Source organism: Vipera berus (assembly GCF_964194415.1).
Source record: "Vipera berus genome assembly, chromosome: 3".
In the NCBI taxonomy this organism is placed as follows: Eukaryota; Metazoa; Chordata; class Lepidosauria; order Squamata; family Viperidae; genus Vipera; species Vipera berus.
Window position 1 is genome coordinate 85448400 of NC_138204.1, and position 144179 is coordinate 85592578.

General features: G+C 40.8%; 1 protein-coding gene across 1 annotated transcript; it reads right to left on the bottom strand.

Moving 5' to 3' along the window:
* Positions 1–3142: 3142 nt before the first annotated feature.
* Positions 3143–62506, bottom strand: SNX7 (sorting nexin 7). The gene is made up of 9 exons (XM_081324617.1): positions 62261–62506; positions 43557–43739; positions 35174–35284; positions 34122–34286; positions 31881–32085; positions 28550–28749; positions 26405–26491; positions 17233–17385; positions 3143–3930 (listed from the first exon to the last, which is right to left on the bottom strand). The coding sequence occupies exons 1-9, from the start codon at positions 62474–62476 to the stop codon at positions 3847–3849; spliced, it is 1404 nt and encodes a 467-aa protein (XP_081180743.1). The 5' UTR covers positions 62477–62506; the 3' UTR covers positions 3143–3846.
* Between the last annotated feature and the right edge of the window lie 81673 nt (positions 62507–144179).

Genomic DNA, 144179 nt, shown 5'->3' on the forward strand with positions numbered 1-144179 from the left:
GGGGTCTTCAAACTTGGCCCTTTTATGACTTGTGGACTTCAACTCCCAGAATTCCTCAGCCAGCATGCCTGGCTGAGGAATTCTAGGAGTTGAAGTCCACAAGTCGTAAAAGGGCCAAGTTTGAAGACCCCTGCTGTAGTGTATGACATAGAATGGATGGATGTTTAGTGTTCTCAGCCACTGCCTGAATCACATTTCTTTTTGGATTAGCAACAAAAGGTAATTGGTGGCACAATTGGGGTTGTGAGCACTGCCTGGCTGAGGAATTCGGGGACTTGAAGTTCACAAGTCATAAAAGGGCCAAGTTTGAAGACCCCTGGCATAGATCCATGCTATAGGTCCGTGGTGGTGAACCTATGGCATGGGTGCCACAGATGGCACGCAGAGCCCTCTCTGTGGGCATGCACGCCGTCACCCCAGTCCTAGGCCTTCAGCTGGGTTTTATAAAACCTTTTCACTTTAGGCCTCCGCCGCCATGTGCAAAAAAACCCCGTTCAATTTCAACTTCTTGCGGGGGAAAAAAAGATCTTGCAAAGTTGGAATTGATTGATTAAACTTTTTAGTTTCACCCAGTCTGCCATTACCACCACAGCCACACCTGCCCAATGGGCCACGCCCACCCAATTGGCCACATCTACCCAATGGGCCATATCCACCTGGCACCCGATGATACATAAGTGGGTTTTGGATTGCAGTTTTGGCACTCGGTCTCTAAAAGGTTCGGCATCACTGCTATAGGTGTTTATTTAAACATTGCTTTTGTACTGCATTTTGCTGTAATTGTACTTGATAAATTCCATTCATAATTCAAAATATAATTTTAAAATAAATGTGGACGTGGGTGGTATTCTTGCAGACAAACATCACCATCTGTGCCATGGCTGCTTCTATACTGGAGCGCTAACTACTATTATGAAGCAGAATTAGGTTCACACTTAGGTTCCCAGGGAGAGAGATAAAAAATGTCCTGCTTTCCAACTTCTCTAGCGGCAAGCAGGGTTGAAATATGTGTTATCATATTCCAAGTTTCTACATGTTGCAGAAATTGTTAATGCTATCCCTATTGCTACAAAGCAATTTCAATGTAAAATCATACAGCTGGGGTGACTATGATAATATCATTTAGCTCAATTCTCTGCTTTGAATGAACTCCGGATTCATAACACTCTTGACAGATGGCTATCTAGCTTCTTTGGCAAGTCTTCCAATGAAGAAAAGCCTATTACTATCTGGTAAGCCCGAGTAGTAGTATATGCACATTGGCATATCATTTCCTTTACACATTGCTCATTAAAACAACATAGGAGCCTTATTTGAGATTCAGTGTTTTGTCTAAACTTGGAGAAGCTGTTATTCTGCATATGCAGGAACCAGAATTTAAAACCAAGAACTGACATGAGTTTAGTTCTGATTTCTACTAATCTTAATTGGTGACTACTTTGGGTTCCAATGAGGAGCTAAGCCTTAAATAAGCCTTCAAATCTCCATCATGGTTAATGAACCAAGAGCAAGTTGACGTAAGAAAGACAGAAATGTGTGCAGCTTTGTTTCCTCTTTCCCTTGGTTTATCTTAACTTTATGACTATTATCGGTAGTTATACAGGAATATTAGGACAAAGGAGGTTAAAGAATGGAGAGAGATTTATCTTTATGGGTGACAAATTACATTTTAATTTTTTTTTAATTTATGGCTTGATTGAATAAGGGAAGGAAATCTGTGAATTAGAAAAATGCAGAAAAAAGATTGAAGAAATATATTGGTTTGGCTTTCACAAGAGTCTTAAGCTTTCCTGAAAAACTACACAGCAAGTTTCTACCACATAGGAAAGTTTTCAGATCCACCTGTTGTAGGACTAGGCCTCTAGCTCTAGGTTTGGAAATATGTGGTCCTCCAGCAATTGCTGAATTACAATAGCATCTGTTAGCTCCTCTAGTTGATACTCATGTAAAATATAAAGTAGCCACTGTTAGAGGACAGCAAGTTCTCCAATCTTGCTTAGGGCAATTGGCTTCAAGGAGTTTTAAGTGTAGGAGTCTTTAAAAGGTTATCAACCTTATTCAACCTTGAAAAATTGAGCTTATTAATAAGGCTGTCAAAAGATTAAATTACTTTCAGAATGAATGAATATCTAACGTGCCTTTGAAGGACTTCCAGGACCCATAGGATAAGAGAGATCTACCCTTAAGGAAGCAGCCTGATTTGAAAAACAACTAATTTTGTTGCTACTAAGGAAATTTCAAAAGCCTAACAATACTGTAAAAACAAAATGGGGGCCAGATGGGCGATCTTATTTGTGCAAGTTGAAATAGAATCAGGAGTAATGACCTCTAGGTAAGATGGGTGGCATATAAATTGAATAAATAAATAAATAAATAAAATAAAATAAAGGCTTTGCATCTGTCAAAGTATTCTCATTCTCTCAGTATGCCATAGCAAACCAACCTTGGAGGGAGTAAAGATTAATTTCCATCCATTAGAGTGAATGGAGTTACTTGAATGAATCTTGGAAGTATGGGAAATCATAGAGAAGATAGGGGAAATGAAAATGGCTCCTTTTTCATTCAATTTGGATCTGGCACATCTTCCACTACTGATTGTCCTTCTCTATTCTGTTAGTGCAAAGACAGATTGGTAATTTACTATAAACAACTACTTATATTACTGAAGTATTCATGTATTTTCAACCCAGTATTTTACTACTGAATCAATGAAAACTATCACTTATTGTTAATAATAATAATAATAATAATAATAATAATAATAATAATAATAATAATAATAATAATAATAATAATAATAATAATAATAATAATAATAATAATAATAATCTAATATCTTTTAAAAGGAGAACAAGGTATTCCTTTGAAAAGAACAACTCTGAATCTGTGACAACATAAAAATGGCTCTTTAAATAAACATCTCTCAGGAAAGCCAATTTTTTTACTACTTTAAGAAATGCATTTCCTGATGTCAGACGTGTCAGACTAATTGGAGTAAAAACTGCATTTCATAGCTTCCATATTCTTTCCAGCAGTGAATATTTCATTGTCACTCTAATGCATAAGAGTTCATTTGAATGTTATTATGAAACTTTAAAAGTGTCCAGGTTAGAGCTTAGCTATAAGAATAAATCATAATGAATAAATTCCTAATAAACTTTTTATTATTAAAATGCATATTTAAAATATTTTATATTCAAATTGCACAGTATTAAAAAACAAAATATCTCCAGAAAAATGCTGGCAATCATATTCTCACCTCAGTGGGCCAGTTTGGATGTAACCATTGTTAAGTATTATAAGAAAGTGTTATAACCCATAGTTTAGTGCTAAACCATAGTTGTAAGGTGTTACTATCACAGTTTAATGTTGCAAGAAAAAACATAATGTCTCCCTCTCATATCTTTCTCTGAATTTATTTTCAATAGACTTACGTAAAACTAAATTCACTGAAACTCACTGTCTCAGAAACAGGCTTGTTTCTCATTGTTGGTTTGGGTTTAGAATTAAGCTATAGTTAATGTAAAAACTGAAGGGGAAAAAAATCTAATGTAACTTCCATCAAAAGGAGAGAAGGCAGGAGTGCATGCTTTGAAGTTCTAAACTTGTCCCCACAGTATTAAATGAGGTTAATGTTACATTAGAACTGGGCCTCTCTCTTTCTTCTGCTGCTACCAAAAACATACACAAACCAAGATTCAAATAAAGTCCAGAATAGAATACCTGACATATCAATAAGCTTACTCTCCCACTCTTGAATCTTAATCTCTCTACACAATAAATGAATTTCATCCCAAATATAAAGTAATTCTTTGGTGAAGAACAATTCACAGGAGGATGCCTCGATCAAGACTGATCTTCAGATTCTTCTTCCAAGGTAATGTCTGCTGCAGTTTGAGAGGTCAAGAAGGACTCCCAGGTAGCAAGGCACTTTTAAAAAAAAATGAAACAAAAAAATTAACTTGGAGGCTTTGGAATTCTATAAACTATCCTCAAGCTGCTTCTCCTCATTAACTGGACAATAAAGTGAAATTTTATGATGTATACATTTCTCAAATGACAGCAAACATTTTGTATGGAAAACCTCAGGACTGTCTTCTGTACAAAATTTGGGAGGCTTCATGTCCTTGTAACCCTTTATTTTCCTATAAATTTCATCCCACTCTTGTGTAAAACAAAATGGGAGTCCTCTGCACTGGTTTCTCTGAACTTCGGCCCATTTCATCCTCTCAGCGTTCTAATATTTTTTGCCAATTCCCTCTTTTTTTGGGGGAGGGGGATTAAAACCCAAAAGGCACATGTACAATTTCCCATGCCAGATGATAAGGTGGCCTGGGATAATCTGAGATACAAGAGATTACATTTGAGTAACCCAGAATGGCTAACTCATTTCTGTAACTCCAGATCTCACTTCCAAAAATCACAGAATGGCCTTGAAACGCCCCTACTGAGTATGATATTAAGTACTAAAGTTATGCTTTAAGGCAGTGCTTTCCAAACTTGAGTAAATTATCCAAAAGTGGATAAAAGTAATTCTTCCTTAGGTAACAACACCCAAACTCACGATCCCATCACAAGAGGGATATTTAAAGAAGAATTTTCTGATAAGCGATAAATGGAGATTTCAGATAATTGATTTTGGATAATGGGGAAAAAAAACTTGAGAGGCACTGCTTTAAGAAGTAATTAACCTGCACAAATAAGGTAGTAAACTATTTTAGATTAACAAGATTTTGTAGGCATACTATGATTATTGCTTTAATTTGGCTCTCTTTCATCTAGTTGTAAAAAACAGACTATTGAACTGGGAAATTCTAAGACAGCCACAATTCTGCTGAGGGCTGGGATGGTCTCATATAGAGCAAGTCAAGAGAACACATTATTGCTCTCAGCACAACTACTGTGAGCCAAGGGAACGTTTGATTGCTCTCAGCTCAGAGATCTAATATTTGCTATGCTGGCAAAGAAATTACCTCACATTGTTAAATACTTCATGATCCTCACTAATGCTCCAGATAGGATTAAGGCATAATTATCATAGTTGCCAATGCATTGTACACACAGCTGTCTGCAACACTAAAATGTTTTACAGGGTTAACCTGCCATTGCTGAAACTGATGCCACCATTCCTATAAGTTTAGATAGTATTTCCATTCAATGTGCAGTTTCAGGCATGCTTCTGCCATTTCATTTTTGCATAGTTATCTTCTGCTGGTAACCTGTAAAAAATTCATGAGTAATTGGTGGCAAATTACATATCCAGTCATATAAGAACCGTGGTAGCACAGAGGTTAGAATGCAGTATTGCAGGGTAATTCTGACTGTCAGCTGTTTGATTCTCCATGACTCAGCCTTCCTTCCTTCCTTCCAAGGTTGATAAAATGAGGACCCAGATTGTTGGGAGCAATATGCTGACTCTGTAAACCACTTAGAGATAGCTGTAAAGCACTATAAAGTAGTATATAAATCTAAGTACTATTGCTATTGTTATATACATAAATTAGGAACCTCTGTATCATCTTATTCTCTCCAGTTAGTTTGCATTAATGGCTCTTTCTCAGGATCAAGAGCTGTGGTGGTGCAGTGGTTAGAATGCAGTATTGCAGGCTAACTGCCTACTGGCAGGAGTTTGATCTTGACTGGCTCAAGGTTGACTTAGCCTTCCATTCTTCCAAACTTGGTAAAATGAGTGCCCAGATTGTTGGGGACAATATGCTAACATTGTAAACTGTTCAGAGAGTGCTATAAAGCACTGTGGAACAGTATATAAGTCTAAGTGCTATTGCTATTGTTATCAACACCCTTTTTTCATGCTAAGGAACTGGAAAAGAAAGAATTTCAGAGCTGCTCGTCTCGGAGGGAATGGAATTCCACAGCTGATGTTTTCCAGAAGCAAAGCCTGGAGCCCAAGGCTCAGAGACCTACTTCTATGTTCATGTGGCTAATTATGTATCTTGTCAATTGGAGCACAGCACTTAGCTTAAATAACAAAATAGTTTACAGAAGAATCAGAATTCCCAAACACACATTTGGTTATGTAAATGAATGTAAGTTTAAAAAATTAAGAAGCTGGCTCCGCTAAAAATGGAGCGGACAACCATAGTAAGCCAGTGAGTAAATTGGCTCTTTATAACTCCGCTCTGGACAACAACATGACTTGAAATCACCCACAAATGCTCCATACAGTTGCTTCTTGCAAGAAGACCACAAGACAGTGGTTTCTGATGGGTTTAGAGAACTGGGAGATGAGGGAATAGTCATTTCGCTCACACCATGATTGGTCCCTTTAAGGACATTTCACGTATTTCTTTGTAGTCACTTTCAGAAATTGCTTGTTAACTACTTTTTGGTTAATAGGAATATCTGGCTCAACAAATTTTATAGCACCTGGTGATTTGCCTTTAATCCTTAGCAAAAGAAATTTTAAATACAAGTTTCAGGACTTAAATTATTTTTCTTTTGAAATAAACAGCAAAAAGGCTGATTAGAATCTTGATATTGGAAAATTACAAATGGACTAAGGATCGCGACGGATTTGAAATAAGATTTTGGAATTAATAATAAAAATACTTCCCATGGGAAAATGCTTTTTTAAAAATTCTCTTAATACAAAGGCCTCAAAGGATGAGACTTTGATGGCTGAATACTAGAGGGAACCAGAAGGAACTAAATATTACAATTAAAGGAGAAGAACACTTAAATCTGACTTTCTAATATAGAACTGAGCAAAATATTTTACTGAAGGATATTTTTGAACAATGAACTAGACATTAATTTTAAGAGTCTGTCATTATGTAAATTGTCCTGTATTTCTTATATTCATTGTTTAATTCTTTTTTAATTTTTGTATTTTATGTCTCTTACAGACAGTGTTTAAAAGAAGTTGTGGAAGAGGAACACTTTTTACCTGAGAAGATTGAGACTGCTCTGAAAGTAAATTTAAAAATGACAGGTTACAAGAATGATATGGAAAAAGAGGCTACCATGGATATACAAAATAAATTGGCTAATCTCTTTATAATTAAAAGGGATATACAAATAACAAGTCAAATAACATACCTGGATAATTTTTATATACTGGATTTACAAAAGAGTTTTTTTTAAGTTTTGAAGAATTTTATGAGAAGAGACAGAGAAAAAAAATGTAAAGAAATCAAGTTCTTTTATTTAAAAGACTAAAGATCAAGATTGTTAAAAATAAAAGGAAGAAATATAAAGTAGGCTTATTTGATTAAGGTTAAAATAGGTATGTTATTATCTCTAGCAACCTTTAATGAACTTTTGCTGATAAGGACTGAAACAATGAAGCTTTAATGATTTGATTATAGGTAAGAGATGAGATATGGGAGGAGAATTTGTTGTATTTTAAGAGGTGATACACATTACTAAAATCATTTATATTTGTAATAATGGGGGAAGTCATTTCTTTATATATTTCTTTTGTTTTTCTTTACTATATTTTTTCTTTTCCATTTTTTTGTTTCTTCACTATTTTTTCCTTTTTTATTCTTCTATTTTTAGTTTGTAGTAATTCTTTTTCTAATTGTAATTTTTAAAATAAATTAAAGGAAGGTTGTGCTATGCTTTTGCCCCCATGCTGAGCTGCTTACTTGCTTGACTTTAAACCTCTCCCCACATTTTGTCAGTGACAAATCACTAATGTCATTGTTCTAGCTAATGCTCAGTTCATCTCTTATGTACCTGTCATTCCTACGTGATACTTTACATTATAGGTGTTCCTCAGTTAATGACCATTCATTCAATGACTGTTCACAGTTACAATGGCACTGAACAAAGATGTCAACACTGCTAACATCGAATGTTTTTGCTTTGACAACAGATGGAGATGCAACCATTTTCTTCTTTTGTTTTACTCTGAGTTAGATGATACTGGGGGAAGGAATGTGCATGAAAGTTTAGCTAGACATAACAGTACTGTACCTAGTGTGTGAACCAAGGTTATTGAAATAAGAGATGATAAGAATTGGGCTACAGAACTGGAGGGAAAGCTTGCATTTCAAACTAATTGGAGAATGTGATTTATGACTGTTAATTGGAGGATGGAATTGTGCTTTGATACTATGTGCTCAGGGGAGGGGAACTCAGTTTTTGGCTTCGATTATGTTAGTGCCAATGCTATGCTATTCAAATAAAGATTCTTTAAGGTAAACAATGCCTCGAGGTTCTTTGAAGAGTTTCATCTGTCGGAACCATGACAAAAGAGACCAATGGCCAGTTCTTGAAGTTGTGGCTGTAGCAGTCTCCCCGCAGTCACATGGTTGTATATGGCGCTTGGCAACCAATTTACAATTATGATCGATGGAGTATCTCATGGTGTGACTGCCATCTGCAAGCTTCGCTATCAGCTTCCAACAAGCAAAGTCAGTAGGGGAGCTGGTAGGAGGTAGCAAATGACAATCACATGATGTTGCACACAACAACTATACATGTTTCACTTGACAATGCCAACTAGAACTGCTGGAACTGCCGTTGTAAGCTGGTGTGATCCCCTGATGTCACACTGTTATGAATGCATTGCTTAGTGACAGTTTCCAGTCCCTATTACTGTTGTTAACCAAGATCTCGATACTCCCATGTTACACCTCTCCTGCGCGAGCTGCATTGGCTTCCGGTTGCCCTCCGGGTGCGATTCAAGGTGCTGGTAATTATCTTTAAAACCCTACATGGCTTAGGCCCGGGGTACTTGCGAGACCACCTGCTGCCAATGTCAACCTCCCATCACCCAGTTCGTTCCCACAGAGTCGGCCTCCTCAGGGTTCCATCGGCCAGGCAATGCCGGCTGGCGACCCCCAGGGGGAGAGCCTTCTCTGTGGGCGCGCCGACCCTCTGGAATGAACTGCCTCCGGAGCTGCGGACGTCCCCTGACCTTCGATCCTTCCACCGTGACCTGAAGACATGGTTGTTCCAACAAGCGGGCCTGGACTGACTATGGTTTTTAATTTGGTTTTTATTGTGTAAATTGTCCCGTATTTCTTATATTCATTGTTTAATTCTTTTTTAATTTTTTAATTTTATGTCTCTTAATTTTTATTGTTGTGAGCCGCCCTGAGTCCTTAGGGAGAAGGGCGGCATATAAATTTAATAAATCCTAAATCCTAACTATCTGTACTGAAATAGTTTCAGTATGTTTCCCACAGTTGCAGTGTTTTCATTGTATGTGGATGACCCTCAAGGACTTTCTGAGACCAAAACTGGATGATCAGCTTGCAAAGGCTACTATTGTTGCTACACTTACAACATACTCTTTTCTTTTTCTGATTTATTTCACTTTTTTTGTTAAACCACTTTTTGTATGTTCCTTTTTCCCCTCTTCTGTGTTTCCTTCTTTTTCTTTTTGTTACTAATTAAAAAGCACTAAAATAGTCTTTTTTTTTAAAAAAAAAAGCTACCTGCTACAAAAAACAACATCAGATCTTGTTGAATTGCAGATTACAAACACATTTACCAGACAAACTGGTGGCCTTATTAATTTCATTTAAGCCATAAAATTTTAAGAGATTTCTAAGCTGATTTTTAAAAGGGAAAAGGATGTCAAGGTTCTGCTATAAATATAATATCACTTCAACATAAATATTTAAACTCATAAAGCAGAAAAGGCAGTTATGAAATTCCTGGCCAGAGATCCCATCATAAATTTTGAAAATGCTGACATGCAACTTTAAAAACTAGAGGAGCAGCAGAAACATTACTTTCTTATCTTAATTAAAAAACAACAGTTTTTTTCATCTTTTAAAGGCTTCTGAGTCTATATAAAGCAGAAAAAGAAGTGATTTTATTTCTTGCCAAAGTGTATATGAGGCTACTGCTAACAGACCCCTTTCTCTCAGATTCACTGCTCTAACTAGCTTCATTCTCAGACATCTGCAATTAATCATCCGCTTGGCCAAGATCCAATAGGCATAGCTGACTCATTAAAGCGGTGTTTCTCAACCTTGGCAACTTTAAGTTGTGTGGACTTCAATTCCCAGCATTCCTCAGCCAGCAAGCTGATCGGGAAATTCTGGGAGTTGGTCGACATACCTTAAACTTGCCAAGGTTAAGAAACACTGCATTAAAGAGTCAGGGTGTATACAATCAAGCAACTATTCGAACAATAATAAATCTACATATAACATATTTATAAGCAGAACTAGAATTTACAAGCAACTGAACGTGTTTGGGTAGAAAATTGATTTTGCTTACGCCCAAAGACTACAGCATAAAATTTAAGCCGCTTTTTCTTTTTAAGTAATGGCCTTTGATGCAATGGATGAGAAAACCTTCTACTTGTAAGTTACATTGATTCCGATGCTGCAAACATCAGCATCGCTTGCATACCCTAAGACAAATGATCTAGGCTGATCATCTTTTTTACTGCATCTTTTGATGCAGGTTCTGGTAATGGTCTTTAAGTCCCTACATGGCATGGGTCCGGAGTACCTCGGGGACCACCTGCTGCCGGCGTCAACTTCCCTCCGCCCTGTGCGTTCCCACAGAGAGGGCCTCCTCAGGGTGCCTCCGGTCAGAGAATGTCGGCTGGTGGCCCCCAGGGGGAGGGCCTTCTCTGTGGGCGCTCCGGCTTTATGGAACCAGCTGCCGGTTGAGCTCCGGACGGCACCGGACCTTCGCTCCTTCCGACGCGGTCTGAAGACCCATTTATTTGAACAAGCTGGCCTGGCCTGATGGGGGATGTTAGGGTTTTTAATGGGTTTTTATAATGTTATTGTTTTATCTGGGCGATTATTTCTTTTTTAATTTTTGTATTTTCTATTTATATGTGCCCTGTTCACTGCCCTGAGTCCCTCGGGAGAAGGGCGGTATACAAATTTAATAAATAAATAAATAAATAAATAAATAAATACTTCTGGGGAATTGGGATTAATGTGACTCAAAGGGTTACAACACTTAGTAAACTGGCTAAACAACAAAGTGTTCCCTGGGCAAGGGTTATGTCACCGGTTAAGCCTTGCAACCGAGAAGTGCCTTGGTGCTCCCGACATGAACGCAAAAAAAAAAACATTTTATGTAGCCTTAAACTGCTTTTTCCTTTCTCTGGAAGAACATCCCTTCAAGCATGATAATATGATTACTAATGAACTGTCCACTAAAACAATGAATTAAATAGAGACATGGAATGCCTCGTAAACCCTCATCTTTTCCTATCACAGATATGTGTTACAAAGTCAAACCGTATCAGCTGCCCTGTTTTACGAACAGCACACTCTTTTTTTTGATTGTCAAACAGTTGTATTTGTGTATTTATCTTTTTTCTTCCCATTCAAAATCCTCACCACTGTTTTTCTTTTTTGTTTTGGACAGAGATACTTGGTGCAGTATGTGTGAGAAATGGTTCACAATGCCAAAACAGCCTTTTATTTGCACTGTATGTGTTCTCAGTACTTGGCAGTTCAATGCATGATAACATTGCAGTAATGAAAGGTCTTGGAATGACGCAGAAAATGCATATATGATAGCTCATTCCTTCATACTAGTGGGTGCTCACCACTGGAAGTGATTGACGGGGTAAACAGATCTCATATCTATATCATCTGTCTCTTGGTTTCTGGCTTTTTGCATAGTTTTACATTATTAACTGCTTTTCTACTTATCTTTTTACTATCCGTAAGATGCCTAGAGTGCTAGGGGAGATGGGCGGCATATAAATAAATAAATAAATAAAATAGCTGTAGCGGGTTTGCCCATTCACAAAAGGGCTGCCACAGGAACACTGATGTTATTACAAAGCATCAATATTTTCAGAAAGCAACTTTATATGATCCCGACTATTTCTATTTATCACTGCCTTTTTCCAGGGTAACAAAGACTTTTTTTTCCCCTATACAAAGAACTGGATTGAAGCCCAGTTGCTAGTTTATATCAGTAAGACGGGATTATTACCCAGACAGCTAACTGACTAAATGCTCTGTTGAACTGTCCTTTGAACTGATGCAGCATAGCTCTTTCTATATTCTTATGATAATAGAATCTTCTGTATATCGTTAAATTAAAAATCAGTGTTCCACAGAGAATGTAAAGGACTTGGAAAGCACTTTTTCCTGCTAACTCATAGTCCGTCGGGTAACATTCTATCTTGTCTCAAGCATCTACCCCAAGGGGTTGAGGCTCATTTTTATAGCAATTTTATTAAAAAATCACAATTAAAAAGATAAAAACTAATATAAACTAAAACAACAAAAAGAAAAAAGTGCAGGAGACAAAAACAGTATGAAAAGTAGAAAAGAAATGAGAACGTACTAAAGACATATATAAAGGAATGACTTCCACTTTTATCACATGTAAACAATTTTAGCAGATTATCTTTTCTTTCCATATCCTTGTCAAATAGTCCAGCGGACCCCACCTTTTGGGCACCATGGACTGGTTCTGTGGAGAGAGGTTTTTCCATGGACCAGAGGGGGGCGAGGTTTTGTGAGCTGCCTGCATCCTGCTTGTATGCGGGCCCCCGGTTGCTGGCATGCAGCGGCCTGGTGGCGGTCCATAGACAGGGGATTCGGGATTCCTGATTTGGTCCTAATCAGCAGAGGTCCACTGAGAGTTACAGAGATAGCAACATACCTTTCCCCCCCCCCATTAATTTATTCCAAAGAAAAAAAAATTAAGTCCTGAAACTTTTACTTAAAATTTATTTTGCTAAGAATTAAAGGCAAATCATCAGTTATTTTGCTAAGGAAAGGAAACTGACCAGGTGCTGTAAAACTTGTTGAGCCAAAGGTTCCTAGTAACTGAAAAGCAGCGTGAAAGTGATTAGAAAAGTATGCAATCCAGTGTCCTTTTGAAACTGCCCTAAAGTTTGAGCAAAGATGTCTATTCCCTCATCTCCCAGAGGTATCAACCTGCTGTGGACTGCTATCTTACAGTCTCTTCGAGAAGAACAACTGTATGGAGCACTTGTGGGCAATCTCAAGTCATTTCCTTGTCCAGAGAGACATTATAAAGACTTTTATCTACTTGCTGACTCTTTCATTTTGCGGCAGTAACTAACTTTTCTGTCTGCCATTACTTCACTGGAAGTCCTGTGCAGGATTTGAAATTTCAGAACAATTTTTCCCTGCTGTTGCTATCTGAAGTCCCTGAACTGGAGATAAAAACACTTTGCAGTTATAAAATCTGCACCCTGCAAACTGAATTATGCCTCTTCTGATACTTGTAGTGCTAGTTCCTGTCAGATTAAACGGCTCAGAAATTAGGTCTATATGCATAAAAACACAATAAAATAAATAAGCAAAGACCAAAAACATGCTCACTGTTTTATTCATAATAGCATTTTTATTTCTTGTCCTACATTTGCTAGTTGCTGCCTATTGGACTAACCAAGCATTGCTTACTATGCAAGTTACCCTATTATGCATCAGTCATTCAAGTTCGTGGAGCAAGTTGACAGGTTGCAAATATAGCTTCAAGGAATTATTAGGGCTGTACAACATTTAGATTCAAGTCCAAATGCTTTGGAGAATCTGGGGCTGCAAACACAGCATCTGTTTGCAAAAGATAAAACAGCTGCATGTTTTCCCAGGTCTGTGTGGTAATGCTGATGCATTTGATTATAATGCCCTTAGTTACAGGTACAATTCCAGTTTATGTGTGCTAGTAATGTTTATAAACTTATTTGCAAGCCTCCTCTATAAAGTGTTTTCAGGCTGAATTTCTAAGTAAGCTCTAAGCAAAGCACCTCTATCGTTTGATGTTTTCCAGACTAGTTATGTACTTAAACAAGTCTTCCTATAATATGGAATGAAACAAAATAGGAAATCTATTTCAGCTGAAAACAAGATTTAACAATACTTACATAAGACACATTGGAATTTCCCACTAATTGCAGTAGGTCTGTTTTAATTAACTCCATATTTCATCTCAAATATCTCAAAAGACCCCCTTTCCCCCATTTGGTAAAAAGTTTGGTAAAATAACAATCATTTTAGACCAACCTAAAGAGGATAACCAGATATAATCCACTATGACCAAACCAAACTCACAACTGGATGGATTGGAATCTAAATTGCTGCTGACAGATTTAAAGGAGAAGGAGCTTGGTTTGTAAAGTGCAGTTTTGTTGGAGAAGGCTGAAGGGGATATGGATTCTACAGATTTGGAGTTAACAGAATTGAGGAGTGATGAACTGGACTTCCTCAAGGAGATTGATGGTGATTGAGAAATGGACTCACTATAAGCTGGGAAACAATTTAGACTGGACGTTTTGGGGAAACTGGATTGACAACAGAGGTTTATGATTCGGGTTAATTGTATCTTGAATAAGACACAATGGTTGGGAAAGCTCTTAACCAAAATCTTAAGGAAATGTTTTACTATTAAAGAATCAAATGAGGATACTTGATCCCAGACTGATCAGAGACAATAACTGTGGTGATTTATGGTAGATAAGAAGCCTTTGCAGATTTTCTATGAGTTAAAAACAATAATTGATTGTTAAAAGAGGGCTCTGAAGTTTAACTGTGTTGTGGGTTCACCTGTTAACTACTTTATGATATAGTAGATAGATGACAGGTCAAACTGATGGCACCTACAGGTAGTCTTTAACTTACAACCATTTGTTTAGTGACCGTTTAAAGTTACAATACTGAAAAATGTGAATTATGACAGTTTTGCCCACTTACAACTGTTGCAGCAGCCCCATGGTCAAATGATCAAAGTTTGGATGCTTTACATATACACACATATATATGATGTGTGTGTTTCTTTTTATTAATGCACATTTTTTCTTTCTGTCAGGACCCACCCCAATCCACATCTTAGGAAAATAAAGAACTTTTGGAGCCAGGTCTTGTCCAAAAGGAGTTTTTACTAGGACATGATCAGTTGTGGAAATACAAGACAGGATCTGGCATTGTGTTATACTTTGATACTTTATAAAGAGTTCCCGGTTCAACCCCCCTCCCCTCAAACCCATTTGGTCAGATCCACATCAATTAAACTTAGGTGTCAAACCCTTTCATGGGAAAGAGGGATCTTCCCCTGCCTTTATGACTATTGCCTCCTTCCTTTTCAGATTCAAATGGAGATACAAACCAGATCTCCTTCTCCCTTCCCTCCCTTTGTTGTCCTCAGTTCAAAAGGTTTTCCCTGGTCTTTGAAGACAGCCTACAGGCAGGCTGAATAAACATCTTCTCTTCTCCCCTCGGGAAAATGGCAGAATCCAGGGAGGGGTATAATATTTTAGACATACATTTATGAATGGGATATAAATGGATTCTGACACTTTCGGTTTTAATGTTTCGCCTATTTTGTTTTTGTAAAATTTCTCTCTTTTTCTGGAGGTTGTATTTTACCTTGATTTTCTGAATAAAATAAAAATTTATTTTAAAAATACTCATATTGCTACATAAGGAGCTTGCAATATTTTTCAAACACCTCAGAGTTCATCATAACATCAGAAGAATAAGAAACAGGAGCCCATTTGTCCTTCCAGTGCGGTGATCAGATGTACGGTTGCCCTGAATTCATTAGGTTTCTGAACTGAATGGGGGCTGAGTGGTTGCAATGCTTAACACTGATGGCTTTTCTTGAGTAGCTACATTATTGTATGCGTGGTAGAGGTAGGCAAGGGCCACTTACAACATTATCGTAGCATTATAAAACAGGAGAATGTCTGAACATTTTAGGAAAGTTACAGAAAGATACTTAAATGGCTATGCTTACTTTTGCAAATCTTTTCTCTTGCAAAGGAAAAAAACATGTGACTGCGAACAGTTTTTAGCAGACCACATTTGTATACACCTTTGGGGCATTTCTCTAACATACAGTTGAGAAGACACATAAGGACAGGAAGAGATTGAGGAAATATGAAGGATCAGCAAACCTTCTGATGTGAGTAAATGCTTTGATTTTGATCTGTAAGACCAGATTTTCAGTCTTATGCATTTCTCAGTATAATTAAACACTCTTGATTATCCAGATCCCTGCCTTTCAACTGACATTCTTGTGAAAAGATGTGTACTTTCAGCGTGTGTCAGATGGCAACAACTTCAACTGTGAGGAAATGCTACAGTATTGTTAAAGAACAATATTCTTTTACAAGAAACAAATCCATAAGACATGGGTTATAGAATTAAGTGCCTTTGCAATAGGAAAGGCTGTTCAGTCATCGTGTGGAGGGTTTATTTGTTCAAACAATCCAGCTGCAAACCATACTTTAGGGGAAGGAGTGGCAAATGCATCTCAGCAATCCTGCTGAGCGTAAATGGTGTTGGGCAGAAAACCTGCAGCATAACAACAATGAGCCTGAACCAAGCTGGGTGTCAATAAATTTTGCTAGAGGTTGTCATTTGTTTTGTTTCATTTAGTAAAAAAAGAGTAGCTAATCCCCTTTTAGAATTTCACACTGGATTAATAAATACTCAAATAGGTAAAATGTAATTTAGTGGATTGGATCCATAATTAGGAATATAATGTAATTTTACTGAAAATTACAGTCAACCATTCAAGATAGTTACTGTTAGAAATTGATCTATATTCCCTTCTTACTTTGTTCATTATATTGGCTATACTAGTACAGAATAATAAGCTGCTTTTAATTTCTGGCTGGTTTAAGGGTTGGTTTTGCAGGAAAAGTGTGAATAAAGCAGTGGTTTGTCCCACTGACACATAGCTTGTTCCCAATAATCCAGATTGCTGGTTTATATACAATGTCGGTGCAAACACTGCTTTCAAGGAAATCACAGTAGTGTATCCCTTATTAATTACCCTTGTTGACCTGAAAACTGCTTATTCTTCAGTATTTTGGAAATCTTACTTTGTGAGATTAAGCACCAACAAAACTTGATTAGCTTAATAATATGAAGGCAAGACAGATGGCAACTCTACCTTGAATCTGCAGGCTACTTTCTAATTTTACTGCTGATTAAAATTTGTCTCTATTGATTCAAAATTGCCCCACAGACTCATCATCTAAAGTGATAGGTGATTAATCTGCTGATTAGATCTGGCAGTCTTTTTCTTCCACAGCCCAAGAAAGCTGTTCTTCCTTGAAGTAAGCAAAGAATTAAATATATAAATAAAGATGCTTTGTGCTTTTTAAATCAAGACTGCCCTCTGTTGATAGAGAACTTAAAAGCAACACGTGTGCATTTGTGTGTATACAACTGACTATGAAGTGCATTTAAGAAAACAAAAGAGACAGCTCTGCTTTGAAACACTTCTTTTTAGAAGCAAACTATATAGAGACATCACACAATTGGATTTAAAAAGCTCTTTTACCTGCTCATAGTAGTGGAGATTATTTTCTGCCATATTGCTAAATGCTGATTTCAAATCGAGACGCTGGTTTTGCTTCCATCTTTCCCAATCCGCTTGCAGAGCATTATTGGCGCACTCTAATTTATCTTCAAGTTTTCCAATCTCTTCAGGCAACTAAACAGACACATTAGACAAAGGTTAAGGGGTTTGGCAAAAATATCAACATCAGGAATGGAACATTAATAGCAACATAACAAGGATCTTGCTCTGTTCCAAGAATGAAATCGGGTCTCCTTTATTCTCCAACCTATTTTCCTCTAGGAAGCTATGGGGTTCCTTAGAAGTTTATCCACCATCTGTCACTAAGCAGATCAGTAATGCTTGACGAGATTTCCCGAGACTGTTTACCTATTGCTATTGACTAGCTCCTATTGTTTGCAGCTGCAGTGGAGTGTTATTTCTCTTGTAGAGGCACTCTTAGTTCATAAAGGGCAACAGTGAGTCCCTGTAGAGTTTGTTTGTCTGTTTCCTGGCAGGCCTCCTTGCTTTTAAGAGCAATAGGACTGTCAAAAATTGAGCAGCTTTTCCCAGTATGATGGTGGAAGCCTTTTAGAATCTCATACTTCCCATCTGCCTTCTCTACTTGTTCTTGTAAAATGCAATTTATTGTTCTTTAACTGTGTTCCTTTGGATCTACTCCTCTTTGAAGATCTGGCCCGAATGAGGTCTTTGAGGTCCAAAGTTTTCTGGGCATGATCAGGGTTGGGGAGCTTGAAAGAGCTGCATGACCAGGCCTTTAAGTGCCTTTACTTTCTTTCTGGCTTGGAGAAATGGCTCCAGAGAACTGTTCTATTAGCAATTGCACTTAGACTTATATACCGCTTCACAGTGCTTTACAGCCCTCTCTAAGCAGTTTACAGAGTCAGCCTATTGCCCCCAAGAATCTGGGTCCTCATTTTAGTGACCTCGGAAGGATGGAAGGCTGAGTCAACGTTGAGCTGGTGAGACTCAAAACTGCCAAACTGCTGGCAGCCAGCAGTCAGCAGAATTAGCCTGCAGGACTGCATTTTAACCACTGTACTACCAGGGCTCTTTAAAAAAATTAAAACGATTTGTGCAGGTCTTGCTAATTAATGAAATAAATATAACTTTCCTGTTTAGCCTGCCTAGATTTGTCTCTCCTTGTGATGTATCTGTTTGTTGAATTTCAGATTACATGGTCCTTGTGTTGTGATTCAGGGTCAGCCTGTGGGTTCGGCAGTTGGGTCGGACGATTCAGAGGAGGAGGGGGGTGTTGGAGAGCCTGCAGAGGACAGCCCTGAGGCTTCAGAGCCCTCAGCCAGGCCCCTCTCATCTGGTCACTACGCAGACCCAGGTGTGAGCCTGACAGCGTGGATGAAGATGACCCACAGCTGGCCCTGTTCAAGGACGCCCGACGCAGGAGGCAATCAATCAGGAGTAAACAGAGGAAGGCAATGGGGCACCTCGGAAGGAGGCAGAGAGAAGCCACGCCTTGAACTGTTTAAAAGGGGAATGTGTGGGAGGGCTGGTTTGCTGAAGGCAACCGTTTGAATAGCTCCTGTTTCATGGTTCGTGTTTTGGTTTTGCTCTGTTTGCTCTGTTTTGTGTCAATAAATTTGGCAGGCTTAGTTCCAGCCTCTTGCCTTTTTGTAAAGGGGTTGTCCCTGCCTTTTCTGCAGGGCCGGTACTAGGCTGGTACAGAAGACCTTGCAGGAAGGACACTCATGCCCTGATTATCCTTTGGTTGGATTACTGCAATATTCTCCACAGGGAGCTACCCTTGAAAAGTATTTAGAAGCTACAGCTAGTATAGAATGCAGTGGCATGGACCGTTCTGGAGGACCCTAGGATGATGCATATAACACTGCTATTGCGTGAGCTGCATTGGTTACAAGCTTGCTTCTCGATCCTATTCAAGGTAATGCCCATGACCTTTAAAGACCTTTATGGCATGGCCCAGAGTATCTGTGGAGCCATCTCACTCCAATAGTCCACTCGCTTCAGCAGAAGAGGATTCCATCTGTTAAGGAATTTCAGCTGGAGGGGTTAAGGAGAGCCTTTTCTGCTTTGGTCCCATCCTGGGGAACTTTCTACTGTCAAAGATGAGATTTGCTTTCACATTTATAGCCTCCTGGAGGGGCCTTAAAACCTGGTATTGCCAGTTTCCTTGGGGCCCCATTGGAGGCGCTCCTTGCTTGAGATGGTTGATAGGATAAAAAGAAAGCCTCACTTTTGTGCTATCCATCCCCTTGGTCTTAGTCTTTACGCAACCCTTAACTTTAATTGTTTTTATATTTATCTGTATTATTGTTTGTAAGCTGCAAAGTGGCTTACACACCTTATCGGTGAAATGGATGGTATATAAATTTAATAAATAAAAAATAATATTTTTTAAAAAGTGTAATTTGCAAAGAATTTGTCAGTCAGTCTTACATCATGCCTAATCAAGTTTCATCTGAAAAAACAGAGCTCATTTAATTCAGCCTAATTATAATACAACGGTGATCTGTAAACTGTTTAGTGATACAGTATATGTAAAACTATTATGGCACTGTATTGTGTGCAAATCATGCCACCAATCCTTTCCATTAAATTTTGAGCGATGCTGAAAATTTGAATCAGGCCTTTGTGATTAACCCAGGATTACTTTCAAACTTTCATATCTAAGCCAGGATACTGTATTATTATACCTTAGACCCAAATTCAATAGTCTATCAATGATAATGCTTGAAAGAAGGAAGGAAGGAAGGAAGACTATCGCAGACAAAAGATCCTAAAAGGGGTAGCCTGCAAATAAACCCATATTATGGACTTCAAGAATACAGCTATTGTACTACTTCCATGACAACTGTAATCAGATCTGTTTCCCTAGAAATCAGACGTGCTCTCCATATGGTCAATGTGCTGTTAGAGCAATTAGCATTTAAGGGGTCAAAAGCTGTCTCCTTAAGGGGTGGCCTTCTGGGAAATGTAGTTTAGTTGTTGGTCAGTTCTTAACTAGCCACTGGGAGGGACTTGTATTTTATTACTGGATTTCCTGGCTTCTTGAAAAGGCTCTAAAAAGTCATTGTGTAATCCAGCCCAAGCATGCTCCGCTAATATAGGGAAATTATTCTCTTTTTTACCTACGTCGATGGACAGAATATGAAACATGTGACAGATGTATCTACAGTAAATGTGAGTTAATGCTTAGAATTCTTGATCAATAAATATTCTGCATGATACCATTCTGTGGAGTTAATTCTATCTGGATAGTGGCTATAAAGCATTCCAGCCTACATTCCAGAATAATAAATTTTATCTCCAATTCAAAGACAATGCACTGCACTGCATTTTCATCTTTGCAATTCTGTCTATTTTGCACAACTGCTCTTCAAGTGAAATTTGGGGCCATGTCATTCACTGTCAACGTAATTTCTAGGTCTCAGTTTTGAGAGGTGAAATCAACTGGACAGTTGTGTAGAATTCATATAGACCAATCAAAGAGCAGTTTAGGTAAGGAAAAGGGGAAGATTCATGAAATGGTATAGGGTTTCCTGCCTGAGCAGGGGGTTGGATTAGATGACCTCCAAGGTCCCTTCCAACTTCTTCTTCTTCTTCTTCTTCTTCTTCTTCTTCTTCTTCTTCTTCTTCTTCTTCTTCTTCTTCTTCTTCTTCTTCTTCTTCTTCTTCTTCTTCTTCTTCTTCTTCTTCTTCTTATTATTATTATTATTATTATTATTATTATTATTATTATTATTATTATTGAAAATCAAGAGACGTATATTCCCATCTCCACATCTGTTGTCTTGTAAGGGGCTGCAGTCTTCCCATAGGCAATATGGAGAGAATCATCACCATCTATACAATAACAGTCAGAAAAAGGACTCCCAACACACTTTGTGTAGCCAACTCTCTCCCTTCCTTGCTCTTGCTGGGAGCCAGAAGGGTTTGTATTTGCATTTAGACTTTTTCTCTGAAAACTGAGCCAGTTAATTGGGAGGGTCTCCCTCATTTTAGTCCCACAACAACCACCTTGTGAAGTAGACATGGGTGAGGAAAAGAGACCAATAGAAGTCACTCAGGGATACTGTGGTTAAAGCAGATTTGAATCTGGAACTTCTTGATTCAAGGCTAACACCTTAATCACTGTTGCTACACAACAGGAGGGTTATAAGCTTGTGGGATATGCCCACTTTTGACACTGTCATAATTTGATGGAATGAAATTTCAGCAATAGGATCAGGGCTTGGGAGGAAGTGGTGATGGGGAAGAGACTCCAGGGAGTGATGCACGAGGTCTGCAAGGTACAAGTTGCCCATCCCATTTTTCCCCAAGGATATTAGTTCCTCTGCAAACGATTTGTTCATGATTGTTTGACTGCAAATTGTTGTTTCGATATACTCATTTCCTAAGAAATTTTTGCAAATATTTTCAAAATTTTTGCTTCTCCCATTGAAGTCACACCAATGTTCTCCATATTCACTTGTGTTCCCTTATATATATACGATACGTGCCAAACAGCTGGTAGGCGCGACTTTTAAAAATCAACCAGAGACCGGCTTTTACAACAAAGCCGGAACCACTGTGGTTATACACGAGCGAGCTTGTCACAAGTAGGCCACACCCACATTCCACAATTTGACCGTTACTGACTCCCTTATCATTCAGCCCTTGCTCTGATGATGTCAACAGCTTGTTGACAAAAGATCAGCAATAAAGAAGAATTTTTTCTTATATCCCGGAGTTCATCGTTTTTATTTTTTACTGATTTCAAATGTCTACACCTGGGATTCCAGTTTTTAAATTTATTACACACACACACACACACAAACATAAATGTGGAAAACTGATGTTTTAGCCTTTGTTCAGCACAGGTTCTTTCAATGAGTGATAGGGAAGAGGTTTTAGCACGCTGACTTGAAATTTTCAACTAACAGGAAATTTTGGATTGACAAGTTTAGCAGTATCAGGTGAGTTTCCTCAATCCTTAAGAGAAGGAAATATTTAAATACAAGTTTAAGAACTGTTTTTCCCCCCTTTTGGAATAAACACAAAAGGATGATTAGAATCTTGATTTTGGAAAGTTACAAATGGAGTTAAGGGTTAGGATTAGCTGGTGACATTACCAGTGCCCTCCTATCACGTCCCTGTTATTTTCCCTCTGACGTGGTACCTATTTATCTACTTGCGTTTGCATGCTTTCGAACTGTTAGGTGGGCAGGAGCTACGATAAGCTGATGGGAGCTCATTCCATCACGCAGTTTGCTCTCAGGCCTCAAACTGCTAAGGTGTCAATCTATCAATGGTCTTTTGACTCAGCATCCTAACTATATGAGCCACTATGGCCCCATTATATAACTTAGGTCTTGGTTATAGTTTGCCGGTTAGGAATGCCAATTATATTTAACTGTCCTTATGTCTCTAATTTACAGATTAATTGAGCAAAAAACTTAAGATGACAACTGATCCTGGAATAATGTGTTGATGATCAAAGATGAGTTTCTTTTTTGTATTTGTTCTACATTAATCTGTTCTACATCAATTGTTCAAATTGAGCTTATCAATTTTGGGGTATTAGTATTTTGTCTCAAAAATCACATAATTACAGTAATATATTGCTGCATTTTTCTTTTAAATTCGTAGATGCCTTTCTCTGTGCCTCTCCTGTAAGATCCTTCAGAATTGATTTTTTTTCATTATGGCAATCTGTGCTGTTAGTGGCTAATAAATACAAAGTTCATGACTTGAGGTGGAGTAAAATTCAAGGGCGTTTGTGCGATGCTTCCTTGTTTCTTCTGGCTATAAATGCAGGCCCACTTTTTGGAATAACATTGAAGGTCCTAGCTCAACTTGGTCATCACAATTTGCTATGTTTCCTTTCCAGAAATGTTTTTCTAATGTTTTCATACCACGAGAGATACGTGTATCTATCTTGGCTTCTTTGTAAGTTGTAAACCAATTCTCTCTAATCAGGTAAAAACGAGAAAGAGGGACATACAGAAAAAGAATTTCCTGTGAACTAATTACTTTCTTTTTCGGTACCTGTGGGTTTTTTTTGTTTTTACTACTGTTAATATTGTACGATGACCAGGGTGTTATGGAGTTAAGCAGCCTTCTACAAGAATTAAAGAATTAAATAATGTATGTGTGCATGCTTGAACTGTCTTTGATCAATTTCTGAATAAGATCTATGTGACCTTGTGTCTCCTGCTCTTGGCACTTCTATATGCAAGTGACTTACTATAGCCTGCAGGCTTTGGATCAATCATTATCATTTGGATCCTTTACAATTCTTGGTGAGTTATTTTTGCCACGACAGATATATATACAGTTGCAAGAAAAAGTATGTGAACCCTTTGGGATTATGTGGTTTTTTGCATGAATTGGCCATAAAATGCACTCTAAACGTCATGTAAGTCACAACAATAGAAAAACACAGTCTGCTTAAAATAATACTACACAAACATTAGCTGTTGTCATGTTTTAATTGAAGATAAGATAGAAACATTCACAGTGCAGGGTGGAAAAAGTATGTGAACCTTTGGACTTAATAACTGGTTGACCCTCCTTTGGCAGCAATAACCTCAACCAAACGTTTCCTGTAGTTGCAGATCAGACCTGCACAACGATCTGGAGTAATTTTGGACCACTCCTCTGCACAAAACTGTTTCAGCGTAGCAATATTCTTGGGACGTCTGGTGTGAATCGCTCTCTTAAGGTCATGCCACAGCATTTCAATCGGGTTGAGGTCAGGACTCTGACTGGGCCACTCCAGAAGGCGTATTCTGTTCTGTTGAAGCCCTTGTTTTGTTGAATTACTTGTATGCTTTGGGTCATTGTCCTGTTGCATCACCCATCCTCTGCGGAGCTTCAGTTGGCGGACAGATGGTCGTACGTTTTCCTGCAAAATGTCCTGATAAACTCTGGAATTCATTTTCCCATCAATGACAACAATCCGTCCAGGCCCTGAGGCAGCAAAGCAGCCCCAAACCATGATGCTCCCTCTGCCATGTTTTACAGTGGGGATGAGGTGTGCTGTGCCTTTTTTTCTCCATACATAGTGTTGTTTTTCCCAAACAACTCAATTTTGGTTTCATCTGTCCACGTTTGAAGTTTGCAAAAGAGCACCTGGATGTTCCACAGCACTACTGGCAACATATACTGTGGACAGATGAAACCAAAATTGAGTTGTTTGGGAAAAACACACAACACTATGTGTGGAGAAAAAATGGCACAGTACACCAACATCAAAACCTCATCCCCACTGTAAAACATGGCGGAGGGAGCATCATGGTTTGGGGCTGCTTTGCTGCCTCAGGGCCTGGACGGATTGTTGTCATTGATGGGAAAATGAATTCCAGAGTTTATCAGGACATTTTGCAGGAAAACGTACGACCATCTGTCCGCCAACTGAAGCTCCGCAGAGGATGGGTGATGCAACAGGACAATGACCCAAAGCATACAAGTAATTCAACAAAACAAGGGCTTCAACAGAACAGAATACGCCTTCTGGAGTGGCCCAGTCCTGACCTCAACCCGATTGAAATGCTGTGGCATGACCTTAAGAGAGCGATTCACACCAGACGTCCCAAGAATATTGCTACGCTGAAACAGTTTTGTGCAGAGGAGTGGTCCAAAATTACTCCAGATCGTTGTGCAGGTCTGATCTGCAACTACAGGAAACGTTTGGTTGAGGTTATTGCTGCCAAAGGAGGGTCAACCAGTTATTAAGTCCAAAGGTTCACATACTTTTTCCACCCTGCACTGTGAATGTTTCCATCTTATCTTCAATTAAAACATGACAACAGCTAATGTTTGTGTATTATTATTTTAAGCAGACTGTGTTTTTCTATTGTTGTGACTTACATGACGTTTAGAACGCATTTTATGGCCAATTCATGCAAAAAACCACATAATCCCAAAGGGTTCACATACTTTTTCTTGCAACTCTACTCTGTCCATAATCTAGAAATTCCATTGAGTCTTCAAGACCAATAGCCCTTCCTAAACCTGTCAGCTAGGAATTTATCCAGCCTCCTTTTCAAATGTTTTCAATCAAGGTAGTAGCTATCAATATATCTTAGGGTAAAATTTTGTAAGTTAATTTGCCGTGTGAAAAACTGCTTCCTCTTATCTGTTTTGACAAGGGGGAGTGAGGAGAACTACTGGACTGGCCTGGAGAAACAAAACGGATCCTGAAGACCTGAGAGTGTTGTTGTTTTTTTTCCAGCCTGACAAAAGATTTTCATCCCCACACTCTCTGGTGCATGGACAGGAGGGAAAATCCTTCAGGAGGTGGCAGCATCTTGCAACCTACCTGCCAGCTTCCTCACTGAGTTTCTGGGGAAGCCAGCAGAGAAGTTTGTAAATGATGATCACAGGGCACTTGGTAACCAATCATAAATGTGAACCGGTGATCAAGCACCCAGATCATGATTGCATGACTGCAGGGGTGGGGTGATTGGCATGCCTTTTTACAACATTGGAAATGCTTTACTGTAAAGCACCCTTTCTGAGCTGCTGTAACTTCAAAAGATTATTAAAAGACCGTAAGTCAAGGATTGCCTGTATTATCATTTAGAAATATAGTATCATATAGCATGTCTCAATAAATCCTCATAGTTACGGTCCAGGGTGGAGGCTTGTAAGGAGTTAAACTGATTTCAGCAATATTAGGATGTCCCCAACTCTTTTGTTAATATACACTGCAATGTTGGATGATGCACCAAATCTATGTAAGAGTTTGAAACTTGATGCTGTTTTTGTCATTTTGACAGCAGCAGCCATTTCTGTGGGTGCCTTGTGACAGGGTCTAAGCCAACCCTGTCCTATAACTGCACATTTTATCAGTACAGAGAATGTTGTGGGCAGAGGAATATTTAGCAGATGGTCTTCAATCTTTCCTCCGAAGCAATCCAGAGTGTGGGCTGAGGACTCTGCCAACTGCTTTTTCAGAACACGTACATTACTCAACTCCACATTCTGTCTCTGTACAGCTTTTAGTAGTTGTAGGGCAACATTCAAGGCTGACTTTCTTATGTACCTACAAATCTGCCAAAATCCTTAAGTAGCTCATAAAGATCATGATGGAAATACATAGGACAAAACAACAATAAACTGTGGTATAATATAGATTTGAGTGATAGCAAGAACATTTTGTCATTTTATCTTCAATTGCTTGCATGCTTACCAGACCATTTTCAGCTTTTTTATTATACATAGCATCAGTTTTGGAATCTAGTTCTGCTTGGATCTGGTCCCTTCTTTTCAAAACACCCTGAAATATGAAATAATACATGGATTAGAACTTTTGCACAAGTAAACCTGAGAACTCTTGACTTGTGTTCGAGTCAAAATGGGGGAGAAAAAGATTTCCCCCCCATAATTCTCTTATATGTAACACCAAGTTTCTGGGTTTTCCTGGATGTCATTTTCTGTCTACTTAACGGGAGAGGCTAAAAGCTATATTGTTGCTTTGCTACACAAGTGGGTCCATAAAGAGCTATGCTTTTTTTTTTTACTCCTCAAGGAAAAATGGCATTTATTAAATGAGCGCTACTGCCTGCACCCCACTATGAGAATCTACAGCTGAATGCAAGTCTTGCATCTGTCAACAGAATAGAATGGAAAAGAAATGAAACTGAGAAGCTGTGTTAATGGAAGGATGAGCTACCCCCTGCCTGCACCAAATGCAGCCTAATTGTGTGGCTGAGGAGGAGTACAAGGGTCTAACAAATGCAGTAACATCCTCTAATTTCTCATCTCACCTTTCCCTGCAATTAATCAGACAGCCAGGCACAATCAAGGGTTCCCAGCAAATTGAATTCTAATGGGCCACACAGATGTTTGTTTGGACCTTGTTCAACTCATCCTGAGATGGTTTTCACCAAGTCTCCTCAAGATATCTCTTTTTTTGTAAAGTCCTGTTGAAAGTACTGACAGTCCGCTGTCCCCCGTGGTTTGCCCACCTGTATGCCATCCTGTAGCAGAAGCCATACAGAATATGATCCTAATTCAACCTCTGTAATTTGCGTGGCTCTTCCTCCTGTCTGACTCTCCTTATCTCAGTAGGCTTCTATAGTCTTCATTATGAGAACTATTTGGGTGAAGGAATATATTGTGTTATCTAAATGACAACTGAAATGTCTCCAAACATGGCAATTTCCATTTGCCGAACTAAATCACCATGAACATGACAGATGAACCAGGGCAATAATAATAATACCCCTGTCAATGTCCCAAAGATGCTCTTTCAAGAGGCAACTGGACTTTGTTTTTCTTTCAAGATGTTTCGCTTCACATCCAAGAAGCTTCTTTAGCTCTCAGAGTTGAATGGGACGAGAAGCAAAATGTCTTCAAAGAAAAAGAAGGAAGTCCAGTTGTCTCGTAAAAAAAGCATCTTTGGGACAACTATGACCTGGATGACTGAGAATCTCCATAGACATTTACTTCTGTCAATATATAGTAAATATTTCAAATGCATTACATAGGGCCTGACGATTTGAAGGACCACTTATCTCCAATAGTTGCTGCCTATCCTGTATGATCAGGAGAGTATACTCCTGATCCTTCAACTGAACAGTATCATCTACTTTCTGATATGTTGCCTGCCCTATGGAAGAGCATCCCATCAGAGACCCACATGGCTGCCCCCTCCCCAATAATACTCAGAAGGTTGCAGAAACTTTGCCTATTTTCCTAGGCCTGGGAGTAGGATGGATGCCAAATCATTGTAGACTTTTTTAAAAAATAAATCTGTCATGGATTCTTTTCTTCTGGATTTCTATGACTTATTTCTCATGGAACCGAAGAACTATGAAAAATTGCATTCCTTGTAGAAATCCATACAAAAGTAGGTTTATAACATACTTTGAAACTACAAATGTCTATAGATACTGTTTTTGCAAGTTAGAAAGTACCTCAATTCAAATGGAATGCTTCCTTTCCAAACATGTTACCCAACGATTTCGTGCAGGAGTTCAAATGAGAAGACATATACTCTGCAAACCCACAATATTCTATTGTTAAAACAATCATTGATACTCACTCATTGATACCCCTCTGCCACACTAACTAGCTTTATAATCATGGTTCGTTGCCTTCTTGCTATTTTCTCCCTAGGGGTCCACAGCTCACGTACAGTTAAGAGAGGAAAGAGCTGTATTTTGCAGGAAAGCACATAGACATCATGCAGGAAAATAAGACACAATATGATCCTCACTTGCAAGCTACACTATTAGCACTAAGAAAACACATTGGCAACTCATAAGAACATCTATTGCAGCAATGACATCAAAGGAAACTGAGCTGCTTAAGAGCTTCCAACCCATCGTACCATCAATATTTCATTGTAAAGCAAATATTCGTGTATAACAGGGAAGAAGCTTTCGTACAGTGCCGCCATCCATTTCTCTGCAGCTTTGCAACACTGGTCAATGCCTGTAGCCATTCCTTTTAATGTATCTTCCAGATCTTCTTCCGAAGCAGACCACAGCGTGTGAATTGGACCAAATTCCTTCATCTCATAAAAATAGTCTTGGGGGGGAAAAAAAGGGGGAGAAATAAAAGGCACTCAGGATTTCATAAACAATCTCTCAAGCAACTATTGTAAATAGGACAAGAGCTTTAAACAGCAACTCTTCCTAAAGAAGTGTTGTGATTCAGGGTCAGCCTGTGGGTTCGGCATTTGGGTCGGATGATTCAGAGGAGGAGGAGGGGGGGTGTTGGAGACCTTGCTGAGGGGGTTGGAGAGCTTGCTGATGAAAGCCCTCAGCCAGGCCCCTCCCACCTGGTCACGACGCAGACCCAGCTGTGTGAGCCTGACAGCGTGGATGAAGATGACCCACAGCTGGCCCTGTTCAAGGACGCCCGACGCAGGAGACAGTCAATCAGGAGTAAACAGAGGAAGGCAATGGGGCACCTCGGAAGGAGGCAGAGAGAAGCCATGCCCTGAACTGTATAAAAGGGGAATGTGTGGGAGGGCTGGTTTGCTGAAGGCAACCATTTGAATAGCTCCTGTTTCATGGTTCGTGTTTGCTCTCTTTGCTCTGTTTATGTTTTTATGCTAATAAATTTGGCAGGCTTAGTTCCAGCCTCTTGCCTTCTTGTAAAAGGGGTTGTCCCTGCCTTATCTGCAGGGCTGGTAGCAGGCTGGTACAGAACAAGAATACCCTAATCTGAAATTCTAGCATACAGTATCAGAGTTCGATAGCAGAGGCAGGTAAGAATGGTCCTATTTAGCAAATGTTCGAAAAGTTACATTAGTGATGAAAAAGTAACTTTGTGATAGGTCCTCAAGCTTACAACTATCACCGTGACCTCAGAGTCAGGAGGTTGTGATTCAGGCACTTCGCAATCGGTGTGCATTTATGAATGTCACAGCAGCCTGCAGTCATGCGATCAGTTTGTGGGCTTCACAGCAAGCAAAGTTAATGGAGAAGTTGGTAGCGAAATCACAATTTATGGTCACATGATGTCTCACTTAATGACCTCGATGTTTTGTGTAATGATTGCAGTTGAACAGCTGTAAGTCTGGTGCAGTCACAGAATGTTTCACTTAACAACTGCACTGTTTAGCAATAGAGTTCCAGTCTCAATTTTGGTTATTAAGTGAAGATTACCTGCATCTTGCTCCCCTCCTTCCCATCTTTGTCTAATTTAATGTCACTATTTATTGTTTTAATGTTTCGAATGGTTTTTAATGATTCTACGCCACCTAGAGTTGTCACCAGGCAGCGTTAAGTTGAATTAATTAAGAAATTTGGGACCATCTTACCAAAAATCAATTTGCAAAAGATTTCCATTCAAGGCTATTTAAACATAGGGATACAAGTTTAAGCGAGCTTTAACTTAAAAAAAACCCAAAACCTTTTGTTTTTGCATTCAAAATGTATTGTGAACTAGTAGCTCAGTATGTGGATCACTACATAAGACCCATGTAAGAATTACTAAAATATTGCACCTGAAGAACTGTAAAAAATATATCTGAAAATATATAAAGGCTAAATATTATTTAAATATCATTCATGTGCCCAGAATAAAAGCTTGCTCACAAAAAATGTATGCACTCATAAATCTGTTAATTTGTCCTTAAAATCCTACAGAACTCCTGGAATGGTTTTCTATATTTCATATTGGCCTCCATAGCAACCTCCTGGCACTATTTCCCCTCCCCTTTTCCAGGACTGACAAGGCTGTTTGCCAAGTCCTATGTTGTGGGTGTGCCTCTGTGCCACAGATTTTTCCACAGCTTGGAATTTAGAAAACAACCTTTTTTTTTGGTAGAACCGTAGGCACGATTATTGCTTTGAGCCTGGTAAAATGGTCTTCCTGGGGGTGGGGTGGGATGGTTTTAATGATACAGTACTCCTGAACTGTGTGTTTATTTTCTAAGAAAAAAAGCTTTTCTTTTTTTTAAGAAAAAGAACACTATGCCTTTGACCACGGACAAAATGCGAGGCTAACTCTGGAAAAACTTCTTATACATTGCTGCCAATGTTCTCCTTCCTAAAGTTACTTTACTTATTCTTTAGATGTATATATTGGCTTTTATTCACCAGCTGAAAACAATGTATATTGTAATTGCTACATGCATTTGGATATAACTACGAGGCAACATCATTTTTCCTGGCAATTAAGGATCGAAAATACTATCCATTTGGCATCAGTAGAAACTTTTTTTTAAAAAGCTTAATTGCCATGTGAGGAATTGGGCTTATATTTAGGGGATCTCAGTGAAGCATCTTTTGCTTCATTTTTGTGCCTGAAAATTCACCTGCTCCGCTGTTCACTCACATATATACCGCATTTTCTTTAGGAAACTTCCTTTTACTGGCACCAGCCTAAAATTTTTAAATCTGAAACCTATAATCTAAAATGCAATGTGGTAGGTGGGTGGATTTTTCTGGGAGCTACAGCACAGAAGGAAAAAAAAGCCAATTCTTCTTTCCCAAGCTGCAATCTCCTTAAACGTTGTCCTTTTAGGGGGAAAAAATAATATATCGATGGATTTTAACATTCAGCAGCTTGGGAAACAGATTGGAATCCAAGGCCAAGTTGATCCATGCAGTTGGCCATGTGTCTTTCTGACAACATCACCCACATTCCTAATTGCTCTCTCCACAGGAGCTGACAATCCCGTTTCTTTCTTTTTAAAGCTCTGAGTGATTGACCAAAGTAGCCAGGCAAATGGGCATTAGATGAATTGGTGTGATGGACGTATCTGCCAGGGACAGCAAATAGCTGCTATGGTGGTAAGTGGCACCTTCGGTGGCAGGGTGGAAATTATCTGAAAACGACACCAACCAGTTTCTGCCCATCTCAATACAGCGTTACTTTCAGACGGTTCCTTTCAAAGGGAGAAATGGGTGATCTTAACTCCCTTCCTTATAGACAAGTCAGGACTTACTGGGGCAGCTGCTAACTTCTTCCATTTTTAAGACTGTCAGTGTCAAAGACTGTTAAAACCAACGGGTTTTGCTGGAATTATTTCACAGAGAAAGAATATGCCCCGTGATTCTCTATTTGTGAGGGGCACAGAACAGGAAAAAAAAAAGCTACGGGCCTACACCTCACCTTGCTATGAAGCTCTAAAATTTGGCAGGGGAAATATAATCCATCTGTATCCCAGGATTAGTTTTGCCTTTTTCCCCCCCTTCCCCACCAACCTTTTTTTTCTTTGTAAACTCGGTGGGAGATTTTGTTCAACAGATTGATTTTCTGGTTAAACACGTCGACATAGTCACTCATTTCTGTAAATATTTCCGGGCGATTTTTCACAGCACTGCCTCGCATTGATGAAGCCACTGCCTTGACTGTTTGTCCCATTCTGCTAAGTAAGCCAGGGCCCTGCTTCCTGTGAGATGAGAGTTCCTAAAAATTAAAGGAGGAAATCCAATTTTAGCATGGATAAATGGCTCTTATTTATTGGCTCTTATTGTACAATCAATTTAATATAACAAAAGCCCACGTCCACAGCAGAACCCCTGGCACAATCTCAAATAATACGGAGGTCACACATAGCAGGCCTATGTGCTCCACAGAATCACTGAAATGGGAACAGCTGCCACCTTGACCCCTCTGAAGATTTCTTTGGATGCCATCAGTGATCATAAAAGTACATTAAGGTTTTATTTTAGATTAGGGGAACAGCGATTAAAAACATAAAATCGCAATAATATCACAATATTCATTCAATCCGGTTTCTCCCCAAATATTAGTTTTAGTTTATCTATGTTCTAGCATCTATTCATAGCAATACTTCAAACTTCACTGAAAGGTGAGCGCAAAAATGCAGCTCATGATTATAAGGCCATAACCTGACTTTGTGTGGTATGCAAACATAGCCAGTATTTTCCATTTTGACTGTATTAAGCTTTGGCCAGCCTGCCGTGAGAATCTCTCTGTTAGGCCAGGAGGGGAAAATAGCAGTAAGGGAGAAGAGAGGGTCAGTTTGGTGTAGTGGTGAAGGTGCTGGCCTAGAAACCAGGAAACAGTGAGTTCCAGTCTCCCTTTGGCAATGAAAGCTAGTTGGGTGCCTTTGGGCCTGTCACTCACTCTCAAGCCAACTCATATCCCAAGATTGTTGTTGTGAGGAAAATAGGAGGAAGCAATATTGATAGGTTCACCCTCTGGAGATACACAGGCAGTCCTCAAACTATGACCACGATTGAGCCCAAAATTTTACAATCTTTCATGCCACAGTTGTTATGTGAATCATTGCAGCTGTTAAGTGAATCTGGCTTCCCCGTTGACTTTTGCTCGTCAGGATGTCACAAAAGGTGATCACATGAGCCCCCCGGGACACCGCAACCGTCATAAATATGAGTCAGTTGCCAAGCGACTGAATTTTGATCACGCGACCATGGGGATGCTGCAAGGGTCATCAGTGTGAAAAATGGATATAAGTCACTTTTTCAGTGCCGTTGTAACTTTGAACGGTCAGTAAATGAACTGTTGTCAAGTCGAGGACTCTCTGTATGGCTTTCTGAGCTGGCCACTGTCAAATCTGAGCAGAATTTTCATATCTGTAAAAAAATGTTTATAGTATAATCCTATGCCTATTTCTTTGGAGGAACTGTTGCAAGTTGAAGACTACCTCAACTGTATATGAAAGAAAAGGCAGGATAAAAATCTAAGTAAAAAACAAAAAGGATTCCTCCAGTCAAGGAGAAAGAAGAAAGTGAGAGGGGGAAAAAACAAAAGGGAAGATCTTTGCTTAGCAAGAAGAGGAGAGGAAAAACAGGATTTGGACAGCTCTTAATGGGATGGGTTTCTTAGATAGTATTTATTTATTTATTTATTATTTGGATTTATATACCGCCCCTCTCCCGAAGGACTCGGGGCAGTGTACAGGGCAATTAAAACACTATATACAACACATAATATACAAAAATTAAAATAAATTAAACCAAGTAGCCCTAAACAATAAAACACGTTCTAAAATGTAAAATTTAAAATTTAAAATCTAAAATCCCAGTCCCTCAGTCCAGGCCGGCAAGTTCAAATAGCCAAGTCTTCAGGTTGCGGCGGAAAGAGCGAAGTATCATCTTAGATACAAACTTGGAAAAAAAAATTATACAGCAACACAGTACTAAAATAAAATATTGGTATTTTTGCTAATAAAAATGTAACGTTGGCTAAGAAGTCAAGAGTAAAACAGTTCGGTTTTGCCTTATGTAATTTATGTATGTTTAATGGTTTCATTTTCTTCAGGTTCGGCTCAAAGACTTTTGTATCAACATATAAAAGGTTATCAGTGTTGTTGTCTTTAAGGTAATGAATTCATTTGCATGAAGTATGTGTCTAGGACCAGAGAAAAAAAAATTATCTTAACCCAATTTGTATCTTATTTTGCTCAGACCTGGCTGATCCTACTGTATCAGAAAAATATCTGAAGGTTTCATTACCTCTGCTTGCGCAGTAAGAAAAATTTTGAGGTCCTCATTAAAAGTTAAAGTAGGATGATCAGCAATCCGGTTTAAAAACTTATGCAAAGCTTTCCTTCTGGTTTCAATGAATTCTTCATTAAATCGTTCCACAACTCCTTTCATTATGAATTTTTCAGGCAACGGCTAAATAAAGACGTGGAAGAATGAAACTAATTAAAGTGCATTCGTGCATATATACCTAAACCGCAACTCTAAAAATACAATTTCTATGCATGCCATGCCTTAAAATGAAATGACTCAGAACTCTTTCTTTATCGGCACAAAAGTTAACAGAGAAAGTGGGTAGAGAAAAATCTTTGTTAACACACCCACGTTTTCATTTTAGCAACTTTGTCTGATTTGGGGGCAAGATTCAAAAAACGATTGGAATAAAATGGCCCGATTCTATTCACTTTACAAAAGATAGGTTGTGTCATTATAACAAAAGCAATAGGGCAGGAGTAGGCAAGGGACGCGGTGGCTCAGTGGGTTAAGGACGCTGAGCTTGTCGATCAGAAAGTCGGCAGTTTCGCGGGTTGAATCCCGAGTGCCGCGTAACAGAGTGAGCGCGTTACTCATCCCAGCTTCTGCCAACCTAGCAGTTCGAAAGCACGTAAAAATGCAAGCAGAAAAATAGGGACCACTACGGTGGAAAGGTAACAGCGTTCCGTGCGCCTTTGGCGTCTAGTCATGCCAGCCACATGACCACGGATATGTCCTCGGACAAGCGCTGGCTCTTCGGCTTTGAAACGGAGATGAGCACCGGCCCTTAGAGTCGGACTAGCACGCATGTGCGGGGGAACCTTTACCTTTGGCAACCTTGGTTCTTTTATGACTCGTGAGCCAGCATGGCTGGCTCAGGAATTCTGGGAGTTGAAGTCCACGACTCATAAAAGAGCCAAGGTTGCCTACCCCTGCAATAGGGAAACAGCCCAGAAACTCTGTTCTCTGGTGGCCTGCTATTGCCAATTTTAGTGTTCTATCTCCTCTCTAGAACCCAGCTTTCTATGTAGCTCAATAAAAAGTCTTACTGGAATAATAAGTGTTGGATGTGCTTCTTCAAGTCGTCCTTTCAACCAAAGAAAGTCCTGATAGCGTCTCCTAACTTCATACTCACTAGAGTCAAATTCACCACGAGTTGTCTGAAAAGAAAACCATAAAGTAAAAAACAAAATGAATGAGAAACTTGTTATATATATATATATATATATATATATATATATATATATATATATATATATATATATATATATGTATATATATATATATATATGTATATATATGTATATATATGTATATATATATATATGTATATATATATATATTGCAGCAGTATTAGTATATGACCAGGGAAAGAACTGAACAAATTAAATCATATATAAATTTGAGAATTCACAATGGATAGGATTCATCGTTTAGGTCTTGTCTGTAGTCTAGGTCAAATCCCTAAGACCACATGCTTTTTTTCATTCCTTTCACTGAATCTTCGTGATCAAAAAAACTGCACCTATAACTTTATTTCTATTTTAAGCTGATTCTTCCAAGCAATAATTCAAGATACTATGTAGCAATAGTACTTAGACTTATATACCACTTCATGGTGCTTTACAGCCCTCTCTAAGCAGTTTACAGAGTCAGCATATTGCCCCCAACAATCTGGGTCCTCATACATAACTGCAGTTCATTACTCTGGGCATCAACCAGGCCCTTTAAATGTTCTAGAATTTTACATAACATTCTAGCATAAAAAACTTTGCAGAAGTCAGCTCACAGTATGGCATTCTTCATATAATCTGCACTACAACATCCTCTGTCAGTACAGCCTTGGATGGGGATGCTGGGACTTATAGACCAAATACATCTGGAGGGCACCACTTGGAGAAGGTCCGCTCTAAAACCTACTAAGCTTTCCAACAACTTTAGAAGAAATGCCAGAGAACCTGACATGGGTATAAAACCTGTCTTGCTAGCAAGAGAATAAGCCCTAGAAGTTACAGTAAGGCTCACTTCCAAAGAGAAATCGTGCATCAGTTGGCTGTCCCAGAGCAGGAAAGTGGGAAAGAAAATACGGTTGCAAAAATGTAGCTCCAAAATACTTAAGCACAAATTGTGGATAAATATGGAGCTGAAATGAAAAGACTGTATGTATATGAACTACGTAGAACATGTGTACAATATGCAAACATATAGCAAGAATCTTCTCTGCAGTCCAGTTAACCAAGATCTCCTATTGCAGTATAATGTTAACTTCAATTTAAATCGATTCATAAATGCCTACCTGAATTCCAATTGCACTATTCCCTTCTGGGATAAGCAAAGTGCAAAGAAGGAATAAGGAATTTTTTTAAAAAAATGTAGGCATGAAGAAAAAATAAGTCAAATCTAGTTTACATCAATATCATTCGCAATAAATCTCCATATCTTTCTATCCCTGCAAACTGCTATTATAATCACTATATTTATGTACTGAATCAACAGCCACTGACTTTTGTTCTCACCACTCCCTTTTCCATACCATATCAAATCTATTGAACCATAAAACTTTCCAGGTCTTCTTCCTTTCTATTCCACTCACTCTCCTGTTATATACCGTACTTGTTCTGCAATTCAACCCTCTTTCATTTTCTCTATATGATTAAAGTGTACTTCTGTGGTATGGGTCATTTATTTTTGTATCAAATCCACATTCATTCATCAATTGAGCATAGCCTCTTGGACTTTTCTTTCTTGTTTGGTCACAAACACTTCTTGAGTACACTGTTCCTACTACTTTCAGCTTACTTTACTGTTTCTCCTGATATACCCAACTCTTACTTGTTATAACAAAATGTACAGAAACAGATTTGCAACCATCTTGTTCTACAAATCCTCCCACTTCAGAGCAGATTACATACCACCCACTACTTTTCTATCATCATCTACATATTTCAAAACTTCTTTGCCCATTTCCCCATTTTTGTAAATACTTGATCAAAATACACAAGTTTATCTAGTTGCTCTAGTGTTTTGTTTTTTAAAAAATACATGCATAACTTCCCATCATTCTCTCAACGTTCCCCATCAAACACAACTACTTTGGACTTTGATGCATTAATTTTCAGAACCATACTTTGTAGGGAATCGTACAATTTATCTCAATCAACATGACATCTGCTGTATACCAAAGGACATCCCCAACCAATACACATTTAAGATCAAACTTCTACGATTCCATATGCATTTAACCATAAATACATTAAACAATCAAGGAGACTTCCCACAACATTACCTTTCTCCCTGCTCAAAGTTCAGTTATTTTATAAGATTCTATTTGTTTTACTCTATCTATCTATCTATCTATCTATCTATCTATCTATCTATCTATCTATCTATCTATCACATTTGGAGATCACCCACTCACCACATCTCAGGGTAGTGTACAAACGTAAAACAGGTCAGTATGTTAATCAAAAGCATAAAAAGGAAAAGATGGTCAAAGAGGGAAAACAACAGATAACAGCAAAACCATCCTACTGTGTTTCCCCGAAAATAAGACCCAACCAGAAAATAAGACCTAGCCTGATTTTTCAGGACGTTTATAAGCCCCACCCCAAAAATAAGTCCCAGTTAAGATCGTCAGCAAGACGGACATATTTAGTACATATTTTCCCCAAAATAAGACCTAACCGGAAAATAAGCCCTAATGCATCTTTTGGAGCAAAAATTAACATAAGACCCAGTCCTATTTTGGGGGAAACACGGTATCATGGGCCCAATGCCTGAGAAAAGAGTCAGGTTTTTTAAAGCCTGCATGAAAGAAAATAGTGTGGGGGCTGAGTTTCTGAAAGGATGCTGTTCCAGAGGGCGGGTACAGAAACAGAGTCCCATCAGATATCTACTGAATTCTATAAGATGACACTGATATACTACACTTGTAATCTGAACCAACCATCAACTCCAGATGACACAAAACATTCTGTAATTCGAGTCCGTAAATCAACAAATGTGCAATAAACCTGCTTTCTCGCAGTCAAATATTTCTCAGTGATCTGCTGAATAACAAAACTATTTCCTTTAAATTCCTTACCTGGCATAAAGCCACATTGCCCTTCTCTTTTGCTCACTGTCACCTTTCCTTTTAATCAAACATGTCAAACAAAGCACACTTAATGCATCAACTTTGCTGTGATTTTTCTCACTACCTTTCCTTTTATATAAGAGGAATATATTCCAAATGTCAGGCGTGAATGCAGTCTTCAAATACATTTTAACCAAGTCATACAGACACTTCATAACCAAACCATATCCATATTTTAATATTTCTCCAATTACATCACTCGGGCTAATCATTTTTCAACATTCTCACAGCACTTATGACTTCCTTTTCATCATTTTTTCTTATGCTGTAATCTTTATAACATTTCTTTCTATTTCAATTTTTTAGATTAATATTCTCATATATATCTCTAAAGTACCCCTTCCAAGATTCCTTCAGTTCAGGTTTATTCCAAACAGACACAATTCCTAGTTTAGCTTTCTTTAAAAAGGTAAAGGTTCCCCGCACATGCGTGCTAGTCGTTTCCAACTCTCCGTTTCAAAGCCGAAGAGCCAGCGCTTGTCCGAGGACGTCTCCGTGGTCATGTGGCCGGCATGACTAGACGCCAAAGGCGCACGGAACGCTGTTACCTTCCCACCGTAGTGGTCCCTATTTTTCTACTTGCATTTTTACGTGCTTTCGAACTGCTAGGTTGGCAGAAGCTGGGACGAGTAACAGGCGCTCACTCTGTTACGCGGCACTCAGGATTCGACCCGCCAAGCTGCCGACCTTCTGATCAACAAGCTCAGCGTCCTAACCCACTGAGCCACCGCGTCCCTTCTAGCTTTCTTTACCCACGTCCAAAGCCAATTTTGTTTCCATCATAAAGGTTTTGCATTTCCCCCCCACTTCTTTTAATTCTAAGAACTCTTTGCACTCTGATTAAATTCTTCACATCTTTTTTCTTCTATACACATTACGCAATATATTTATCTCATCCTCAGTTTTTTATAGTATTTATTCTCTTATATGTATTATTTTTCTCTCCAACTATTTCACTATCATTCCACCCATCATCTGCTAATGCACTTCCTATTCATGTGTTCTGTACCAGCCTGCTACCGGCCCTGCAGAAAAGGCAGGGACAACCCCTTTTACAAGAAGGCAAGAGGCTGGAATTACGCCTGCCAAATTTATTGCTACAAAAACAAATAGAACAAGACACAAACCAAGAAACAGGAGCTTTTCAAGTGGTTGCCTTCAGCAAACCAGCCCTCCCACGCATTCCCCCTTAAATACAGTTCAGGGCGTGGCTTCTCTCTGCCTCCTTCCGAGGAGCCCCATTGCCTTCCTCTGTTTACTCCTGATTGACTGCCTCCTGCGTCGGGCGTCCTTGAACAGGGCCAGCTGTGGGTCATCTTCATCCACGCTGTCAGGCTCACACAGCTGGGTCTGCGTCGTGACCAGGTGAGAGGGGCCTGGCTGAGGGCTCTCATCAAGCTGTCCAACCCCCTCAGCAAGCTCTTCAACACCCCCCCCCTCCTCCTCCTCTGAGTCGTCCGACCCAACTGCCGAACCCACAGGCTGACCCTGAATCACAACATCATGTAACTTCACACACTTCTATGGAACTTTCCAATATAAATCTTTTCATTTAGTCCCAAACACCTTCCACTTCCTCTTTATGTTTACTCTTTGTGTAGGAAAATTAACCTATTTCTTAATGTTTTTTCATATAGCACTCCCTGCAATCATTCTGTTTTCATTCTAGTATTTCAAATCTCTTTCTTTTCTTCCACTACTTCCTAAGATTATCTCCTGGTAGTACAAGTAATGATTTACCCCATATTCAAAATCTCTCATTTAAACAGTAAGATCACTTTTTTGCCTTTCATGCCTTTTCAGGTTTATAAATGGGTGTGCTTATGATTAAAATATGTATTTGAAATTAACAGGTCTTTTTCTAAGCAACATCTCTCAATGGCCTAATCATTTTTTTCTGCATTCTCTCAGCATGTTCCTACTCATCCATTCACATCACTTAACAGAATATTAGACTGCCATTAATTTTGAATGTTCCATAACCTTTCCCAAATGATATTTTTAATTCTTCAATTATCAGCATTCATTGCAGCACAATATGCAACATTGCCAATTCACGGATTCTCACTTTCATTTTTACTCGTAACAACCTAAATGGCACAACTTCCTACTTTTTGGCAGACAATTTAGCCCATTCATTCAATTAACTGTTCACTCAATTAAACCTATTAAATTAAACCTATACCTTTGGATTCCAAAGGTACTTTGCAAATACTCATCAACTCCATTCTACAAGATTCAACCAACTTCATTCAGATGTATTAACTCCTTTTCCTTTCCCTGAAATTCACAGACACACCCTTTCTTTCTTTCTTTACTTTCTTATTAATTCATGCTGTTTATCATTAACTCTTTTTGCATTCCAAGTTGCTGTCTTCCATGAGGATGTTATAGTTGTAGTTAGAATCACTACATTTTTATGTAATTAAAATTTTTAATAAGATAAAGTGTATGCTACAGTACCAGCCATATAATCATGCTCATCACATATTTAGCATATTTTGTTAATTATTAAGGATTAATACTTTTTAGTTTGGGCACTTTTTTGCCATTATGCCACACAGACCTGATCTTAACCCAAGACCAAAGAGTTGGGACTTAATTGCTTCAAAATGAATTCTTAGAGAGTATAAATAGGAAATGAATGGTTTCCAAATTGGGCAGATAAAGATGTTCAAATATGTCCATAAATTATCTTCAAATTTAGATATTCTTATTTTTTCATAAATACTTTCACATTTATATACGCTCTTCGAGTCCTCTATTTCCTGAAAGCAGCAAATGTGTGAGGCCACAGTACGTGCAATTATTAGATTTCCTAGCTATAATGCAAATATTTAGATTCTTGTTGCAATCAATGTATACAATGCAAAAATATTGAGTTTTCTGTTGTTTTGTGCTCTGACCTATAGCACTTTCAACCTATTCAGCCAACATTTATTAGAGTGATATTGTGAATCCCTGTCTCTATGCCAAATGTTCTCCTTTGGATAAAATTAGGAAGTCCCTCTACAGCAGCCTGAATGAGAAACCTCGACCTAAAATCCTAGCTACGTTAATCCTTTTAGATGAAAATCTGGCACAGGTGAATTTCGATGGAAAGGTTTACACATGAGGAAACTCTTCTTTCAATTAAAAAAATAGTTTTGTCTCATGTTGATAATGCACAGGATTCCTCTCAGTGAACACGTTTCATTTTGTGCCAAATATGCACAGAGGAATCCAAATAATTTCATGAACATGATAGTCATCAATAAGGAGAGTTGTCTGATATTGGTAACTGAATATGTAGAATTCCCCTCAGTGAGATCCTTGTCTTTGAACATGGTTTCAATTCTTCATCAGAGAGGATCTTACAATTGTAATTCCAATGTGCCTCTAAAGAGATTCTGCTCTGGGCTTGTATTACCTGACAGATCTTACAAATCCTGTAAGTAATGTAATAATTCATAAAGGCTACTGATAAACAAACACAGTTGGAGAAAATGATAAATACATTCAATGCAAAGCAAATGAGTGGCACTTGCTCTACTCAGCTGCTTGCTTTCCTCTGATTTTTTTTACAACTGTTTCAAAGCCAAGAGTCGTCAAGTTACTTTATCACCAATACAAGCCAGAGATATTTTTTTTACTGAATAATTCAGCTTTTCTTCAGTGCTAGGTTTTAAAAATTCTTAATATGTGTGCATCTCTTTCCATTCCACCTCTATACTTGTTCACAAATTGTGATTATAAATGTCTGGGATGTTTTCTTTGGACTGCTTGTGCTTATCACATTTTTCCTTGCCTGCTCACCTGTGCCAGGGTACCCAGTTCCCTCGTAACACATGGCTTATCCCCCAGGGTCTCATCAATTGTCTTGAACAGTGATGTCACTGGTCATGGCTGACATCTTTAGCCATAGCTAAAAAGATGGGACATTTAAGCTTAGCATTGCTCAGGGAAATGGCTTAAGTAGCCACATCACAGCTTCTGAAAAGCTAATTAATTTCTTGCCAAAGCATGCTTTCTTACATTTGTGCTAAAAAAATATCCATGAAAAGTAAAGAGTTTCACCTCTGAATAATGTCATCATACATGTTTGAAGATCGAACTATACCGAAAAAGAAGTTTGGATGTACATATAATATCCTCCCTTGGTCATACCATCTAGCAAGTCCCAGGAAATGGGCCTTTTCTGCCATAGCACCTACTCTCTAAAACAGCATCATCCTTCTAGGCCAGGGGTCTTTAAAACTTGGCCCTTTTATGACTTGTAGACTTCAACTCCCAGAATTCCTCAGCCAGGCAAGCTGGCTGAGGAATTCTGGGAGTTGAAGTCCACAAGTCATAAAAAGGCCAAGTTCGAAGATCCCTGTTCTAGGCATTTGCAGGCCCCCCCCATCACTGGCCTTTAGAATAGCAAAAAATATGGCTCTTATGCAATCTTTGGGTAGGGTGTTTGGAGAAGTCAATCATTTGTTTTTATCAACATGGGGAGAAGACAGAATTGGCTGTTAACTGACTGACTTGGAAATTCAAAAACTAAATACAGGAACTTCCTCTGTATTATTATAAACAGAGTCATTACACTTTCTTGAGACCTAATAAGAGCATCTGCTGGCTGCATGTTTTTTTTCCTTAAAAAGCATTACATTTGCTGTCCCACTTGCAATCAAGAGTAAATTTAATGACAAGCAGTTTAGACATAGCTTAAATAAATAAGTAAATAGCCCCATTTGAAATTTCATGCGGTTTCAAAAACAGTTTGCTACTACTGTCAGGGAAGTCCAAAACAGAATCTCTCTGGAAATCTGTTGCAATTATAATTTGGACAGCTGCAATCCTAAAGACACATGGTTTGAAAAACCTGCGCTATATCACTTTCTGGAACTAATGCAATTACCCAAACTGCTCTTATTTACTTTTTAAAACTTACTGTCTTCTGAATACTTTACTCTGACAATTTGCTATGTCCATCTATGTAAATGAAATCAAAGCTCTTTCAGCAGGCCGTGAGACAGTATGATATGTCACCCAGGGCTTTTTTTTTTAGTTCATTAGGATTTTCTATTTGAGGGTTCCCCAAAGTAAGCAGTTAAAGTTGGTATTGCTATGGCTGATTTGTCTTCATTTTTTGGTCTAAAATGCATTTAGTATAGATTATATGCTGCCTAGTGTTGTTGTCATGGCAATTGGGGCAGTTTATTCATTGATTGGTTTGGCCAATTAATAATTAAATCCTGATTTGGTTCTAACAAGATCTGTAAGGCCTGACAATTTTAAAAAGTGGTACTTTGCTATAAGAGGAAACAAACCTTGGTGACAATTCTGTAAGTGATGAATGTCTCAATGGCAGTAATATAGCTTTCTGGATCATCAACCGTTACGAAAAGATCCTTTCCTTCTGGTTCATCCTCAAATTTGTACTGATTTATCATTGAAGATGGAGATGTTGGCATCAAAGGACTGAATGAATTCACCTCCATAAGTGATGCATCCTGTGGAAATAAACAAGGCAATTGGGGAGAGAAGTCATCAGGGTTACCAAAAGATAACACCATAAAAGCTACATGTGACTGCTATAACATACAATTGATGAATCACAGTTTGTAAGGCAAAATACACAAGACTTGTATTTCACGCACAGTCTGGTTTTTTTTTAAATGAGTCACAGAAGACTAGTTACCATTAATGAATGGTCATTCTGCTTTTCTGGGGGGCACTGAGGGAAAAATGATATATACTGAGTCAGTTCTGGAATTTCAGCTTAAATAATAGATTTGCATTATATAACTCCTTCTTTGGGGGAAAGAACAATATCAATAGTACTATGTGTACATACTTACAATTATTTCTCTTAAAGATGTAATTATATTAAGCATTACTGCTCCAGAATTGACTAGCATTTCCCCCCCCTTCTCTATGTAACAATTCTTTCAGAGTTTTTAAAGACAGTTCCCTAGCATTTCACTTCATTGGCAAACAGATCTCACCCAGCTGTTCTTTTCTTTTCTGGCCTGGAAAACAGGCTGCTGGCTTCTCAAGAAATCAGCCAAAGAGAGGTGGGAAGACGTATCAATCAATCAATGAAGAGCTTTTCTTGTCTTGGAACATACACTTGAACTGAGATCTAAAACTTTCCCCGACCTCCAAAGTTCATCCATGTCTCCTTATAGCATGGCACTGAATTTAGCACTGCAGATCACATTTTTATTACACAATGCTAACTGTATCATACAATGCTAATGTTGTATGTATCTTTTCCTTGGAGGTTAGGATACAAATTGTTCAGCAACTCAAAAAACAAACAAAAAACAAACAAACAATGGTGCTTCTTGAAAATTGCCACAGAAGCCCTCATTTGCACTGTCTTATAGAAGTATAACACATGTAGACTGTCTCTAATTTGGTGCTATCAAGACTCATTTATTTATTTGATTTTCATTCTGCCTTTATTATTGTCAATAATTTAATAATTTATTGCTAAGCACATTGATTTGTGCTTTAGATTGTAAGCCGCCCTGAGTCTTTGGAGAAGGGCGGGATATAAATGGAATTAAAAAAAAAATTAAGGCAGCAGATGTAACTAATACTCTTTCTTCTTCCTGTTTTTCCCAGAACAACAACCCTGTGAGTGTTGGGCTGAGAAAAAGTGACTGGCCCCAAGTGACTCAGTCAATATTTCATGCCTACGGCAGGAGTAGGATTCATAGTCTCTTGGTTCCTAGATCAGCACCTTAAACCACACTTCCAAGAACAGATAAACACTACGCATGTTTTCTCAAGTTTTATTATGAATTACCTAATCAATTTAACTAATTTTAGCCAGGTTGCCATTTTTCATGAGCCTACACACTATAATAATAATAATAAGGCTTAACCCAGAAGTGATTTTAATCATGTGATATTTAACGAAGTACTTGGGATTATCATACCCAATTTTGGATCTTGAACTGTGAAGCATTAGCTCATTCCTCTTGCACCATTTTCTCATCAAAATGCTGCTTGTTCTACCTCAATATCCCGTTCTAAAATACAGGTAATCCCAGAGTTAAGAACGTTCACATAGCACTCGTTCGAAGTTACACAATAAGCGCCCCTTAGTGTTTACGAACAAGTCCCGAAATTATGAATGTTGCAACACCACGGCAGTTGTTCGCCCTTCAGAATGACTGCAGAGGTTCTGCAACATTCACCCTATTCCCCCCCACTCCCTAAACTGCTTCCCCTTCTCTTTCTGCCATGCCGGACTCGCTTACCTTGCAAAGATCTATCTCCTCTGTGCAGCTGTTTCTTTGCCATTGAGGGAGAGGAGAGTTGGCTTGGAAATGCTTTTCACCCCAAGAATGGAAGTTTCTGGGGTATATGATCTCGTGTGAGTTCAGGCACCCATTCTCACAGCCAGGTGGGAAGTAGGTCAGGTGGGGGGGGCTGGCTCCAGCAGGCTGGACGCAGGTGCGAGGTGCCTGGCCCCGCAGTGCCTTCTCGCTCATTTGAAGGCTTCGTTACTGCGCAGCAAAGCTGGCACACGTGAGCGAGCAGTGCACCCGGGCCACGGATGGCATTGGTTCCTGCGCTTGGCTGACTCTGATTCCATGGCGACCCTCTCGGCTCCAGCACAGGGTAGGTTGATGAAGGAGCTCTATTTGCAGCGGATTTTAGTGGGCAGGGAGCATCCCTACTACAGAGGTGGCGGAAAGGAGTTCGGGGGGACGGGGAGACAGGCTGTGTTTACTTTTCGCACTGAGAATGGACGTTTCTGTGGTCCGTGATCTTGTGCGAGTTCAGGCACCTGTTCTCTGCAAAAGCACTTCCAAGCCGACTCTCCTCTCCCTCAAAGGCAAAGAAATAGCAGCACAGAGACGACAGATCTTTGCAAGGTAAGTGTGTCTGGCACAGCCAGAAGGGAAGAGGAAGCCTGAGGTATCTTAGTGGGCTGGGGAGGCCTTGGGGGCCTGTTCCATCACTAAGCCCCCAAGGTCTTCCTCACCCTGAGATACCTCATGTGCACTTAATGAACCGTCCATTCGATTAGCGAATGCATGGACGAAAGCAGAGTGATCGCGTTCAAGGTACACGATTCACTCCTACGAATTGTAGAGTTACGAATGGATTGGGCAGGCTCCATTACATTCGTAACTCGAGGACCTACCTGTAGGTACAATATTATAGATTACCTTTCCTCATTCTAGGGGGAATTGACTTTCGAAGAATATTTGGTGCAAAGTGCAACTGAATGATTATCAACCTCTGTCTAAGAAAGCTTATATTTTAGTAGCTCAACAGAAATGCTAAGTAAAATATGCATTTTTTTACAAACAATCCAACAGTTTGACAACAGATACTACTGTAATTCATATTTCAGCAGCTGATAGCTGTACTAAAGATGTTAATTCAAACATTAACGGTAGTCCTTGACTTACAACTATTCATTTAGCGATCATTCCAAGACATAGTGGCACTGAAAAAAGTGACTTATGGATTTGGTCCTCATGCTTACAACCATCACAGCATTTCCAGAGTCACCTGATCAAAATTTGGACACTTGGCAATTGGATCTCATTTAGGATGGTTACAGCATCCGGGGTCATGTATGAATCACTCTCTGCAACCTTCCTAGTCAGCTTCTGACAGATGAATTTAGAAGGGAACTTGGCTTTGGTTAATGGCCACACGATTCACTTAACAACTGCAGTGATTAGCTTAAGAACTGCAGCAAAAAAGGGGCGGCTCACTAACAACTACCCTACTTAGCAAATTCTAGCCTTTACTGTGGTCATAAGTCAAGGGTAAGATATAGCTGGTCACAAGGAACTTTTCTGCTATGGCACAACTGTTCTGCCATGGAAGACTTCAAAGACAATACATCTATTTGATATAATTTTATCCTTTGGAATAGTGTTTTTTTTCTCTACAAGATCAGAATATTTTTTTAGTATATATTGCCTTCCTGATTATGGAGATTGGAGAGAAACTTTTTATTATGAAGACTGGAAATTTTCCTCTACAGAAACCAAAGGAGAGCAACAAAGATCAAAAAGAAAAGATATAGCCAGCCTAGTAAAACCACAGAGAATTTTAAGGAAAAGTATAAGAAACCTGAAGTGAAGTTGAAGGAGGAAAAAAATTAAATAAAGGTGATGGTACAAAATCTGTGCAGATCTGTCAAGTTCAATTTTCTTCTTTCTCCATTTTTCTGACCTTATGTTAAGTTTTCTGACCCTTTCTCTTACAGCTTGTTCCTGATGAATGCCCCTCCTTCTGAAATCCTCTCTTTTATTATATTTGAGTACCTTTTTTACTTCACAACTATTCACTTTAACTTTCTCTCTCTCTCACTCTATCGATTGGCTTTCATTTGTACTTTCCTTCCCCACCCCGGGTCTTTTCCACAATGTGTCTTCCTTCTACTGCTGATTGTAATCCCGCAGACAAACCTAGTTTAATTTTTATTTTTTTGAAGCTGAGGTATGCTGGAGAGAGACTGGCAAAGCCAGGGGGTGGAAGTCAAGCAAGGAATTAGTCTGGAATCCCTACACGGTCATTAGAGAGCAAATTCCAATTCCCCCTTTAGTGCTCTTGAACCTTAACTAGCCTTACCTGGGTGCAAACTGTCACTCTGAGAACATTCCTGTGTATAGGCTTGAGCAATAAACAAGCTAATTGGACTCTTCACGTGTGGTCCTGGTTGGTCATGCCTGACAGAGCGATTTCAATAATAATTTAAAGCATTTTCTCTCAATCATCATTTGTCACAGTTAAACCCATTCATCTCTATACAAATCTATTGCATAACATGGAAAACAAACTCATGGACAGGTTACCTTAAGGAATTTGTTTTTTGTAACTAAGCAACCCATCTCTTCTCACATCAGTCAGCTGGTACACAAATTAGCTCTTTGTCTTCAGTGCCAATTCTGTCAGAAACTTTACATTACAGATTATTAGGTTTATGTGTTCCAAATCCAAAAACAAAACTGTAATGAATATCTAATCAATATATTAACTTTTTTTTTGAGATTTATGCCTTAAAGGCAACAGATAACGAGCAGTTGACAATTTATGGGGAAGGTAGCACAAAGGGTATTTAAAGCTAACATACAAAGCAATCAAATAAGTAGTAGTGGTGTAGTTTATTTAGCACATCATGCTATTCATTAAGAGAAAGGTAAGGTGCTGAGACCAGCAGGGGATATAGGGCAAGTTTTCATGAAGTAAACTGTTCTACACAGTGTTTAGGACTGGGGTGTCAAACTCAATTTCATTGAGGGCTGCATCAGCATTGTGGTGCCCTGGGGGGGGGGGGAAGGTGGGCATGGTCCACTGGATGGGCATGGCTGCGGTGGTCACAGCTGACTAGGTAGACGGGACCTGGGTGGGGTGGCTACTTGACATTGCTCTTGGGGGGGAAACCTGTGGGGGCTGGGCAAGGTTGGAGGAGATCCAGGGGTTCTCTGGTGGATGGGGCTGTGGGCAGGATGCTCTTCTGCAGGGTGAGGTGAGGCAGGTGCCATTGCCATGGGGCAAGACAAGATGAGGCAGGGGCCGGGGCAGCTGCCGCCTGACACCATTGGCCCCCGCACACACAGGCCAGTGAATGCATGGAGCTCCTCGACTGGCACACTCTGGGGCTCCGCAGCCCACTGCGAATACCGGGAGGACGTGGTGCACCTACTCCATCCCATCTGTTTTTGCTTGCGGATCCACTCGCAGATCTTGCCCTTGGCCAGCATGTGGAGCCTGTTCCCCTCACACACCTTGGCCCTGCCTCAGGCCACCGCCAGCAACTCGCACAGATCCATTCACTGCACGAAGGAGGCAAAGTGGTCGGCTAGTAAGCCCCGAATAGAGGTGGTAGAGCACGGCCAGGGTCAGCAGACAAAAGGCCACCCTGAGCAGGGAAAGCCGGATTCCCATCGGCACCATGGATTGCACCAGGATTGCATGCCTCCCATCTCTGCTGGGGCTGGGCAGCCATGGCACTGATGGGGATCCGGCTTTCCCTGCTCAGGGTGGCCTTTTGTCTGCTGACCCTGGCTGTGCTCTACCACCTCTATTCGGGGCTTACTAGCCGACCACTTTGCCTCCTTCATGCTAGACAGGCCTGCAGCTCTGGGCAGCAGCCTAATGGACCTGTGCAAGTGGCTGCAGCGGGTACTTAGGTGCGCGAGGGGAATACACTCCACCCACGAGGAGGCTGAGGAGATGACTAGTGGTGACCTGCTCTCCAACCAAAAAGAGATGGGATGGAGTAGGCATGTCCGGCAGTCTGCATCAGGTGCCCCCCAACTCTGCGTGCTGCTGGTGTCGCTGCAGCGCTGCTGCTAGAGGTCCAGGCCAGTATTCGCAGCAGGCTACACAGCCCTTGTTGCCAGATTCTGTCAGCCCCCGCATGCTTACCACCTCCTGTGCGCACACCTTGGGGGCCTCCGGACTGGGTGGAGCCGGGGCCAGGGTGGTGGGGGCCAGTCCCTCGCCATCTCTGGGGCATCCCTGTGGGTCAAATATCGACCAATTGCGGGTCGGATCTGTGTTTGACATGTCTGTTATAGGAGATACACAGAGAGAATCGGAGAGACTCTTTCCACCACAAAGAAAACCAGCATTTTGGAAGCTGCTTGCCACTGGAAAGAGGGCAGGAAATGTATTATATGGTTCCCACTTGTTAAGTTTCAACGGCAGTCAAAGGGTACCTTTTGCATAGATACCAATTCACTTGGGACTAAAAATAGCACATCTCTGCATTGTAAAGATAATGCAATGAGAAAAGAATGGATTTGCAGCTTGTGCACAGAGTTCATGAAGATCAGGGTTAGATCGCTTCTCAAATAGTTGCCAGGGAAAGAAAAGTAGGCACTCCTTACTAGTAACTGATTTGTTGATGCTGTTTAGTTGGGTTTGGGAAGGGTGCTCTTTGGCTCCTGAAACACCAGTTCAGTTAGAGTTGGGGACTGAAGGCTAGTTTAAAGGGTGCAAAGTAATAAACCAATTCTCTGATTCTGGATGAAGTTGGCTGACTAGGAAAATCCAGCTCAGTAGATTTCCATCAGAGACCTAGGAAAACTGGGTTTCCAATGTCTAGGAAGGAAATGTACATTCCTGTAAGATCTAGCAATCACCTTAGAGTAGCACTGCAAATCCAACTCAGTGGATGATCCTCCTCGTTTGAGGAGGATACTGGCTGATTCAAGTCCTCTTCATGGGTGAACTTTGCACGGATTCAGATAACATAAAGAGGTTTCTCTCTAAGATCAACCAAAAGCTGGCAAAGGAAAGGAAATATCAGCTGTCCTTTCTGCATTTCTCCTGAGTGACTTCAGATACCCATGGAGATAAAAAGAGGGGGAAAGCAACAGAGTTAAAAGTATTGCTAGTGCAGATGGACCTACCTGAAAAAAATAGACCAAAGATATGGCCAATGTTAAGGAAAATGAGACACAATAAAATAAAAAAGGGTTGGAGTGAGGGTTGAGCCGATGATTGCATTGGGTTAATGCTCCCGCCCACCCCTGGGGGCTAAACAAAAGAAATTCCAGAAAGCTGATGATCTTAAATTTTCCAAATTCTTCTTGATTACCAAACAGGCTCTAAGGAAAAGTAATTGAAAAGCAGTTGGTTACTGGTTTGATTAATAGAAAGAATGGCTCAGGGCTCTGACATTATCTTATACAGATAACATTTTGCTACATGTATGCTATTCCACTAAAACCCATGAATCAGTGAGGCAAACAGAAAGAATTGAGTGGAAAGGTCATCCTTGGGAACTTTTTAATATAAATTTTATTCCCTGTCACAACTAAAATTTCCGGAGCCCTTTTCCTAACTGGATATCTCTGCCTGACTAGTGTTCTGAAGAACAGAATGGTTATTTTGCAATCAGTGTCTTAGACCTCTTGGCTTACAAATTCAGTATTCAGCAGCAACTGAGGATAAAATATAGAAGGCTCTGTGTTGGGCAAACACTAGGAGGGAAATGCTGGAGGGAGAAATGAGGAATCATGGTCTTTGTTATTCTAAAATCACAACTGGGATAAGTTCTTCTTTTAGCAGCCCTGAAAGCCTTAAAAGCAGCATCTTGAACTGTCTGGCAACTTTCCAGAGAAGCATTGTATCCCGGACCTTCCTTAAATTAATTCAGAATCCACAGAAGACTCATGTAATTATTTCTTCAGTGCCAATAACACTGAACCTGCATAGATCACACTTGACTTGTTTACCTACACTTCATCATTATTACTTACATAACTTTATCTCAAGCCACACTCACAGAGCTGTGAGTGACGAGCCGTGGTGGCACACTGGTTAGAATGCAGTATCGCAGGCTAATTCTGCCAACTGCCAGCAGTTCGATTCTCACCAGCTCAAGGTTGACTCAGCCTCCCATCCTTCCGAGGTTGGTAAAATGAGGACCCAAATTGTTGACTCTGTAAACTGCTCAGAGAGGACTGTAAAGTACTCTAAAGTGGTATATAAGTCTAAGTGCTATTGCTATTGTTATCATGTGATTGTATTTTCCTATCTTGCAGATGAGTGATTAAAACTGAAAGAATGTGGATTGTCTAAGTGGCAGAAATGAGGCGTGAACTGGGATCTGATCTTCTTATAAACCACACCCCTACATGACACTAGCTTCCAGGAGATCATTAGGCTAATTACCTTGAACCAATTTCAAAGAAGGCAATTTGATGCAACTAGAACCTGCATATTTTTTCCTTAGATTCAGTACAGAAAGGATCTAAGAATATGACTCTCAACTTCTAAGTCTCCATACAAAGTTTTTCTGCTCCAGGGGCGTCTTTATGCCACACAGACAAGCATTTTCTAAAATGTATGTAGTTTGAGTTTATATTTTGAGTAATAATCTGGATTATTAAACTTGACAGTTTTAAGATTCTCATTTTTCACTACTTAGAGAGCTGTTTTATTTCCACTGAGCAAGCAGCAAGGAATGATATATGAAGTCAATTTATTTCCAGGTATTTATGTGCTGGGAAAATAATGTTTTGGTTAGGCAGCAAACTTTGCAGATGAATACAGGGAGCCCTACGACAACAAGGGAATTTCCTTCCTATTAATATTGATTTTGCAGGAACACTTCTATTAATGTTTGCAAAATCCGGAGACAACAATAAGCTGTCCTTAAAACGAATGGTACAAGCATCTGAAGAGGTATTTCAAGGCTTTGTTGTCTAAAATGTTTGGAGTCAGTGAAGTAAGCAAGCTGTGTTCATGAAGGCTTGGAACAAAACACTCAGATGATTGGGGAGTTGGCAAACTGATCTGGAGAAAGTGTAGGTACTTAACTGTAAAATCAGCTGAAAAGCTTTAAATGAAGGCGAATCTTGGACTGTGATGATTTAATATATAAATTCCAAATGCCTGCATAAATCACTACAAGCTGAAGCATTTACTTTCTCTACTCTATTTATTTATTGTCTCTATGAGGAAAAAAAAATGGAAGTGCCTCATTCCAGGGCTCACCATTCACTACATATAAAATAAAATCATTCCTGAAGCTAAATTAGAATATCAGAAAATGGAGAATATTTGTGATTCATATTTTTCCTTGTTATTAACTTTCCTTTTCTACCAAATCCCCAATGCTACTTTGCAAAACACTAAATGGTGTTTTGTTTCTATATCCCTACCAGAAAAGAAATTTTAGGGGACAAATAGTGGGTAAAATTCTTATTGGGGTTATTACTGCTATTATTATTATTATTATTATTATTATTATTATTATTATTATTATTATTATTATTATTATTATTATTATTATTATTTTGCTTTTCTGAATCAGTCATCAGTCATGTTGGGCCTACCTGATCATTGCTGATCTCATAAAACTATGCAAGATGGGATTTGGTTAGTGAGTGGTTAGGAAAAACCCCAGACTAGGGGTGTCAAACTGTAGGCCATGTCACAAGCAGGCCATGCCCTACCCCCTTGGCTTTGCAAAGGCAAAAAACATCACGATACGTCATGTGACCCGATCAAGTTTGACACCCGTGCCCTAGACTGTAAGAAAGGGAAGGGAATTGCAAATCACCTCCATACTGTTGCCAAGAAAACACTGTGGATGTGTTTATATAGTCATCAGAAATCTCACCTGACTTTCACATTTTTCCTTCCTGAAAGAGCATGAAGTTCTTTATGAAACAATAAACCCAAACAATCAATAACAGAACCTCTTGTAGTAAAGCATTAACTTCCCTGCATTAAATAACCTCCTCCCAGACTGGTGACTGGAGTTTTTTTTAGGAGGTGTTTGTACTTTTTTCCCCTAAACAAACTTTATAAAAAGAGAAGACAAAAAGATTCACCAGAGATTCACCACAGCTATCCATGATTTTTTGGTACACTACACACTGCAGTATTTAAACAAAATCTTCATTTTGCTTAGTATCTACAGTTTTTCTACATCAGTTTTTCTAGATCAATCTGTTTCCAAACAAAGAAGACAGATTCCAAAAGGCACCAATCCAAGGTGGAGTTCTTGGATGTGATCTCAGGGCTTTCATGGCTGTTTGGGTGGCAACACTGAACAGATTTCATCTCCTGCTGTATATTAAATTTCCAGTTCTGTTGAGATTTTACTGGATTAACAAGTACTTTGCTGCACTCTTCATATGCTGTGAGTCATGAATAGAAAAGTTTATTATAAAGATTTATATGGCCACTCATCTTAAGCAATATTAAGCAATAACACAGTCATTTTATCAGTGAGGTGGGCAGCATATAGATATAGTAAAAATACTTTCTTATGCACATTAATAATACAGGTAATTTCACAGGAGATGCAATATGTTCATCTGCAAATATTTGGATTTCAGTGCCCTTCAGGCCCATATTGCAAAATTTTGCAATGGAACTTTGCCACTTATCTTTCCAAGCCATATAAATATATTTGAGATATAGTGATCTCCTCTAAGTCTCCAGGAATAGTTTGTACAACACACTACAATAGGCTTAAATTAGACATGTGAAACTCGTGACGTCATGTGACGTCTTGCAACGTATCAGAGCTTTTTCTCCATTGCTGGCAATGGGGTGGGTGCGATTTTCTGATGACACGTCTGGCCCGCAGGCTGGCAGTTTGACACCCCTGACTTAAATGAAAGTGAGATTGGGTAATTTGTACTTCAACATTTTGTGTGACTGTCCTCAATTCAAATTTGGCAGAAGTCCAGCTAGATAAAGATCTTTACTACATATTAGAAAAAGGTCACTTGAAGCAATTGATTGCCCTGTGTCCACATGAGAATATGGCCCTCTTAAATCCTCTGCAGTTTCAATCTGACACTTCTTTTTCCACTTTGCCATAGCTTGATAGATACACAACCAACATTTGCACACTGGAAATAGTTAATAAATTTGGGTAAGATGATGAGAAGTTGGCAATGGAAAAGAGAATAGGCAAGGGAGAATAGGTCAGGTTATCCCTTCATACCAACCCATCTTTCTCAGATAGAATAAATGTTATCCCACTTATCTTGCCAAAGTCCAATCAAGAAACATTTGCCAAATATCTAAGGTTAAACAACCTTAGATATAGTACCTCCAAGTATAAAAACATTCACTTTTAGGGTTTACTAGAGGAATATGGGGGGGGGGGGAGGGAATGAAGATGATCCTATAAAAATGGAAGTATTTCCTGATTAACTGGGTTTATTTTTAAACATTAGGAAATGTACAAATCATAAATGATTCATTAATGTCTCTTAGGCTCATATTCAATAGCAAATCTAGTACTTACCTCTAAGATGCTGACATTTAGATTTTTCATTCCATAAATTTCTGTCATACACATAACTGAGCACAGTGTTTCAAAAATGAAAAATGTCTGTTGTCTTTGTACAGCTATGAATGCTATTTCCCTTATTTTTTAGGAAAGCACATTAGGGTTTAATATTTGCCCTGATGAACATCTAACTTCAAACCAGTAACCAGAACAATGTTATAGCATAGAATAGTTTTATATTACAGATCTATTATGGAAATAACTCATCTTTGATGTGTTCAAGATTATCACCATCTGATCACTAAATCCCCAAACACCCAACCAGGGTTTCTGATAGATTACAAATTCTGTATCAGTGACTGATGGCCTTCCGGGTATTGCTGACCTACAGCTCCCAGTATTATTTGCAACTGTCATGCTGGCTGTGGTACCTGTGAGCTGCAATTTAGATAGATCTGGAGAATTATGGATTCATTATCCCAATTATATAGAGACCTACTTACATTAGAATACTGTAGCTCTTAGTATTTGCCTTTGTTCAAGTTGGTTGTACCACAAAACTCTGGCTTTTGTCATACTTATTTGACTCTACTTTTGAGGCCTTTACTATTGTCCCATTATTTCCTATTTTTCTGTCTTGAATCACAAATTACTTTTTTGACATACATCATGCTACACCCTAAAGTCTGGCTTAATGAATTTAACGAATAAATAAATGTATTGTTTAATAGCGATGTGCTAAATCAAGAAGAAAAAAAACAATATTTGGGATCACATTTATTGGGAAAAAATGCTTAAAGAAACAATATCTTAGCCCAAGATTTAACATCTTCTTGGCTTCTTTGAACCAAGCAATAATCTACCTGTTTCAGGTAGATTTTTTTGAAGAGTCTTTTTTGCATCCTCCTGACATCTGTGTTCCAAGTCACTGGGATGGAAGAAAAGGCTTTCTTACTCTCTGTTGCAAATATACTCTAGAGCAGGGGTGTCAAACTCAATTTCATTGAGGGCCGCATCAGCATTGTGGTTGCCCTCAGGGGGCCGGGTGGGCGTGGCCTACTGGGTGGGCGTGGCTAGAGTGCGTATGGCCTACTGGGTGGGCGTGGCTAGAGTGCGTATGGCCTACTGGGTGGGCATGGCCAGCTCTACATCGTTCGCATCAAGGGTGCATATGGGGGCCTGGGCAGGAGTGGGACAGATCTGAGGGTCTCTGGCAGAAGGAGGGTCTCTGGGCCAGGGCCAAGGCAGTGGGGGCCGTTCCCTCACTGTTTCCAGGATTGCTTCGCGGGCCACATGAAACCACTTCGTGGGCCGGATCTCGCCCCCAGGCCTTGTGTTTGACATGTCTGCTCTAGAGAAGTCAATTCATTACGGCTTCAGAAGAACAGCACACGGTGTGGTGGTAGTCACTTGAACAGTGTGTGCACAGCGGTGTAGAAAACAAAGGGAAGACTACTATACTATATATTTCCCAGGAAAATCACGTTAATGGTGACAAAACCTAACAATGGCCCCGAGTACGGGCGTTCCTTAAATGGGACAGGGGTACTAAGAATCTCCTGGTCTGCTAGAAGCATGATAAACCCCAAACTCCAAATTGGTACGTGGAATCTGACAAGCCTGTACAAAGCTGGAAAAACGCACAACACTATCCAAGAAATGTCCAAATACAATATCTCTCTATTGGGAGTGAGTGAAATGCACTGGCCTGAAAATGGAATGTGTAGAATAGATCATACTATCTACTACTCTGGTGAAAATAGCAAACACCATCGAAATGGAGTAGCTATAATCGTAAACAATCTTGTAAATAAATGCATCAAGTCCTTTATTCCTGTATCCGATAAGAGTGATGATGATCCATATAAATAGTACTCCAGTAATTATGAATGTTATACAAGTTTATGCTCCCACAGCTGACAGTGATGAGAAGGATTTAGAGACGTTCTACGAAGATAATAAGCAGTGTACTGAAAACCCTAAAAAGAAGAGATGGAACGTATGCATGATTATTTCAATTTACACAAAAAAGTGAAAGAAGCAGCAGGCCTCTATAAAAAAGAAAACCAACAACTTAGTTGACAAAGAGGGGAAAGTTATCTTAGATGAGAACGAAAAACTAAAAAGATGGAAGGAATATACTGAGGAACTTTTTGAGGACACTAGGGATGATACAGATATGGGAAGCATAACAACTGGACCAAACATCTCTACGGAGGAGGTTGAACATGCAATAAAAATAGCAAAAACAAGAAAAGCCACAGCACCTGATGATATCCCAGTAGAAATTTTAAAATTGCTGAAATACAATAGGAAGAATATTTTACCGCAGCTCTTCAATCGAATATATGAAACAGGAAAGATACCAAATGATAGGCTAAAATCAACCTTTGTGACAATCCCCCCAAAAAATAATTGCAAAGAAGTGTACCGAATACAGAACAATAAGCTTAATGAGTCATGTCCTGAAAATATTCCTAAGAATAATTCACACAAGAATATACAACAAAATTGAGGAGCGTCTAAGGTAACACACAATTTGGTTTCAGAAACAATCTTGGTACACGAGATGCGCTATTCAGCATTCAGGTTCTTGTACAGCGTTGTAGAGAGGTCAATCACAGTGTCTACATGTGATTCATTGATTTTGAAAAAAGCATTTGATAAAATAAGACACAACAATGTATTAGAAATCCTGAAACAAGTGGGACTAGATGACAAAGACATCCAAATCATAAAGAATCTATATTGGCATCAGGTAGCAAGTGTGAGACTAGGCCAAAAATACTCAGTTGATGCAGAAATACGAAGAGGGGTCAGACAGGGATGTATTCTGTCTCCACTGTTGTTCAATATCTACTCTGAGTCAATCTTCAGCCAGGCACTGGAGAACATTGATACTGGCATCAAAGTAAACGATGTTTGGATCAACAATTTAAGATATGATGATGATACCGTTCTGCTTGCCAGTAAGCATGAAGACCTTCAGGTCCTCATCAACAGTCACAGAAATATCTGAAAAATACGGCTTGAAGCTTAACACCTCGAAAACCAAGATCATGGTCATCAGCAAACAACCCATTAATTTACCACCAATAAATTTGGAAGGAATTAGAAAAAGTTGAAAGGATCACATACCTCAGTTCTAATTTATATGAAAGTTGGGAGATGACCATTGAAGTAAAGACAAGGATAGCGAAAGCTCAAACAGCATTCTTCAAAATGAAAAAGGTCTTCTGCAGTCACGACATAAGCCTAAGACTGAAAATCAGGCTTGTCAGATGTTATATTTTTTTCTATCCTGCTCTATGGAGTAGAGAGTTGGTCTCTGACAGAAGGCCACCTGAAGAGACTAGAAGCATTTGAAGAGTGGATTTACAGGCGGCTGTTACGTATAAGCTGGGTTGACAAGATCAGAAATGAGGAGGTGATAAGCCGCCTGGGAAAGCCCAAGGGAAATCATCAAAACAATTAAAAAAAGGAAAGTTAGAATATTTAGGACATGTGATGCGACACCCAGAAAAATACAGGTTACTCCATTTAATCCTCCAGGGGAAGATTGAAGACAAATGAGGTCCAGGCAGAAGAAGAACATCATGGCTTCAAAATCTAAGGGTCTGGTTTGGACAAGACTCAGCAGCACTTTTTCGTGTGACTGCTGATAAAAATAGGATCGCCAACGTCCGACAACGGATATGGCACAAGAAGAAGAAGAAGAAAACATAGATGAGTTAAGTCAGGGGTCTTCAAACTTGGCCCTTTGATGACTTCTGGACTTCAACTCCCAGAATTCCTCAGCCAGGCACGCTGGCTGAGGAATTCTGGGAGCTGAAGTCCACAAGTCATCAAAGGGCCAAGTTTGAAGACCTCTGAGTTAAGTTATACTATAAATGAGAAGTAACTTTTCTAGAGAAGGCTCTAATTCTGGGAAAGTTGAAAGTAAGAGAAAAAGATAATAACAGAAAGGTGGATAGATTCAGCTACAAAGGTAATAGATGCAACACTGGAAGAGCAGGTTAAAGGCATATTGTCATGGAGAAAATCTATGTATATAGTCATGACGAGTTGACACCAACTGAACGGCCCCTGTGCATTGTCAACCACTGAGATTTAAGAACTTGTTACTACAACTGTTTTTCTTCCTGCAAGTGGGCAAAAGGTTATTCATGGAGACAATAGATCTTCTAAAGGTTTGTAACATCTGATCTGCTCAATCTTGACATTCTCTAGAGGTGCAGGATAGACAGCCATATTGAGTTCATCTGCTTCCCTGAGAGAGGCTGTATGAGTGTAAAGCAAAGGTCTCCAACCTTTTGGGCACCAGGGACCGATTTCGTGGAGAGGTTTTTCCACGGACCGGAGGGTGTGTGGTTTTGTGTGCTGCCTGCATCCAGCGGACAGGGCTTTGTTTGTTTGTGTGGACCGGTTGCTGGCATGCTGCAGCCCGGTATTGGTCCACGGCCTGAGGGTTGTGTACTGTACACAACATACCATGACAAAAGATTTGAAGGTGGCACAACTCACAGAATTCAACCCCAGAGACAACATAGTGTGTTTCACCTGTTTGACTACTTTGCTCACACTTCTGCTAATGCAATGTACCAGCCACACAGAAAGCACCTGTATCAACTTGCCTGATTTTTCAACCGATAAGGAGATTTATGAAAAAAAAACCAGCAGAGAAGAAAGAAGCCATTTTTTTTGGTAGCAGAGAGAACATTTAGTAGCAGAACTAGAGAGTTATTTAAGTTGCGTGATTAGTTCAATTATGACCTTTCACTGAGGTGGTTGATCTCCTAATAATCAGCTGCAGCATGCTAACCACTTTGAAAGAAAGAGACTCAACTGGTCCTTTATTCCTTCTCCTTCCAAGTAATGTAACTAGCGCAATGCAATAAATAAAAAAATAAATCCCCAAGCCCTGATTTTCCCCCCAAACTAATTTTCAGTCAGTTTGATGAAAGAGAAATTGCTTTTGAAATTGTTTCAGAAGAGAAGAAAATTCAAAGTTACACGATGTACCTGCACTTATCTGATGACTAAGTAGCCAAGAAGTGTTTGTGAAAGTCCTGTTTTTCATGATGCAATTATCTCTTCATATGTTTGCACCCTTTCTGGTTCCTAAACCTCTCATTAAATCCCAAGGGAAAGCATTAGAAAAGGACTCTTTCTGTGTATCCCCTCCCTTCTCCCAGATTGGAAATGAAAGACATTCAGAGAGGTTTCAGGGGGATATATGGCAAAATAGTGATATAGTAAATCCAGGGCTTTTTTTCTCATAGAACGCTCAGAACGGAGTTCCGGCACCTTTTTTGGATAGAACCTTGTAGGGTAGGCAAGGCAAGTTGTATGACGTGTGTGAGTTCCGGCACCTTTTTCTTTTACAAAAAAAGCACTGAGTAAATCCATCCCTAAAGTTCAAAAACATCACAGAGAAATCTGAAAGAAATTCTGAAGCACTCCAAGTAGTAAAACAGGAACCTCTTTTCTCAGAAGAAAAGTTTTGAAAATTGCTAGGTCCATTTCAATACAGGACTAGTAGGTGTACTGATGAGTAGCTTTAAAGTTTCTAAGATATCCCCCTTAAAAAGTAGGGTGGAAGCAAAAGCTCCTGGCAAAGACAAACCTCCCTTAAGTCTCAATTCCAGCACTGACAATGGTTCATAGTTGGCCTATCTTGCAAATGTTCCATCAGCGGGACAAAGAGCAAATTTGACTTCATTGTCTTTGGCTTCAGAACAGGCAAAATCAGCCAGAGAATACTTCTGTCTCTCCTAAAGCTCAGCACAACATGAAGAAACAGAAAAGGCATTTTTTTGTTATGTCAACTTTCATTTCAAAATAAAGCATACCCTCCCAGAGTGTTTTTCCTACAACAAAGAATTTTGCAATGTCAGATACTCTGTGCATGGAAGAATGGCCAGTGGTGACCACAGATTATGTCTTGCTAAGTGAGACAAATAGTAATTTGTGGAGCCTGTCTTTTCTGGCATAATAGCAACAATGAAGGACAAATCTGGATCAAATTCCTGAGCACTGCCAGAACTACACAGCCAAAGGCAAGACTCAAATCTCTCTCCCTCTCTCTCCCTATTATACTGTGTGCCTCATTACAAAGGTAATCTTGTTCTCAGAAAAAGCAAGAAGGGACATTACTACCTATAGTAACAATCTCTAAATGCTCAGCTCAACCCATGAACCCACAGGCTACTTCATCATTCCCAGGCCCTCTCTCTAATCTGCTAAGCCTGGAAACACAGCATCAAGATACTACAGTGCCTATGCAGAGTGTGGCCAAATATTATTCCACTGCAGTAGCAAACACATGAAGTGAGGCCAATATCCAGCAGACCTTTGGCAGAAATCATCCTTTAGGCTTGGATCACTGAAATGCATCTTGCTGCCCTTTACACGTGGTGGGTTCCAATCCCCATTATCCCCCCAGTCAAAATGGTGGTACTTGTCGAGAGCAACGGAAAGTGTAGTCTTGGCAGAATGCTTTAGCTTATGGGAAAGCCTTTGGGTTCTCAATTTTATGTGGGTTGCACAAACAATGCCTTGATAGGGGAAGGAGACTGTTAGAGAGGGACATACCCTTTATCCCAAATCCCTTCCAACTTGTCCTGCTTCTTCAGAGCAACTTGGAAGCACTTCACGCAGCCACAGACTTCATGCCAGGGCTCGGCTGTCCACTCTCTATCCCAGGGGTCTTCAAACTTGGCCCTTTTAGGACTTGTGGACTTCAACTCCCAGAATTCCTCAGCCAAGCACACTGGCTGAGGAATTCTGGGAGCTGAAGTCCACAAGTCCTAAAAGGGCCAAGTTTGAAGACCCCTGCGAGTCTTTCCCATCCTCCTGCTTGCTAACCCAATTAAAGAGGTTTCCTCCGAGGGCTTTGTCAGGGCAGGCGCTCCGAGCCGTGTTTTGCAAACTTCTGGCCCGGGAAAACTTCGAAAGCCAAGTCAGAGCAAAAGTCCTTTTCCCTTTCCCTAAGCCTTGGATGCGGCCGCACCAGTACAGTCGGGCCAAAGCGAAAGCGAGCTTTAGAGCAACTCGAGACTAAAGGGCGGAGCGTGGGGGAAGCTGCAAGACTCCCGAGCTTCCCGGGGTTCGTGTGAAGAGCGACAGAAGAAGAGCGACAGGCGCTGCACCTTCGTCCGGGGGAGGGAATGTGCCCTTACCCCCCCCCACCCCCCCCAAAGCGCCCCACGGGGAAAGCAGCGGGGCTGGCAGGCTCTCTGGGAGCAGCCGGCAGAGGCTCCCCGTGCCTGCCTGTACCTTGCTGAACACTTCCAGATCGTCGTCGTCGTCGAACTCCAGCAGCTCCGGGGAAGAGGGCGGCAGGAGCGGCCGCGCGGAGTCCGCGAGGGGCGCTGGCGGCTCGGCGCAGGCCGGGGCCGTCGTGGCCTCACCGCCAGGGGGAGGGGAGGAGGAGGAGGAGGAGGAGACCGGCCGCGGCGGTGGCGACTGCGACGTGCCCCGCTCGCCCTCCATCCTTTCCCGGGCTTGTCTGTGTGTGTTTGCGTGTGTCCGCCCTGCTCGGGGGGCGGACGAAGCCGGGCTTGCGCTCCTCCTCTCGTCGCGGTAATTGGTCGCCGGAACTCTCGGCCGCCCCTTTGCTCGCACTGCGCAGTGGCGGCGAGCGGGAGGCCCGCGCGGAGCTACGGGCGAACCCGGCCTTGGCTTTCGACGCCTGCTTCGAGTACCGTGATAGAGTTGCTCCCCTTCCCCATCTCCATGACGGGAACATGAAAGGCGGGAGAGGGGCGGGTGTGTGTGTGTGTGTGTGTGTGTGTGTGTGTATGTATGTATGTATGTATGTATGTATGTATGTATATATATATATATATATATATATATATATATATATATATATATATATATATATATATATATATATATATATATATATATATATATATATATATATATATATATATATATATATATATATATATATATATATATATGCGCATTTGAAGAGCAATTCGGAGTGATCTTTCGGAAACGATGCAGGTAGGCCGAGGACGTTTGAACCGGTTCCTTTCTTAGGGTTGGAGCGACAGTATTGTGGTTACAGGGAGTCTTCTACCTACAACAGTTCATTTAGTGACCGTTCAGAAGTTACAACGGCACTGAAAACAGTGACTTATGACCATTGATTTGTGCTTAGATTGTAAGCCGCCCTGAGTCTTCGGAGAAGGGCGGGACATAAATGGAATTAAAATGAAATAAATAAAATTTTTCATGTGACTGTTGCAGCATCCCCATGGTCACGGGACCAAAATTCAAACACTTGGCAACGGGGCTCAGACTTAAGATGGTTGCGGGGTCATGCGATCCGCTTTTGTGAGCTTCTGACAAGCAAAGTCAATGGGGAGACCAGATTGCTTAAGAACTCTGGGAAGTCACCCCCCCCCCCAGAGAAGGAAATATTAAAAGGGCAGAAAAATATATTTTCTCAAAGGATTTTAAAGAAGCAGAAAAGCATGTTCAGTTTTCTTAATAGTCCCAAGTTTCCCTCCCCTAAGCAGAAACCAGCTCTGTAGAAATCAGATGTAAATAATCCAGGAAGGTTGGAGGCCCCGGCTAGAAGTTTAGGAAGGCAAAGACACCTAAAATCTACATACCCTGCCCAAGCTCTAAGACAGAACATAATAGGATTAACCCACAGATACCAAAGGGCACACTCAGACTCAAGTCAAAGTTCATGCCATGGGAAGAACTCCAAACAAAAGGCTCCAGAGAGTATAAAAACCCACTCCCTACATGTGCTTGCTCTTCTTTTCTTCCAGAGCCATCTTTCTGACTGGCTCTCCTCTTCAATAAACTGCAATCTTCTTTCTAAAGCAGTTGCCAAGTTGTTTATTCCCGGCTTGGACTGAACCATGATGAAGACTTTTTCAACAGAACCGTGTTACTAATTTAACAACTGTGGCAAGAAAGGGGTAAAATTCACTTAACAAATGTTTCACTTAGCAACAGAAATGGGCTCAATTGTGGCCATAAGTCAAGGACTACCTGTATATGCAGCTTTAAGTGTAGTTCCACCTGGTGCTTAAGATAGGCCTTCAGTAAAGAGACTCTTGTTTGATTTGTCTACCAATTTCTTCCTTATATACCTAATGTGCTACAAAATGCACCTCTCCTGGCATTTTGCATCCATTTTTTACAATAACCTTTTTGTTTAGTCTTTGCATGATGATGTTCAAACCAAGTTCTCCCAGGGCAGTTTACAATGCATTTAAATCCCCAGATTGAACTCTCACCTATTAAAACCCATGACACTTAAAGGGCAAAAGAATGAAAGCAACAGCCAGAATAGTTAAGCAGTTTTTCAGCAGCATATATGTCTAACGTGATAAGATAATATCTAAGGAAACAGAAGTCTTTGTCCAAGAAGAAAGCAAAACTATTTTGAGGCATTTCTCATTAGTAAGTGCTGGGGGCTGTTCCTGAAAAAGGCTGCCTAGTTCCTCACCTTAGAATAATAGGCAACCCAGGCAGGTCTTCCACTGATTATTTTTAGGGCACAGAGAGGAACATAAAATCACTTAGATGAGATGGGCAGTGTAGAAATTTAATAAAAAGTAAACAGAAAGAATAACAGATGAGGCACTCTATTGATACTGTGATTCCCATCCAATGGTTTTCAGCAAATTTTTTCTCTAATCAAGCCAAGTAAAGGCTTTAATATAATTTAATGGTTGATCTGCCTTAAGTGCCAAACTCAGTGTGCCGCTCCAGCTTTTTTTAATATGCCTAGCATTGAAGTTAATGGCTATAACCATTTCCTTCACAACCATTTCAAGTGGTAAAACCTCAGATACCTAAGTCAGAGTGTGATCTGATCTAGAGAGATTAGATCAGACATGCAGAGAATCTTCTGTCATAGTATATGATCTCCAAGTATTAGCAGGCTGTTAGAACATCTGAAAACCACAATTCTTTTTATCTTTACGGTACATTTTTTTCCTCTCTTACAGTCTACCTACTATTTCATCATTCTATACAACTGGTGTTGGGTTCAAACTGAAAGAATCCTCATTTGCATTCCTATTCCTATCCAAATCAGTTTAATTTGTTGTTATGAAACAACAAACTTACTTGCACTGTAGTAAAAATATCTGAAATAGTATCAGTGAAATTGCTCTTAAACACCGTTAAATGGGATCAGTTTCTTGGATACAGATCAATGGTTAATCGGTGCTGCTGTACAGTAACAGATTTGTGAAAGGCGAATCTCTTAAGAAGTCTGTGTGACCCCATATGATACTATGGTTAGAAGACTGAATTAAAGTTTAGGAGATGTAGCCTAAAAACCTCTCTTGGTCACTGAAGTTTACCGGGTGACTTTGAACAAGTTGCTAATTTTCTCTCTTCCAACCTACTTCGCAAAGTTGCTATTCTGAAAAAAAAATGGAGGAATGCTATGGCTACTGCCTTCAGCTATTGGAGGAAAACCAAAATATATGCCGTCATTCGCCACTATTGCAAATATACCATCATTATTTATTTCTCCATTTGTTCTGAAATTTTTATTCTGTTTTTAGGATGTAAACTGCAAGGAGCCCTTTTTATTGAATTTGGGGGTGTATATAACAAAGAAAAACAAATGAATATATACAATTAAGTCTTGGATTTATGTTAATTTCTGTGTAATCTTTTCATGCAGTTCGTTTTGGATACCAGATAGGGAGATTATTTTCCTGGCCACTGCCTGCTTTCAGCAAGCATGTCTGACCATTTCATTAAAGACTTGCTTTCTCTGTTTTTATATGATGGGCTGAAAATAATAATAATAAAAAAACACCATTAATCTTTGCTTTGTGGTAGTGCATGACATTTTAAAACCAGCACTGGAGAGAGCTCAGCCTTATAACTTATGCTTTCTGTGGCATCTTTGAATAAACAAACATCTGTCCTATAAGGTTTAAATCTATAATAGTATCAGCGTAATGGCCAGTACAGACTTTCCATTTCCCCACAAATATTGCACATTCATTTTAAAAGCAATGGCATTTATGTAACTGCTAATGCTGAGTAGGGTTATTTATTTCTTCGTATCTCTGGCAGGATTGTTGTTTTTGATGTAATTGGCCTCAAAGTATGAGTGCCCTGCCAAATAGGATCCATAATACCACTCTGGAAAGATCAGAAAGAAGGGAACATTTGAATGGAGTCCAGCACCCATTTTATTCCAAACACAGATGACAATAAAAGCAGTGCAAATGTACTTCTAGGTTGTTAAGTCAGGCCCCTCCCATGTAACCCTTTTCCGTTCATGGACTGGGCAAGAATCTTCAACATTCCATCACGTTTTAATTGAAGGTTAAGCTCAGTTCTTTGATTATGTGGGTACATCCACATTGTGTTCTTGGCAGCCGTACATGAATGCTATACCACTGCTGGCTTCCTAAAAGGCCTGCCCTTTCCTGATGGTTTCCCTTTCAAGTAATAAGTAGATGATTTAAAAGATTCCTACTGTCTAACAAGAATCTTTTGAATGCTACTGAAGTGACCTGGAAGTAAGTCTATTGGAATATGTAAAGATTAACCTCTCTGCAACCAGACAGTTTATAGGGAAATTATGGTTGGGAGTCCAAGCTAGAATTGGCAGGAAAAAAATATACATCACAATACTTTCTCATGCACAAGGCCCAAATTTAATAAGAGAGAGTCTGGGTATACAGGAAAGGGATTCTGACAAGCAGCTCTTAGGCTTCAGGTTGTCCTGCTGAGTTTTATGCTCCAATGAACATATATAGAAGCTGTTAAGATCGTAAGCAGTTGCTGCCTTGTACTGTACAGGTAGTCCTTGTGACCTTTGCTTAGCAACTATTTCAAAGTTACAGTGGACCTACTTACAACCTGGATTCAAAGCTGCCCCCACCCTGGAGGTCACGTGGTCCAACTTTGGGTGCTCGGCAACATGGGCATATTTATGAGTGTTTGCATCATCTCGCGGTCATGTGACTGTGTACCTCACGAGTCCATTGATTTGCTTAATGACCACTCCAGAAAAGGTCATAAAGTCACATGATTGCTCCATTTTACAACTGTCAGGATTTATGACCATGACAGGCAGGCTTGAGGACTATGTGTATCAGATAAAGTGGGTCCATCTGTTTCAGCATTTTCCAGTATGGGCTACAAATAATGAGGGAACTTCACTCCTGATGGTACTATTGCATTGCCATCTCTAACAATAAAGTCAGCCCCAAATGCCAAGTAGAGAAAAGAATTCAGACCCGGATCGATAGAGATGCTCTGAACCAGCCAGGCAGCCTCGTCTGCAAAAAACCTCCTGAGCAACTGCCCGCTGAACTTTTATTCACCTCCCTCTTCTGAATACCAACATTACAAAAACTCCATCAATCTCATACAAAATAGGATACATAGAGATAATTGGATACATAGTGAGAACTTCTCAGGTGCCTATGAGATCATTACAAAAACAAGATACTGAAAGATATATGTGAAAGCTTTATCATAGCGTTTCCCAAACCTCCCACATGCCTTTCTGTGCGAACCAGGAGAGTGTGCTCATCACTGTAATTCACGTAGAAGCCAATAAGAAACGTTTGGGAAAGCTGAAGGTTGAGAGGCCAAAAAATGGCCGTTCCCACATGCCATCAGAAGAAATTTGAGGGAAATTCTCAAGCATCCTGGGACTAATATAGAAAATCAGAAGCCTCTCTGACAGGGGAAGTAAACTGTGGAACTGCAAGGCTAATTTCTACACAATGCTACATATAAAGAACCAAAAATCTTTTACATGCAAATCGCCTGTAGCCCCTCAACTGCAGCTATCCTCGTATTGGCACAAACAACAAAATTGTAGTTTCTCCTGTAAATTCACCCTGATAATGCCATAGAACAAAGCCAGGGATGCAGAACATCAGAATTCCTGCTTCTGAATGTTTCTCAAACCTATTTTACAGAGTTTGAGCTAAAAGGCATCTCATTTTGTTACAAAGAATGGAATATATATCTCTAGCTTGAAAATGCTATATATTTAAAGAAAATGCTTTACAAAATCACCAAGCTCTTCTTACTTTAACAAAAACTGTGGTCCGCAATATTGTTTCACTAGCTTACCCAATTGGCTACACCAATGGAATCTCACAGAATCATGCGATATTTAGTTTAACATCTGGATGGAACTCGGGTGAATTGTAGTGTTTTAAAACAACCAATTTATATGTTTTATTTTTGTGATTCTTTTGCTATTCCTGTACAAATCATTTCAGAAAAAGAATTGAAAAGGAAAAAAAAAACAATAACAAGCATTTATAACCCAAGAGATTTAGGATAAACTCTATTTTTTACTGAGGAAAAGAAAAAATATACTTTCCCCAACAATTTCACATTCACTTGTTTCTGGCAATTTATATTAACTAGAAAATATATGTGGACATTTAACCTGTCAGTTCTTATTTCAATCACTTTTAACTCAGTAGCCCAGGCATCAGCTGTTTTCTAACCACACGGTCCCACTCCCAACAAAGCAAAACCATTCCAGAAAGCACATTTTTCCTGATCGTTGAAATAAAATATTGAGACTGACTCATGCGAACCCATTTTTAGACCATCCCTTACCCTTTCTGTTTTGTAGATTGCAAACTTTGGACATGAAATAACTTAACGCACAAACATTTTTGGTATGTTTTTGGCATGTTTTCCAACAGTTAATGTATATTACTGATACCCATTTCTTGTTCGAATGGGTCTTTCAAATGACTATAGACTCCATTAACTTTAATTCACGTTACCCTCGGAAATGCTACTCATTTGTTCATCCTTTCACCTTAAGTCAACCTGGATAGAATGTGGAATTTACAGGGAAATATTCCTATTGCAAAAGGAAAGACTGATCAACAGAACCAGAAGAAAGGATGCTTCCTTAAATGGCTGTATAAGTAGTCCTTGAATTACAATCATTGGCTTAGCAACATTCAAAATTGTAACGGCCTGAAAAAAGTGACTTAAGACTGGTCCTCACATTTATGACCGTTGTAACATTCCCCATAGTCATATGATCAAAATTCAGGTGCTTTACAATAGTTGCAGTGTCATGTGATTGCCATTTGCAACCTTCCCAGCCAGCTTTTGACAACCAAAGTCAGTGGGGGAAGCTGGATTCGCTTAACAACTGTGCGATTCAGGTTAACAATTCAAGTGATTGGCTTGAGTGTAACCATTTTTCAACTGAAAGCTTGTAAAATTAACAGCCGCCTTGCTTAGCGATAGAAATTTTTATCTCAGTTGTGGTCGTAATTCAAGGACTGCCTGTATAATGTTAACTATTGGAATAAGCTCAGTGGGTTAGGACGCTGAGTTTGTCGATCAGAAGGTCGGCAGTTTGGTGGGTCGAATCCCGAGTGCCGCGTAACAGAGTGAGCGCCTGTTACTCGTCCCAGCTTCTGCCAACCTAGCAGTTCGAAAGCACATAAAAATGCAAGTAGAAAAATAGGGACCACTACGCTGGGAAGGTAACAGCGTTCCGTGCCCCTTTGGCGTCTAGTCATGCCGGCCACATGACCACAGAGACGTCCTCAGACAAGCGCTGGCTCTTCGGCTTTGAAACGGAGATGAGCACCGGCCCCTAGAGTCGGAAACGACTAGCACGCATGTGCGGGGGAACCTTTACCTTTACCTATAATCAGTCTAAAACTCCTAATCAATGGAGGGTCTCTTTGTGGGCTTTTTTAAAAACCGAGGTCCTTAAATCCACTTATAAAATCTCCTGTTATTGCCGTTTATCTCAGTACACTTATACCCAGAGAGAGAGAGAGAAAGAAAGGAAATAACTATTTCCCATCTACTTTCAAAGAGAGGAATGAGAGAATGGGCATGCTTTTTTAGAGCCCTATGAATCCCACAACACTTGGAGAAGTCTGAAACCTGAGAGTTACAGTATTTCCCAAACTTACCCTGACCATTTATAGCGAAGCTCATAGTGTTCCAAATTCCATTCATTTTCCACTCATTTATCTTAAAACTCAGTGGCAGCAGTAAAGAAGAGGGAGGGACAGTGAAACTATTTCTTTGTTCACTGGCTGAGAAGTAAACAGAACTGTTCAGCACAGCTATTTTTTAAACAGCCTTGATCTTACAAACCCATTTCTAGAGAATCCTGCTAGTGGGAGGGAAGTGGGAGAGAAATTGAGTGGAGTTATCACGATATAAAATAATAGGAAAATTTCATCTAATTTTTGTGCAGGTGTTGCATTTTCCCCCCCAAATAGAAAATGGTGAAGAGTTTGCAGGGTTTTTTTTAATAAAGGGAAAGAAGAATGGTGGATAGATGAAATAAATCAACTTGTTCACAATTATTTTGAATTTTGTGTGCACAATATGAAAACTGATATGTTAGAAATACTTTATATCTCCTCTAGTAAAAGTTGATATTTACAAAGTGTAAATTCTTTCTAGACTGAGAGTTTATAAAAAAGTTCAGGATTTTCCACCATAATTTGTTAGTATTAAACTTTCCTAGTTTCATTGCTTTGTTGTGTGCTGATTGCCATAGAAGCTCTTCAAAGTTTTTATTTTCTTCTAGATTTGACCTTTTGAATTTTCAGTTTCAAAATTACTGCAACCTTGATGGCTATGATAAAACAAATCTAAAATGTACATTAAGACACTACATTTTCAAGACTGTGGAGCCAATATTATGTTCTTCTTTCTTCCTCCCAGCAAGACTTCGGAGAGTTTTGGGTGTACCTTAACACCACTACTATATTTCAGTATGTTTAATTTGCAGGTCTGCAGATTATTTTTAGTTCTGTCTAAAGCCCCTGAGACCCCTTTACCCTTCCCTTTCCCAATTTAGTCTTACGCAAGTTATCTTTTTTTTCTGCCTTTCCAAATGTTTATCTCTTTCAAATTTTCATAGATATTCAGGATTGTGAGACGATATGATGAATGCAGTCCAACCTATCAAAAACAGTACGGTAAAAAACAGATTAGAAACACAAATTAAGACAGGCAAGAAAATGGTAAGAGAACACCTGTCTACCCTAGACGAGTTCAAATCACCAGGACCAGATGGATTACATCCCAAAGTTCTGAAGGAACTGGCAGATGTGATCTCAGAACCACTGAACTATATCTTTCAAAGATCCTGGAGCACTGGGAAACTACCAGAGGACTGGAAAAGAGCTGATGTAGTTCCCATCTTCAAAAAAGGAGAAAAAAATGGATCCAGGAAACTAGAGACCTATCAGCCTGACCTCAATATCTGGGAAGATTCTGGAAAAGATAATCAAGCAATGAATTAGCGAACACATAGAGGCAAATAGAGTCATTACCAAAAACCAACATGGGTTTGTCAAAAACAGATCATGCCAGACAAATCTTATTGCATTCTTTGACCAGGTGACAAAATTAGTGGACCAGAGGAATGCTGTGGATATAGTTAATTGGATTTCAGTAAGGCATTTGATAAAAGTAGACACAACCTACTACTTGATAAGACAGAAAAATGTGGGTTAGACAGCATCACTGCCATATGGATTCATAGCTGGCTGACTGGCCGTACCCAGCATGTGGTCCTCAATGGAGCTGCATCTACAAGGAGGGAAGTGTGTAGTGGGGTGCCCCAACATCTTCACCAACGATTTGGATGAGGGGATAGATGGGGAACTCATCAAATTTGCAGACTACACCAAGCTGGCAGGAATAGCCAACACTCCAGAAGATAGGCTTAAGTTACAGAAGGATTTTGACAGATTTGAACATTGGGCACTATCTAATAAAATGAAATTCAATGATGAAAAAAGTAACGCTCTACATTTAGGCAAGAAAAACCAAATGCACATATAGTATAGGTGGTACCTTGCTCAATAGTAGTAACTGGGGGTGGGATTTTGGAGACAATCACTTAAATATGAGCCAGCACTGTGCTGAAAATGCCAAAAAAGCTAACACGGTGCTAGGCTGCATTAACAGAAGAATAGAATCAAGATCACGTGAAGTGTTAATACCATTTTACAATGCCTTGGTAAGGCCATACTTGGAATACTGCATCCATTTTGAGTCACCACAATGTAAAAAAGACGTTGAGACTCTACAAAGAGCACAGAGAAGAGCAACAAAAATGATTAGGGGACTGAAGGCTAAAACATAAGGAACGGTTGCGGGAATTGGGTATGTCTAGTTTAATGAAGGGAAGGACTGGGGTGACATGATAGCAGTTTTCCAATATCAGGGGTTGCCACAAAGAAGAGGGAGTCGAGCTATTCTTCAAAGCACCTGAAGGCAGCACAAGAAGCAACAGATGGAAACTAATCAAGGAGAGAAGCAACCTAGAAGTAAGGTGAAATTTCCTGACAGAACAATTAATGGAACAACCTTGTTGTGTCCTTAGTTACGGAGGGTTCTCCTTCAGAGGGAAGACTCAGAGCAGCCATTGGCTGTTACCCTCGGTGACAGATTCCAAGCCAGGGATTGGTTACGTTTGAAATAGCAGTTAGTATATTAGGTAGTGTTTAACCGTTAGTCAGTTGACATATGTGAGTGCAATAAATGTTCCTTGCTAAACCTCGCTGTCTCTGCTCGTCAATCCGGACATAACAGTGGCGACGAGGGTGGGATCTGACGGCAGATCAGCAAAGGAGCTGGGGGTAAATGAATAAATAAATGAATAAATAAAAAAAAAAACCCGACCGGGTGAAAAGCGGGAAATTTGAACCACAGTCAACCGAGCAGCAAGCAATTAGGCCTTAAGGATGGTGCAAGTGGGGTCCCTGAAGGAGTTCGACCCTAATTACCCCGAAGACTGGGAGGAGTATGTCAGTCAAGTCGAGGGGTTCATGCTGGTCAACGGGATCACGGAGGACAGGAAAAAGGCGGCGGCTCTCCTAACAATCAGCGGCACACCGGTTTACCGGGTAGCCGTAGGCCTGTGCCAACCCCTGCCAGTCTCCAGCGTATCGTACGCTGACCTGTTGCCCAAGCTGAAGGTCCATTTCACCCCTAAAAGGTCGGAGCTGTTTTGGCGGCGGATATTCGAGAAGCGGAACCAACGGCCGGGTGAATCTATTCAACAGTTTGTGGCGGCGGTCAGAGAAGCAGCCCTGCGCTGCAAATACGACAATCTGGAGATTCGTATTAGGGACAGAGTGGTTTTGGGACTTCGTGACGAACAATTGCAAAACCGTATCATCTCAAAACCTACTGGCAACCTCCAAGAAGTTCTAGATGAGCTTCTGACATACGAATCTACCGGCAGACGCGACCCCCCCTACAACAGCATGGCTGCCTCAGCCGAAGTAAACCTTGAGAGCCATGTGGACGGTGGGGAGGTGGATTACCAGTGGGAAGCTGATATTGCGGAGATCACCCGAAGGTTCGGGAAGATGGCGCCGAGACCATCACGCACCGACGGACCCGACCAAAGCAGAAGACAGCATCCGCCAGCGTACCAACGATCCCAGAGGGACATTCCAAACAGACCTCGCGACCCAGAAACGAAGTGTGGAAGCTGCGGGGGAAATCACCAACGCTCGACATGCAGATTCAGAAATGCAAAATGTCGAGGCTGCGGAAAAACGGGCCACATCCAGGCCATCTGCCGAAGCCGACCGCACAACAACCGTCTCCACGAGCTTGATGTTTGGCCCACAGGTGAGGTAAACCCCGATCGGAGTGGTAGAGAAGTCCCTGGACTAGTGGCACGCACTTCCAACCCGGGGGCTTTTCAACCACGTGGGAAAGCCTAAATTTAATTACACCCCAAGAATCAACCACATATTGAGGCCTAAATTGAGGATAGAAGTCCAAATGCAAGGCATTCCTTGCAAGATGGAAGTGGACTCAGGGGCCTCTGTATCAATAATTTCAAGGGACACCTTGAGTTACATAGAAAGGAGAAGTGGCCATAGAATTCCCCTTAAACCCACCGAACTGCAACTAGCTGACTTCCAAAAAACACCTATTGAATTAGTGGGAGAGGCTAGCATTATGGTTAAATACAAGGGGTTTAGAGGAGTATTAACTGTTCTAGTCACTGAAGGCCAGAGAACTAGTCTTATAGGCCTTAATTGGTTCTCGGCCTTGGGCATCTGGGTTGGGGGAATTAACTCTATACAAAGGAAGACCCTCAAATCCGTCTGCGATAACTTCGCAGATGTATTTGATGGGTCATTAGGGAGGTTACAAAGGACCCCCCCGTTAACTTTAATTTAGACCCAGCAGTCAGGCCCATTAGGCTTAAGGCCCGGAGGGTGCCTTTCGCCCTTAAACAGAAAATCGAGGCCGAACTAGATAAGCTAGTAGGCCAGGGCGTTTTAGAACCAGTTGAAGGGGGCCTTTGGGAGACACCGTCACACCCCTGAAACCGAACGGGGATGTGAGGATCTGTGCCGACTATAAAGCCACCCTAAACCTCGCAATGAAAAAACACGCTTACCCGGTCCCGACGGTGAAGCAGGTCCTCGCGACGATCCAGGACGGTGCCATTTTCGCCAAGCTTGACTTGGCACAGGCGTACTTGCAACTTACTGTGTCTAAGGAAGCCGCCGAGGCTCAAACGATAGTTACCCACAAGGGGGCGTTCCGCGTTCACAGACTTCAGTTCGGGATAGCTGCAGCTCCAGGCATCTTCCAGGAGGTGATGGAGAGGACCTTGAAGGACATTCCAGGTGTATGCCCTTACTTTGACGATGTCCTCATCGCTGCAAAAACTGAGGACATCCTAGCGGAGAGGCTAGAACAGGTACTGGGGAAATTTAGAGAGGCAGGGTTGAAATTAAAAAAAGATAAGTGTTGCATAGGGGTAAAATCAACAGAATTCTTAGGGTTCAGGATTGATGCCCAGGGCATCCACCCAATGGAAGGAAAAATTAGAGCAATTAAATTAGCTCCAGAACCTAAGAACAAGGTGGAATTACAAGCCTTCCTTGGCTTGATTAATTTTTATCACACATTCCTGCCTCACAAAGCAGCTATAGCTGAGCCCCTACACAGACTCTTAGATAGGAAGACCCCGTGGCAGTGGCAGAAAAAACACAGGACCAGTTTTCAAACACTAAAAGACATATTGTCCAGTAACTCCACTGTCACTCACTTTATAGAAAATAAACCCATATTCTTAGCCTGTGATGCTTCCCCTTATGGCGTGGGAGCTGTCATCAGTCACATGGATGATCTGGGTCAACAGAGGCCTATAGCTTACTATTCCCGAACCTTAACAAAGGCAGAACAGAATTATGCACAGATTGACCGGGAAGCATTGGCCATCGTGGCAGGCGTAAAAAAGTTCCACGATTACCTGTACGGTAGGGACTTCACCATTTACACTGACCATAAACCCCTGCTAGGATTATTCACTACTGATAGACAAACACCACAAATTATGTCTCCAAGAATGCTCAGATGGTCAATCTTCCTATCGGCTTATACATTCTCAATTAAACACAGGCCAGGCAAAGAGATGGGGCACGCTGATGCCCTCAGCAGGCTACCATTAGAGGACAGTGACACAGACCCTGCACCTGTGGGACAGATCATGTCCCTACAAGAACTTCCTGAGTGCCCCCTGACGGCTAGAGACATTGCAGCAGCTACCAGAAGAGACCCCATACTCAGCAGGATAGCAGCATGGGTACAAGGGGGATGGCCCAACAAAAATCCTGACCCCAAGTTCACACTGTACTTTAGAAGGAAGGATGAATTGTCATCTCACTTAGGGTGTATCTTATGGGGAAACAGGGTTGTGATTCCAGAGTATCATAGGAACACAGTGATTGGGGAACTTCATGAAGGGCACCCAGGTATTGTGCGTATGAAAGCTCTTGCTAGAAGCCATTTATGGTGGCCAGGGTTGGACAACGCCATTGAGGTCAAAGTTGCGGGGTGCTATCAGTGCCAGAGATCCAGACCAGAGCTAGCACATACAACAGTACATAAATGGGAAGAGGCAAGAAACCCGTGGTCTAGGATCCATATTGACTTCACTGGCCCATTCCAGGGCCTCACATTCCTTGTAGTAGTGGACAGCTACTCCCGCTGGTTGGAGGTCGTGCCTGTTAAGTCCATGACATCAGCCAAAACCATACAGGTCTTAAGGGGACTCTTTGCCACTCATGGGTTACCTGACGTGATTGTTTCTGACAATGGGCCCCAATTCACATCTAATGAATTTCAGGACTTCCTCAAGGCCAACTGGATTAGGCACGCGACATCGGCACCCTTCCACCCCTCCTCCAACGGATTGGCAGAACGAAACGTCAGGACAGCCAAGGACGCCCTTCAAAGACTCATCCACCAGGGGGTAATGGGAGGGAAATACAATTCAGGTCAATAGAAGCAACCCCCCAGATTCGCAATGCTGAAACAGAAATTGCGTTCCCTGACAGCCCAACAGAGTCGTCCAGTCAGTCCAGTGAACCCCAACAACAGCATCAACAACAACAGCCCGATAGGGATTCACCATCTGAAACACCAATACACACACCTGGGTCAGAGGCAATTGGCAATGGTGGAACTGAAACCCATTCAGCAGCTAGTATGGTCAGCAGATACCCAGTCAGGAAGCATAAGCCTCCTGGGTACTTGAAGGACTATATCCAATGGTAAATTTCATCCAGGGGGGAAGGGGTGTTGTGTCCTTAGTTACGGAGGGTTCTCCTTCAGAGGGAAGACTCAGAGCAGCCATTGGCTGTTACCCTCGGTGACAGATTCCAAGCCAGGGATTGGTTACGTTTGAAATAGCAGTTAGTATATTAGGTAGTGTTTAACCGTTAGTTAGTTGACATATGTGAGTGCAATAAATGTTCCTTGCTAAACCTCGCTGTCTCTGCTCGTCAATCCGGACATAACAGACCTGTCTCCAGAAATTGTGAATACTCCAACATTGAAAGTTTTTAAGAAGAGACTGGACAACCATTTGTCTGAAATGGTATAGCTTCTCCTGCCTGAGCAGGGGGATGGACTAGAAGACTTCCAAGCTCCCTTCCAGCTCCTATTCTATTCTATTCTATTCTATTCTATTCTATTCTATTCTATTCTATTCTATTCTATTCTATTCTATTCTATTCTATTCTATTCTATTCTATTCTATTCTATTCTATTCTATTCTATTCTATTCTATTCTATTCTCTGTCTAGAGCAGGGGTAGGCAACCTTGGCTCTTTTATGACTCGTGGACTTCAACTCCCAGAATTCCTCAGCCAGTCATGCTGAGGGGAAAGGGAGAGGTTTCCAAGCTGAGCCATGCTGGCTCAGGAATTCTGGGAGTTGAAGTCCATGAGTCATGAAGGGGCCATAGTTCCCCCATGCTGGCTCAGGAATTCTGGGAGTTGAAGTCCATGAGTCATAAAAGAGCCAAGGTTGCCTACCCCTGGTCTAGAGCATTGGTATAATAAAAAAAATCATCTTTGAAATATTTAAAATAAAAATGGAAAAGTTGTTGCAAACATCTCTGCAGTTCTTTCTGGACCCTTGGAAGTATGGGGGTCCACCAATAATCCATTGGTTTATTCTTATGATTATTTTATGATTTACATATTGTTTATCACTCCTGCATGAGATCACTTCCAGTAATTAAACACTGGAAGTTTTTAAGAAGAGACTGGACAGCCATTTGCCTGAAATGGTATAGGGTTTCCTGCCTGATCAGGGGGTTGGACTAGATGACCTCCAAGGTCCCTTCCAACTACTACTACTACTACTACTACTACTACTACTACTACTACTACTACTACTACTTTTTCTTTTTCTTCTTTTTCTTCTTCTTCTTCATTATTATTATTATTATTATTATTATTATTATTATTATTATTATTATTATTATTATTATTATTATTATTATTATTATTATTATTATTATTATTATTATTAAATTAAAACACCTAAGAAGTTCTAGTTCTAAAACAAGAACATTATAGAAATATGGCAAAAATCATACCCTTTAAAAAGAAATCACAAGGCAATAATCAAACCAGACCCATCACTTCTTCAAAAGTTACTCCTGAAAACTAACCTGTTCTGACCCTCTTGCCTGATGTTCTACACAATAAATGGTCCTTTCATTTATTTCTTAATGGTTGAGAAGATGATAAACTTCTGAAAGGTTGTTTCACAAGGTCTTGCAATCTTGACTGATTGCAATGTTCATTCAGGAACTTGCTTTCAGGTCTTTTTCTCTCTTAATCTCTCTCTCTCTCTCTCTCTCTCTCTCTCTCTCTCTCTCTCTCTCTCTCTCTCTCTCTCTCTCTCTCTCTCTCTCTCTCTCTCTCTCTCTCTCTCTCTCTCTCCCTCCCTCCCTCCCTCCCTCCCTCCCTCCCTCCCTCTCTCCCTCTCTCTCTCTCTCTCTCAACTTTACACTTTGAAGCCGTAAAGCTAAGAGCCTTTTTTAAAAATCAAGGACAAGCATCAGCAAAACTTTAACTTGGCAAACTTCCCTAATGTATTTCTAGTAAGCTTTGTGTATTGAGATGCAGTTAATGATGGACATTGGGGCTTGCCAATGTCTTTGATTGCAAGATTTAGAACAAAAGTGGCTGTATTCTATATTATTTGTATAATTAATTTGGAAATGGCATCTACCTCTCAGACTAGTTCCAGTATTTTTGCTGTCAAGAGTTAATAGAAGACTCTAAAGATAAAAAAAAGATAATCAGGTCCTATATTCAATCTAAAATCATACTGCATGTGCTTCTACTTTATATTGTCTTAGTCTCATTACTTTGATGGAATTTATTTCTGAGAAAACATGTACTGTACAGATAAGACTGAAAAATCTTATATTGTAGATCCAACGTAAGCAGACTAAGATGGCATCGAAAGCAATCTAAAAATATGCCTTTTTATTTTGATTTTGATACATGCTTGTTCAGTAACAGGGGACTTTGTGTTCATTGAGGATTTTATTCTTAAATAAATGTGCACAGGATTGCAGTTATAATCAGTGCATTTTTATCAAGCTATCCCTCTGCAATGTAGATTTGCCCATGAATTGTCAGAAACGAACAACCAGTTGGAGATATGAAGAGTTAGCTACTTTATTGCTCATGCCTAATTTGACAGGAATCTTCCCAGACTGATAATCTGCACCTGGGCTAGACTACATAAGATTCAATGGCACTCAAGAGGGATCAGACCTTGCCCTCTTATGCCTATGTAATGACTGATTCCCTGCTTGACTCCTCCCCCTGGTTTGATCAGTCTCATTCCAACATCACCCAATTCATTTCTGATCACTTTTAATTATTCAAAAGTGGGATTTACTATCTTTTATTTAACTTCTAGTATCTAGATCAGGGGTATCAAACTGCCAGCCCGCGGGCCGGATGCATCATAGTGAAACCATGCCCACCTCATTGCCGGCAATGGTAAAAAAGTCATGACACGTCATGTGATGTTGCGAGTTTGACACCCCTGATCTAGATGCAGAAAGTTAGCTACCAAATAAAAACCATTTGTCATTTTTTTCTTCTAAGTCTCCCCAGAATTAAGTAGTTAATTAATTAAAGTAGTTAATTAAGTAGTGAAGTAGTCTTTCACTGACAAATAAGACTATAAACTGAAATATAATATTAAGCAGAAATGGAGAACGGCACGACTTTGGCTGAATTTTATCCCCATTTCTGTTGTTTTATTAGATGAAAATACTAGGTAATGGCTGAAATTATAATGAAATTGCAAACTGTAAGGTTTTGTAGGTTTATTTATTTTAATTTTTGATTCCCCCTCTGCTGAATGAGTGCCAGAGGCAATACACAAATGAAGCAATGAAAAGCCCTTAGTATATAAAGAAGCTTATCTTTAAAACCCTCACAATGCAATAATATAGAGAAATATCAAAGAAAAATAATGTGAACTTTTTTAATATCATATCACCAAATTCAAGAGTGTAATATTGATCTTTGTTGTATGTCTGATCATAGTGCAATTACTTAAAAGGTATCAATAAGTTGTTATTTTAATGAATGATAAAGAATGTGTACAATAAAGCCAGGTAGAGAGTGCACAGTATTTTGATTTGAATCAGAAACACCAAATGCCTGAATGTTTGAATGGGAATCGTATTAAGCATATATTCAAGGTAGAAATGAATTATTGCTTTTGCATTGTACAAAAATAAAATGGGAAATAATTTGAAATCGTGAGCAATTTAATAATAAGAAGGCAAGCCAAATATTTTGGGGTTAAGGGGTGTAGAATTGGGTTGCTAATGAAAATATGCTATCATAATCTCTTCTCTAAGAAGTGATATTTATAAGATTGTCTGGTACTGAAAACACATTTTAAGAATGTTCATTAGAAATACTTATATACGGAGATGACACATTTCCCTCCCTTTCTATTTATTTTTTTATATATGCATCCTGTTTTTCTTCCAGAAGCTAAGGCCAAAGTGAATGTGTTGTCTTATCCAGCAACAATCCTGTGGATAGATTAGACTTAGATCATCTTCATTAGTTATTTCCAGAATGGCCTGGCAACCTGCATGCTGCTCCATTATCTCTTTTCTAGGCCTAATGTATGCAACATTATTTCACTGTTTTCCATACCACCAAAGCACAGGAGAAGGAAGCAAGTGAGAGCAATTTATCATTTTGCCTATAGCTATGGCTATTGCTGGAGCATAGGCTACATTCAGCTAATTTTGATACCCTGAAACATTGAAGCCAATACACAGTGAATAAGCTGCTATATATTTTGTGGAAGAATGGGGAAATAGAATCCAAGTTGACTTGATTGAATTAAAAGTCTGCATTGGATCTCTTTTGGCTTAATGGTTTAGCATGCCTGGTGGTGCAGTGGTTAGAATGCAGTACTGCAGGCTACTTCTGCTGACTGCCGGCTGCCAGCAGTTTGGCAGTTCGAGTCTCACCTGCTCAAGGTTGACTCAGCCTTCCATCCTTCCGAGGTCAGTAAAATGAGGATCCAGATAGTTGGGGGCAATAGGCTGACTCTGTAAACTGCTTACAGAGGGTTGCAAAAGCACTATGCAGTGGTGTATAAGTCTAAGTGCTATTGCTATTGCTATGCAAGGATTTCTATGTGTCATTCTCACTCTAAGGACATTGGTTTCATTGGTTAAAATCACAATACCAGCAGAAGTCAGAACCTACTGGGATTCTGTGCATTCTGAGGCAAAGAAGTAAATATACAGAACCAGGACCCAGAATGAGACATTTTCTGGCTTTGAAGACAAGATGTACCTCCTTATGATGAAGTTAATCAGATTGGCAATTGGAACTTTCAAGAACACTGAATGAAAAAACATTCTCTCTGGTGCCAACAATGTCTAGCTTGGAGGTGCAAGTGAGGACACACAATATTCACTCCACCATTCTCTTATTCCTCACAATCACTTCTTCTACTATCTTCTGCCTGATTCTGCTGGAAAAGTTAAACTTAGACAAGGAAAACTCCACTTGGAATTAGAAACCCCACTTTTCATAGGGTTTTCAACCAAATCATAATACAGATCTAAAACCATTAACTTTTTGCACATTTTATCCTATTGACTAAGGATAGGATGTTGATTATTGGCATAAGAAGAGCAAGTGCAGATTTCCCTCTTTGTACCTCTTTCTTGACTGCTACTTCCCTCCAATTGAAAAATCTTCCCTTTAAGCTTGCTTCTTTTCTGGCAAATGCTTGGGGAGAATAGGATATATTCATAAAGTGGAAGAGTAGGATACATTCATAAAATATTTGACAGTCTTTTTTTTCCTGATGCGATAGCCATGTTACTACCATGTGTTCTACTGTAATGTAAATTCTGTTTGCCAAGAGGATTTATAAATAAGGGCATTACTGTTGATCAGAGCAAACTCTCAAAATGACTTATTAAAAAGACAAAACCAATTTATTCCCATGTTTCACAGAGAAGAAAGGGTCAGTGTTTTCTTCAAAACTCTTGAAGGTAGGACAGGAAGTAACAGATGGAAACTTATCAAAGAAAGATCCAACTATGGACAAATTTCCTATCAGTGAGAACAATCAGTAAAACAGCTTGTCTCCAAAGTTGTGGGTGCTCCATCACTGGAGGTTTTTAAGAAGCGATTGGACAGCCCCCTTATCCAGAATGGTTATAGGGACCCCCAAGATCCCTTCCAACTCTGTAATTCTGTAATTAAAATTATTTTTTAAATAATCAGCACAGGAATGTGTCTGTTTTCGTGACTCTGTTTTTGGCATGTGTGTGAGGTTCAAGACTGCAAGTGGCAATTCAGCTGGGTAACTTTAGATTCTAGATTTAACTGTTGAAAGAAAGCTGCTCTGTTTAGAGAACAATATGTACTAATTGACTTATTTGAAAACGCAGAAAGCCAGAATGCCCTGCACAAAAATTAGAAAAATATGAAAGTGTCCAGTCCAGAGTAACTTGCTTGAGCTAATCTCTGTGTGGTTTAGTCTCTCATGTGAATGTGTCCCTTGACTATTCACTACATTAAAGGAGTAACAGAAATAAATGATGGAGCAAATAGCTTCGCATTGATTTTTTTTAATGATGAGTGAGTTTATTACACAGAAGAAATGCATTCAGTGCTTTTCTTGTATTATGGTAAGTAAGAGTAATCATTTATTAATCACTAGTCTCTTCATCTATGAAGGAAGGTATTAAAAGCTTATTTGATTGGGAAATAAAGTTCTCTGAATCTGAACTAGAGGTACAGATTTGATCATATATTCTTCATTTCAAGCTCCTATACATCTGCTGATTAAGCTCTTAGCTAGCACCTTACTTTGACACAGCTTTCACTTTACTTGTATGCAATGACTATTTTGTACAAGTACTTTAAAAGGGAAGACATGCCTTATTTTATGCTGGCTGAGGAATTCTGGGAGTTGAAGTCCACAATTCATAAAAGGGCCAAATTTGAAGACTGCTAGTCTAAAATAAAAGTCTCCCTCAAGTCAAGCTTTGGATACAACCTTTCAATTTTATCAGCAAAATTATAAGATGATTTCCCATTGTCTCTTCCTGGATGCTTTTCAACGTCCCATTCAAACCAAAAGCTAAATAGGTAAAGGTAAAGGTTCCCCCGCACATGCGTGCTAGTCGTTTCCGACTCTAGGGGCCGGTGCTCATCTCCATTTCAAAGCCGAAGAGCCAGCACTTGTCCAAGGACGTCTCCGTGGTCATGTGGCCGGCATGACTAGACGCCAAAGGTGCACGGAACGCTGTTACCTTCCCACCATAGTGGTCCCTATTTTTCTACTTGCATTTTTACGTGCTTTCGAACTGCTAGGTTGGCAGAAGGTGGGACGAGTAACAGGTGCTCACTCTGTTACGCGGCACTCAGGATTTGACCCGCCAAACTGCCGACCTTCTGATCAACAAGCTCAGCATCCTAACCCACTGAGCCACCGCATCCCACAAAAGCTAAATAGGGTCCCCTAAAAATCTAACTGGAGTCAACCCAGCTTACCTTCTAATATTAGCCTTGACTGGTCAGATTATTACTAGACGTTCCTAGCCACTTACTAGCACACTCACTTCCAAAATCTATCTCCTCACCCCCACCCCACTCCCCCAAGCAGTTGGAGAGCTTAAGCACAGTGGTTGCTGTGGAGAATAGCTGCACATTTGTTTCGGGTAATGGTTCATTTAATCCTAAGTGTGAATTCTTAAAGCTGTAGCTTTAGAACGAGATGAAAAGACGGAACAGGGAAGTCAACAAGGGGCTGGGGAATATTATTTTGTTGAGCTCCCCTCGGTTCCTCTGGGAATCATCCTTTGGCTTCTTGTGAGCAGAATTCTGTATGCCTTATTTCCCATCAGCTTGAGAGATAACCTTGATTGCTCTGGAGGTATCAATGCGTAACTCGGTGCTGGGTTGCCTTCTATTCCTTTAGAATCCATGGTTTTCTATAGTGGCACAGCTGTGGTTTTATTATTGCTTTGTGATGTTTTAATATTCATTTGAATATTATTGCACATTAGAAACTCTATTATAACTGTTACTAAGGACATGAGCCCCTCCAAGTGTCATTTATTTTATCAGATCACAGCTGCAGCATGACAAAAAGCCTTGGGCCGCCACAGTGGGAAAGCTAAGGGAATCAGCTTCTTGAAAAATTGTGGAGAAAAATCTTTAAAGGGGAAAAAAAAAAGATTTTAAAACCATTTCAGCACAGCTATAAACACCCTTGGGTTTCTTTCCCTGCATCTGACTTGTTCCCTCTTGTTTATTTTTAATTGCCAAAGGGTTTTCCAAATTGGTTAGCAGAAATAAAGAATAGCTGATACAATTTTCAAGTGTTTCGAGAACGTCTGCAGTATATGATGAAAAGCTCCGACAAACAAAGAACTTCTTAAAAGATGTTGGAAATTTGTTTTTCTTTGTTCAGATGTAGTGCAATTATATTTTCATTGTGGTTACAGTTCCAGTTACTGCCTCTTCCTTCCCACTCGGCAAAGAATATAGAGTTGGAAAGAATACAGGGGGGAAAGGGTCTAAAATTACAGTGGAATTGGAAGTTCTCCTTATAATGAAAATTTAAAGATTGGCTTTTGTTTCTGGTTAATTGGGGAAAAAAAATAACAACAAAGATGGGGCCCTCATTTTGCAAACTGAAGTATATCTTTTTGAATGCTATTAAAAAGGCTTTTCTTCCTCGGGGATGAACCAGAATGATGCTATTCAGCCAGTAAAAAAACAGCTTGAATTTAAAAAAGTCAAACAGATCCTGGGATGGGGGCAATCTGGATGAGGAACCTGGAGGAGGAAGATGGCTCCAGTCCTGTTTTCATTCTCTGGAAGGGTGATTTTGCACCTGCTATTTGTATTGAAACAACAGAACTTTTTAATGTGCATGCAAGTTTTTCTTCTCTGCAAACAGCTATTTTACAAACCTCAATGTATAGCAGTCTCTCCACCACTTCTCAATCCAGGCCTAGTGCTCTCATGCCTACTGTTTTCCTGTGGTATAATCGCTATACATTTGTGAATTGCATTAATGCCATCCTATTTAATTCGACTCTTCGTCTTGTTGTTCTTGTTGCATCATAAATAGTAAGGGGCAGAAGCCCAACAATCTGTCCCCTGTACAATTTAGCCAGTTTTGTGCCAATCTCTGTTGTGAACATTTTGGTTTGGGATTTTATACTAGTGACAACGCAAAGTAGTATGGTTCACATCAGTCTATAGTGAAATGTCTACTGTAGTCATTTAGACACTCATTTCATTTTCCTAGTATTAGAGATGTATACTCTTCTTTTTCCTTGGTGGGAGATGGAATTGGGCTACTGTGAATTTTTGAATTCTTCCCACTTCTGGGACTGAATTGCTATGCCCCCTTATGGTGCATTTAGTCTCTCATTTTAAAGAAGAGAAATAAACAAATGTTTCCTTCTTCAGAGAATCAGGTTGTTTACATACTGGGTTGGTACCATATTCCATCATTTAAAAGATGTGAAAGGAATTTAATTATGATAATATAATAATATAATATCAATATAATGTCAGGGGCTGCCACAAAGAAGAGGGAGTCCAAAGCACCTGAAGGCAAGGCAAGAAGCAACGGATGGAAACTAACCAAAGAGAGAAGCAACCTAGAACTAAGGAGAAATTTCCTGACAGTTAGAACAATTAACCAGTGGAACAACCTGCCTCCAGAAGCTGTGAATGCTCCAACACTGGAAGTTTTTAAGAAGAGATTGGACAGCCATTTGTCTGAAATGGTATAGGGTTTCCTGCCTGAGCAGGGGGTTGGACTAGATGACCTCCAAGGTCCCTCCCAACATTATTATTATTACTGTTACTGTTGTTGTTGTTGTTGTTGTTATTATTATTATTATTATTATTATTATTATTATTATTATTATTATTTTATATATTCCAATTCCAAATACATTCCAAATACTCAATATACAAGGAGTATTTTTACAATCACACAACTGCCCTAGAAGCTGGTAAGGCTCATCATATTCTAAATGAATGTCTCTTGCTCTTCAAGCTAGTGCATATAACCTGTCCTAATAAATGAGAAGTGATGAAAATAACTAGTGACACCCTTCCTCCTAGGTAGACCAAGTCCAGAGGGAAAGATGAAGTGAGGAGAAGCCCTGACATGGTAATGATGATTTATTGCCCAAAGCTCTCCAAGCAAAACGTTACACTAATATTGTCCCCATAAGCAGGCCCTGAAGGCAAACTGAAGGGACGCTGTACCTGTGAGATGCTTAATTTATGACCACCGAGAGATTTGAAGTAGGAGATTTCTCTTACGGTAGTTCTCAAATTTTTATTTGTTTTTAGCGTATGGTGGAGGAACTAATATTACATGCTTGAAATATTAAAGGAAATACGAAGGAATAGAAAATGGTAGATCTTTCGCTGCAGGGCAGAAATCACTACACAATAGCTGTGAGTGCAGGGTCTTGCATTGACACTTCTTGTGTCCTCCTGGAAATCTCCTAACAAAGGAAAGATCCTAGGTTCCTTGTGTTGAAAGAGTATCAGCAACATATTCCTCCTGGAAACACTGACAATGAAAAGGGAGTACCTACTTTAGAATGAGAGATTGTTTTTGTGGTGGTGGTGGGGAATGTGTTCCTTCAAAAGCTTCTCCTTTGCACTAAGTTGCTAGCTGAGCCATGGCTTAGCAGTAGGGAGCATAAGGGACAAAGGGTGTAACAAATCCAACAATAGACACTGAAGGGGAAGGAGAATTCTTAGTGAATATGGATTTGCTTTTGAGCAGGACAATATCAGAGCAATTTTGGGAGGCTAGCAGCTGTATCCCAAATAAGTCATGCAATATCCACCTTTAAAAGCCCTCACTTTCAGAAAGCTGTTCTAATGTGAAAGATGTTCAGAATTTTGTTCAGTGGGACTGAATAAAACAGACAGCATTTGAGGAATTCTGTTAAGACATTTAAGGAGTAGTTCAAGATGGAAAAAGCTGCATGAGGTTGTGGGAAGTCAGCTCCCCAGAGAAGGAAATATTAAAAGGGCAGAAAAAATATACTTCCTCAAAGGATCTTAAAGAGGCAGGGAAACATGCCCAGTTGTTCTTAATAGCCCCAGGTCTCCCTTCCCCAAGCAGAAACCAGTTCTATAGAAATGCAGATGTAAACCATCAGGAAGGTTGGAGCTAGGAGATTAAGAAGGCAAAGACCTAAAATCTATATACCCCATCCAAAGAGTCATCAGCCCAGACCCAGGGAAGCAGGACATGACCTTTGGACTTAATAGGATTAATCCATCACCATCAGAATACCAGAAAAGGCACACTCAGACTCAGGTCAAAAGTTCATGACACAGGAAATAGCCTCAAACAGGAACAGGAAGCAGATCCAAACAAAAGGCTCCAGAGGGTTTATACCCACTCCCTACATGTGTTAAGCCCCTTTTCTGCCAGACCATCTTCCTGTCTGGTTCTCCTCTTCAATAAACTATAACCTTCTTCCTAAAGCAGTCGCCATGTTTATTCCCAACTTGGATGGAACCATGATGAAGACTTTTCTTCCAACAAGGTCTTGGTGGGGTCTATCATGCAGACTACTTCTTTTGGAGTGCCTCATTTAAATGGATGGGTTCTTTTACTGCATGAATTCAAATTATGAACTCTTTAAATCAGGATTCATGTAGTAAATGAAATTGTATTCATTACCCTTTATAGTAGGAGCACAGTTTTATTATCCATAAGAACTTGTGATAATTTGCAAGTCGGTAGATGTTGCAAATTGAGCCCATACAAGCAGCCCTCATTTAGTGTTGACAATTGGTAAGTTGGTCATTAAGTGCAACTAATGCTAAGTAAAACAGCAACTGTACTTATACTTACTTTAGCTTTCCTTTGCTTTTCAGACTTGTGAATGTAAAGATTGGTTGTAAAATTACTTTTTCATCATCAGTATATCTAAATAAAGGTCACTAAATAAGGCTCTCATCATCATAACTACAAGCAGTCACTAAATAAGGCTTGTCCTATTTAGTGGATTTACAGGATTGCCTGCATTGACTTTGTTATACCTTAACATCCAAGGAGGAGACTAGTTTCCAGAACAAAATATTCATCTTTTCCTTCATTACTTCCTTTCTTAACAAGTCTCCTTTTTCCTTCTTGGACCCAGTGCTTGACCCATGACTTAGTTTCTTCTATTGAAAATTCCACCTAGATCAGGGGTGTCAAACTCAATTTCACTGAGGGCCGCATCAGCATTGCGGTTGCCCTCAAGGGGCCGGGTGGGTATGGCCAGGGTGGGCGTGGCCTACTGGGTGGGCGTGGCTAGACTGTGTATGACCTACTGGGTGGGCATGGCCAGCTCTACATCGTTCCCATCAAGGGTGCCTATGGGGGCCTGGGCAGGAGTGGGACAGATCTGAGGGTCTCTGGCAGAAGGAGGGTCTCTGGGCCAGGGCCAAGGCAGTGTGGGCCGTTCCCTCACTGTTTCCAGGATGGCTTCGTGGGCCGCATGAAACCACTTCGCGGGCCAGATCCGGCCCCCGGGCCTTGTGTTTGACATGTCTGACCTAGATCAACAGAAACCTTATTTTAGGGTTTGGAATTCTAGATAGTATTGGCTTCCAGCAGGTCTAATTAACCCCAAAGGTGAGGATAATGGGAGTGTAGGCCAGCAAACCTGGAAGAGTTTTCCATGTTTCTTCCAGTCACTTGGCTAGACATTTAATTTATTATTCTGTATATGTGGAGTCCTTGCAGCCTCCTGAGCTTGGTTGTTTGCTTGAAGATGTTTCATTGATGTTACCTAGCTGGGTAATGAAACATCTGCAGGCAAACAACCAAGTTCTGAGAGCACCAAGGACTCCACAATCCAACCCACAATTCAACAGATATTCTCTTCTATTTGTATTCTATATATGCCCGCCTCATTTTCTTTCCATCTTTCTTTTAAACAAGACAGCTAAGATTAGAAGCTAGTTATATCTGGAATAGGTTCTCTTTTATATACTTCAGCTTTTCCCAGTCAGTACTACAGTTCTTAGATATATTTTTTTCCCCAGCCATCTGCCATAAGGATTTTTCTGCACCAAGAATTTCAGCACACTTTTTAACATTATTGCTATTAATCTACCACCACAAAGAAATGGCTTCTGAATTTATCTTGGTAGGTCTGCAGGCAACAACTGCACAACCCAAATTTCGAATCATTGTGTTAAATCAACCTTTTTCCCCCTAGTCTCTTCTCATCAATTTGTCACCTAGATAAGCCCAACCATCCCCAGCAGCAAAAGTCCCATTATGCATAGTTCTGGCTGCTTCCTTCCATGGATTTTCATCAACCTGCACAGAGATTCTTTTACCCCAAGACATATGCTGTTGTTTTCTTGCCTTTTTCTTACTCTGCAGCATGCAAAAACATTCCCAGACTACTTATCATTCTAAAAATGGAGTTGGTTGTATAGCTCTATTTCACCTGTTTTGGGAGCTCAGGTGTATATTTTGAAGCCTAAATACTTCCCTTTCTCATTTCCAGGCAGCCAATAAAATAATAAAAAAAATCCACATGAGGAAAGAAATGCAAGGGAATATCAGAATTGGCATACCAAACAGTAGGCATGAATAGGGGTCATTTTGCTGTTGAAATAACTCAGCTTTCCCACTCATTTTAATGCTATCCTTAATTGTATGGGGGTGGTGTGGTGGATCAGTGGTTAGGATGCTAGGTTTGTCACTTGGAAAGTCCGCAGCCCATGTTCGAAACCCGAGTGCAGCGTGACGAGATGAGCTCCTGTCCTCGTCTCCAGCTCCTGCCAACCTAGCAGTTTGAAAACATGCAAATCCGAGTAGATAAATAGGTACCACCTTGGTGGGAAAGTAACAGTGCTCTGTGACATCATGCTGGCCAAAATGTCTTTGGACAGTGTTGGCTCAATGACTTTGAATCGGAGATGAGCACCACCCCCTATAGTTGGCAACGACTAGCGTAATAAAATCTGCAGGGACTTCTTTTTTAATATTATGAAATGGTTTAAAAACAAACTTCTGTCTGTAGTATTTCTGTAGCAGGAATTATTCTTTGTATCTTCTATAGCAGGAAGTAATCAATGAGATATTTCCCCATAGCTTTGAAATGCTACAAGTATCAGGATGAGCCTCCCATTTCAGCTTTGACTGGTTTTGTAAAATGCCATGGCAGAGAAAGGAAGCAGGAGATGTTGATTATTATTCTCTTTTTTGCCTGCCGCTAGTGAAAGAAAAAAATATCTCACATATGAAGTTTTTGCCTGACAGCAGATAAATTTGCATAGGCAGGTTCTACACAGTTTTACTAATCAACAATTCAGTTACATGAATATTAATCAACAACTCTGTTACATCAATATTGCAGAGTTGTGTAATGTGGAATGCATTAAAAGCTATGTTACTTATGATGAACAAACTTACTAGTGGTCAAAAACTTTGAGCAAAAAATGAACTGCATTGAATTTCAGTAGGAAGCTAATAATCCAGCTGTCACTAAACACCACAACTATTGCATCTTGTGGCTGGAGAGAACTTGCACCATTTGTTCCATATGGCCATGCCACATTGTCGCTAGTTTCTTACCTTGAGCAGCTGTATGACAATCTTTTGTGAATTGCATTAGCTAGTGACCTGACCTATGATTGATTTTATTTATTCTATGGCTAGCATAAATTGCTTTATGATACACATGAGGGCTACAGCAAGGTAGAAGTCTAATTTATTGTGTAGTTCCCCCTTGATTAATTTCCAGAGAGCTATACTTCACGTGATTAAAGAAAGTCTTCCCAGAAAATTGCCAGGATGTGTAAATACCTATATGCCTCACTGACTCCATACATTTTTTTAAAAAATCTGTTTTAATAGTCAATTCAAAGGCTTAACAGAAGAATTATTGAAATCCTGAAACATTTCCATCTGCAATGTGGTGGATGCTAACTGAGTATCCATTATAGTAAGTTTTCATTTCAATGCTGACGCTTGATGCTTACTGTATATGTCCCTCATGACATCAAACAAAACACAGATAAGGATCTCTATTGGCTTTTGTTATAACAAATATTAGTTTTGTTCTGCTCCATATGGAGCATAGATTCAAAGCCACAGAACCTTTTGTAACTATGGTTGAATATGGGATACACTGGATTTCCTTGTTCTGTCCTTACAGTGCCCTCCAACTTTATTCAAGTTTCTCTTGGTCTCCAAAGCTGATGATCTTGCTCCTTTCTTTGTTGGTCTGTTCACCTAATGCCAAGAAGGAGGCTTGGCATGATACTCAAAAACCCTAAGGATCAAAAGCAAGGATAGAAGAGGTTAGTTTTTGATCTAGATAGCCTAAGGAATTGTATGGCTATAAAACAACTCTTCAGAGTCAATTATGTCATACCCAGAGGATTGAGAAGATTAATGCAAAGTAAGCCTTCTCTCTGTGCTGCTCATAGAATGAAAAAGTGCTTCCAACGTTTATCCTTCTCTATGTCCTGAATCTTCATTTTTTACTTTTTCTCCTCACCCACTATAGAAGAGTAGATAGTCCCAGTAGATTACAGGTTGATATGCTTTCCTTGATTCTCTCTGTGGTTGAACTAACTCTGGCTGTGCTTTTTAAATACAAAGCCTTTAAAAAACAATCTGAAGTAGGCTGTGGGAAGTTCCACAGTTGACTAGATGATCAGGAATGGTGCCCCACTGGGGGAATGGGTAACTTAATCGGTTAAGTCATTCTCATACTTATTACACAGGTAAAGGTAAAGGTTCCCCCGCACATGCGTGCTAGTCGTTTCCGACTCTAGCGGCCGGTGCTCATCTCCGTTTCAAAGCCAAAGAGCCAGCGCTTGTCCGAGGACGTCTCCGTGGTCATGTGGCCAGCATGACTAGACACCAAAGGCGCACGGAACACTGTTACCTTCCCACCATTGTGGTCCCTATTTTTCTACTTGCATTTTTATGTGCTTTCAAACTGCTAACTGGGCAGAAGCTGGGACAAGTAACAGGCGCTCACTCTGCTACGCGGCACTCAAGATTTGACCCGCCAAACTGCCAACCTTCTGATTGACAAGCTCAGCGTCCTAACCCACTGAGCCACCACGTCCCAATTATTACACAGGTAACCAACCCCTATTTATAGGGCTAGAGTCTCATTTCCATTACTCTGTTATGGAACACCCCAAGAAAAAGCTTATTGGAAAAGGCCCACTGAATCCAAAACCTGGTTTCATGTGTGGCATGCCTTTTTGTTAACATTCAATTCCTCCATCCTTCCCTCCTTTATTTTTGGTGGGAAACCATATCCATACTAACCACATTAACACAGTCACATTAACACCAGCTATTTTTGAAGATACCAGTCATGGGATTCAGCAAGTATGTTTACAGAAGCTTGAGAAGGTGATGTAAATGATTTTGTAGAAAGACAGTAGTATTTAGCTACATTTTACATCTCTTTTATATGAAATTCTTGTAGCTTTGGGGCCAAACAACTAATACTGCAAAATATCTGGGAGTTTGTTGTATAAAATGTTGTTCTTGAGGGTATTTAAATAAGCTTTATGTTTTCAGTTCTCTTAAATGCATAACTAAGAGCTGGGAGATTAGAACATAGCCTGAGTTTATAATATTTTTCAAACTACCCACAAATAATCCCAAAGGGCAGTCTCTTGTGTTTAGGAACAGATAATTATGATATCTCGTGCTTTATTTCTTCTTCTTTCCCTCTTTGAAACCTATACATTTCTCCTTGAGGCCCTACTTTCTTTCATTTCCACTGTAACCTTTGTTCACTTTATTTGACAAATACCAACTCCTTAGTCTCTATCCTTATATGTATGTCAGAGCTTTTAGAAGCAGTATGCTAGTTCCATACACTAAATCAATATATTCCCCAAGCTGGTTTTTCCCTTTTGGGATGTGCAAGTTTTGTTAAAAAATAAAGTCTGAAACTTGAAATTTGCACAGTTATTCCCCTATAGACAAAATTCATCCTCATGTTTTGAAATAAGAATGTAGAAATCTACAGGGAATGTATCACACCTCTCTAAAAGGTCATCTATTTTCCATTCCATCATTCCATCTATACAAATGTACTTAGAGCAAGTTCATATACTGCATACTGCATGCAAATGCATAAATAACAGACTATCAAGACTTTGTTAAAAAGGAAATCAATTATGCTCTAATACTGATCAAGTTATTGAAAATAACACACGTATGTTCTTCTTTATTAATCCAACAGGACATGGGGGGAGGGGGAGTTTTCTTTAAATTGACTTGACTCTTGTATGTCCCTACAGTTTTCTTATCAAGGCTTTGGAAGTGGTTTGTCATCGCCTTCTTCCTAGGGCTGAGGGAGAGTGACCAATCACCAACTAGCTTCTTGCTTAAGGTTGGATTAAAGTCTGTAGTGGCCTTTAACTACTACACCCAACTGTCTCTCACGATCTTTTTTTAAAAAGATATAATAATTTTAGATAATGAGATTCATTGATGGTAAGAAACATTCATGAAGTTGAGTGACCGTAATTTGCTTTGTTGCCTACATAGATTATTGTTGAATGAAAGGCCAAATTTCAGTTGGTGGTTAGTAAAAGTAGACTTGTAATATTTTTCCCATCTAAGTTCACAAATACCTTATCTCCAAAATTATCCATTGGCGTTCAAGGAATCCCCCCAGCTTAAGCACCTCAGTCCTTGAGTATGTCAAATAGAAAAATATATACAGGTAATCCTTGATGTACGACCATTTATTTAGTGACCATTCAAAGTTACAATGGCACTGAAAAACCTTATGACTGGTTGCTATACTTAATGACCATTGTAGCATCCCCATGGTCACTTGATCAAAATTTGGGCACTTGGCAATTGGCACGTATTTATGTGATTAAACTGTCTCGTGGTCCTGTGATTACTACTGGTAACTTTCCTAGCTGGCTTCTGACAAGCAAAGTCAATGGGTGAGACCAGATTCACTTAATGACCATTCACAACTGCAGTGACTCACTTAACAACAGTGGCTAAGTGCCTTGCTTAACAATGGGTTCAATTGTGTTGGTAAGTTGAAGACTATCTGTATATATAAATTTATATGCGATACTTCCTTTCCATACATTTTTCCTAACTTGTGGCTATGGCAGTAGGAGGTGGCAGAATAGTAACTGAAATAAATCAATGCATCTGCGGACATGGTATGTGGGCAGCTAGTTAAAAAATATATATAGATATGAACTTGAGAGATCTCTCATTATTCTTACACTGAACTGATTCAAGCATTTTCTAACAAACTAGTGTCCATTACTGTGAGACACAATGCCTAAAATATATCTCAGAATAGTTTTCCTCAGAAAGTTGAGAATTGTACTGAAAAACATTATTCAACTTAAAGTATTGCTAATACCAGCAATTTTGATTAAGAAAGTTCATTTGGTTCTGCTGAGCTGGGATTATAATAAACAAGTCACTCATGCAGTGAATAACAATAATGAAAAGATATGCAGATCAAATTAATTAAAACACAATTAAAATAGGAATTACCTAATATAATCAGCAATTTAAAACCACAGAAATAATGTAAGGAGAACATTAAACAGTTTAAAAGGCTATCCTTCCTAATTTGCATAATTTAAGCAAACATATTATATTTTAGCATTTGGACACATTCAGAATTTGCTGAAGCTGAATTGTAGTACCTACAGAATAGATTAATTTGCAAAGCAGTCCATCTATTATCTGTACAAGCAGCTAGAGAAAAAAGGCCCCATGTTTCGCCCTCCTCTTAAAAGCACTTCAAATAAAATATTCATCCAAATAAAATATCCATCATGAATATGCACGGATGCTTCCAAATCAAAGGTGGACAATTGCTTAATTCTGTATAGTGATAAGATTATGGGCTGACTCAGCCTTAATGTGCTTATTTTTCTATCCACACAAATTCTCTTCATAATCAGCCTAATACTCTGTAGGAACAAATATGATCAATATCATTTATACGAAACATGGGACATTATGGACTAAAGTTTAATTTAGCAGGTGACTGTGGGCCAGAAAAGTTGCCTTGAGGTGGGGTGGAAGAAGGGGATTTGGCCCAGAGGCTTTCTGCTAGCCGTCTGTAGTTTAAACCATTGTTAATAGTATCCATTGCAATCATAGAAACTAATTTTCCGGCAATGTGAAAAAACAACTCTGCGTGAAATATCCTTTTCTGTTTGTGTAGTCACTGAGAGCCTGTGTGTCAAGTTATGTCTTTTCTAATTCTTAACCGGATACCCTGAAGTGTTTCTTAGAGTCAGCACTGCACCCACTTGGAAAATACTGTAAGCATGGATGGTACTGTCTACATAGGATCAAACTTTTATGGCAAATCTGAAGTGTTGCCATGGAAATTCCAATTGTTGCAATCTTTTTCCTTTGCACTTTATACACTGACATTCTGTGGTAAAGTGGTGATTATGAAGAAGCACAGAAAAATCAGAAAAGAAGAGTTTCTCTTACATTAGAAGAATGGAGAGAGGGAGAGAGAGAAAGACACACACACACACACACACACACACACAGAGAGAGAGAGAGAGAGAGAGAGAGAGAGAGAGAGAGAGAGAGAGAGAGAGAGGACTATCCTTCCACCATTATGAAATCTGATTTTCACTAGCTGCCTGTTTTATGCTGCTTGATACTTGATTCCTCTACTAACTCTCTTACTAGATTACTTATCATCTGCAGCCTCATTAAAAGGGCCTGACCTTTGCAGAGAAAACAAAGGAGACTGAATGGCAAATTAGATGGCACATTAAATGCAGGCAGGCATTCATCATGTCCAATTTTGGTTATTATTTGCTTTAGGGGAAATATGATGAGAATTCAGACCACAGTCTCCACATTGAGAGAGGGGGATTAAGGCTGCCTATCTGTCATGGCTCTGGTGAAAATCACAAACCAATTCTGTTTCAAATAAAAATAGTGATGATGTTATCGGATGATAAAATTCAGATGATTTTAATAATGATATATCATCATATACATCTTGATAACTTACATACTGTGTTTACTAAAGAAAACAATCAGTATAAGGTAATGTTAAATGATTACATACATTTAACTAATAATGAGATGTGGGCTTGAGAGTGGTTCATGCATGCATATAATTCATTTTCTCATCATTTGATTACTCAGGTGATTTAGAGCTACTGATATATAGGTACAAACATTGTAAAACACAAATAAGTTACAGTGTGTTGTTTGATCTGGTGTGTCTCATTCACACAAGGTTTCTCTTGATGCTGTACCCAACACCTTACAAACATGCTTCTGTTCTAGGAATTAATTCAATTCATCCAACGGCTTTTTTTGAATATGTTCCAGTACTGATAAAGATCCTAGAGAATTTTGATTAAAGGATCAGAGTTGGAACTCTTGACTTTCCAAGTTACTGAAGGAATCACCAATGCTACAAGGATAAAATATCCAAGTTACCAACAGAGAACAGAGACCTGGGTTTATTACTAGGGATAATTTATAAGGAACTAGTTCTTTGGATAAAAGAAATGGCCTATGCTGTAAAGACAAGCAGCATAAAATGAAGAATCTTAATGTGATGGAAATGGACTCAACATAGAGATCATGAAAAACCAGATTATTATGTAATTAAGGAAAACAGTGTGTCATAAGGATTCCTTCCTGGAATAAAAACATTGACAAACTCACCAGAAGTTGCTTATGGGTTTTTTTTAAGTGGGATAAATGAGTATTGTAAGCCTTCTTTTCCCTCCCATCTAGGTAAACTGTGGAATAGCAATTGTACAGTAATATCTGCATATTTTCCAGACAGTCCAAATACAATAATCTGATTTGGAGATCTTTGCAGGAAATTGCATCCACAGTCCTGCTTAGCTCAGATTCTAGTTGGTTTGGAAAAATGAATGGCCATAGCATGACACTCTTTATGGCCTTCTGGTTACAGCTTCATGCAAAATGTTTCCAAAGTAGAAGAAGCAGAGATATACCAGCTCACTTTCTGAACCATGATATGGTCCACTAGATAGCTTAGGTTGAGCAATAAGCTTGGTTTACCACAAGTTTACTTTCAGTGGCTGGTTCTGGTAGTGTAATCTTGATCAGAATAAAGAAGCCCATTGTGGCAATAGAGTAGGGAATGTGGGCTTTCCAGGATCTATAGATTTCTTGATCTTTGTTTGAAATCTCTCTCCAGATGTTTACTGAACTAAAACATTCAGCTCCCCCACCAGGATGGTTAATAGTGAATGATGCTGGGAACTGTAGTTCAGCAACATTGGAAGAGCGACATATTCCCACTGCTGACAGTCCCCCAATTCTAGTTTCTCCATACACATTCTCAACGCTTCAAAATTTCTGTGGAATATTTCTAGATATGTGACTGAAAAAGCTTATAGAAGAAGGCTTGCCAAGGAATGTATTTAAAAGCCAGCAGAGAAGCTGGACTGCTTTCTGGCTCAGCACACTTTGCCAAGCACTCCCAATCTTCATACATTTAGAATTAGACCCTCCGCCAACAGCACAAACTACCAGCAGGAGTGCATAAAATGGATGCTATTGTCACTTTCCCAATAATGCCATTTCCACAAGAAAAATCACAGCACGGAGTGTGTGTGTGTGTCTGTGTGTGAATGATTGAAGTCTAGCCTTCATTTATTTGGAATCAAGGGTTTACAAGCTGTTTGGCGTTCTGCCCGGCTCTGCTTCCCTAAGCTCACTCGTTGCTCAAACATTTCATTGGATTCAGAAAGAAACAGATTTCAAAGGCCTGTTAAAAGTGTAATGATGCACAGCTTTGGAAATGATTATTTTAAATCAGTTTGTTTTACGGAATGGGCTCCCTCCATATTTATACAGTAGTACCTTCTTTAATACCAGTCTCCTTGCCTTGCCTTTCAATAAAGCTAATAACTCCAAAAGTATCCACTAGATGGAAGTATTGTATAAGAGCGGTAAGACCAGAATGCAGTTTCAACGCAAACTAATTTGCCTCCCAAACATATATGTATATAATTAGACACTGTCAGTGTCTTTCTTTTAAAATAAGTTTAACATTCCTAATTGGCTATATCTGATAAGCCGAAAAATCATTTTAATTGGGTAAAGTTATGTTGCCAGTTATTGGGGGGGGGGGCGGGGGCAGCAAAGGACCTATTTATTTCTACTACTCTAACAGTGTATTCTTCCCTTGTTTTAAGGTGGTGGTTGTTTATTTTATTTTGACCAAAATATATATATGTAAAAGTGGGGTTCAGGTTATGTTAAAAATTGACATTGTTTTCAGTAGAATTGATGAAAATGGTTGAGTCTCCTTTGTGCAGGTTATGGAAATGTACCATACTGGAAAAATATGCATCAACACCATGGGAAGGAACATGATTTAAGCAAGAGCTCTGAGTTGCATTCATTTTGGTGTGGTTTGGACCGGAAGCATTCCCAATAAACTAGTTTTTTGTGTGTGGCAGTAACCTTTCCTTTTCTGTCTCACTTTCTCTGCCACTGATTCTGCAATTAGACCCATCTCTACTCAGCATCAGCAACAGATGCAGCCTGTTCAAGAGGCAAATCCGCCTTCTTTCCCCAGCCTTATGCACAACAGACAGTCTTCCAAGTAGCATTTATTTGTTGCCAATAATTTTTCTCTGAAAAGATTCGCAGTAGAATATCCAGATGGGAAATTCTTGGTAGTGTGATCGTAAACTAAACTTATCATTCCAGAACTTGCCATGAAAACATCTGACCTCCCTTTTGAATGTATTTCCTATTCGCCGGAATGAGTTACTGTTGCTTTAAAAAAAAAGTTCTAATAAATTGAAAATATGTTCTAATTTGGAAAAGACAGTTGTGTCATTGTGTGTGTGTATATATACCTGCATGCATGTGCAGCTATTGATGGAGTGATTCACTTAATACATCTTTCAACAAGTAGCTAATCTTATTATGCTGTCACATAGAATAGTTGTACCAAATCCATGTGATGGTGAAGGAAGGAAGGAAGGAAGTTCCCTTAAAAGCAAAATGAAGACTATTCTTTCCAGGGAGGTAAGGAAACAAAAGAAATACCTGCTTCTATAACAGCGTAACAAAAAAGAATTGGGATGTTTCTGTTGCTAGATGTGAAAAGCAGAGGACAATATTTCTCTCTTCTCTTTCTTGAGATCAAGATTTGGCAGGAGCATGTTTGTCTTTCTGAGTAGACTCATTTAGCGTGGACCAGACTGCCTCAAATGCAGCTCAGTCCCTTCCGTTGCTAAACATTGCCTTGAACTCTGAGCTGTGTGTACAGGCAATTGTGTTTAAAACAGGAGAAGCATGCAGCAAAATTCAACCCAGTACAGGTTAATCTAAATCTTTGAAACTGGAATCTGATAACAGTACAAGTTCCTGCGGTACAAAGACAGAAGATTTGGAGGCAAAAAACAATGTGCGGTACAGAGCAGCTTGAAAAGCGTAAGATCTGTGATCAGGAAAGTTGACACAGGGGGGATGATTAATCCGTGGTAGTGAGACAATATTTACAAGGCATCCAGCACAGGAATGTCTTGAAGCCTGTGGAAGAGCTGGAGGCAAAATTGGGGTGAGGTGAGAGGTGTAACAGAAGATAATAAGAAAAATACATGTAAGAAATGCTAAGATGAGATCAGTCCTGTTGAGAAACCTATTAAGAGGATCTAACAGAGGAATCCTGTTCATTGTCACCTCACAAGTAAAAACCACTGATTTCAGTCAAAGTGTATGCTTCAGGAACACCAAGGAGCAGCTCTACCCAGCTCCGTCAATGACTTTGAAGCATCAATTTTGGGGAAGGCTGGCATAAAGGATTACAATCTTGAAAATGTTATTATTTGCAGTGCTTTTTTTGTAAAACAAAAAGGTGCCAGAACTCACGCATATCATACAACCCACCTTGCCTACCCTACAAGGTTCCATCCAAAAAAAGGTGCCGGAACTCCGTTCTGAGCGTTCTATGAGAAAAAAAGCCCTGATTATTTGGAAAACTTTCAATATACTTCCTTTTGCTTCTACAGACCTATCAAGGCAGATGTATTCTGCTAATTAAAGCAGCAGACTTCACATTCATGAGCAGGTTATTTTCACAGCACTACTGACTGTCCTAAAAATACTATCCAACAGTTTTTTTTACCTTTAATTGGCAGAAAGTAGTTAATGAACATTTCTGGTCCCCACCCAATTAATTGCTACCATTTGTAAAATTTCATCCAGGCTGCTGCATTCTCAGTGCGGGCAATGAAACTGCTAAACATTTGATTTTCATATTGCATGGAAATTTCATTACTCAATATGGTGGAAAATGAATTTATTTTTATTTACTAAACAAATTTATATAGCCACCCACCCGGCTGATAGTACGCTGGGCAGTGCACAACAATAGATTAAAAATACATGAAAATACTTAATACAACTATTAAAAATCATATTATTTTCTGTATTTCCCCTCCACACACACACACACACACACACACACACACACACACACACACACACACACACACAAAGAACAAGAAAACTGGTGAACTTTTTATGGATACAATATAATGTGCTTGCATTATTTTCATTATAAAGTGACTAAAATAAGTATGTGTATACATGGTTTTCTACAGCAACCTGCAACTTCTCAGTTACATTTCATGAGAAGGTAATCATGAGAAATTCATCCAATGAGGTTTTATTTTTATTTATTTTTTCCTGGGGAAACCAGGACCACCAGAGAAGAAAAAAAAGTGTAATGGGGAGAAGAGGAGAGAATAACTTTTTTGTCCTATGGTCACAATAAAAGTCTAAAGAAATTGTAAATCATCCTCAGAATGAGATAGAAAAACAAAATCATTTTTTTAGGAGAAGAAAACTTCTAGGAGATTGAAACTGCAGTTTTGCTGAAGTATTAATTGTCAGACCAGCATGTAATGTACCAGACGTACTGTGGATAAATTTTAGAAGTGTTTATAAAATTCAACAAGTGCTTACTTGGTGTCTTTGAATGATAGATGAGTCTGCTCTCCTAGAACAGTTTTAAAAATATACTATCAGAATATGTGCCAAAGATCATTAGAAAGTATATGGCGCTTAGCATTGTTATGCCTTTTTTCTAGAGCATGAGTGTCAAACTCGATTGCCTCATGTGACGTATTGTGACGTATTGTGACTTTTTTGCCTTTGCGGAGCTGGGGTGGGCGTGGCTTGCGTTTGATGCATCCTGTCCACGGGCTGCCAGTTTGACACCCCTGTTCTAGAGCTTCAGAAAAGTTATCCATCAGCCTTTTTGTTCAAGTCTATGAGAAAAGAAAGTCCTATTAAGGATGGGCAGAGAATGCAAACATATTTATTTATTTACTTATCACACCTTCCACAAAACAGGTGCTCAGACCGACTAACAATACCAAACCACAGATAATTTTCACACCATTAAAGAAACAGAGAAGCACAGCATAAATAAAAATGGAAAAACCAAGTGTGACAGTTAGAAAGTGAAATAAAATCAGCAACATTTGTAGTTATTTTAAATTATGCTTTGCCTTTATCTTCATCAAAATGATCTCAGAACTGTGGATACTTAGAGTAGCCAGTATTTGTAGCTCAGGGTTGAAATGAGGGGTCCTTGGTGCTCTCTGAGCTTAGTTATCTTCTTGGAGATGTTACATTACCCAAACTTAGTAACATCATCAGTACCAGAATAGCCTGCAGATATTAATCATGGTTTTCTAGGTAGGACATATCACAGACAGGTTATAATCCTGGAAAAGACAATTTCTAGCATCAAGACAGGTATTATTGCTAATAACGAGGATACTTGGAGATCTGCACGTCATTGTAATATCTACAAAACTGGATATTAAAAGCAGGTTTTCTTAAGGAACCTAGAATCAAATTGATATTAAGAGTTTTAAAGGTCATACTATTGTTTTTTGAATTGGATTTGACAAAAAGAAGTGTAAAAAGGGAAATCATTTCAATATAGGCAAGAGAAGTCCCCAACAAACTTTTTGATGGCAAGTCTTACAGCCTTAATCTATTACTGGGATTTTTGAACCGGTCTTCAAAACACACTAGAATAGCCCAGCGTTATTAATACTCTAGTCAATGAAGTCAGTCAGAAGTAGTACATTTAGCTCTCAGATACTTCCCTCAGCTCAAGGAAACTGAAGATAATATTGCTGTAAAGCTTTATGTAGGAGGTTTAATGGCTTTATGCTATTCACAATTTAAGTGCCCAGGATGAATTCATCAATAGAAAATTTAAATGAAAGCTATCTCTAAAACAGCACAAATCTCTAGTTTATTGGGGCTGACAGTTAAGGAGATTTAAAGGAAAGAAACAAAAATATATTAAATACAAATCATCTACATGACAATTAGACACCTTGTTTGTGTTGCCCTAAATAGTAAAAGTTTTGCATCACTTTATTATTATTTTTTTAATATGTAGCTTGTGTGGTGGCAAGTTTACTTTTGGAACTGCAGATTTTGTTTTGAAAGGCCAGATGGTGTCAGAGAAGAGGTCTATAATTGCTAATAATTCTGGTGAATGAGCCTTTGGGGCAGTCAGTCCCTAACTGGTACATTTAATTCATCACTTTTTTTCAGTGGGTAAACCTGGGTTGCAGACAATGCATTTCTATCCATGGCTAACATTAGCAAGGGCTGAAATGTAGGAAATCTACTCAGCTCCTGAAACAGAGGAGTTTCAAAAAGCAGTCAAAAACAGTCAAAAAGCAAATAAAAAAAATTGATTGCTACCATGAGTACCATTTTAGGAGGAATAAAAATCTAAATACATGTAAATGAACAGATACTTTTCCTGGCGTCTTTCAAAATTTGTAATGCCACAGAAATTCTAAATGTAATTATACTATATAAATAGTGTTGCATTGCAATAACATAATATAACAAGATTTATAATAACATAATAAAAGAAAAAAATAATAGCATATAACATAATAAAATACATACATCAGAAAACCCCCTCCAATTTTTTAAATTTCAGTGCTTCTTTTGTTAGCTTCATCCATCCACTTATACTTCTCTAAAGCAGCAACCCAATAGACTGGATAACGAGTCTGCAGGGTTGTCATACAGTCCTAACAAATGGACACAATAATGATGATAGATTAATTTTCAGGGCTGACATAACTCTGTGTCTTAGCTGACATTGTGCAATAATACTTGGGGGGGTGTAATACTTTAGAAAGAGTGTGGAAAATATTTGTGAGGGAAGCATGAGGAAGCACAGAAATAACACTGCTTATTTTAATGTAGCTGTGTCTTTTATTTGGATTGTGTGGCTGTCTGCTATGGCAAGAGCCACGGAATCCTGAAAAACATGCAGCTGCTTTAAAAAGTTGCAGGCAAGTAGTAGATCTGTGTCACTGCTAGTTCCAAATTACCTTTTTTTTAAAAAATCAGGTCTGATGTGGATATTTTGGAATGACAATTGTTCTTCAGTTTGCAAACTCAGAAAGTCATAGTAAGGGAGAATTTTACAACCTCTGCTTTTTGCTCATGCTTTTTGTTTGTATCATGTAGGTAGATAAGCCACATTTCCCAATTGCTTATCTAAAGCTAGATTTCTGTTCTTTTCTTATTTGTTTTTAATTTAAAGCAGGGGATAATAAATTATCACTTAGGTTAACAAAAATTGACAATTGAGACATCATCAATCAATCATTAGGACTGTTCACTTATTGACTAAAAACCCAGAAATATGGAACAGACTTTCCTTACAAAAAAGATGACTACACAATTTGCTTTACAGCTCTATTAGAAGTACTGGAGTCTACTTTTACTTTTTATTTGTTAATGACAGCTGAGTATAGGAAACTATGGCTCCTCTGGGAAGAGGAGCAAATATCTTCTCCAACTCCGATATATACCTTCATGGCAGGAAATTCAAAGAGGCATAAGGACATCTCATACAGAATGTCCAATCTCTGAGGTAAAATCTATGCAATATGATAATGCAGCCGTACTAAATATTCAGTTCTAATAGGTAACCTTTGAAATAAATTGGAATATTCTTTTTTTCCTACTTTACCTCACACCAAGAAAGCATAAACAATAATCTTATAAAGGTCACTTGCACAATGAATTCTTAGCTGGTCAGGTAAAAGACCTTTTTTCCCCCTTGGGATGGAGAAATGTTGTCTATTCCATCCTCCTAGCCTCTTCCAATTTTGTAGTGATTTCATTCAGCATCTTTTCAGATTTCTAATCTATTAATTCCTCACAGTCAACAATTCTATATTAAGACACTGCATTTTTCCAAATGGGATGCAAGAAGTGCTTTGGCTCAAAAGCTAGAGCCAAGCACCTCTGCTATTCTTAAAGGAATCCAACTTTGTCGTCTTTTTGTGCAAGCCTTAAACAGGAAGACATTTCTGCTCCCAGATATTGAGCCATTAATGTGATATTAAAGTGGATATATATATATATATATATATATATATATATATATATATATATATATATGTAAAGGTAAAGGTTCCCCCGCACATGCGTGCTAGTCGTTTCCGACTCTAGGGGCCGGTGCTCATCTCCGTTTCAAAGCCGAAGAGCCAGCGCTTGTCCGAGGACGTCTCCGTGGTCATGTGGCCGGCATGACTAGACGCCAAAGGCGCACGGAACGCTGTTACCTTCCCACCGGAGTGGTCCCTATTTTTCTACTTGCATTTTGACGTGCTTTCGAACTGCTAGGTTGGCAGAAGCTGGGGCGAGTAACAGGCGCTCACTCTGTTACGCGGCACTCGGGATTCGACCCGCCAAACTGCCGACCTTCCGATCGACAAGCTCAGCGTCCTAACCCACTGAGCCACCGCGTCCCCTTTGATATATATATATATATATATATATATATATATATATATATATATATATATATATATATATATATATATATGTATATATATATATACACACATACACACACACACACTCTCACTAATGTACTAACAGCCAACGGATTCCAGAGAAACATGATTACCAACTTAATCCGAAGAGAGACACCCACAAAAACCCAAGACAGAGAACAAGAAAATGGCAAAGCCCTCGTCCCATACTTAAAAGGGACCACAGACAGAATCAGCAAGATCGTCCAAAAACACAACATCAAAACAGCATTCTGCACAGACAGAAAAATATCCACCATCCTAAGAAACCCCAAAGACATAATTGGGTTAGAAAACCAAGGAGTATACGAAATCCCATGCACCACCTGCCCCACCACATACATCGGACAGACCAACAGAAGAATAAGTGCACGCATTGAAGAGTACAGGAACTCACTCAGAAAGGGAGAACAAACTTCATCCCTGTTCCAACACTTTAAAGCCATGGGACATGAAATTGATTTTAAAAAAACCAGAACTATCGCCAAAATTGAAAATTTTAACAACAGAATAATCAGAGAAGCCATCGAGATAGAAAAATGCCCCCACAGCATGAACAAATGAGATGATACCTCTCGCCTACCAGCCATTTGGAAACCCGCCTTGATTGACAGACAAGTCCCAACCACCAAGAATGATACCAGACGCAAACTCATGATAACATCACATGACATCACCACCACACAACCATTCAAAAATCAAATCCGAACCCACAACGATAATGACACACAACCACAAAACAGAAACCTAACTACAGCTGCAACATTAGCCACTTTAAACCCCTCCAAACCACACAATAAGCAAACTGACACCCACTATAAAAACACGGCACCACCACAAACACCGAGCCGAACAAAAGCAGCACAACTCACCAGTCCAGGTCTAAGGCTGGCAGCTGAGACCAGCCCATCCACTCAAAACACATCCCCACCCAATCAGAACACAGCCCCCATTCAAAACACACTCCCACCCAATCAGAACACAGCTAACCCCCCACCCAATCAGAGCACACCTCCATCCCATCAGAACACAACCAAGCCTCCACCCACAGAACACACCCCCTCTGGCAGTTTAAAAAAGAAGAAAAAACAGCCACTACCACACACGTCTCCCAGAAGAATGAAGCTGAAGTCACCAGCCTGAGGATGACAGATGAGATTTCATCGAAACGTTGCCCTGATACCTCCAATTCTACGTGGGAAAAAACCCGAACGACCAAAGATCTACACACACACACACACACACACACACACACACACACACACACACACACACACACACACACACACACACACACACACACACATATATATATATATATATATATATATATATATATATATATATATATGTCTTGAGTGTTTTGAGCACCTCGTCGGCCCAAATATGGGCGAAATATATTTCCAGTTGTGCTAGGAAGGCTAAAGAGTTTGTTTGCTTTAATAAACAGCAGAAAAGCCATGTGCTGGCATAAAGTTCAAAATCCTGTAATCCATCTCCAAGAGATTTGTGGATTGGGCTCCAGTTTGATTGAAATAGCTGTTTCAGTTAGGATCATTAATTACGATAGATAGATAAAATGATAGATAGATAGATAGATAGATAGATAGATAGATAGATAGATAGATAGATAGATAGATAGATAGATGATAGATAGATTAGATTTATCTTCTTGCGACAATGGGACGATGGGAGATTACCAAGTGAGATTATTGCCAATGTTTTGAATTATGTCTGAAATGTGTTGCGAGTAGGATAGGTGTTCAAGGGTACTTTTCTCCAAATTAATGAAAAAGAATTAGTTATTACTCAAGGAGCAAAATAAAGAATACAGAACTCTCATTAATAGTGTGTTATAATGGATTCTGAATATAAACATAAAGACACATGTCCACATGTCCACAGATATATGTATGTAAGTCTCAATGTCTGAGGAATAGAGGAACTGAGGTAATAATTATTTTTAATAAAGTAACAGAGGTAAGGAGCCCAGATATCCATCCCTCGTATCTAATTCTACTTTATGTTGTAAATCTATTTTCTTACTAGAAAATTAGCTAAGGAAAAAAAACAACGATGAATAGTTCTATAATATATTTTGATGGGTCAGGCTTTCTCTTCTTAAGATGCTGCCAGATTGAAAGCTCCTAGTATTATCAGTCAGAAGACAACACATAACAGTTAAGCTGCTTGTTTGGAATAATAAAAAAAATGATGGAAAAAACATGCATGGCTAATAAATTTAAGCAATATTATTTGGAATATTATCTACAATTCTGTCAATGAAGCACAATGATTGCCCAACCATAGACTTGCCCAGAGAGTGAGAGAAAAGCTTTGTTTGGCCAATGAACAACCTTGCCTCCAAGGCACTTTCATATTACTAATTTAACACAGTTTTACCCAATCAAATTTCCATCTTAAAAACCTTTGTTTTAAAAAAAATGTCTATCCACACAGAGTGAATTTATTTTAACTACGTCTCCAACCTTGACAGTCCATGTATACTTAGTGTCTATATCTATTGCAGCTCACTTTTGTCACGGGGGTGCCTGATGCTACCTGGGAAGATGTTTAGAGACAGCCATCATCTCAGATTGCAACCAAACTTAGATAAAGAACAACACTCACCCAACCATGGTAGCTAAAGCTATCACTATACATCCTTTAGGAAAGCACACATGTGCGTGCACGTGCACACACACACACACACACACACACACACACACACACAACCCACACACAAATGACATGGTGTGAAGATTTGTAGTCTTGCCTCCTGGGTACCTTTCTGCCAACAGATAAATTTCTCTACCCAGGAATGTTCTTTAAAAACTAGAATTATGAGGTAGCCTGTGGGAAGTGTTCCCAGACTAAGAGATATTGTGGATTTGACTTCTCTTTTTAATTTAATCCCCAGTCATCCCATCTCTTCATAAAAATATGGAAATAAATAAGCACAGAGACTTTTTCAGCAACTTCCTGCCTTCCTCAAACATGGTTTTTTTTCCCTTTTCTTCCTGCAAACAAGTCTTCTATTTTACCTGCTGGGTCTTTTTTGCTCTTCCCTTGCAGAGAAGAAAGCCTCAATCAATACTTTTTTTCTATTTTCAGACTTCTATTACTTTAAGGAAATCCACAGCTGCCTTGCTGATAGCCTGCACTGGAGAAAATTTTTATTTCCTCTTGCAGTGACATCAGAGGATAACCCCCAGCAGGCAAAGGAGGTCTTCCTAATGCCGTTATTACTTGCCGTGCACTTTTCACGGACGAGGCATTCAAAGAAAGAAAAAAATAGAGGGTTTTTTCAATCACCAATGTTCTTTATTTAGAGGTGGAGGCCTATCCCCACTTTATTTTCAAATTTCTAGGTTGCTATCAGAAACTTTCTCACATGACTCCTAGGGCTGAGAAAAACAAAAGATTGTTTCTGATCTTGCTATCAGGAATATCAAGACATATATCAGAGGTTCCCAACTAGGGGGTTGGGAGTGAGAGATAATATTCCAGGGAGTGTGTTAAGTATTGGGTTCTGACGGGTAGAGAAGACGCCAGGCAGATGAGTACAAACAAATTACTGTTTTCTTAGCAGTCATTATCTGTACTGAGGGGTTAGGGCATACAAGCAAGCTTATATACTTTCGCACAGCCAATCAGATTGAACCTAACAATCCTGCCACTAAAACTCCCACCAGAACTGTTAGAGTTCAAACATGTGAATAGCTGTTTCCCAAAACCTAATACACAACACCCCTTTCCCCTATCAAGGATCAGACAATATACTTTATAACACTCCAACTTTGCATCTTACACTTAACTTTTATACAACGAATGATTGACCCCATTCAAGGTTATATTCTTCTATAATCCTTTCTCAAGATTATAAAACTCACTCCCAACCACCAACATTAATTCTGAGTGATTGACCCCACTCAAGGTAAAAGTTTGTCAACGTGACCTTCTCGGATGTATACTTATGGGTTGCTGCCTGAAAGATCACAAACAGACCCTTCTGCTGCTCTGCCAGTATCTCTGTACTGACAAGTGGTACACAATGACCCAGTATGAGTCTATGAGTAGACTTCTCCTGTAAGTTCCCTTACAAAATGAAATATACAGATAAATTAACAAAATCCAAAAAAACAAGAGGCAGTCTTTCCTACTAGAATTCTTTACATACTTCTTTCTCTAATTTACCACATAATCTCTGAGATAGGCAGGTGGCCTATGAGGGTGTGAGGAACGTCTCTGTGGTTCCCTCACCTTGTGGTGTACCAACTCATTTGGCATGCCCCATGAACCAGTGTCCCTCTCAGTTGGAGACTCCGAAGAATTTCTCTGGCTGGCCGTGACCAGTAGGCCCACCCCAGAGTCAGATCCTGAAACAGGATCAGCACAGTGGTCCATGATGATGGGTTGATCCACTTGTTGCAGGGGTTCCTGTTGCACCTCTGTCTCCTCCGGATCCTCCTCAGACTGGAACTCAACTGAATGCTGAAATTGCTGGTAGGGTGAATAGGAGCTAACCTGTGTGTCAGCTTGAGAGCTATGGGAGGGTTTGTCACTTACGCTTAGTGACTGTTCTGGAAATCATTTCCTATGTGCCATCTCACTAGACGCCCTCCCTCCACCCCTACTGTGTAAGATAGGGGCCCCATTTTGTCAACCAACTTCCCCGGAACCCACAAGTGTCCCAGTCCATAGTTCCTGGCCCAGACCATGACACCTGGTTGTAGTCCCCTTGGGGGCTTGGGTTGAGCAGCATCGGATGCCACCCTGTCAGGGTGCAGTCTGTCCAGTTTGGTGATGAGGTGTTTGCCCCAGCGCAACTCCGCAGGGCTTTTCCCCGTGGAAGTACAAGGTGTGGAGTGCTGGCAAAGTTAAAAGTCTGCGAGCCTGTGATGCCAGTCACCTGTGATGATGCGCTTTAGTGAGTCTTTGGTTGTTCTTACCATCCGTTCTGCTGGACTGTTGGATGAGGGGTGGAAGGGCACGGATGTGGCATGTCTAATCATGTTTGCTCTCAGGAAGGCCTGAAATTTAGCAGCAGTAAATTAAGTCCCATTATCAGAAACTATGACATCAGGAAGCCCATGAGTGGCAAAAAGTTTCCTGAGTACCTGGATTGTTTTGGCTGAGGTCATGCTAGAGACTGGAACAACTTCCAGCCATTTTGAATGACTATCAACAACAATTAGAAAGAGCTGCCCCTGAAATGGGCCAGCATAATCGATATGGACCCTGGACCAGGATGTGGCTCCCATCTGTGAACAGGTGCCTGAGGCATCTCGGGTCTAGACTTTTGACAAATATAACACCCATGTACCTGCTCTTCAACAGCCTTGTCTAACCTAGGCCACCACAAGTAGCTCCTGGCTAACGCTTTCATGCGCACTATGCAGGGTGTCCCTCATGTAGAGACTGTAGTACCCTATCTCTTAAGACAGATGGTATGATAACCCTATTTCCCCATAGTAAACACCCTTTGTGGGCTGATAACTCATGCCTTCTTAAAAAATAAGCTTGAAATTCAGGACCCGGACTTTTGTTTTGCCACCCTGTGAAAACCCATGATAGAACTCTGCTCAGAATTTTATCTGAAGCAGTTTCAGCTGCTATGTCCCCTGTGTGAAGGGGAAATTCTGGTAACTCTTGAATGGACAGTATTTGGGCAGAAGGGGCTGGATCTGGATCAATAGATTGTAAGGGAAGCCTACTTAGGCCATCAGCATGGCCCATTTCTTTCTCAGGTTTGTGAATTATTTTAAAACTATAGGCAGATAAGAATATTTATTTATTTATTTTATTTTAATTCCATTTATATCCCGCCCTTCTCCGAAGACTCAGGGCGGCTTACAAGCTTAGCAGTAGCCTTCATTCTATGTATATGCCTGCTTATTAGGGCTTTCATACACCCCCCAAGCGGCATTGTTACAAAGTCAGCTTATTGCCCCCAACAATCTGGGTCCTCATTTTACCTACCTCGGAAGGATGGAAGGCTGAGTCAACCTTGAGCCTGGTGGGATGCGAACCTGCACTAATTGCAGGCAGCTGGTGTTACTTAAGGAGGCATTAGCCCACTGCTCCACCAAGGCTCTGTATGGACCATCTAAGCATCCTTGGTGAGAGTATATGAGGGGTTTGCTTGTCAGTTGTGAATAAACCTAAGAGAGGCTTATGGTCAGTAAACACAGTGAAATTCCTACCATACAGGAATTTTTTGACCCCAGCAACAATAGCCAAAGCTTCCTTGTCTATCTGAGCATAATTCCTCTCAGCCTTTGATAGGGTTCTTGAGTAATAGGCGATGGGGACTTGTTCCCCATTCCTTCCCAGATGGCTTAAAACAGCTCCCACTCCATAAGGGGAAGCATCACAAGCGATGCAGACAGGCTTGGATTCAATATAGTGGGTGACAGTGGATTTGTCAGATAAAAGGCTTTTAAGTTTTTGAAAACTCTTCTCATGTAAAGTGGTCCACTTCCATGCAACTTTTTTATCCAGCAGCCTGGAAGTGGCTCAGCTATTTCAGCCTTGTTAGGCAAAAATGAGTGGTAAAAATTTAATAACCCTAAAAATGCCTGAAGCTCTGCCTTATTTTTAGGGCTGGGGGCCAATTTAATTGCCTTGACTTTTGACTCTGCAGGGTGAATTCCACTGGCATCAATTCTGAATCCTAATTTTACATTTGTCTCTTTTCAGCTTGAGACCTTTAGAACAAAATCTGTTTAACACAGCTCTGAGTCTATTGGCTAAGATTTCCTCAGTTTCCCCTGCAATTAAAACATCATCAAAATATGTGCAGACGCCCAGAATGCCCTTTAAAGTACGTTCCATTACCTCTTGAAAAATCCCAGGTGCCACACTCACGCCGAACTGTAGCCTGTTGACTTTGAATGCTCCCTTGTGTGTTACTATGGTCTGCGCAGCCACTGTAGCCTCGCTAACAGGCAGCTGCTGGTATGCCTGCACAACATCGAGCTTCGCAAAAATGGCAGCGCCTTGCAGGGAAGCAAGCACATGGCTGACCATGGGGACCGGGTAAGCATGCTGATTAAGGGCTTTATTCAGGGTACACTTGTAATCAGCGCAGATACGAATTTCTCCGTTCAATTTGAGTGGGGTGACTATAGGGGGTCTCCCATTTCCCCCCCTCGATGGGCTGCAGCACCCCCTGTTCTACTAAGTTATCCAACTCGGCTTCAATCTTATGTTTTAGTGCGAACAGGACTCTCCTGGGTTTTACTCTGATAGGCAAGACGTTCGGGTCCAACTTAAATGAAATAGGGGGCCCAGTGTATCTTCCAAGCTTGGAATCAAATACATCTGGGAATTCTTCACACACAGATTCGATGTTAAGCTTATGAGTACGGTTTATGCCAGTGATTGCTATTCCTAACGCATCAAACCAGTCTAATCCTATTAGGCTAGTCCTTTGGCCTTCGACCACAACAACATCCAGGTGCCCCTGAAACTTTTTTAATTTAACAGATAACATAGCCTCCCCCTTAGTTTTGACCTGGGTGTTTTGAAAATCAGTTAACACAATGCTAGAGGGTCTCAATTTAGCCCACTGCTTACTGCGGCCGCAAACAAATTTAAAAGTATCGTATGAAATAATCAAAACCGCAGACCCAGAATCTATCTCCATCTCACAAGGAATGCCTTGAAGATGAATTTCAAGTTTTAACTTAGGTTTTAAGGGGCAGCGGGCCCCAGTTCGGCAAATAGCCCTTCGGCTTTCACAAAACCCCACACTGGTCGGGCTATGAGCCTGGGTACCTTTCCTTGGCGAGTTTCCCAGTTGTAGTTTGTGTTGGCTGTCTCTGAAACGACTTCGGCAAACTGTCACTATTTGCCCCAATCGACCGCAGGCCCGACATGTGGCCGACCAGAACTTGCAGTTCATTCTTGCATGGTTGCCGCCACAACCCCTGCACCTCGAGAAGAAAATGGCCTTCTGGTTGCTCTCTCTGTGCTCGTGTCTTCGTTCTCATGGCTCTGTCTTTTTCCGAATCTCGTCCACTTCTGTTTCCTCTTCAACTGCGTTTTCGTTGTAAGAAACGGTCTCGTGGTGTATTGTTTCTTCTGGCTTACTGGGTTTGGATGTCTGAACCACCTGGACTGCGCCACCGGCTGCCTCGTCGGCCATGATTTCATCTTGCGCGTCCTGGAGGGTTAGGTTGGGCCTAGCAAACAGTCTTTGTTGCAACACCTTGTCTCTCAGGCCACACACGAGCCGGTCTCACAGATGCTCATCTAAGTTGGAAAACCTACAGAGTCTAGTGGCCTGGCGTAGGGCTGCGATGAATTCTGATGCAGTATCCCCAGGGTGTTGCACTCGTTGATCAAATCAGAACCGCCAGGCCATCTCCGACATTCTCGGCTTGAAGTGAGTGTTCAGCTTTTAAGATCGGCGAATGAGACGGTTTCAATGGGTGTTGGGGCGAATAAGCTTTCAGCCAGGTCGAATATTGCAGGCTCGCTTATGCAGAGTAGTGTCGCTGCTTTCAAGCCATCCTCTGCAATCTGGTTTGCCCGCAAGTAATTTTCTATTTGTCCGAGGTGCGATGGCCACTGTTCGGGGTGGCGGATGTCGAATTCGCGAGGCTGGCCGACTTTTGGCATCTTCCTTCTTCTGAACTGGATCCTGCTCCGCCAACTCAGATGGGTTGTTCTGAGCACGAGGCCGCTAGCGTGCTGAACTAGCCAGCTGATAGAGAAGGGGGGGAAAGATGCCTCTTTCCTCCAGCACGTGAAGCCGTCCCCTCATGACTTCAGCTCTCAGGCGAAGCAGGATCCCACCTTCATCGCCACTGTTAAGTATTGGGTTCTGACGCGTAGAGAAGATGCCAGGCAGATGAGTACAAACAAACTACTGTTTTATTAGCAGTCATTATTGTACTGAGGGGTTAGGGCATACAAGCAAGCTTATATACTTTCGCACAGCCAATCAGATTGAACCTAACAATCCCGCCACTAAAACTCCCACCAGAACTTTTAGAGTTCAAACATGTGAATAGCTGTTTCCCAAAACCTAATACACAACAGAGTGCAAAAACATGGGTTTAGATGTTTCAAAATTATAGTGTATATGCATAATTCATTTTGAACTTTTGTAAGGTTTGTGAGAATATATCAGAAGCATTCTAGGGTACGGGGTATAGAAAAGGTTGGGAACCAATAACATATATTATGGAATTTGGTGACACAAGATGTGATAAAGATTGCCCACTGAAATGGCTTTTTAAATGGTTTACTTAGACAAATTCAAGGAATACAATACCCTGTGTGACTTCTTCCTCCTCCTTTTCCTCCTCCTCCTCCTCTCCACCATTCCCCCTTCATATGTGACTTACATATTACAGGCAGTAATAGATATTTTCTTAACAACTTCCAAATGTGTGAAATTGAGGAGAGCTCATTCATATTCAAGCTAGGTCAAATTTCCAGGACTCATGAATTTCTATCTTCCCTGCCACCTCATTTTCTCAAGAAGAAACAAAATTCTATAAAGAATTTAAGATGGAGGACAGCGACGTTTGATAAGGTCTAAGTAGCTAGTGGTCTTATTTTAATGTTGTCTTCTTTAAAATATTCTTTGGAACTTGTAATAATGGCATTCTTCCTCTATTGTCTTTCTTAGTCAATCATTTATCATGATGTTCCTATCACTCTACAAATAAATAATCAATCTTTCCTCTCTAAATTCTGAATGGTTGTCTGCCCTCCTTCTTACTGTTTAAAATGCTCAGTTCAATATCAGCCACCCTTGTAAACAAGACATAATCAGAGTGAGATGAGTATTTGTTGGATTCTACTTTTCTTGTCACATAAGCCACCTTGGAAAGCAAAAGAAGAAAGAGCTAAGTTCTTCAGTATTGACCTGGAGAACAAACATTTTGTTTGCTTGTAAATCGATGATGGGTAGGCTCTTCTGAAACAAATGAAGTCAGCATAGAACAGGTGGATAGGAAAAAGACTCCATAGATGCTTAGCAGGAATGGAATAATGAACTTCAGTTTATGCAAGGTATATTCACCCATTTCCTTATACAAAATATTGGAGGAGATTCTGCTGAAGACATGTGAGTCTGTGAGAGAAAACAGCCAGAAGATGATGATCACCAGAGAATAACATTACACCTATTCATTCTTTCTTAAGATTTGGCAGATAAACATGTTGAAGGTGTTCTTTATATTTATTTATTGTAAAGGTAAAGGTTCCCCCGCACATGCGTGCTAGTCAATTCTGACTCTAGGGGGTGCTCATCTCTGTTTCAAAGCCAAAGAGCCAGTGCTTGTCCGAGGATGTCTCCGTGGTCATGTGGCCGGCATGACTAGATGCCAAAGGCTCACGGAACGCTGTTACCTTCCCACCGGAGTGGTCCCTATTTTTCTACTTGCATTTTTACATGCTTTTGAACTGCTAGGTTGGCAGAAGCTGGGATGAGTATCAGGCACTCACTCTGTTACGCGGCACTCAGGATTCGACCCGCCAAACTGCCGACCTTCTGATCGACAAGCTCAGCGTCCTAACCCACTGAGTTGTAGAGAGAGATAAATTTGAATCACAACACACAACCTCACATCCAGCCAGCTTCTCTTTCCACATTCAAGCTATTACACAACAGTGCTGATCCCCCAGGGCTAATGAAAAGTGATCTCTATATACTGTATGTAGGGGAGTGAGTGAGGTGAGTGCAATAAGAATGTAAAGATTTCTACCATAGCAAAGTAAAACTCTCTGGACAGAAGAGACTTAGTGAACATGGAAATAATCACTACCCTCAATACTTGATCCAGAGAGAGAAACAGGCATTAGTTTGCTGCCTTGATGAATTGCCTTCCTTACTGATGGAAGTTTAAAAATATTGTTGTGAGCTGCCCAAAGTCCCCTTTGTAGGGAATATGGTGGCACAGAAGCTTAATGATGCTGGAACTGTCAGCCAGAAATGGTCTACACTCTGAAAGTTTGAGCCCTGCTCTGTGAGACGGAATGAGCTCCCGTCACTCGATCCCTAGCTCCTGTCTACCCAGCAGTTCAAAACCAGGCAATATTGCAAGTAGATAAATGGGTACCACTTTGATGGGAAAAAAAAGCTGTATTTGTGTGTGCCGACAGGGGAAGTCAGCACTGGACCTGGCCAGAAGCAAGGCATCATGACATGAGTTGAGGCGAGACTGGCGGAGAGGTCTGGAAAAGCCAGCAAACCAAATGCTGCTAGCTAATTAGTGTAAATCTGCTTTGCCCCATGCAGTACAACAAGGATAGGCACGGAGGGGACAAACAGAATGAACTAGCAATCTAGGCTGTCAAGACTGCATTGTATCTAGTATGTATAGGTTTCCATACCCTAAAGAAATAAATAGTCCTCTTTGACAGGAGATGGGTGTGTGTGTAAATTTGATTAATAAATACATTAAATAAAATATACATTTCCTTGGAATGGAACCTGGGGGGAGAGGTCCCCCATATTTTTGAATCCTTTCTAAGACTTGACTTTTGTTCTTAGATAACAAGCTTGTGAAACAAAGGAAAAAAAATCACTACACCAGCTCCCACTGGTGATTTTTTCCCCTCTGTGGGCAGAAGAGTGGAGCTGAAGTGTAATGCAGCTAGATGACAGTGAACTGCAAAATCTTGAAAAAAATAATAATAATCGTTCCAGCTATGTGAATTGTATACACAATATGTAGCTTAGGATAGTTATAAATGGTTATGAGCATTGTCAGCAGGAAAATGGATGAAAGGTGGCAGTGGAGCATTTTACATAAATAGATCTCCATCAAGGCAGGCAGCTGTTGCTTTCTTCCCACTAAATTCATTCGGTTAGGGAGAGGAGAACCAGGAATCTGAATCCAGGATTATTTTTTTTCCTCCTTTCCTATAATTTACTCATAGCTTTAGACAGCAAACATAATACTTTATTTATTGAAACACTGTGCAGTTGTTTCTGGCCTGCCCTGGAGCACAACGACTCAGCACTTAATGGTTGGTGGCTATGTAGTTTGGAATGGGAAGTGGCTTTAGGCCAGCTTCTCCCTTCTAACAATCATCACTCATTGTAGCTGGCTTATGCTAGTAATATAGAAAAAATGCTCTTGACTTAGAGTAAGTGAAAGATGAAATGAAGGAACTGAAACTGAATTAAAAGGAATGAAATGAAATGAAATTTGAAGAACTGTGTCTGTTATCCTGCAAATTAGTGTACTTTAGGGTGCTGCCCCACCACATGTACAGTAGAACACCTGCAAAAATCATCCTTTTTTGTAAATGCTCTGCTGTTCCTTCAGGTAGTTGTCTGAATGTCTTGCCTTATCTAAAGTAATCTTTTGCATCAAGAATAAAGCTTGATGTAAAAAATTTTTTACCTGTGCAGCTATTTGCATTTTCATCTAGATATTCCATTTTGCTGCATGGATTACCTGAATTGACCTTAGTTAGTTTCAAATAGGAGAATGAACTAATCAAGGTACTTTGGTTCTTTCAAGGCTCCAATCTTCCTGAATAGGACATCCTACTAGGTGTTAACTCAGGATGGGGTGGCTCTAAATCTCTCCAGGTTTCACATACTAGAATCCTCCAGGGCTGGCTGGGAATTCTGGTAGTTGAAGTCCACAAGTCTTAAAGTTGCCAAGTTTGAAGACCCCTGATCTAAAGCCTGGGCCACTTCTGGTAGTTCTAATGTACAAGAAAAGATGGTGAGACATGGCAACCTGGCATCAGGCCAACATAAGAAACAGTGGCTGCAGTTTTTCTTCATACATTATACTGGTAGCTGTAAGGTAAAGGTAAAGGTTCCCCCGCACATGCATGCTAGTCGTTTCCAACTCTAGGGGCCAGTGCTCATCTTTGTTTCAAAGCCGAAGAGCCAGTGCTTGTCCGAGGATGTCCCTGTGGTCATGTGGCCGGCACGACTAGACGCCAAAGGCGCATGGAACGCTGTTATCTTCCCACCGGAGTGGTCCCTATTTTTCTACTTGCATTTTTACGTGCTTTTGAACTGCTAGGTTGGCAGAAGCTGGGACGAGTAACAGGCGCTCACTCTGTTACGCGGCACTCGGGATTCGACCTGCCAAACTGCCGACCTTCTGATTGACAAGCTCAGCGTCCTAACCCACTGAGCTGTATCAAGGCATTAAAATTCCTCTTGGGGGGGTGGAAGGGGAAGACTGCTGGTCCTTCTGACATGTGACCTGGTTCCAAAGTTCTTCACATATTGTAAGCCAGACCTAATAGAAAGACTACTTGAGCGGAGCAAGCTCCCTTTGCAATTCAAAACCCAAAATAAGGAGGCTGCTCATTGCATAGGAAGACTACTTCTTCAGTTCCCTGCTGTAAAAGGAGGGTAATGCTGCAGCCCAATGTCCAATGTAAGAGGGAAGTGCCAACAAGAATGACTGTCTTCTTATTTATGCCTTTGATGATACTTGATTTTTTAAAAAAAGAATGTCAAAGAATGATGAGTGAACACGACTCCTAAATATATAAAATTTCAAGATAAAAATATCTACATTCCATATAAAACTGAGGATGTTACTGACGATTTAATATCAAGTCTCGGATGGATCATGCTGTAATAAGTACAGCCTGCCATTTGATCCCTCTCTCTCTGTCTGTGTCTCTCTCTGTGTGTGTGTGTGTGTGTGTGTGTGTGTGGTGCATGCGCACGAGCGCTTGTGGTGTAAAGGAGGTTAGCTGGGAGGAAATGATTGTCTAAGAAATTTCTGAGTCTTATCCCAAATTTCTGAGTCTTATCCTGTCAGTGGCTCTCCTATTTCCCTCTTAATCTGTCTAAGCCAATTAGGCATTTAAATGGCGGCAGCATAGTTTCAGGAAGCTTTTGTTGCTTTCCATTTTACTCATGACAAAAATAAACAATCCCCTTTGAAATCATAAAGACCCCCCCCCCAAAAGGCATCCCACTGAGCCAAAGCTGTGTGTGGCTCTATGCAAAATCATATGCATAATGAAAGGTGAGGATTTATGGATCAAATAACGAGGTACAAAACTATTTTTGCAAACAATGGAGAACACTTTGGATTTATTCCCAATATTGCCTCTATTGTTCAGTTCGAACTACAATCCTTCATCTGTCCAGCATCATGTCAATGATAATAATCTTAGCAGACAGATACAAAATACCCCCCTGAAATTACATTGCTCAATTATGCTGTTTACTACTAGTCGTGTTAAACTCCTGTTTCCCAGCTGAACGACTTCAGCAGGCTGAAACTTTTGTTCTTTGCCTTTCAAAAGCACAGCTGTATTCGCTTTCAGTCCTGAACTTGCTCTTTAAGGAGAAGTATGCTGTTTTTCATGCTTTGGGGAAAATAAGAATATGAGCAACAAAATATTGACAGGGAAAGCAGTTCTTCCATTTTGTGTGCATAGACACAGAGGGAGAGAGAGAGACATTCTGTAGAACCTGGTGGACCATTTTTTCTGGCTCTGAAGGAACACTGGGAAGAGGCATAATGAGATGACAAGGTCCTGAAGGAGAATGGACTGTAGCACACAACAGGCTGCAGCGTATGGAGGGGGGTAGGGAGTAGGGAGTATACTTTATTTTATTTAATATCTTGCCTTTTATTGTTTTTATAAACTCAAGGCGGTGAGCGCCTCTAACATTCCTTCCTCCTTCTATTTTCCCACAACAACAACAATCCTGTAAGGTGAATTCAGTTAAGAGAAAGTGACAGGCCCAGAATCACTTAGCTGGCTTTCATGGCTAAGGTGGGACTACACAACTCACAGTCTCCCGGTTTCTAGCCCGGTGCCTTAATTATACTTAACCTCACATTTAAAAGCAAGGGGGGAAATGTAATGCTGCCCTGCTATTTTCCAACTACACTATGAAATGGTTCAGTCCACTCAATCACCTGTTCTGTGTGTAGATAAGATCTTAGAATTCAAGGGAGTAGGCAGGTTTTCAAGAGACAAAGCTATATGTGAGCAGGAATGAAAAGAGGAGGGCATCTTAATCACAAACAAGATTTCTTCAGATCTAAAGATGGTTGACTCAGGAGGTAGTCTAGGCTGAGAGCTATGTTATAGAAGAAGATTCCCTACTGGAAAAGAAAGACCAGTCATGAAACCAAGCAGAGATCTAGATGGAGGTTATAGTCTCCTTCTGTCTGCTCTCATGCACACACATTTCCTTCAACATTTTTTCTTCTTCTGTAGCAGCCTCTTGAGATGTACTATATTGGCCCAGTCATGGCAATTTTTTAAAATCATGAGTTGCTTAATGAGCCATAGCATCCTCTTTCACATAAAATGTTCAGGTCTAAAGATGGTTAGTGCATCATCCTAAACAAAAACCAAACATACCACACAATGGCCATAGATTGGAAAGCCAGTATCTAGCCTAGCCTTTTCTTCCCATAATAGACAGCTGCAAGTTGCAAGTAATAGTTCTCTTAGTGGCTGCTTGTTAGGCATATGGTGTTAGCCTACAATGTTGGGTTGAAAATATATTAACTATGATGTTATGTCTTTAAGATGTTAATTGGCCAATGGGTGTGTAAGTGTTCTCATGGCCATAAGAGGGAGCTAGTAACGTAGCTTCTTTCTCTCTCTGAATTCACTGCTCTCTACTATTACTGTTTTTGCTCTGTTACTGTGATAAACCTGAACTGTGTATTGACCTCTGGACCGGTAAGAAGACTTTGTATTTTGGATTACTTCTTGGACTGTTGCTATTGTGAATGACCTGGACTGTTTATTTTTTGACTGTGCATTTTTTTTGTTTTTACACCACCTCAAAAGTAAAATACTTTTTGCTTTTACAACTCAAGTGTACTCTTGTGGTTACTGTGTGACTCTTACTGCTCTCAGTACCCTTCCTTGTCTGTGCAACTCTTTGGTAGCACAAGGAGACCTCTGCACAACAAATTCCTTAACACTGCTATTGATAATTAACTGTATGATGCATTGACTATAATCAACTAGACTAGAGTGAAAATCTTCCTCATGTTATCTTCTAATGTTTGCTTTGGTGTATTTTCTTCCTTGACTCTTTTGCAAGTTTACCTTCCACACATTCAGACAATTTGTAGAGGGGAATGGGTTGAACTCAGTCTATTTATTTCACCCTTAATGTTTCTCCCTATTTCTTTCCTATAGATTGTACATCAAATGTCAAAGGAGATTCCTTGCAGGTCAGCAAAATCCTTTATGAAATCTGAATTCCTGTGCAGTCAGGATGTATACGCATGAATAGGATTCTCATGTTTCTCCTGAACACACAGTAAAACTTTCTTTCGTGGATTGCCCTCAACCTGTGAAGTCTACTGGTTGATTGAATGGGGACAGAGATGTGGAAGACACCTTCTTCATTTGAACATTTTGCCAGACTAAGTAGAGAAAGATATCTGAGGAAGGCTACTGAATTGTCTTGGGAGTTGCTTAGAACAACAGACACATTTAGGCTCTTCACTGCTGTGCTGTGATACAAAATGGAGATCTGGGCATCTTAGATTCACATATGCAGTCCTTGCTATCAAGTGGTAAGCTGGTTCATTTCTTGTATGGGGGGAGGTCAGTAAGAAAATTATAGGCTCTTACGGATCAGCAGTACTTTTGATCAAATCCCAAATTTTGCGTGATACAATTCTATGCAAGCTGTGTAGCAAAATCCTCCTTCCTTCCTTCCTTCCTTCCTTCCTTCCTTCCTTCCTTCCTTCCTTCCTTCCTTCCTTCCTTCCTTCCTTCCTTCCTTCCGCTACACATCTATCCAAGAAATGCTGGGCAGCAAACAAAATAAAAAGAATTTCATTAACAGAAAAAAAAAATCTGAAGATGGGCTCCAGCACAACTCCAAAAACTCAGAAGACAAAATCTGGTCCCGGTGACCAACCCAGTTTGGATCCTTCAACATTATCCTGGGACACATATATTCGTCTTCCTGAGAAAAAAAAAAGTTAAAACTGGATCAAGGTTCAGTAAAATCACAAAATCATTAGACACACACTCATGTCAGAAATCCAGTACTAATGTCCCCATCCCACTATCGGAGAAAGAGCCAGGTTGTCACAACCTTGTAGAATATCTAAGAATAATATTCATATCATAGAAACATCATAACATTCCTATAAGATAGTTTAGGCTTAAGGGTAGAGAAAAATATAAGGCAGTTTTCCCCAGCTTGCAACCCCAAGATATGTTGAATTATAATTGTGGGTGTATGTGGGAGTGGGTGTGTAAGAGAGAGAGAGAGAGAGAGAGAGAGAGAGAGAGAGAGAGAGAGAGAGAGAGAGAGAGAGAGAGAGAGAGAGAGAGAGAGAGAGAGAGAGAGAGAGAGATATTATGCTAAATTCAGCACGTAATCAATTAGGTACAATAAAAGATGCTGTTTCATAGGATTCAAAGAATATTCAGGAAATATGTTTTAATGTAATAATTAAGTGTCAGCATTCCACCACCATCTAGAAAATATTCCCTTCAGCACTGGACTTGGGCAGTGATCCATAGCAAAAGCCAAATACTGTGTAGGATCTGCCTCTCCATCACTGACAGTTAATAATTAAATCAAATATTATAGTCAAGAATAGAGCGTAGGCATCAGCTTCTTTCAAATTGCATTTCCTTCCTGTTAGGGCCATTAGTGTAAACCAGACTGTCTTTAGAAAACCCCTTATTGCAGCTGCCTTTCAGCAGAGTTCCTGAAATGGATAATGTGGCGCATATTATGTGCAATTACGCAGAACTCCCCAGCGATAGTGTTTTAGGGTTTTGGAATAAAACAGCTGGAACTGTAGGACTGTAAACTAATCAGAAACCCAAAGAGGGAGGGGAAAAAAACCCCACTCAAGAAAGCCTTTTGTTTCACATTGTTATCAGGTGAATAAAAGACTGGCGTGAAATGTTGTACATAGCCTTTAAACACCGTTAATCATGACCACATCTTAGGAATATCAAAGGGTCTTGGAAGTCTCAGAGAAAGAACTTGGAAGCTGTTACAGAAGCTGAACTGAACATGAACACTGGGAAAATCAACCCGAGACAGAAAGAGGAGGAGAAAGAGAAGAGGAGGAGGAGGAGGAGGAGAGAGGGAGAGGACATGGTTTTTGGCCACTTAGTGGCGCTCCAGTCAGTGATATGTAAAAATCTTTATAAGAATCTTTTTATCCAACAACAGGAGTGTCTGTATTAGATTGCAAAACTGGGCTCTCAACCCAATTCTGTAAAGTGCTGAACAAACCAGGTTGTTCCTGTGATCTGGGTGGATCCTGTCATGGCCATTCAGATGAGATTTGGGGACCTGCTTGAGCTTTATGTTATCATCTGGAGTGCTTGGACAATGCCCCATATGATATAGGACTGCTTGGCGATGAGAGGTTCTCCCCATAATTTCTATTTCCTCTGTAAACTGGAGAATGGTTCTCTTTCATCTACATTTAAAGCTTCAGAGCAGGGGTGTCAAACTCAATTTCATTGAGGGCCGCATCAGGATTGGGGTTGCCCTCAGGGGGCCGGGTGGGTATGGCCAGGGTGGGCGTGGTCTACTGCGTGGGTGTGGCTAGAGTGCGTATGGCCTACTGGGTTCGCATCAAGGGTGCCTATGGGAGCCTGGGCAGGAGTGGGACAGATCTGAGGGTCTCTGGCAGAAGGAGGGTCTCTGGGCCAGGGCCAAGGCAGTGGGGGCCGTTCCCTCACTGTTTCCAGGATGGCTTCACGGGCCACATGAAACCACTTTGCGGGCCGGATCCGGCCCCTGGGCCTTGTGTTTGACATGTCTGCTTCAGAGTTTTGCCATGGCTCCATTTAAGGAAGCTTAAACAGTGAGATTATTTTTCCAAAGAGTCTTGAGATACATGTGGCTATCTTTCCTCCCTTGTGGATTTTAAATGTAGTCAGATGCTCCATTTTAAATGAAGAGTTAGACATGACATAAACAAGCAGATCTAAAGAGGCTTTCTGGAGGATGCTAACAGGATACCAGGAAGAAATTAGTAATGGCGACAAGAGCAGGTTGTAAAAAAGGCTGCGAAAGCATAATAAATTATATTTCTTTTATGCCTGGCTTATTTCTCTTTCCCTTTGACAACCTCCTGGAAAAACTGTCCTAGCTAGGTTGATTCTTCACTGGGTAATCCAATAAACAATACACATACTTTCTTTCTAATTCATACAAACACCCCAAAGAAAACTGAAAGTATATGAGTGGGGGGAAATGTTGTTGATGATTTCTTTTTTCAAGGGACAGAAAAAGAAGGTAAAAAGAAGTGCTGAATTATATTTGTGTAGTGGCAAAATAATATACATAAAGCCAGTGGAGAAATGCTGTAGAATAAAAATTGTGTAATTCTGCCAGGTGGAAGAGTTGATTTCACAACTTGCTAATTTTTGGAAGGAACTCTTTGGAACTATTTTCTTCCTAAGGGATGTAAAATAGACAACCGATGAAATCTACCCCTCCAGATGACATGCAAGCTTTCTTTAGGAATTCGCTGTAGTTGCCCCTTCACTTCTTAGAGCAGATCTGAGACCCGCTCCTTACCTGGCCTAAGATCAATCATATTTCTTAGGAACCAGTTCTGTTCAGCATGATGCAGATATTCAAAAATGATTTCTTGCTTTTTCCTTTGAGAGGAACTAAAGTCATAGGCAGTCTCCAGCAAAGCCTTGGTGGAGCAGTGGGCTAATGCCTCCTTAAGTAACACCAGCTGCCTGCAATTAGTGCAGGTTCGAGTCCCACCAGGCTCAAGGTTGACTCAGCCTTCCATCCTTTCGAGGTCGGTAAAATGAGGACCCAGATTGTTGGGGGCAATTAAGCTGACTTTGTAATAATGCCGCTTGGGGGGGGTGGTGAAAGCCCTAATAAGCAGGCATATACATAGAATGAAGGCTACTGCTAAGCACATTGATTTGTGCTTCTTAGATTGTAAGCCGCCCTGAGTCTTCGGAGAAGGGCGGGATATAAATGGAATTTTAAAAAAAAGCCTCTGTTGATAAAATGAATTTCACTAATAGTCTGGATCTTAACATTATGGGAAACAGAGGAAGACCTGGTGTTCCATGAGCTTCTCTGGACCTATTTATTAGAGTTTTAACCCACCTTTATTACTTTATGAGTAATTCAAGGTAGATCCTCCTTCTTCCTCCTATTCCCCCCCCCCCAGCAGCACTTAATAAGACATTGTGAGGTGAGATGGGCTGAGAGAGGGTGACTGGCTCAAGGCCACATATCTGCATCAAGGAGCACTGAGGGTTGTTCTTGTGTGTGTGCTTTCCTCCCATCCTATAACACTCCCATTTACAAATCAAATGATATGTGATTTTTTTTTGTCTCTCAACAAGTACATGTGAGTTCTAGAGCTACAAAATGTATTTTATTCTGCTGCCATCCCTGAGTGAACTGGAGAACAGGAATTTCTGAACAGACAGCAATCTGAAATGCATTCTTTTCTGGAAAAAAACAAACCTTCAGTTTTCTCATCAAAAATGACCTGAAAACAGCCCTTGCTCCTATGGATGCAAATTTCTATCTTCCCAAGTGAATTATGGGTGTATCAAGCAGTTTTCCTAGTTCCATGGAAACTTACATTTAGTAGATAAGCAATTCAATAAAGTCAAATAAAATCACGAGCATGTGATATATGAGTTTCCAGTCATATAATTTATTTCATAGTCTTATCTTTTATGGTATGGAACTACCAGTTACATATCATATTGTAGCCAATTAATCTGTAAGTTGAGGACTTTCAGAACTATAGAAGTCCGTATACACCACTGTGGCTCCCAGTCGCCCAGTGCACGCGCACCTCTTCGAACGGACAGTGGTGCGTGCGCACCTCTCCAAATGGAGAGTGGCACCGCCCGTTCCGAGAGGTGTGCGTGCACCTTTCCGAAGGGCAGAGGTGCACGCGTACCTCTCCAAACCACCACTGTCCCGTTCGGAGACCTGCCGCGTTCACCTGGTGCGCTCCCCCCCTCCCCGGGCCTAGACGGGGCTCAGATGTCCGTGCACGCGCGTGCAGGGGCGACGGTCCCCGCAGGCAGGCTGCGCTGAGCATTACCCAGTTGCCCTAGAAACCAGCAAAAAAGAGGTTGGCGGCCTGGCCGGTCGGAGAAGGAGGAGGGGTGGGAGAGGGGAGCGATTTGCCCGCAGTCTTTGCGGAGTAGCAGCTTTAGCCGCAGCTTCTCCGGAAGAAACCGACGGGCCCTCTAAAGCGCTTGGTGAGCTTTGAGTGCGGGGAGGTGGGGTGAAGAAACTCGACACCGCCTCTGGTCCGGCTTCTCGGGCTCTCTCTCTCTCTCTCGAGGAGGGGGACGATCTCGCTGTGCCTCCCACTCTAAGGACCAGCCGGGCAGAGCCACGCAGGTAAGCCCTCCTCCCTCCCTGGTAAAAAAAAAGAAATGCAGCAAGGACGTGCCTGGGGTGGACCTTCGGCATCTTCCCTTTCGTTCCTCCCCCCCGACCGTCCCCCGCTCCCGGTGGATCGAGGCTGGAAAGGAGGGAGCCACAGTCTGGACGTCGTGTAAGTAATAAAGGCGCGTCTGAGAGACAGTCGGGCGTCCTGTAGCTGGCACTAGTGGGGAACTTGTTGTGCTTCATAAGTGCTTGTCCCTTTCTTTCTTCTGATCGTTGCAGAGTTGTTGTTAAGTAATAGTGCTGCTAATGTTATTATCCCATTCCTCCTGGCATTGCACTTGGCCTGGGCTGCATCCCGCAACGAGCAGGTGTGTCTTGCTCTGACAAGAATCTGGGCTGAAATGAGTTTGGACTACAACACTGTCCCCTGATGAGGAAGGAGAGGGGAGTGTGTGGCTGAAGGGGTTGTTTCTTTCCACCCTACATATAGACTTTGATTGATTGATTCGATGGCTGCAGAACTGGCTGCCTGCGTGGGGCAAACAGGCAAACAAATCACCTCCCTCTGGGTATTTTCCAACTGTGGTGACGCACTGAAACTAACCTTTCACGCTTTAGGTGTCTGTCTGCACCATTCTCTCTTGAGGAGAAATTGCATCGCTTTTTTATGGTGGTTCGGAGACCTGCCGCTTTCGTCAAACATGGACGAACGCGGCAGGTCTCCGAACGGGACGGCGGTGGCTTGGAAGAGGTGCGCGCGCACTCTCCAAACCGCCACCGTCCCGTTTGCACAGCTGCCGCGTTCGTCCATGTTTGACGAATGCGGCAGGTCTCTGAATGGGACGGCGGCGGCTTGGGAGAGGTGCGCGCGCACTCTCCAAACCGCTGCCGTCCCGTTTGCACAGCTGCCGCATTCGTCCATGTTTGACAAACGCGGAAGGTCTCCGAACGGGACGGCGGCGGTTTGGAGAGGTGCGCGCGCACTCTCCAAACCGCCGCCGTCCTGTTTGCACAGCTGCCGCGTTCGTCCATGTTTGATGAACGCGGCAGGTCTCCGAACGGGACGGCGGCGGCTTGGGAGAGGTGTGCGCGCACTCTCCAAACCGCCGCCATCCCGTTTTCACAGCTGCCGCATTCGTCCATGTTTGACGAACGCGGAAGGTCTCCGAACGGGACGGCGGTGGCTTGGAGAAGTGCGTGCGCACTCTCCAAACCGCCGCCGTCCCGTTTGCACAGCTGCCGCGTTCGTCCATGTTTGACGAACGCGGCAGGTCTTCGAACGGGACGGCGTGCACCTCTCCAAAGGGGAGACCCGTCGCCGCACAGGTGCCTCCCATTTTGTGCATGCGCAAAATGTTTTTTGCGCAGGGTCGTGAGTGGATGCACGCGCGTGCACTTTTTGCGGCTCCCACTTTTTTGTTTGTGTGATGGAACCAGTTCTGAGTGGCTCTTTTCCTTTTTCCGGTTGCCGACCCCTGGTATATACAGACACAGGGAATCCCAAATGATTGTTAATCTTCTAAATTCATGCTTCAAATCCAGAGTTCTAGGTTGGAATCTCAAGCTCTTCAAGTTATCCATCTAAAAATATCAGCTGACATCCAAAAGGCCAGGGCAGAATCTGGAAATGTATATATATGGCATCTGATTACTGCTGGGAAATATGAATAGATCAGCACTGTGAGAAAGGCTCTCACATTCTAGGAAATGAGTAAGCAGGTGTGACTGAAAAAATGAGCTGACAAGAAGAGACAAAGAAGGGATGAATTTACTGAGTGTGGATGTAAGTGGGTGAGTGTTGATATGGATGTAAGGGTCTGTCTTTTTCTTTTAAGCAAATCATGCTACATGGACTTTACTGTTTTGATCGAGTTTTTTGAGAATTCTATGTGTTATGTATCTGCATAGCAACAGCCACCAGGGGGCGTTGGCCTGGACGGTTTTGGCGGGAACCTCAGTTTCGGTGGGAAACCTAGGGCCAACCCTATTGGCTGCACGCCTACTGGCTGGGTATTTAAGGAGGCCAGGTAACCCTTGTTCCCCAGTACGTTCCCCCACAATAAAGAGCTGAACACATACTCCAGCTGGTGTCTCTTCCTTGTGTCAGACTCACTACACAATAGTGGTGACAAAGGTGGGATCCTGCCGACAGGAGAGCTGAAGTCACTTGGGGAACGCATCGTGCGTGAGGAAGGAGGAATCTTCCCCTTCTCCCCAACACGACCGCCAGCCACCGCTACCGGTCAACCGCGAGAGACCGGCTCCGGCCACCACGCCAACAACGGAACCACATGCCTCGACAGACAACGGAACAGCAATGGCACGAGCAGGGCAACCCCGCGAGTTTGATACCCGCCACCCGGAGAAATGGGCCCCGGTACCTGTCGCACCCTGAGCTGTATATGAGGTTTAACCAAATCTCAGAAGACGGCTCAAAAGCGGCAGCCCTGCTCTGCATGGGCGGACCCGCACTCCTCGAGATCGCTGCCAACCTATTTGACCTGGTGGCCATCGATACCGTCTCTTACCGGGACCTCGTCACCAAATTGAACGCCAACTTCTGGCCCCGCATGTCCAAGCTGGCGTCGAGAGCCCAGTTCGAGAAAAGGGACCAGCGACCCGACGAGTCTGGAGCTGATTTCATCACCACCCTACGAGAAGCCGCCGTCGCCTGCAGGTTTTCCAACTTGGAGGAGCGGCTTCGAGACAGGCTGTTTTGCGGCCTATGCGACACGAGGCTGCAGGAGCGCCTGTTTGAGAAGGAGGAGGTGTCACTCCAGGAGGCCCAGGATGCCATCCTGGCCCACGAAGCGGCCTGTGGGGCCGTCCAGGCGGTCCAGGAGACCAAAACTGGCGGCCAGGCAGCCAGCATCCACCAGCAGGTCGCCTCAGCCGAGGACGAGGAGGACGAACAAAGCATCGACCTCCTCCGGTGGAAGCCGACCCCCAACCATTGAGGCAGACACCCAGACAAGCCCAAGCCGGCGAGCAACAACCCCAATTCACAGAAGTGCGCAGGCTGCAGCGGGAACCACGTGCGCAGCCTCTGCAAGTTCCGGTCAGCCACGTGTCGGGCCTGCAAGAAAACAGGCCACATAGCCATGGTCTGTCGTAGCTGCTGCCCCCGAGAAGAAATCCACGAGCTGCGCCCGGAGGAATCACCGTTCGAACGTACTGGGGCCCCAACCAAATTACGAATTGGCTATGTTGAGAGCCGGCTGGCCATCCATCACACGGGTAGCCGCCGGCTGCTCAAATCAAAAATTAGACTAACAATCCGCTTGCAGGACATTCCTTCCAGCATGGAGCTTGACTCCGGATCAGCGGTCTCTGTCATTTCAGACGAGACCCTTAACTATATCAACAGCCGGAGCAAGCAGCGGATTAAATTACGGCCTACAAATTTAACCCTGACCGACTTCCAGAATTCGCCGGTCAAGGTAAAGGGGGAGGCTACCGTTTCAGTGGGGTTTAAGGGTCGCGAAGAGCACCTGGAGGTGGTAGTGGTAGAGGGCCAGAGAGCCAGCCTAGTCGGCCTAGACTGGTTTGAGGCCCTGGGAATCACAGTCTCCTGGATCCACCGGATCTAGGGAGACTCCGTCGAGGCTGTCTGCAAAGAGTTCACAGACGTCTTCGATGGGACGCTGGGCAGGTACACAGGGCCCCCCATCTCATTCAAGCTAAACCCGAACGTTCCCCCCATTAGGGTCAGGCCACGGCGAGTCCCCTTCGCGCTCAAGCACAAAATCGAGTGCGAACTGGATAACTGGTGGCCCAGGGAATCTTAGAGCCCATAGATGGGGGGGAGTGGGAAACACCGATCGTCACCCCGCTCAAATCCAATGGGGAGATAAGGATCTGTGCCGACTACAAGTGCTCGGTGAACCGTGCCCTAAACCCGCACGCTTACCCGGTCCCCACGGTCAGCCACGTTCTCGCTTCCCTCCAAGGCGGTGCCATTTTTGCAAGGCTCGATCTTGCGCAGGCATACCAGCAACTCACGGTTACCAGGGCAACAGCTGACACCCAGACTATAGTAACTCACAGGGGAGCGTTCAGGGTGAACAGGCTGCAGTTTGGGATCAGCATAGCTCCTGGCATTTTCCAGGAAATTATGGAGAAAACACTCAGGGGCATCCCAGGAGTCTGCCCTTATTTTGATGACGTCTTGATTGCAGGAGCATCAGCAGAAGAGCTGGCAGGTAGGCTGAGGGAGGTACTATCCAGGCTGCGCACTGCTGGCCTCAAACTAAAGAGGGAGAAGTGCAGCATAGGTGTTCCATCCACAGAATTTTTGGGATTCAGGGTAGATGCCAAGGGAATCCACCCCACAGAGTCCAAGGTTAGGGCAATCAAACTGGCACCCACACCCAAGAACAAGGCAGAGCTACAGGCATTCCTGGGCCTGCTCAATTTCTATCACACATTCCTCCCACACAAGGCAGCCATTGCAGAGCCACTTCACAGGTTACTGGACAAAAAGGCAGCATGGGTCTGGACTTCCGTCCATGATCAAAGCTTTAGAGCATTAAAGGCGCTTCTGTCTGACAAGTCCACAGTAACACACTTCATCGAAACAAAGCCCATATGCATTGCGTGCGATGCATCCCCTTATGGCATGGGCGCAGTTCTAAGTCACCTTGAGCCTAATGGGGCTCAAATTCCCATAGCCTACTATTCCAGGACACTGTCTGGAGCAGAGAGGAACTATGCCCAAATTCATAGGGAAGCCCTGGCGATCGTGGATGGAATTAAGAGGTTCCATGATTATCTGTATGGCAGGGAGTTCACCATCTACACAGACCACAAACCACTCCTGGGCCTGTTCACAACGGACAAGCAGACACCCCAAATTCTGTCTCCAAGAATGCTCCAGTGGTCCATCTTCCTTGCAGCTTACAATTGCAAGCTGGTGCACAAGCCGGGGAAGGAGATGGGCCACGCAGACGGCTTAAGTAGGCTACCCCTTGACACCACTGAACCAGACCCGGCACCAGCAACACAGATCCTGGCTCTGCAGGAACTACCAGAATGCCCAGTTCATGCCAAGGACATTGCCAGCAACACAGCCACTGACAACATCATGAGCAGGGTACACTCATGGGTTTACACAGGGTGGCAGGACAAGTCTCTGGGGCCTGAGTTCCAGGCCTATTTTACCAGGCGACACGAGCTCTCCATGCACAGGGGTTGCCTCCTCTGGGGAAGCAGGGTCATCATCCCCACTGCAGTCCGGGGCAGGGTATTGGAATCCTTACATGAGGGACATCCGGGGGTGGTTAGGATGAAGGCACTGGCCAGAAGCTACCTCTGGTGGCCAGGGCTGGACAAGGACATTGAAGAATGGGTCAAGGCCTGTTACACGTGCCAGAGATCCAGGCCAGAAATGCCCCACAGGTGGGAGGCCACACACACACCCTGGTCCCGCATCCACATTGACTATGACTACATTGACTATGCGGGGCCGTTCCAGGGCCAACTGTTCTTAGTGGTAGTGGACAGCCAATCTAAGTGGCTGGAGGTAGTCCCTGTTCCCAACATGACCTCGGCTAGGACAATCCAGGTGCTCAGAGCTCTCTTTGCCACACACGGCCTCCCCGACGTCATTGTATCTGATAACGGGCCTCAGTTTACCGCTACTGATTTCCAGGCATTCTTGAAGGCGAATTGGATTAGGCACAACACCTCCGCACCCTTCCACCCATCGACTAATGGGCAAGCTGAACGGATGGTAAGGACGACCAAGGACGCACTCTAGCGCATCGTCAGTGGGGACTGGCATCACAGACTGGCGCAATTTCTGCTTGCCCAACACACCACACCATGCGTTGCCACCGGGAAGAGCCCAGCAGAACTGCGATGGGGACAGCGCCTCATCACCAAACTTGACCGGTTGCACCTGGATCGAGTGGCAGCAGACACGGACAGGGCATCATCATCATCATCATCATCATCATCATCATCATCATCACCACACAGGGGACTCAACGTGGGGGACCTGGTTTGGGCAAGGAACTACGGGGCAGGGCACCCATGGATCCCGGGGACAGTGGTTGAAAAAATGGGTCCTCTCTCTTACATCGTGGGGGTGGAGGGGGATCGACACATAAGGCGACATATCGACCAGCTCAGAGGAAGGGTCCCTGAGTGCACCACACACAATCAACAGGATAGCCACACCCCAAGGGAGGTCAGGCCAACTGTAAACAACGCAGAACCTGAACGAGAGGAGGATGGCCTCCTGCAACCAACTCTTCTCAACCTAGCACAGAGACATCCCGAGCCCGCTGTCCAGGCCCAGGGCCAAGCCACACCCAGACGGTCCGCCAGGCCTCACAGGACACCAGCATACTTAGCGGACTAGGTGTGCAAGTGACCACCCCACAACTGCATGTGTTTGGCACACACTGTATATAGTTATGCATGTGGTTCTTCTCTAAGGGGGGAGGGGTGTTATGTATCTGCATAGCAACAGCCACCAGGGGGCGTTGGCCTGGATGGTTTTGGCGGGAACCTTAGTTTCGGCGGGAAACCTAGGGCCAACCCCATTGGCTGCACGCCTACCTGGCTGGGTATTTAAGGAGGCCAGGTAACCCTTGTTCCCCAGTACATTCCCCCACAATAAAGAGCTGAACACGTACTCCGGCTGGCGTCTCTTCCTTGCGTCGGACCCACTACACAATACTATGAATGAAAAATTCAGCATTTGATTAAGCCTTTTGTGCTTCAAGATCGTAAAAAGTGTCCTGAACATTAGTCATGTTAGATAGATCCAGTGGTGGAATTCTGCCTGTTTGCACCAGTTTGGCAGAACCAGTAGCTATTTTTTTGTTGCCCAGGCCCAGAATGGACTTCTGGAAGCAGCATCCACACAGAGAGCTGGTTGTTCACATCTTTGATTCCCACCGCTGGATAGATCCATATAGGCAGTCCTACTTATGACCCGGGTTGAAGTTCCAATGACTGCTCACTCTTGCAGTCACGTGATCACACTTTAGCACTTGGCAACCAGCCCTTATTTACAGCCATTTGCAGCATAGTTTTCAAGATTTGTTTTGCAAAAACTGGCATTTACTTCCAGTTTCCCGCAAAAATTGCCCTTTGGCTCTTACATATTCATATGCTGGATCTAGATCAGGGGTGTCAAACAACATCACGTGATGTGTCGCAATGTATCATGACTTCTTTTCCATTGCCAGCAATGGGGTGGGCACGGTTTCGCCATGATGCATCCACCCCGTGGGCCGGCAGTTTGATACCCCTGATCTAGATCATATGAATATGTAAGAAACCAGACCATTTGAACTGGCCAATCAACAAGAGAACCAATCAGCTGCTCAGAATTTAAATATAGCTGCAAACAAACAACCAATCACACAACCAACTGACCACACTAGCACACAAGACATAAGCTAAGGAGAACAGGACAAGAAAATCCTGCTGCTGATGTTACCTAGTTTGGTAACAAAACGTTCAGAAACTATATTGAAACAAACTTGGAGAGCAAACCGCTGCCAAAAAGATGCTTATCCAGTTTGCCAAAAGGCAAAAAGCTGAGAATGAAGACCACTGAAGATAAAAAGGGAATTCAGAATGACATTGAACTACTTAATTAAAACTTTTCAAAACCTCAAAGATGCCTTTAACCACAGGGTTTGAGTTCAGGCTGTATTGTAACCAGATGCTTTTTAGGGCAGTTGCATTAAAAGTAGGATACAATAATAATAATAATAATAATAATAATAATAATAATAATAATAATAATAATAATAATAATAATAATAATAATAATAATAATAATAATAATAATAATAATAATAATAATAATAATAATAATATTATTTATATACCGCCCTTCTCCCGAAGGACTCAGGGCGGTGAACAGGGCAAATATATAAAAAATACAAAAATACAAAAGTTAAAAGAAAATTAAACATATGCCCGACTAAAAACATTAAATACAAATATTAAAAATGACCATAACACCCAACCCATCCCCCATCAGGCCAGGCCGGCTTGTTCAAATAAGAGTGTCTTCAGATCGCGACGGAAGGAGCGACGGTTGGGCGCCATCCGGAGCTCAACCAGCAGCCGATTCCATAGCTCCGGGGCGCCCACAGAGAAGGACCTCCCCCTGGGGGCCACCAATCGACATTCTCTGATCGGTGGCACCCTGAGGAGGCCCTCTCTGTGGGAGCGCACAGGGCGGAGGGAAGTTGATGCCGGCAGCAGGTGAAGAAACGTTTTACATGAAAACGATGCAAATTTTTCCCCATAGAAGGTAAAACATATTTATTCTCTGTCGGTTCAGATTAGAAACAATGGAGAGCAATGTAAAAGTTCTCCTACTAATGTTAGGAGAAATTGGCTAATGAAAAAGAACAACCAGAAAGCAAAACTATCTGTTTTGGGAAAAGCGATATACCTGTTTAAGAAAGGTCTGGATGATCAAGCAAAGGCTATCTGGGCACAGTAGTTGCAGATTATACATATCTGTTTGAGTAGGAGTTTGGACTAGATAATTTCCAGGATCATTTTGATGATTCCTTGTGCTGGCAATGAGCATTCCAGTATGGGCATGGTAGATTGGTGGAAGCTTGGCTCTCCATATTTTATTCCTGAAAAAAACCCTATTGCTTATTATACTTTTGTTGTTTTATATCCTTATGATGGTAAAAAGGTAAAGGGTAAAGGTTCCCCCGCACATGCGTGCTAGTCGTTTCCGACTCTAGGGGCCGGTGCTCATCTCCGTTTCAAAGCCGAAGAGCCAGCGCTTGTCCGAGGACGTCTCCGTGGTCATGTGGCCGGCATGACTAGATGCCAAAGGCGCATGGAACGCTGTTACCTTCCCACTGTAGTGGTCCCTATTTTTCTACTTGCATTTTTTATGTGCTTTCGAACTGCTATGTTGGCAGAAGCTGGGATGAGTAACAGGCGCTCACTCTGTTACGCGGCACTCGGGATTCGACCCACCAAACTGCCAACCTTCAGATCGACAAGCTCAGCATCCTAACCCACTGAGCCACTGATGGTAGCAAACTACATATACATAACCTCCACCCTCATTTTGGAAATTCATTAAAATTGCCCATGTTTTACTTTGTTGTATGGCATTCAGGAAAGGCTTCTTCTGAATACCTTTCTACCTCAATCTTCAAGAAACAATTCGGATATTTGTTAATTAAATTAGTCAAGTGCTTTACACTTTTCCACTAATTTAAATGTTAATGTTCATATTTAGGGAGGCTAATTAATTGCTTTCGGGTTTTTTTTTTAAAGTGAGAATAAAAGTTAAGGTGTGACCACACATCTGACAAAGACATACTGTTGAAGTCTTAATAGATGAATGTGTTGAAAGAAATGTTTCTGCAGAATGTTTCACAGGTTCACAGCTGAAGTTCTCTGACTACTACACACTAAATGATACCGAGGCTGAGAGGTTTTGTATTTAGTTTAGTGCAAGGCAAAGCTTTGTGTGAATAGAAAGATACACATGTGGAAACATTCCTTCCATGAAAGGAACATCCTTCACAAGCCATCAATAGATGAATGTATAATTTATTTTTTATATTCACTCTGGCTGAAATAATGGAATGGGCATATTGTAAACCAAGGTCACCTTAAACCAGGGCTTTTCAACCTTTTCACCCATCATACCACTTTTAGGATATGGCAACATCCGAGTACCACCAGTTGCCTTGCAAGGTGTCAAAAACCTGATGACCAAAAAAAAAAGAAAGGAAAAAAGTGATAAAGTACAGGAAGTCCTTGACTTACAACAGTTCGCTTAGTGACTGTTCAAAGTTACAATGGCACTGAAAAAAGTGCCCCCCAAGCCACAGCTGAGCAAGACACCTGACTGCCCGCCCGGCGGCGCTCTTCCTCCTGTCCGAGGTTTTCATTGTTGTGAGCATTTCTGTTCAGAATTGGCAGCGGGGTGGGGTGGGGAGTTTGGTTTTTATTCCTCCCCCCTCCGTCTGCTGGGTGTTTGCAGCAAATTTTGGTCACTTCACATGACCCTGGGACACTGTGATCGTCATAAATATGAATTAGTTGCCAAGCATCTGAATGTAAACCACAAGACCCTGGAGATGCTGAAACATTCCAGCTGATTGGTGCTTCTGGGCTCAGCAGAAGTGCCGGGATCAGTGCCAAGCTCCAGCTGGAGCCTGGTGCTGATCCTGGCACTTCTGCTGAGCCTTGACAGCCCTGAAGAAGCGCTGTTCTTGGCACTTTCGCTGAGCCCTGATAGCCCTGCAGCTCCAGCCATCTCTCGCTCAGGCTTGTGCGGTGCTGCCACCGGTTCAGCTCATTCCCCTCCCCCGCTACCACTTTTCTAGGATGGTCGCATACCACCTGCCAGGTGCCAATGTACCACAGGTGGTACCCGTACCACTGGTTGAAAAGCTCTGATCTAAGGAACAGTTCATCCATCTATATAGAGGACTAGTCACCTGTTTGAAGACATCTTCTCCAAAAAAAGGCTATCAAGCACATGACCTTTTCTAGCAAGAATGGAGAGCAGGGACTTGGATAGCAAACTAAATAAGCCAATGAGCCTCTTAGTCACAAAATTTTTCCCATTGTGTCAAAATGTGTTGGTAATCCATTTTAGTTACTGTAAGCATTTTAGTGGAAACAGACTAAAATTATTCAAAGATGTTCCTTCTTTTGTCTTATTGTTAAAGGATACTAATATTTCTCTGTAGGAAGCACTGCAGTGCTTTTGCGGTGAAAGGATTTGCCGGTGACATAACTGTTGCCTGAGGACACCCATTTGAAGGCTCCTTTCATGTCCCCATGAAGTTGCCCACCAAAGTGGTACCCATTTATCTCCTTGCGGTCATCTGTTTTCAAACTGCTGGGTCGGCGGGAGGTGGAGTATATGATGGGAGCTCACCCTGCCCCACGGCAGCAATGGGTCTCAAACACGAAGCTGCTGATTGTCATCCCAGCATTCTAACCTTGTTGGCCACCACACTTCTATGTTAAAGAATGCATAAGCACAACAAGAGTGTGGGTTGCTTAAAATTGCTGAACGACAGCACACATAATTAAAGCACCTTTCAACTTGCTAGAGCTATTGAAAAGTGTGTTAAAGATTCTAGACCAGTGATGGCAAACCTTCTAGAGACCGAGTGCCCAAACTGCAACCCAAAACCCACTTATGTATCGTTGGGTGCCGGGTGGGCGTGGCCCATTGGGTGAGTGTCGCTGCGGTGGTAATGGCAGACTGGGTGGAACTAAAAAGTTCAATCAATCAATTCCAACTTTGCGAGATCTTTTTTTTTTCCTGCCAGAAGTTGAAATTGATTGATTGATTGATTGATTGAACCTTTTGTTTTTTGCACATGGCGGTGGAGGCCTAAAGTGAAAAGGTTTTATAAAACCCAGCTGAAGGCCTAGGACTGGGGCGATGGTGCGTGTGCCCACAGACAGGGCTCTGCGTGCCACCTGTGGCACGTGTGCCATAGGTTCACCACCATGGTTCTAGACCTTTACTTTTACAGCAGGTTGGAAAATATTTCAATAGATACTGATAGCGGGAACACCCTTCAGACTGTCCCATATTAACAAAGGGATGCCTAAGGATCAAAAAATATTAAGTAAGTTTCTTATGTTTAGATGAGATTAATCCATCAAACAATTATTTTTCATGTTTAAGGGACATTTAGCATTAACATTATGTTAAATTATAAAATGAAAAATGAGAATCTATCAATTTTTGAAGAAGTAGGATTTATCAAATGCAGAGTTTAAAAGATAGCTCTCTTTTATTGGAAAGAAACTGCTCCTCTGGATTTCTAATCCTGGAATGAAGACATTCCTCTGCTTTTGAACAGATTTTTATTGACATAATAGAAGGATTGGCCAATATAAAATCCATTAGTCAAGATTTAATCTGTTGTTTATAATGGAGTCATTTTTATATGTGCATTGCAAAATCATTATATACATGTTTATTGCATTATTATTATGAATTATTTTTATTCCAAATCAATTCACTTCATGATAAAGCTTCTCAGTGAAAGTGATGGACTATAATCGATCACACTGGTTCAGTGCGGATTGGTTGATTTCTTTTCTTTTCTTTTTCTTTTTTACTTTCCAGTCTAAAGAGAAAAATGACTGGTCCAAAATGACCCAGCTGTTTTCTGTGCTTAAGGTTAGACTAGAACAGGGGTCTTCAAACTTGGCCCTTTTATGACTTGTGGATTTCAACTCCCAGAATTTCTCAGCCAGGCATGATGGCTGAGGAATTCTGGGAGTTGAAGTCCACAAGTCATAAAAGGGCCAGGTTTGAAGACCCCTGGACTAGAACATAAAGAAACAGGTGCCTATACTAGTGCCTGAATCTCTAGCAGCCAGAAATGCTGACTCAGGAATTCTGGGAGTTGAAGTCCATGAGTCATAAAAGAGCCAAGGTTGCTTACCCCTGGTCTAACCCAAGGAACATGCTAAGGATTTGGAATAAAGTATTTCATATTTGGAGGCTATGAAGAACATAAAGTAATGGTGTGGGACATCAACTCATAGGCTTCAAGTCATCTACAACAAAACAATGGCATTCATCCAAGCTACTCCGAAAAGAGAAGGACCTTATTGTCTTTTCCCTGAGTCTTGAAAATAAAAATGCATTGTGTATGAGATCTCCATCTTCCAGTTTCGGTTGCCAAAGGAAATGCATTTATCAATTTACTTTAGTACAACTGAGATCCATTTTTAATTCTTCATGGACTGTTATCAGTGAATGTCAGGATTCAGATCATTTGCTCCTTCATGTACCTTGTTCCAGTTGGCTACTTAAATCAAGAATATTCCTGAATCCAGACTAGGGACTATGACAGTATTTTTGATGGTTTATGTTCAGTTAAATACTTCATGAGACATTTTCCTTCACTTTTCTTAATTTTGGCCCACAATAATACCTTCTCTAACCTGTTTACTCCAGCTGGAGGAAAACCTACTTACCCCCACCCAGATTAGCCTTAGACTAGAGATGATTGATAGAAGAGAATATTTGTAGCTTGATTAGAATGGAATAGAGCTGGAAGGGACCTTGGAGGTCTTCTAGTCCAGCCCCCTGCTCAAGCTCAGTTGGTGATCTTTGAGCGTGGTTGTTTTTCTTGCAGATGTTTCATTACCCGACTAGGTAATAACATCAGTGTTAGCACTGTTGCATAATGAAATGTCTTCAAGAAAACAACCAAGTTCAAAGTGTACCACGCAACCCATAGAGAAGATGGATCTAGTTATGGAACCCAGACATTCCTTTTCTACATCTACCGTGCCTTTATTCAGGTTATGGAACACAGGTGTCCTTTTCTAGACCTACCTTGCCTTTATTCAGGTTTCTAAACCAACTTACTTTCCATTTGGATAGACTGTGTGCTTCGTTCCTTTCTTGTTTCCTATATTTTATGGAGACCTGGATTATGCCGAGCTTATGAGAAGTTGCCAATGTCTTTTTTCTTTTGTTCATATGAACAATGTTATGTCTATTCTTGTTAGCCACTAATTTTTCCTGCAAGTAATTTGCATGTTTTGACCCTTTTCCAATTGAATCATATCAGGAAAAAAAAGAAAGATTTTGGTCCTAACAAATGCAGACTGACAGCCATGATACAATAAATGTACAGAAAATTTATGTAAACATAACGGATAAAAATGGATTTGCTATAAACACGCAGGCACAAAATATTTGGCTGCTTTGAAGCATACTTATATTAGAAAAGATGTATGAATATTTTGAACTGTATTTATTAAAGGGTAAAACAAATATATTTTGAAATTATAGGTACCACCTTCACTTTTCCAACTAATCTTTCTTGATGGTTTCCTTAGTGATAAAAAGTAATGCATTTATACTTTCCAAATGCTTTATGTGTCAATTATACACTTCACTATGGCCCTGTCAATCCAAATTAAGTTATTCTCAGTATATCTGGAATATATAATGTGTGCATTTTGACCATTGAGCTAAAGTTCATGCAAAACTGATCTTGTGCATACTAAAATTGCAATTGTCATTTTATTGTTGTTTCCTGAATTAAGCTGACATAATAAAAACTTCAATGAAACGAAGAATGACTGGTTTAATTTCTTTGCCAAGCAACCAGGAAACTGGGCAAATATTGAAACAAATATTTAAATGATTTTTTTTAATACTGCAGAAGACTGAGGTATAAAAAAATAATAAGAAACACATGTGTAAGAAGTTAGTGTGCAACAACTAATAGGGTAAGTAATGTATTTGACCCCGATTCATGATACTTCTGAGATGCTAGGATATTACTCAGAAGCTCAACATTGCTGTAATCCTAATTGCTTTGATTTTAATTCCATGTTTTCTGAATAAAATACAGGTAGTCCTCAACTTATGATCACAACAGAGCCCAAAATTTATGTTGTTAAGTGAGACATTTGTTAAGTGAATCACTGCAGTTAACAATAGGGTTGTTAAGAAAATCTTTTTCCCCATTGACTTTGCTTGTCAGAAGGTCACAAAAGGTGATCACATGACCACAGGACTCTGCCACTGTCATAAATATGAGTCAGTTGCCAAGCATCCAAATTTTGATCATGTGACCAGGGGGTGCTGTGTGAAAAATGGTCATAAATCAGTTTTTCCAGCGACATAACTGCAGTCACTAAATGAACTGTTGTAAGTTGAGACTACCTGTATATACAGAGGTATATACAACATAAAGAGCATCTTATCAAGCTGTCTAGAGACCTTTTTTGGCTTTGTTTTGTTTTGTTTAATGCCTTAAAGCACCTGGACATGTCAACGCACTTTACAAAAGTAATCACTATCAGTTAATTTCTATATTCCAAAATCCACTTTGCTTGATTTTCTCTTCTTCCAATAATATTTTCTTTGCAACCTAAATTAATACAATTCTTATTAATTTGATAGGTAACAATTAAATATAAAGATTTTTCTAAAATTTCTACCAATAATAATCTCATCAATATTATTATGTACTGGGCTTTTGGAATATCACCACGGTTCTCCAGCAACTCAGACAGGATGTCTCCGGTTCTGCAATTGGTCAACTTTGGGCGGCAAGCATGGCTTCAGTCCGATTGGTTAATACCATAGGGCCTGGCTATATATTGAAGCAGGGTGACTCCAATTTCTCAGTACAGTTTCTGCTTAAATAAAGTATGAGTTTGTCTGTACTCATCTGCGTCTCCTCGTTCCTGCTCATCAGAGCCCACGACATAATAAATATCATGCTTCTTTTCCAAATGAATGACCAATCCATTTCCTCTGAATGTGACTGGATGACTGCTGCCTGTACATTCCCACTGCATGGCAGAGAGTTTGGGCTGCCACAAAGATATGTCATTGCAGTGAGTGATAGTGCTCATCTTGAAGAGGCTGATCGATGCTCTTGCTCCTAGTAAGAGTAACCAGTAATGAGAGGGAGGAACACCTTGCTGGCTTTAAGCCCACTAGACTAGACTGTGTGTAGTGGTGGTGTAATAATAGTAGAGGATGAGGATCTAAGCACAAAGTATGTCTGAGGAAACTCATTTACAGTCAATAGATTTGCACGCTTTTAACATAAGGAAAAACAAGAAAAAGACTAAGTGACCAGCAAAATTGTGTGTTCTAGCGGACTTGTGTTTAATTATGTTTAATTTTGTGAGATACAATGTCATCTGGTGAATAGCAACTCATAGCTAAGGATGTATACTGAGAGATGTGGGTTGCTCATAATGGGTGATTCAGTAAGGAAGCAAGGGTTGTCGCAGAAACCGAGTTGTGGCAAATCAGCCAACGTCTGATTTGAATTAGCAATTTCAAATCAATTCATTTTGAAGACTGGATTCAATTTAAGTCCTGATTCAGGAAAGCAGGCCTCTTTGAGATTTCCTTTGTTGAAATGTAGATTTTTCTGGGAATGTACAACTGCTGGAAAAGCCCGAGAGGAAGATGCAATATCTTTCAGCAGATCGGTTGCAATGAGTGTGTCCACTATCTTTCCTAAGCACCTTTTCCCACTTCAGATCTGAATAGCTGCACATTCCTAAAGTGGAATACAGATAAAAATTTAACTTCAGGAAAACAGATTTTAAATTGACTGAGAGGATTGGCAAGCAGAAATTTATGCTGGAAGAAAGCTAATTGGAAAAGGAGTGCAAGAGGGATAGAGTTCCTAAAACAGGAGATAACTGAAAGCATAATTGCAATGTGCTTTAACAAAGAAGAAATAAGGAAAATAGCATAATAAGCCAACGTGCCTGCCTAAAAAGCAAAAAATGTGAAAATCAAAAAGAACCCATAGAAAAGGCAGAACAAAAGACAGGTCAGTAATGAGTACATACAGTATATATAGCGTGGATTTATAGAGATGATGTCAAGGAAGTTCAGAGTCAGACTAAGGTGAGATTAGCAAAGGATGCTAAGTACAACACAAAAGGCTCCTTCTAATATCTTCAAAAATAAGAGAAAGGGATAAGGCATTAATGGCTCAGTGAAGATTGCAAAAAAAAAAGAAGAAGAAAGAAAAGTAACCAATAATAAAGAAAAGGCAGAACTACCAGAAATCAGAAAAAAATTGTCAAGGACAAATCTTCCATTGTTAAAGTTATTTCATATTTTGATGGAGTAATTTCCTTAGAAAATTGTGACAATGTTATGGACATAATGTACCTGGACTTCCACAAAGTATTTGATAAAGGACTCCTGACATTTTGAATAGGAATCTTGTTAAGTATGAATTGGATGATTGAGTAGATTTATAGCTGTCCAGAAAAATTTAACCAAAGAGCACTTATTACAGGACTTCAACAAAATGGATTGAAGTACCGAGCGGCATACCAAGGTACATTTCTGGACCTAGTTTCTATTAATGAGTTGAACAAAGAGAGTCAATGCATATCAAAGTTGTGCATGACACAAAACTGGATAGGATACTTAATCCTCTAGAAGACAAAAGTAAAATCTACAATCTACTTCCTAAAAGTACTAGAGATATATGATTTTTCAATACATGTAATTATGACACATCAAAAATCAAAATGGGAGAACATCACAGTACACCAGAAATATGCAATCCAGGTTTTATATCATCTTCATTCTAATATTTTTCATAAATCTACCAACTACATAATGCCTTATTTTTCTCATTTTTTGTCTAGAGTAAATGAAAGCCAAATCCAGTAGATCACTGGTCCCCAACCCCTGGTCCATGGGCCACAGCGTGCCAGAAATTAGGCCCCACAAACAAGCAAAGTCCTATCCATGGATGCAAGCAGCAAATGAAACCACGTTTCCTCCAGTCTGTGGAAAAACCTCTCCCCACAGAACTGGTCCCTGGTGCCCAAAAAGTTGGGGGCCACTGCAGTAGGCTGCTCATTATTGGGAAACTACCAATCAGGCTAAAAGTCAGGATCAAATGGGGACTTAGCCTTGAATCATTGCATTGCAAGAAACCTAGGATGACCCTGCCCCCCAAGTTCCATGAAAGTTCCATGTTTGTTCTCAAAGGGGGACTAGCAGCCAGGGGAGATTCTTGTACTATGGATACAATACAATAAAGTAGTCAACAATTTGAACCCTTCACATATGGATATGGTTGCTTGTGTCTAACACTCAGTTCCTCTTGAAAAAGTATTATAAGACATTTTCTCATAAGACAAAGGACCAATCTGTCTGCACAGATACTTTAACATCTGGGGGGTGGGATAGTCCCCTAGGGATATAAGGTAGACCAGGGGACTAAGAACAAAGGTGTGGCATTCAAAGCTTTTATTAAACAGGCTATTCAAGAAGAACCAGCAGAAAGTTTCTGTTACTGCTCAGAAGATCTCTCTCTCTCTTTCTCTCTCTCCCTCCCTCCCTCTCTCTCTCTCTCTCTCTCTCTCTCTCTCTCTCTCTCTCTCTCTCTCTCTCTCTCTCTCTCTCTCTCTCTCTCTCTCTCTCTCTCTCACACACACACACACACACACACACACACACACACACACACACACGTGTACCAGCTGCCTACCTTAGTCTAGATGCCTATCTAGAAACGGTGCTGGCCTTGTCCAGATGAATGATGTGCTTTGCATT

Excerpts from the sequence above, each read along its gene's own strand:
- SNX7 (XM_081324617.1), bottom strand. The coding sequence starts at position 62,476 with ATGGAGGGCGAGCGGGGCACGTCGCAGTCGCCACCGCCGCGGCCGGTC. Across the intron at positions 32,086-34,121 it reads TTCTTACTGCGCAAGCAGAG|GAACTCTCATCTCACAGGAA; the intron begins GTAATGAAACCT and ends TTTAATTTTTAG. Across the intron at positions 3,931-17,232 it reads ATCTCCACTACTATGAGCAG|TGCCTTGCTACCTGGGAGTC; the intron begins GTAAAAGAGCTT and ends TTTTTTTAAAAG.